At 38.4% G+C, this 143,219-nt stretch overlaps 10 protein-coding genes and 1 non-coding gene across 12 annotated transcripts; 8 read left to right on the top strand and 3 right to left on the bottom strand.

The window, feature by feature from the left end:
- Positions 1 to 8,511: 8,511 nt before the first annotated feature.
- LOC120292666 lies at positions 8,512 to 13,576 on the bottom strand. The gene is made up of 5 exons (XM_039310956.1): positions 13,330 to 13,576; positions 10,458 to 10,881; positions 9,793 to 9,931; positions 9,629 to 9,698; positions 8,512 to 9,544 (listed from the first exon to the last, which is right to left on the bottom strand). Exons 1-5 carry the CDS (start codon positions 13,574 to 13,576, stop codon positions 9,321 to 9,323), a joined length of 1,104 nt encoding a protein of 367 aa, XP_039166890.1. The 3' UTR covers positions 8,512 to 9,320.
- Positions 13,577 to 48,606: 35,030 nt separating this feature from the next.
- Positions 48,607 to 56,852, top strand: LOC120292665. Its single transcript, XM_039310955.1, has 11 exons — positions 48,607 to 49,140; positions 49,291 to 49,479; positions 49,595 to 49,682; positions 51,480 to 51,573; positions 52,189 to 52,264; positions 53,667 to 53,789; positions 54,210 to 54,287; positions 54,981 to 55,084; positions 55,878 to 55,965; positions 56,068 to 56,166; positions 56,593 to 56,852. The coding sequence occupies exons 1-11, from the start codon at positions 48,607 to 48,609 to the stop codon at positions 56,683 to 56,685; spliced, it is 1,566 nt and encodes a 521-aa protein (XP_039166889.1). The 3' UTR covers positions 56,686 to 56,852.
- Positions 56,853 to 57,592: 740 nt separating this feature from the next.
- On the bottom strand, positions 57,593 to 60,575 carry LOC120286109. Its single transcript, XM_039311669.1, has 4 exons — positions 60,212 to 60,575; positions 59,051 to 59,195; positions 58,674 to 58,767; positions 57,593 to 58,041 (listed from the first exon to the last, which is right to left on the bottom strand). Exons 1-4 carry the CDS (start codon positions 60,373 to 60,375, stop codon positions 57,824 to 57,826), a joined length of 621 nt encoding a protein of 206 aa, XP_039167603.1. The 5' UTR covers positions 60,376 to 60,575; the 3' UTR covers positions 57,593 to 57,823.
- Positions 60,576 to 78,129: 17,554 nt separating this feature from the next.
- Positions 78,130 to 82,115, top strand: LOC104430502 (cell number regulator 6-like). Its single transcript, XM_039311709.1, has 4 exons — positions 78,130 to 78,362; positions 79,419 to 79,533; positions 81,033 to 81,298; positions 81,648 to 82,115. The coding sequence occupies exons 1-4, from the start codon at positions 78,255 to 78,257 to the stop codon at positions 81,882 to 81,884; spliced, it is 726 nt and encodes a 241-aa protein (XP_039167643.1). The 5' UTR covers positions 78,130 to 78,254; the 3' UTR covers positions 81,885 to 82,115.
- A 6,444-nt stretch (positions 82,116 to 88,559) lies between these two features.
- On the top strand, positions 88,560 to 100,269 carry LOC104442286 (elongation factor G-2, mitochondrial). The gene is given in 21 exon segments (XM_010055658.3): positions 88,560 to 89,083; positions 91,947 to 92,168; positions 92,844 to 92,965; positions 93,053 to 93,203; positions 93,540 to 93,611; positions 94,415 to 94,510; positions 94,618 to 94,681; positions 94,684 to 94,705; positions 94,833 to 94,899; positions 95,921 to 95,959; positions 96,100 to 96,160; positions 96,466 to 96,575; positions 96,663 to 96,737; positions 96,819 to 96,887; positions 96,988 to 97,109; positions 98,318 to 98,443; positions 98,582 to 98,702; positions 98,906 to 99,006; positions 99,101 to 99,161; positions 99,763 to 99,816; positions 99,892 to 100,269. Coding segments are annotated over 21 exon segments (2,292 nt in total). The 5' UTR covers positions 88,560 to 88,648; the 3' UTR covers positions 99,994 to 100,269.
- Positions 100,270 to 101,711: 1,442 nt separating this feature from the next.
- On the top strand, positions 101,712 to 105,505 carry LOC104442284 (40S ribosomal protein S14-2). Its single transcript, XM_010055656.3, has 6 exons — positions 101,712 to 101,894; positions 102,093 to 102,212; positions 102,287 to 102,332; positions 103,077 to 103,162; positions 103,357 to 103,486; positions 105,131 to 105,505. Exons 1-6 carry the CDS (start codon positions 101,892 to 101,894, stop codon positions 105,196 to 105,198), a joined length of 453 nt encoding a protein of 150 aa, XP_010053958.1. The 5' UTR covers positions 101,712 to 101,891; the 3' UTR covers positions 105,199 to 105,505.
- On the top strand, positions 104,600 to 104,693 carry LOC120293048. Its single transcript, XR_005550707.1, has one exon. It is a non-coding gene; the product is annotated as a small nucleolar RNA Z266 (small nucleolar RNA).
- Positions 105,506 to 107,026: 1,521 nt separating the features above from the next.
- LOC104443270 (aquaporin TIP2-1) lies at positions 107,027 to 108,808 on the top strand. The gene is made up of 3 exons (XM_010056599.3): positions 107,027 to 107,373; positions 107,686 to 107,945; positions 108,366 to 108,808. Exons 1-3 carry the CDS (start codon positions 107,214 to 107,216, stop codon positions 108,741 to 108,743), a joined length of 798 nt encoding a protein of 265 aa, XP_010054901.2. The 5' UTR covers positions 107,027 to 107,213; the 3' UTR covers positions 108,744 to 108,808.
- A 6,430-nt stretch (positions 108,809 to 115,238) lies between these two features.
- Positions 115,239 to 120,347, top strand: LOC104442283. Of its 2 annotated transcripts, none has more exons than XM_010055654.2 (5): positions 115,239 to 115,453; positions 116,362 to 116,472; positions 116,701 to 116,968; positions 119,106 to 119,251; positions 119,935 to 120,347. In XM_010055654.2, exons 2-5 carry the CDS (start codon positions 116,389 to 116,391, stop codon positions 119,950 to 119,952), a joined length of 516 nt encoding a protein of 171 aa, XP_010053956.2. In that variant the 5' UTR covers positions 115,239 to 115,453; positions 116,362 to 116,388; the 3' UTR covers positions 119,953 to 120,347. The 2 variants fall into 2 exon arrangements, with proteins under 2 accessions (XP_010053956.2, XP_010053957.2); XM_010055655.3 differs by having other exon boundaries at positions 116,353 to 116,472.
- A 1,029-nt stretch (positions 120,348 to 121,376) lies between these two features.
- Positions 121,377 to 123,555, bottom strand: LOC104442282 (squamosa promoter-binding-like protein 7; the record flags this gene model as incomplete). The annotated part of the gene is made up of 3 exons (XM_010055653.3): positions 121,377 to 121,984; positions 122,817 to 122,935; positions 123,152 to 123,555. Coding segments are annotated over 3 exons (936 nt in total), but the record flags the coding sequence as incomplete, so codon positions are not given.
- Positions 123,556 to 136,890: 13,335 nt separating this feature from the next.
- Positions 136,891 to 138,368, top strand: LOC104442281 (metalloendoproteinase 4-MMP). Its single transcript, XM_010055652.3, has one exon. The coding sequence runs from the start codon at positions 137,395 to 137,397 to the stop codon at positions 138,136 to 138,138; it is 744 nt and encodes a 247-aa protein (XP_010053954.2). The 5' UTR covers positions 136,891 to 137,394; the 3' UTR covers positions 138,139 to 138,368.
- Positions 138,369 to 143,219: the final 4,851 nt, after the last annotated feature.

Raw genomic sequence — 143,219 nt, 5'->3', positions numbered from 1 at the left:
TTTTGCAAAAGCGCAAATTGCATACTTCGGTTCCGTAGCCTCCCCATCAGCAAATTTCAAAACGCATGCTCTACATTATGAAATTTTGCATCCTCACCAAGAACTCATCGATTTCGGCATAAGCTGGTTTTAAGTTATTTGCCACCACTCACCTTCTCCGATGATGATAATGAACTTGAGAATCAAGAAATATCCATCAGTAAGTTTTGTTTTTATTCAATTTGCTTGTAAAAACTTATTATGGCAATTAAAGTAACAATTTCATGCTCTCCCTGCCAATGAAATTGCCTATGCCATGATAACTTTCACTTGTAGCTTCTTGGGAATGTTTTATTGGATCCAATTGGATTATTCATAACATTCATAGACGAATATTGCATTGAGGTGGAATATGTGGCTTCTTGAGAGGGTCCAATTGTGTCGTGCATGCTGGTTATTTTCAAAGGCTGCTGAATCATTATGACCCATGATTGAAGATACTTGCATTTGGTGGCGATTTGAATTAGACATCACTTAATCTAAAAAACGAATGACTCTGGTCTACACATGTTCAAACAAATTTGCCTTTCTAACTCTGAAATATTATCTACACAAATTTGAGAGAGAATAACAAGATGAAAAAAGTGCAAAATCACTTAGAAATTCCCAAAACCATGTATTTCATTGAACAAATCAATGCACATGAGTATCCTAGAGAATCCTCAAAAGCCTCTAATAAATTTGGCTTAGGCACTTCAATCTGGCTTCTCCTCGCTAAGATCGATCATAGCCTGCATGAGCACTGATTTGAATTCAAGCATCGATGACAACGAGGGCAACAAGCTAATGGCTTACACCTCGTCATGCTTCGTGCTTGACCATGACCACAAGATGTGGGGATCGAATCAAGCTGAGTGTCACATCTTGGTCCACTCGTGCTCAATCTAGGGCTTGGATTGACCTTCATCTTTCAACAAAGGTACTGGAATTGTTGTTGAGGGCAATGACGAATGAGGTTGAGGGTGTTGATAGCTAATTCGGCAAGGAAGATAAAGATGGACTTTGGAGAATGTGATCTAAAGAGTGAAAAGGCAAAGGCATGATGATGATGAATAAAAGAAAGAGAATGAGAAAATAAATTAAAAAGAGAAGGAAAAAAAGTATTTAGACAAAAATACCCCTAGATGCAAATAAGATTTGGTTGGCTTTTAAGTTGAGGCCCTTATTTGAAATTAAGTTGTTCACTTCAGGTTTTTGTTTGAGACAATGTCTATTTTGGGTCCTTTTTGAGAAAACAATTCCACTTTAGGCCCTTAATTGAAATTTTTCCTAATTTTTGAGTAAAATAAGATGTTTGGTAATTATATAAAATTTCTATTCTTAGAATAGAAAAATAATAGAAATGCGTTTGGTAAAAATTGTATTTATTTATTTTTCTTTTTACTCACGGATCGCCGCCCATCGCCGCACGACCATCGCACGATCGACGCACTCCCGCTGCACGACTATCGCACGATCGCCACACGACCCCGCCCGTCGCTGCTGGATTGCCGCCCATAGCCCATCGACCGCGGTAGGGGCGGTGGTCCTATGGCGGCGTTCGGCGCGACGGTCGGTGGTCATGCAGTGATAGGCGATAGTCGTGTGGCGGTTGGCGATGGCAAGTTGCTGACGGACGTTGGCAGTGGTCGGCCGGTGAGCCGTGGGCGGCGGTCAATGGGCTACGGGTGGTGGCAATCATCGCCAGCAGTCGTTGATGGTCAGCTGCGATGACAGTGGCCACGAGTGGTAGGAGGTGGCCGACAATTGGCAAGGGTCCGGCGGTGGCCACAACAAGGAAGAAAAACAAAAGAAAATAGAAAAGAAAAAAAACTTATTTTTGGAAATTGTTCCGGGAACAAGAAGCTACTTTTTTGTTTCTTATTTCTGTTCAAATCTATTCCCCAATCACTTTTTTTATTCGGGAGAATAGAAAATAAGTTGGCGTTACCAAACAGATTTCCGTTCTTTTTTTGTTCCGGAAAACAAAAGAACAGAAATAAGGAGAAATAGAAATGTTACTATGTAGGCCCGAGACGTAACTATAAAATTTCTGCCTAAAGAGAGAATGTGCATTGATTCACACTTGTGATTTCTGACAACTAATAAGAGAAGAATTGTAGAAACTGTTGTAAGATAAGTCACTGTAGTTCATACCTTGATCTAGTTATTGCGCATATTCACCCCCATAAATAATAACAATAGTACAATAGTCGAAGATTTGTATATCGGATGTCAGCCCATGAGCCTCATACTAAGAATTACGAGTCGGATCCTGCAATCTATGACGATGGTATGGAAAACCAAGAACAAAAGACAGGATATGTTCATAGGACACTAACAGATAATGCTTGCTACTTGTTACCCAACTGGGTATTGCTCCAATAAGGGAGTTGTTTGCTAGGAACCTACATTCACAAATAAAAGTTATGCAATGCTTGTCTAAAGAATTATTCCATATATGATACTAACAAGGAAGGAAAATCAACTACATATTTGATGGGACATGAGGAGAGGTCAAGAAAATTTGTAATTACATGTAATCTAGAGCAACTCCCATCGTGTCAGGAACTTGATCAGTCAATCTGTTGATGCTCAGATCTCTACCTAAAGATGAAAAAAATGAGACGGATTAGACAGTTTTCTCGAGAAAACTTGTAGAAGTGCATGTAATTTGATCTTCAATTGGAGGCCTTTCTCATTCATGAGAAATATCTATTCTTAAAAATGCAACAACGGGTCCCTTTGGACTTTGCAAAGGAAAGAAGATATAGCACACGAAAATGTTGGGATCAAATGAAATATCTACTTCATTATGACAACTTACAATGTCCTCAAACTTGTCCATTCCCCAACGTAATATGGAATTGAGCCAATAAGCAAGCAATTTCTTAGAATTATGAGATGTGAAAAACGATAGTTAATGGTGATCAGCTATAATTAAAAAGAGACATAAAGAAACAAATCAGTTATTCATTATATTGAGCTTACAAAGTCCTCATCATTTTCATGCCTTGCAAATTAGGAAAATTCGAGCTTGGACCTTTCAAATCAGATATTCTCTTGGATGCATATAAAAACCATTCCATCATATAGCAAATACATCCATTCTACATTTTCGTGATAAAACACAAGCTTACAAGATCATAAGAGATAGAGAACAATTGCATAGGATCGAATGCTCACAACTCCATCAAGTTTTTCAACAAAGATATGCTTGAAGGAATAGGTCCCTCCATAGATGTGCCTTGCATGTCCCCGAATAAATTAATGTTGTATATAAGAACAACTTTTGAGTATCTCAGAAATCATGTAAATAAATGTTTTTTGCCCTAGTTGAGAAGGATTGAGATACTTACAATCTTGTAATTTTGGTCCAATTCCCAATAATATCGGTATCTTTCCGGATAATGTGCTTCCATCTATACGACTGCAAGTGGTGTATAAATCAAAATCCCTCAAAGGAAAGTTAGTATCTTGAGAAACAAAAAGTATAATGAAGCCACTTACAAAGTATTTAAGTTCTTCAAATTGCAAAGGATTCTGGTATTGTTCCCGTGAAATTATCATGCAAAGGCCATAGTATCTGATCGACCAAGGGGAAAGGCGAGACGTTTCGTAAAATCCCGAAGCGCTCACATTCATAGAAAGTGGGTTATTCACTATATAAGCAGAGTTGACATTTCCCATGTAAAGCCCGGTGTTGTTTGTAAGCCCACTTTTCCAAAGAAGCAGAAGAAAAAGAGGAGAAAATCAATGGGTTGTCCGGACTGGTGTCCTCTTCATATTCATTCCCCTCAAAAATCATTTTGGTTTCTCCGCAATTGATAAATAAGGAATGGTCTGCATGTGTCATTGGGTGATATTGCATAAGACATGACAGAGGACGAAAGTAGCTCAGACAATTTATGCTTGACAACGATTCAGACATAGTAGAACTCACACCGTGCTTTCCTTTCATGTGGAAGATCCTTCTCCATGCACGAGCCTAATGGGATAAACCAGAAAGATTGTTGGTAAGATAATTTTCACGTGCAATTATCAACAATTGGTATAGTTTATGAGCCGTCAAAGAGACAAGTTATTTCCGTTAGATGAATAGCCGGAAACCAAATTACTGCAGAGCAACACAATGTGTTAGATATTAACTCCAGAAATTAGAGATGAGGGGTGTGCATGGCAATGTTTTTATTCTAGGGAACTATTTCTTTTCAGAAATAGTTTTTTTCCATTTCTATTTCGGGAACAGTTTTTGAGTAAAATAAGGTGTTGGGTAATTATACAAAATTTATATTATTGGAATAGAAAAATAATAAAAATGCGTTTGGTAAAAATTTATAAATTTTTGTATTTATTTATTTTTTATTCTTATTCATGAATCGCCGACCGTCGCCCGCCGCTGCACGACCGTTGCACGACCGCCGCACGATCGGCGATCGTCGCAATCGACTCGCCGTAGGATTGCCGCCCATAGCTCATCAACCGCGAGAGGGGGCGATGGCGGTGAGTTGTGGGTGACGATCCTGCGGTGGTCGATAGTCATGCGGTGGGAAGCGACGATCATGCGGCGGTTGGCGATAGTAGGCTGCCGATGGACGGTGGCGTCGTCGGCTAGTGAGCCGCAGCGGCGGTTGGTGGGCTACGGGCGACGGCAACCGTCGCCAACCGCTTGCCGACGATCAAGCTGGATGGCGATAATAGGCTGCCGATGGACGGTGGCGGTCATTGGCTAGTGAGCCGCGGCGACGGTTGGTGGGCTACGGGCGCGGCAACCGTCGCCGGCGGTTGCTGACGATTAGCTGCATGACCGTTGCACGATTGCCGCATCGTCGATCGTCGCTACTCTTACCACCGAGGATTGCTGCCCATAGCTCATCGACCGCGAGAGGGCGGTGGCCGGTGAGCTGTGGTGACGATCTGCGGTGGCGGTCGGTAGTCATGCGGCGGGAAGCAACGGTCATGCGGCGGTTGGCGATAGTAGGCTACCGGCGTGGATGGTGGCGGTCGTCGGCTAGTGAGCCGGCCGGCGGTTGGTGGGCTATGGGCGGCGGCAACCGTCGCGGCAGCTTGCCGACGATCAGCTACGGATGGCGATAGTAGGCTGCCGATGGACGGTGGCGGTCGTTGGCTAGTGAGCCGCGGGCGGCGGTTGGTGGGCTACGGGTGGCGGCAACCGTCGCCCGGCGGTTGCCGACGATCAGTGCGAATGGCGATCGCAAGTGGTAGGAGGTGGCCGACAGTTGGCAAAGCGTCCGGTGGTGGCCGCAACAAGAAATAATAGCAAAAGAAAAATAGAAAAGAAAAAAAAAACTTATTTTTAGAAATTATTCCTGAAAACAAGAAGCTATTTTTTTCTTGTTTCATTCCAAATCTATTCCCCATCCATTTTTTTATTCTGAGAATAGAATAATAAGTTGGTGTTACCAAACAGATTTTCGTTTTTTTTGTTTTGGGAACAAAAGAACATAAATCGGGAGAAATAAAAATGTTGCCATATAGACCTAGGTTCACAATCGCCCTAAGTTTCAATCCCCGATCTTGCATGATCGGTGTGTCACAATTAGAGTAAGAACCGGAGGAGGAGGAACTATTCGATGGTCCATCGCTGCCACTAGGGGTGAGCATAGTTTAGGTTGGGCACCCGCCCCTTAACTCTAAGATTAACCCACATAGTGGTGGTCCTTAATTTTGGGACCAATGATCGAACATATTGAGCTTGAGATCGAGGACCGGACTGACCCAATGGGTTCGATCAGGTTTCGGGATCAACCGGATCAATTGATAATTTTTTATTTCATTTTTTGTACTCTTTAAAAAAGTGATTGAGTACCAAACCGACCTAATGAGTTCGGTTCGGTTTTGGGTTAACTAGGACTAACCAATAATTTTTAATTTCATTTTTTGTATTCTTTAAAAGGGCGACCGATAACCATACCGACCTAATAGGTTCGATGATGAGTGAGGCAGCTAAGAAAGACAAATGGTGAGGATCAAGTGGGGTGAGTATCGAATGTCGAGCGGGAAACAACAAGCTAATCGAGCATTGAGTGGTGAGCGACATGAGTGATTCAAAGTGAGTGAGGCAAGTGTCAAGTGATGGGCGGAGAAGTTGTTTATTTCAATTTTGGCAAATTGAAGACTAGGAGGACAAATAAGACATGAAGAGAACGAATATTAGAGGATGATGCCATAAGGGAGCTTTTTATGCCTTTTTGGACGCCGTGAGGACTATTCACAAAAACATTTTCTCTTTCGTAAATTATGATTATTGATGCCGTAAAAAACATTAAAATCTAAGTTATTAAAAAATAATATAAAATTACTTGAACTCTTCACTAAAGAGTTGTTTAATATTGTTAACACGTTTATTTTAAGATTTTTCTACATAAAAAAATTATAAATATATATATATAGTCAAGATTGGTCCGGTTAGACCGACCCGGAACTCTTAGAACTGAGGATAAATCTGCATAATACTAGTCCAGAATTTTAGGATCAATGATCAACCAATCTCCTTGGAACGCAGGGACTAGCAAGGTTAAAATGGTCTAGGATCGGTCTAGGGTTGACCCTAAACTGATGCTCACGCCTAGTTGCCACACCCCTTATCCCAGGGCTTGCGACAAATGTACATCCTTTAAACTCAACTAATTGGAATTTTGAGTTTTGAGAAGGATGGGTTCTTCAGTTTAATTCTGTTTGGTGCCACTCTGCCACTCTTGGGATGAGGCTTCCAGGAGTCATCCTCGTGAATCTGCTGGTTATGATGTGAACTGCTCACATTTGACAAGACCAAGAAGATGATCTCATGGCACATCGATGACTCCAATATTTTGCTTCCTTTTCGCGACATACTGACAATATCGATGTATAGTCATGAAAATCAGGATTACTTTCCAGGAGAGATGATGGAAGGGGAAAATATATATAGCATGTAATGGCGTCCAGTGCTTCTTACCATCTTGTTCCTCATCCAGTAGAAATTCTAGCACAAGAATCAATGATGTTCATCCAGAATAAATGCTCCCCAACTTCCATTCAACTCAACAAGCAAAATTTCACGCGATGCCAAACAAGAGAAGGCAACACTATTTGCTCAATAAAGAATTTTAGTTGAGCCTCCTAAACTGATCTTAAACTGATGTAGTATAGAGACTTGTGATCAATGCGGTTAATGGGGAAAACCGTGAGCAAATTGGGTGATAATAACAAAACCTATTGAGAGACTTTACTGGGGTTTGCTGAACAAAGGGGGTTTGACAGAGCTATACAGATGAATAACTTTATCGGCACACAAATAGCTAGAAACCTAGAGCATCATCACCGGCCATTGCACTCACTGGCATTCTGGCATCCTGTGTTTGAAGAGATCCCAATCTCATATCCAGTTTCGCTAGCTGGGACTTTACCCATGGTGGATTATACCTGCCTTCAACCCACAAAGCTTCGCCAGTATCCTTATGCTTGAAATCTGATATTTTGGGTTCTTCTGCCAATCACACATACAAGTAGAACACTTGAGTAAACTAATTAGAATGGATTAAAGACACTCTGAAGTAGAAAGAAAACAACTGGCACAGTAAGTTTATCCCCAAATGGCATGAAATCCAAGATTTTCAGATTACACCTCAGATAATCCATGTACTGGCAGTTGAGAATCAAAACATCCAAAGCAGTAGATGGCAGTGAATAACAAAAAGGTGGAGCTGTACAGTAGATGTTAGATGGAATGTACTTGCATAAGGAACAAGTAAGGGTGGCGATTTTTCACACGACAAAATAACACAACTTGAATACAACACAGTTAGCAGGTTTGGGCCCCAAGACATGATTAATAATTGTGTAGTGCTGTGTCATGCTTGTGTCAAACCCTCCAAACATGAAATAGACCCGTGAACTATGTTTAAAATGATTGTGTAATTGTTATTTTTATAGGACATATATGGAAAAGCACTTCAAATATGAGCTAGGGGGGAAAGCAGATACTATAATACAAACAAAACTGAAAGTGAAAATTGAAACCATAGCCATCTTCTTCACTAAGTTCTCTTAACCATGCTTCTCCATCTCCCTTGTCGCCCCGTAGCATCAGGACCCCCTCGCAGGCCTCTCTCGGTTCCGGATAGATCTTGACTATTCTCATGGTCTGGTTTATGTGCATTCGCATCATTTTCTAGCTGCGTGTGGACTGGTGTGTGTTGGCTGCGACATGTGTGTGCACTGTGTGCTTGCTCTGGTGCTACATGTGTGCATTTGTGTCGTCTGTGTTTCATGGTACCGCATGTGGTCTTCCTGTGTGTGCTACGAATGCAGAATTCTCATTTGGAAAAGACATTCAAATGCAGTAATAAACCCACAAGCTTTTCGTTTCTTGTAGCTTTTTGTTCAAGCTTTTCTTTTCTAGTTTGTAGTAAAACCCACAAGCTTTTCTTTTTCTCATATCTTCCCCTCTTGGAGAAGCCCTTGCAGATTGCCACTGTCTCGTGACGGGTCAAGCAATCATGTTGACCCATTAACCTGTATGTTAGTCACATCACACAGGTCGTGTATTCTTGTTGACCCTTTATTTAATCCGTGTTTTGTAGATCGAGACAATTAAATAATCATGTCTTGTTCGGGTTGACCTGTTTTGTAGTATACACCTAGGTCGTCATGATAAGAACACAACCAGAGAACACCAATTGGCACACCCAGGAACAGGTTTGACATCTTCCTTCATTAATTAGATCTGAATTCTAGTGAAGATTTACTAAGACATCTTGCACCCCATTATCTTCTTTAAGTTTTGTTTTATGTACTAGTGAATGACCCAACAGAGCTTCTTTTGGAAAATAAAAGATGTCTATGTCTGTTTGAGATCATTAAGGTTGACCAAAACCCATCGAAATGTTTAGCAGCAGAAGGCATTGCAAACTACTTCACTGGTCAATTTCCAGAGAATTATTCCGGGAAATATTACCTTATCAACTCACATCACTGAAGATCCAGGTCTATATAATTATGTCAAGATGACCAAAATTAAAACCAACAAATCCACATACTCACATGCAGTAAGACTTTGCACTGCACTTGGCCAGCAAACTACAGATATCACACATGATGCGACAAATGACATTCTGACACCCATGCATAGATATACATGCTGCACGACACCACACACCAGCAATAAGCATATTAGCCGCTGCCCAAAAGCACACAAAGAAAGCCCAGGGCTGTGTGCACAAGAACATGCATTCACTTGTTATTGACTGATAGAAAGCTCAGCCATACAGCTTATTTGGACCACCTATGAAGATAAAACCTCATGAACAATCATGGTTGTCCACACAAATGTGACAAAGCGAGTGAGAGCTACACATCATAATAGAGCAGTCACGTTTCATCCTATACATTGGATCATTAAGGGAAGAAAAGGTGTACCTTGTTTTCCTGTTATCCCACCATTCCAGGGGATTGGCGAAAAAAGCTTGCCAGAGTTCTACAGTGGAACTATTATTGTGGACTGGATCACTGCCAAAATTCCTACCTGCAACCAGTAAGCAACAATAATACTGAGCTCATGTAGATACCATAGCAACTAACAATTACAGTATATTGGAATTTAAATTACCTGACGCATGATCGTTAAGCGCAAATGGAGAGAGGTTCCTTTCAATGAAGTTTAACTGCTGAACAACGACCTGCAGGGACACTTGAGTAATAATCATTTTCCAGTGAAATCATGCTATCTGGAAGACAAAAAGCATCCTCTAGCCAAAGAAAACACCACACCACCTTATAGAAAGTCTGTTGCTTTCCTTCATCACTTTCAACTACATCAGAAACCAGCCGACCAGACACAAATATCTGTTGACCTTTCTCTAGATGCTGAGAAGCAGTAAGTGCCAACTCATCCCAAAATGTCAAATTTATCCTGGAGGAGTAATCATCAGTGACAAGTCATCAAAGTGCCCAACATAAGTCGTAATAACACGCGGTAAATCAAGTTACGGCAACCAAAGTGAAAATATTTCCACAGACAACACAGGTTTATCAAAAAATTGTTCCTTTCCCTCTTATTGTCCACACCAATCAAGAAAAAAGACAACTTTTTTTTTTTGGTAAAGGAAAAAAAGACAACTTTGTACATGACTAAAATCACTTTTCCAAGTCGATGAAGTAGCAATGCCAATGAATTATCCAGAGAACCGCCAGCGAGCGAACCACCACGGCAAAACTCACTGAGAATGGACCGATTCTAATACCAAAATTAATGAACAGAGACCCAAACAGCATCACCAACAGAAGTCTCCCAGAGAAATACAAGGCAAGAAGCCAATTTCCACTTAAAACCCACCACATTATCCGCAAAAAACGAAAGCCACATTCCAATTTAAACGAAAAACAAGCGCCGAAAACGGTGCCACAAGAGAAAAAACGAGGGGGCAAAAACGGATTACCACGTCGTGTCGGTGGGGGACTTCCGGACGGCGAGGCGGGTCCAGGCGACGACCTTCCCGGAGGGCAAGTCCCTGGCCTCGACGGGCGTCGAGACGATCCCGATGAGCTGGACGGAGTTGGTGAGCTCCTTCCTCCACTGGATCTCCTGGGGCCTCGGGTACGCGGCCGCCTGGAGGAGCACCTCAGCCGGGCGCTGCGGGTCAGGTGCTCGACGGTCGGCGCGAACGAGAGGAGGAGCGAGTTCGGAGGAGACCCAGAAGAGTTCGGTGCCGGGAAGACGAAGGGCTTGGCGTTTGCAGTGGATAGCAGCGTCTGCTTCAACGCCATCTCTCTCTCTCTCTCTCTCTGTCGCTCTGTGGACTCGCGTCTTATCTCGACTGGGGCTGCGCTGCGCGCGCGAAGAAGAAGGAAAGCGATAATCGCCTATTTCTCCGAAGGGTTAAACGGCCGTTGTTTTATTTATTGATTTTTATTTATGTTCCTTCCATTATTAAAATAGGGTTAATACATGAAAAAATCTCAAATTAATACAATTATGATAAATTTATCTCATAATAATTTTTTAATCACAAAAGACTCAAAATTATCCTCCCCTAATTCTGTTAAATTGGATTAGTATTACGAAAAAACACAAAATAAATGATTTACCAAAAACTAATCTTTTGACCATACAAAACCCCAAGTTTGCACTTCTTTAGTTCTTTTAAATTGAATTAATGTCACGAAAAATCACAAACTAAATCCTATCTCAAACCAAACAAAAAACCCCAACTTTATCCTCCATTGGTTCCGTTAAATTGATTAAAATCATGAAAAAAACTATAAATTAAATCCCAAATTGATACACCTATGATAAATTTAATCCTAACTAATCATTTGACCACCAAAAACCCTAAATACCACATTTCATTAAACTCAGTAATTTAACTGTAAAATTTAATAAAAATTATTGGAGGGTAAATTTATCACAAATATACCAATTTGAAGTAAATTAGTTTAGGATAAATTTGTGATAAGTATACTGATTTTAGATTTTTCGTAGTATTAACCTTATCAAATAAGTATATACTCTCTCATTTTTCAGCTTTAAGTTTTCTTTTTAGAGTAACAAGTGCTAGTAAAAACCTTTAGACTACATTTAGTCGTCTGGATTTTTAATTGTGATATGACTAGATAGGATATGATATGAAATCCTGGGATTTTTTTTATATCATATCCATTATTTGGTGAATCGCAATATTAAAGTTGGATATATTCACATCATATATATATATATATATATATATATATATATACACACACACATATACATATATATATTTTATATATAAACGGTATATCATTATAAATGAATCTAAATGTTTATAAACAAATATTGTAAAAATTTCTCGTAACACTATTCCTTAATTTAATTTAATTTTCTTTATTATTTCTTTTTTCCCCTTTCATCATTCTTTAAAAAAAAATTTCAAATAGTAAACTATACTAACATACCTAAATATATAATAAATATAAATATTTAATTTATAGATTGAATGTTTACTATAAGATAGAACTAAAGCTGAATATATAAATTAAAATAAGATTAATTAAAAATATTTTTAATTTTAATTTCTTAAATTAGAATTCAAATATTATTTATATTAAAATATATTATTTCAATTTTGTTAATTTAATAAGTTTGTTATTCAATAAAAATAACTTTTTATTATGGACGTTAGAAATCCTATCCACCTTTATCTCACCTCCCTCATTGGATGATTTTATATTGCCTATATGACTCTTATATCCGACTTTATCCTATCTTAAGCGAGCATCAAACATATTATATCCTATCCCGAATTTTATCCCGACTGCTAAACGCAGCCTTAGGCTTAATTATAAGGGCTTTGCTTTAGGGATATACAGATTGAGTCATAATTGTTCTACATTATTCACGATCCCAAATCCAAGGTAGGTGAGCCCGTCATTATAGCCCCACCAAGATGATAACAATGTCTCTTCACATTATGTATGTTGTAGTTAGGCAATTGGAGCACTAGTTATTCTGATGTTTGTTCACTGCGAGCTTGTGATCTTGTGAAAACTAAGTGACCTTTATATCACTAGATTGAGAATTGGCTTTGAATTCGATAAAGCCCATTACTACATATTCGAATCAAATTTCAAACCGATACATTCAAGCGTTCTTTCTAGGCTACTTTACAAGCACATACCTGTACGGCTCGAGTTTACATAAGTACTAGAGCGCAAAGGATTAACATATCCAATAAACATTAGTCGGGTGCTAAAAAAAATCCCGAACAATTCAAATCGCAGCACTACCTTCAGTTAAGTCCAGTTCACGACAACATTGTCGAACCTTAAGGTTTGGATCACCATACTTGCATAGTCTTTTAGAATCATTGCGGGTGCGCATATTTGGTAGAAACATTTTTGGCACTTTAAAAGTTTTGAATGATGAATATTGTCTGTGAGAAATGCCTTGTGGGTCCTCCCGGCGATTTTTCTCTCTATAGTAAGAACACTATTGCTCGTTAGGGGTGTGCATGGTTCGGGTGGGCGGTTTCCGACCTAGAACCAGGAACCGCCCGCTAAGGACCGGTTCTGAAAAATTGGAACCGGGATCCACCCGTTTGTTGCATGGATTCACCCGGGAACCGGACCGCTGGTCCGGTCTAGTTCCCGGGTGGATCCATGGAACCGGTCTCACTGACCACGAGATGAAAATCTTAATTAGTTTCAAATAAAATCCGAGAAATGATATTCTTATATAAAAGGCCAACATTATGCTATAACCTCGACAAACAAACCTAGAGAAAAAATAAACAAAAGAACTGGGAAAGACCATATTGGAGTTCAAAGACTCACCGGAAGAGAATTTTGTCCACAAACACTTCGGCAACTCTAAAACTTCCATAAGCTGCAATAGTGAACTACTACTATAAGATATGACAAGGAGTGTGGGCAAGCAATTCAGATTGTCAGCCTCCACAATGTCTATATTAGATATGCTGCGGATACTAGCAGAAAATGTGGGGACATTAGGATGAAACCACACCATCGATGCCAAGTCATTGTCAAGCCTCTCTATTACCAACAAGCTCCAAGGCCTCATCCTGACTAAAAATCACTACTTGCAGATCTACTGAAAAAGCATTCTAGTCCAAGACGTACCTAACGACATCATGAGTCAAATTACTTCCTCAAATGCCTATTATACTCGCATCACTTGCATCATCGTAGCAACTTGCTCACTCAATCACAAGGATGGATGAGGCACGCATTTTAAACACTCCATCTGACTCATCGAATTCGGTTTTGGTGGTGCATTCGCTTTCGACAATCGCGTCCAACTACAAATAAGGAAATGGCAACATCCCCTGGCACGCGCGACAGCAGAGCACGACCAAATTCACGCTCTCGACGCGACGAGAAACCGAGGAACGAGAAAACAAAAAAGAAAAGAAAAACAAACGGGAGGGCTCGGGAGACTAACGTGTCGTGGCGTATTCCTCGAGAGGGATGGTCTTCCGGTTGCGCCTCTCCCTGGCCTCCGACTACCGCGGCAGCAAAGTGAGCACGAGCGTGAGCGGCAGTGACAGTGAAGAGATCAAGACCGCGAGCCTCAGCAAAGCGCCGCGAGCCAGAGGGGCGAGCTGCTTCGCGACGTCCGGCGGCCGGTTCGAGGCGGCTGCTGGACGGAGAAGACGACCGTTGAGGGCGGTTGGTTTGTGGAAGCTCCAGACTGAAAGAACACTTCAACCAGTAAACCGGAGAGACACGGCTGTTAAGTGCTAACGCAATCTAGGATTTGTTTTGTTTTAGTAATTTTTTTTTTATATTAAAAATTAATCGGTCCGGTCCGGGCGGGCAGGCGGGCGGATCCGCTGTGGAACCGGGAACCGGACCGGTACCCACCGGTTCCCAAAAAGTGGAACCAGGAACCGGACCGGTTCCCTCAAGAATCGCGGTTCCGGGCGGTCCGGTGGGTACCGGTTCTTTTGCACACCCCTATTGCTCAGGGCTAGAGATTGGAATGGTCGCGATTTCTAAATGTTTTACGTTGTGTAAATAAGGACCCGATGAGATGGGGCAAGCAGATTCCTTCTTGGGTCAGTCCTTGGCTCAATTGATTTTGTGAAGAAAATTTTGAGGAAAATTGACATAATTCCTCGAAAAATGATTTCTTGTTGTTGGCCAGGTCCGCCTCATTTGTGGGCCTCGGCTAACATTAAAAGAAAAAAAAAATTAGAAGTCAAAAGTCGAAAAGCAAAAGAACAAAAAAAAGAGTTGCTTTTTTTTTTGGGGGGAGGAGGTCGGGAGGACAGGGAGAAGAAATAAAAATGGGCATAACTTTTGCGATCTTGATTCAAAGGTTAAACATTGATGGAATTGGCTTAAATTTGAGAATGTTTTTCGTGAGATCGAAAGCTATAAGTTGATTGGTTTTTTAACAATTGAGAATTTTTGCTGAATTCTCTAATCATTGTTAGGGTTTTCATTTATAGTAATCCACGATGAAAATATAGTGGCATTGTTGCTATTGACTCTCTAGTAAATGATTAGAGAAGAAGAACACTTTATTTATGCTACTATTTTTGGTGATTAGTGGAAGTTTTTGGTGATTTGTGATTTTTTTAGCAATGGGCTTCCACATAAAATCTTGGTGGTGTTGTTGCCTTTGTCTCCTAATCATTTCGGCATTATTTTACTTATTGTGAGGTTGTATTGGCTGGTTGTTGCTAGTGTTAAGTCGATCTTGGTCAATTTAGTTTTGAGGAAGATATTGATCTTAGATTGGGTTTAGTTCTTGATGAATTGTTGCCTTGGTTCTCTCCAACAAAGTGGTATCCGAGCTATTATTGAAATTCTAACGTTAAATGGAGGAAACATGTTCAAGTTAAATGCCTTGAATTATTTCATTTGGAAGTCTCGGGTGAAAGACATGTTATATTGCAAAGATTTGTTTGATCTTGTTGATGGTGATGACGCTTACAACATGGGAGCGAATGAATAAAAAAACTGTTGGGTTTTTGAAATAGCTAGTACGAGTACCTAGAGGGGGGTGAATAGGTAAAAAAAAATTTCTCGAAGCTTGCACGATATTTAAACAATTAAAGAATTTGCAACAGTTAAAAATTCAATCGCAAGATCGAGTAAGGGAAAGAGAGAATTGAACACTCGGTTTATAGTGGTTCGGCTTGATTCAAGCCCACGTCCACTCTTTCGACCGACAGCCGATTGGCTGGATTCCACTATGATCAAAGAGTTGTTACAGTGTTGATCTTCCTTGATTTCTAGGTGTAGATGATCTACCACACTCGCTCAAGGCGTTACCAAGTATAAACACTCTGTGTACAATTTCGCTCGGTCTCGACTAACAATCAAGGATCTTCGGACTCTGGAATTTTCTATCGATCACACACTTAAAACAACTAGAACATCTTCCTTTTATACTCCTTCATGCCATCATAGCCGTTGGCACTTACCAAAGGAATTCCTCCAATCTACCCGTTGGACGGAATCAATCAAGAAGATCATCCGAGCTATTTAAGGAATCGATGATAGCCCATCAATCTGTTCGCCCATACAATCGGGATCTCGGTTTCCAAGAATAGAATAATCCAAGATTATTTCGTCGACCATCGGATCTTCAATTGATCTTAGATAAGAATTAAAGAATCCGAAATGATTATCCAACCAAAGAATCTATTCCAGAGGATAGAATCAAATCCTCAACCATAAACCTCGACTTTGGATTTTCTTCAACACTTTGGATTAGAAAGACCGTCAGTGAGAATAATTTTGAGTCTTGAGTCTTGAGTCTTGAGATAACAAAGTCTTGAGACTATAAATTCTTGAGACTTTAACTATCGATATCCAGACTTAGGACCGATAGAAATGTTTTGTCGCTTCAAAATATTCCGGAAAGATTTCTCCAACAATCTCCCCCTTTTTGATGGTGACAAAACTTTCTTGAAGATTTGAACAACTTTGACCTGCAAAAACATTTCTCAAGCAATATGGCTAACTCATAAAGATTAATAAACAACCAGACTCTGCATCCACAGCAAATTGGTTAGTCTTTCATAAGTAATACCATGTAACAATACTTGATATAAATGCAACTAGTCAAGCATCAAAATCCACAACCAATTCAGTCTAACACTCAAGTTCAAGTTCTCAAGTCATACTCAAAAATAAACATAAACACAAAAGTCACTTCACAAAAGTCTTAAAATAATGTTTGTTCAAATTGGTTCTCCCCTTTTTGTCATCATTAAAAAGAGGGTGAGAAAGGAGTCATGTACGCTGGGAATGCGCACGATCTGGAAATCCCCAATGGATGGACTACTCCTTCGAGCTTCTTCGGATCTTCTCGCGAGATGAGCTACCTCTTCTCTCTTCGCATTGGCTTGAAGTTGCGAGCGAGGTCTTTGTATTTATCTTCCGGAGAGATCAAGATGCTTGTCCAGCATGCTTCAAAGCTTGGATTTCATGATCCAGAATATATATCGGTTACGCATTTCGGAAGAATATTCATGATACTACGAAGATCTGCAGAATCATCCGTCTGTGTACTGGCATTGGCTTTCTCAGATGGTGTGTGTGCAGACGATGGCGCTTCTGAACGGTCTGGCAGATTTGGAATCGTCGTATCATCTTCTTCAGGCAATTGAGAGACCGAACGTCTTCGGGTCTTCCGGAGATTGTCTTAGATCTTGGCGGCATGAGGTGGAGACCTCTCTTGCTCGCTAACTCCCCTGTCTCTAGGACATCGAAAGGGAAGAGTGATGATCATGCTCTTGATTTCCCTTCTCTCATTTATGAGACTGTTCTTTTTCTTCTTCCTCAACTTCTTTCTCCTTTCTCTCTGTTCTTCTTCTTCTCTCGCTTTCTGCTGAAGTTAATCGGATAAGACACGAACGTCTTGTTCTTGTCGTGCTGGAATAGTGGGATCTTCATCATCTTCATCCTCATCCTCATCCTCAGAATAAGAGTTCTTTTCCTCTTTTCGAAGAAGCACCAATGGCCTTCTTTCCTTTCCCTTTTGAAGCAGACTGATTTGGAGATTTCACTTTGAATTTCTCCATTGCCTTAGAGAGTTCTTGCGGGACGCATCTTCATTAACATTTTCAGCCCTACCACCATCTTATCACACGGTCGAACACAAAAGTATGTGGCGGTTCAATATTCAGATGTCTGAAGATCTTGGTCACGCACCAGGATAAGGCAATTGTCCTTTGTCTTTTGACACTTTGCTTTCTGTACATATGGAAAAGAATAGTGTGCGGGAGAGAGAACTTTCGTCTGAGTTGATCGCATACATCAACTTTGCTTGAGAAAGAGACACGAAGTCTTTGAAGTAGACTTAGGTCCGAGACAATTGATCACAATCTTGTGAAGCACAATGTTGATGGCATTCATCCCTGGAATAGATAATTTTCTTATCTACATCCCTATCTTTGACAAGATCCGAGTAGTTCGAGCGGTGAGACTTTGATTGGGAGATAGCGTCCCCGTTCAACTCCAACTATGTCCGCCAACATATTCACATCTACCACATAGACTTTGTCTCGAACACTGAATGAAATTCTATTCGCATCCAAAAAGCTAAGATTTGAATAGAAATAAGCGGTCAGATGATCATACCCGTCTGTAGAGTCAGAGCAGAAAGTCTCAAGTTGAAGCAAATTCAACTTCTCTCTTAGGTTCAAGTTGATGGAATCCAGGAAGTCAAAATCGACACTTCTAGGGTTGATTACCCCTCTTTTCAATTTGTAATACACTTTTTCCGATCCTTGGATTTAAACAAATCCATCCGATTTCCTTTCACCTTTGCCGCCACACCCATTTTAGGTTTAAATTCAAGGAACATTTTGTCATCATCGTTCCCGTCAATCAGATTTTGTCCTGGCATACGAGGATCTCTTGGAATGTTCGCAAGTGCTTCTTCGCTTTTCCTTTGGGGCAATTCCCCATTCCTCCATTTTCTTCAGAAAAGATACTCATTCCCATAATTTTTGTCCTTAAGGAAGTCATCTATATAGTTCAATGGAGTACTGTGCTTTTCAATGCACGATAAAGAGTATACAAAAAGGAGGGCTTTTGAACTCTTGGGTCGGCATCCTCGATTATCTCTTCTTCAGTTGTGACTTGCACTTTGTGGGGGGAGATGCTGAATGACGTGGAGGAGAGCGAATCGGACTCGTCGCTGACTTGGTAAGTCTTCTTCCTTAGTGAGATCGAAATGTGTCGGTCCCTTCTTCATTCTTTGTGGTCCCTGTTTGCGATTCTTGATGATTTCCTCGAAGACGACATCTTTCTTTGTCTATTGGAGGATTCCTTCACTTGCTTTCCCAAGAAAAATGACCACTTTCTCGACGATGAACAAAGAGTAGAAACAAAGATCGAGAGGAGAGTGCTTTTAGGGTTTTGAAAATTGGGGAAAGGAAAACTGTATATATATAACTCAGTTTTTGAAAAAGGAAGTTCAATCGGTGCAAGGAAAGTGAACGATTACTTCTTTTCAAAATCGATAACTGCCAAAATTATTAAACAAAAGATCGTACCTTTCGAGTTAATTATAACTAAATGACAATTAGTACCTTTTAGATGAAATACAACTTACGGTCTTTAGCCATGAATGTCGAGTCTCGGGACTTAGAGTCTAAGAGATCGAGTCTTAGAGTTGGTGAGTCTCTAGACTTTAACTTCTTCAAGCTTCAAAATGTTGAGTCTCGAGCGGATAAAGTCAAAGCGATTCTTCTCCAAAGGCTTTGTGAATATGTCCGCTAGTTGACTTTTTGAATCAACAAATTGAATCGAGATTTCTCCATTTTGAATATGATCTCTAATAAAGTGATGTCGAATCTCAATATGCTTTGCTCTTGAATGAAGGATTGGATTTTGGTGAGATTTATCGCACTTGTGTTGTCACATCGATTTCGTGCATGAGTCTTCAATGCCAAAGTCTTGTAGCTGTTGTTTTATCCATAGAATTTGCGAACAGCAGCTTCCAAGAGCTACATACTCGCCTTCCGTCGTTGAAAGAGCTACGGTGCTTTGCTTCCTCGAAAACCAAGACACCGTTCTGTTTCCAAGTAGTTGACAAGTTCCGGAAGTGCTCTTTCTATCGACTCGCAACCGGCCGGATCTGCATCCGAGTATCCTAAAAGATTAAAGTCTCCCCTCTTTGGATACCAAAGACCGATGCTTGAAGATGAAGCAACGTATTTGATAATTCGTTTCACGGCAATGAGATGTGATTCTCTAGGATCTGATTGAAACCTAGCACAGATACAAACACTAAACAAAATATCAGGTCTAGAAGCAGTAAGATAAAGAAGTGAACCGATCATGCTCCTGTACAGCTTTTGATCTACTTTCTTCCCTTCTTCATCCTTGTCTATCTTCTGAGAACATGACATTGGTATGTCGATCTTTTTGCATTTTTCCAATCCAAACCTTTTGACAAGATCATTCGCATATTTTTCTTGATGGATGAAAGTTCCTTCCTTCATTTGTTTCACTTGGAGTCCAAGAAAGAATGTTAACTCTCCCATCATACTCATTTCAAATTCATCCTGCATAGACTTAGAAAATTTCTTGCAAAGACTTTCATTAGAGGATCCAAAAATAATGTCATCAACATATATTTGAACAAGTAAAAAGTTTTTGTTTTCCTTTTTGATAAACAAAGTAGTATCTACTTTACCTTTGACAAAACCATTTTGTAATAAAAACTTACTTAGTCTCTGGTCGTACCAAGCTCGAGGTGCTTGCTTTAGACCATACTGTGAGCCTTTTCGATCTCGAAGGCGAGTCGGCTTCTTTGGGTCTTCAAATCCAGCGGTTGTTCCACATAAACTTCCTCATGGATAAATCCATTTAGGAAAGCACTTTTAACGTCCATTTGGAATAACCTGAAATTTTTGTAACAAGCAAACGCAAGTAATAGACGAATAGCTTCTAACCTTGCAACGGGTGCGTAAGTCTCGTCATAGTCTATTCCTTCTTCTTGCGTATACCCTTTGGCCACGAGTCTTGCTTTGTTTCGTACGACTTTTCCTTTTCGTTCATTTTGTTCTGAATACCCATTTGGTTCCAATAACGGTTTACCTTTTGGTTTGGATGTCAATTCCCGGACATCATTGATTTTGAACTGTCTAAGCTCTTCTTGCATAGCTTCGATCCAGCTTTCATCGGATAAAGCTTCTTCTATGCTTTTTGGTTCAATTTCGAGATGAGAGCCACAAAGACTAGATTCTTCATGCCTTTTTGATCAGTGCGGATTCCTTCATTAAGTTCACCAATAATAAGATCTTTGGGATGATTGGATTTGTGCTTCCAGTTACCGGAGTTGATGATCTCTTTCTTTATTTGATTCTCCATGAGCGTCTTGATGATGGACTTCCAGAATCCGAGATGTTTCTTGAGATGTAGACATTTGAAGATCTAGAGCGGATTCGGTCTCTTCGTGCGAGTCCGGCCGGATTCATCTTGCACCGAGTCTTGGAATTTGACATTCATTGATTCTTCCACGACCGGCTTTTTTGTTGTAGACTCGTAGGCTTTGCTTGATGTAGAATATCCAAGGAAGATGCCTTCATCGATCTTTCTTCAAACTTACCAACTCGATCATTTGCATTTTTCAAAATAAAGCATTTGCAACCGAACATATGAAAGTATGAAACAATAGGCTTCTTACCTTTGAACAATTCATAGGGGTTTTATCAAGAATAGGTCTTAGAAAGACTCTATTCATAATATAGCAGTTGTTGAAATGACTTCAGCCCAAAATCGTGAAGAAATTTTACTTTCAATTAAAAGTGTTCTAGCCATTTCTTGAAGAGATCTATTCTTTCTTTCCACAACTCCATTTTGCTTTGGAGTATACGGAGAGGAAAACATGTGATTAACATCAGATTTATCACAAAATCTCGTAAAATCTTGATTTTCAAATTCACTTCCATGATCTGTTCTTATACTAGAAATAGCACATCCTTTTTCATTTTGAACCTTTTTAGCAAACTTTTCAAAGTACGAAAAGGTTTCGATTTATTGCAAGAAAATATACCGGGTAAAACGAGAGTAATCATCTACAATTACTAGACAATATTTCTTACCTCCAATGCTCTGGGTTCTTGTTGGTCCGAAGAGATCCATATGAAGCAAGCGTATTACATGATTAGTAGATACATGATTTATTTGCTTAAATGAATTTCTTACACCTTTCCCGAGAATGCATGGAGTGCATAAGTCGAGACTTTTGGTATGGCGGTTTAGGTAGACCTCGAACAAGCTGCTTTGAAGAGATTTTGGCTAATTGCTTCTTGTTGATATGGCCAAGTTTTCTGTGCCATAGAATTGCTTCATCTTGAATTGAGATTAAGCATTGTTCTTCATTTGGCTTTACATCAAAGAGGTAGATGTTTCCATGCCTTCGACCCATGAAAGGCGAGTCGAATCTTTGCTAATTCAGAACATATGCCTTCTTGAAAGAAGATCTTGTAACCGGTATCACACAATTGGCTAATCTGAGTAGATTGTAGTTGAGTCCTTCCACTAGAGAGACATTGCTTATTGTGAGATTTCCAATTTTCGCAATTCCGAATCCCACAATACTTCCTTTGCTATTTCCTCCGAATGAAACTTTTCCACCATTTACTTTAATAAGCTTTATGAAACATTTTGAGTCTCTGTCATGTGTCTTGAGCATCATTTGTCAAGATACCACTTTACCTTCTTTTGACAGAGACCTCAAATTCACTATCGAGTCGATCCAGTCCGAGTCCGATTGCGCCATTAGACACAGGTTGGCATATTCCTCATCACTCTCTTCACACTCTGTATCGCTCCAGGTTTCGGCTTTAAGAGCTTTTCGAAATTTCTCAGCTTTTCCTCTTTTCTTTTCAGAAGAGGACGGTTGGGTCGATGTGTCCCTTCTTTTTACATTCGAAGCAAACTACTTCTTTGTTTGGTTCCTCATCATCACAGACTTGGTCTGCTGTCTCTACGAGAACTTTGTTTCTTTGGGATGAACCTTCTGCCTTTTCTATTCGGTTTTCGAATCTTCTTATCATGAGGGCGAGCTCCTCATCATCCATATCATCTTCAGAATCTGCATCATCGAGAATCATCATTTGATTTTAGTGCAATAGATTTCTTACCTCTTGGATCTTCGTCTTCATTAATTCGTTCCACTTCGTAAGACTGAAGAGTTCCAATCGGTTTCGTCTGAGATAATGGCATGATTCTTTGCGTCTCTCTTATTGAAGTCTTTATATGATTCCAATCCTTGGAGAGTCCACGTAGAAGCTTGTTCACCTTCATGGGATCAGAAATTTTTGTCCTTGGTTCTCAAGACCATTGACAATATCGTCAAAACGACTAAACATGTCGGTTATAGATTCTCCTGGTTTCATTTTGAAGGATTCATATTGACCAAGAAGAATGTTAATTGGTCTCCTTCACTCGATCTGTCCCTTCATAAGTGATATGTAACTGTCCCGAGACTTCTTTTCTTTGTGACACAAGAAGATATTCTGTTATATTCGAGTTGGTGACAAAGCACAATATAAAGAATAAATTGCTTTAGCATCGAGTGCTTGTCTCTTGTTTATTTCTTCTTGAGACATTCCGCCGGTTTCAACGGTTTCTTTTCCTCTTTCAGTGATTGATGCAGCAGCAGGAGTGATTCCTTTTTCCACTACGTCCCATTCCAGAGGATCCTTTGATCGTAGGAAAGCTTTCATCTTGTTCTTCCAGATGTTGTAATCCTTTCCATCGAAGTAGGGAGGTCTGGTATTGCTTTGCCCCTCCATCGGCCCGGTGCTAGCATACTAGCCATGGATCTTTTACTGCGAAGTAAAACACTTCAAACAAAGTAAGAACACGGGCTCGATACCAATTGAAATAGCTAGTGCAGTACCTAGAGGGGGTGAATAGGTAAAAAAAAATTTCTCGAAGCTTGCACGATATTTAAACAATTAAAGAATTTGCAACTTGAGTTAAAAATTCAATCGCAAGACTGAGTAAGGGAAAAAGAGAATTGAACACTCGGTTTATAGTGGTTCGGCTTGATTCAAGCCTACGTCCACTCTTCGCACGGCAGCCGATTGGCTGGATTCCACTATGATCAAAGAGTTGTTACGGTGTTGATCTTCCTTGATTTCTAGGTGTAGATGATCTACCACACTCGCTCAAGGCGTTACCAAGTATAAACACTCTCTGTGTACAATTTCGCTCAGTCTCGACTAACAATCAAGGATCTTGGACTGGAATTTTTCTATCGATCACACACTTAAAACAACTAGAACATCTTCCTTTTATACTCCTTCATGCCATCATAGCCGTTGGCACTTACCAAAGGAATTCCTCCAATCTACCCGTTGGACGGAATCAATCAAGAAGATCATCCGAGCTATTTAAGGAATCGATGATAGCCCATCAATCTGTTCGCCCATACAATCGGGATCTCGGTTTCCAAGAATAGAATAATCCAAGATTATTTAGTCGACCATCGGATCTTCAATTGATCTTAGATAAGAATTAAAGAATCCGAAATGATTATCCAACCAAAGAATCTATTCCGAGAGGATAGAATCAAATCCTCAACCATAAACCTCGACTTTGGATTTTCTTCAACACTTTGGATTAGAAAGACTGTCAGTGAGAATAATTTTGAGTCTTGAGTCTTGAGTCTTGAGTCTTGAGTCTTGAGATAACAAAGTCTTGAGACTATAAATTCTTGAGACTTTAACTATCGATATCCAGACTTAGACTGATAGAAATGTTTTGTCAGCTTCAAAATATTCTGGAAAGATTTCTCCAACAGTTTTATTCAACACAGATTGATGATAGAGTATTTCATCATGTTGCTTAAGAAATGAAAACGGATACCTTATCGGAAGAAATTATAAGATCTCTATGAGAGGAGAACTCCACGAAATAAAGTTTTTCTACTTAAAAGACTTGTGGATTTGAGATATAAGGAGGGAAGTAGCATGTCGAACACATAAAATAATTTCAAGATTATGTAAATCAATTGACAAATCTTGAGATTGATCTTAGTGATGAATTGCAATCATGCCAATTGCTTGGTACTCTTCCCGATAGTTGAGACACCTTAAATGTGGCATTAGATAACTAGGCTCCTTTCAGTGTACTTTATATGAGAATAGTTAAAGAAAGCTTGTTCAATAAAAAAAATAAGGAGAAAAAAAAAGGCTTGAATTATGCTTCTAAATCGGAGGCTTTTGTCATAGAAAACATGACAAGAAATCAATCAAGAAAGTTTCAAAGTAATGATAAAAGATGTCAAAATCAAGGTTAAGGAAGAATATGAAGTGTTATAATTGTAACAAGTTGGGATATTATGTCAAATAGTGTTGGTTGCAAAAGATAGATAAGTCCTACGATAAAAATGGGGATCGAAAGAAAAAGGAGAAATAAGTTATAGTTGCAATCAATGGCGATATTATGTTCATATATGACAATGGTTGTCTGAATCTTACATGCCAAAACTCTAACTGGGTTGTTGATTCTGCACTTTCGTTTCAAGTCATCTCATGACATGATTACTTTACATCATATCGTAGTGGTGATTTTGATTGCGTTAGGATGAGAAATAATGGTGTTTCCAAGGTTATTGACATGTGGGATATTTATTTGGAGACCGATGTTTGATGTAATTTACTTTTGAAAAATGTGAAAAATGTTTCGGACATTTGCTTTACTTGATCTTCATAGATGTCTCGAATGATGATGATTATTGCAATTTCTTTTAAGAGGGCAAATGGAAATTCACTAAAAGTTTCATGATAGTAGCTAAGGGTTAGAAGACATACACTCTCTATAGACCATGCAAGCTAAATTGATTAGGGAAGAGGTAAATGCAGTGAAGGACTTCTCAGTTGACCTATGACATATGAGACCTGGTCATCTCACTAAGAAGGGGCTTACACTCATGGTAGAAATAATCTTCTACCAAAATGAAGGAGAGAACTTTGAAGGCATGTACTCACTACTTGATAGGTAAGTTACGTAGATTCTCATTTCATAATTCTTTTTCACACACGAAATTAGATGTAATCGATAGGTAAGTTACGTAGATTCTCATTTCATAAGTTACTAGAACACTTGGTGGTGCATTATATTTTGTGACATTTCATGTCATTGTGAAAAGAGAAATTGGGAAAAAATTGAAATGTGTTCGAGTCGACAATAGTGGTGAATATAGAGGCTTGTTGAACATTATTATAAAGATTATGCTATCGAGCTTAAGAAGACCATTATGAAAACATGATAGCAAAATGGAGCAACGAAAAGAATGAATTGGATGATTAATGATCAATTTTTGTGTATGCTCTCTTATGCAAGGTTGCTTAAGTCAATTTGAGGTGAAGTGATGAGAATAGCAGTAGACTTGATAAATCTTTTTCCAGCAATTCCTCTTAAGGGGATGTCCCGCAAAGAGTTTGGAGTGGGAAATATGTTTCATACAATTATTTTATAGTGTTCAATTGCCAGGCATTTGTCATTGCTCCAAGAGATGAAGAGTTTAAATATAGGTTATGGGATCAAATTGCAAAGAAAGTCATTAGAAACTAAGATGTGGTGTTCTTTGAGCAGCAAACCATTAAAGATATCGACAAGTCAGGGAGGTCAAAGAATGTAGCTCAACACTAGGTTAGTTTTGGCTCAAACCCTCTTATTGTATTGGGTGGAAATCACATGAGAAAAGTACATAGAAATCATGAGATGGTGAATCCTCACATAATATTGATTTTTTCAGCTGAGACATGTGAAGTAATTGAGCTAGAATAATCAGTTGAGCAATAATAGCTAGTTGATGAGGAATAGTCAATCCCACCTCTAGTTAGAAGATCTGCAAGATAATGTAGACTTTCATAAAGATATTAGTAGCATGAGTATGTGTTTATTCACTAATTCACGGGAGCCACAAACTTATATCGAGGCTATGTCAGGTGATTAGAAAATTGAATGGCATGAAACTATGCATGAGGAACTCAAATCCTTACATGAGAACCATACATTTGATTTGTTGAAATTACTTAAGGGTTAGAGAATGCTCATATATAAGTGGGTGTACAAGTTGAAGACAAAAAAAAAAGTAGTTTGCAATCATAACACAAGGCTAGGTTTGTTGTGAAGGGCTTTTGTAAAAAAGAAAAAAAAAAGGAATTGACTTGGAAGAGACATATTCACTGATTGTAATAATGCTTTCTATTCAAGTTGTTCTTGGGTTGGCCGCCAACTTGAATTTAGAAATTGAACAACATTTCTTTTCTTCATAGAGACTTGGAAAAACAATTATATATGAAGTAACCAAAGGACTTCAAAGTTGAAGGTAATGAGCATTTTGAAAGCATGTTGAGGAAAAACTTATATGGTCATGAGCAAGCATCAAGATAGTGGTGCATGAGGTTTCAGTCGAAGGGTGCTATCCCTGGGACTATCGTTGGAGGGTGTTGTTTGTTGGGGTTAGATCAGGCTTGTTCCTAGGTGGTTGGTGTGGTGATTGGGTGGGTTTCTGTAGTTGGGAACCAGTTTTGGCTTCGTTGGTTGCCGCCGTAGGTCCAAGGACCGGCTTGATGCTAACTACTTCCTTCTGTTGTTGCTGCTCTTCGCTGGTTCTAGCTGGTGTTCTGGTTGTTTTGTTGCCTCGTTTGAGTGGGTTTTGCCTCGTTTTTGGTTGTTGTTGCCTTTGTTTGGCTTCTTTGTTTTCTCTTGGCATCCTTCCACTTATTCTGACTAGTTTATCTTTTGAGTATAAGTTTTTGGTGCCGGGACCCCCTTTTGTATAGTTTGGTTAAAGTTCAATCTATTCTTACCTTACCAAAAAAAAAGAAAAAAAAAAAGAAAAAGATAGTGGTGCATGAAATTTGAATCATTCATGGAAGAATGTAAATATGGTGAGACCAACTTTGATTCATGTGTCTTTATGAAAAAATTTTCAGATAATGATTTTCTTATTCTTTTACTCTATGTGGATGACATGTTGGTTGTTGGACTTTATGTTAAGATAATCAAGAGCTTAAAAAATGAGTTAAGGTTTTGCAATTAAGGAAGGATCTAGGACCGACTAAATAAATCCTAGGCATGAGAATTACTTGTGATAGGAATAATAAAAAACTTTGGCTATCTCAAAAGAAGTACATTGAAAAGGTGCTTGAAAGATTCAATATGAGCATATGTAAACCCATATGTTTCACTTGCTGGTCATTTCAAATTGAGTAGTGAAGAGTGTCCTACAAGTGAAAAAGATAAGGAAGAAATGATGAAAATTCCTTATGCATTGGCTATCTAGTTTTATGTATGCCGTGATTCATACATGACCAAACATTGTTCGTGTAGTTGGTGTTGTGAGCATGTTTCTCTCAAATCTAGGTAGAGTGTTGCACAGCCGTGAAATGAATTTTGAGATATCTCAGAGGTATTTCAAGATTTTGTTTGTGTTGTGGAAATGAAAAAAATGCTTACTCAAACACAGACATTTATTCTTGAAAGTTCACTTCAGGTTACATGATGAGAGATGCTGTTTCACGGCAATCAAGACTACATATATTTCTTTGTTTACGATTGAAGTTGAGTATATTATAATTATCATAAGAGGTAAAGAACTTTTATGGATGCATAAATTCCTACAAGAGTTGAGCTTGAAGTAAAAGAAGTTTGTTCTATATTATGATTACATGAGTCTTATTTATCTAGGCAAAAATCTGGTGTTGAATTAAGATTGAAGTATATTGATCTGGAGTATCATTGGCCGAGAGAAATTAATGCATAATCTTTTCCTATTTGAAAAAATTCCATGTCGACAACATTATTAATCCAATGTAATGATCAATGCCCTACCCATGGTAAAAATTGACTCCTATAGAGAAAAAAATGAGCATAATAGAACTTCCCATGTGAGGCGGAGGGGGAGATTTGTTGGTTGGGTTCACCTCATTTGTAGGGCCCAGCTAACATTAAAAGAAAAAAAAGAAGTTAAACGTCAAAAAGCCCAAAAAAAAAAAAACCAAAAGGAAGAGTTGTTTTATGCATGAGTGTGCCCAAGAGAAGAGAAGAGAAGAGAGAGAGAGAGAGAGCTCATTGAGAGCATCGGGAGAATAGGAAAGAAGAAAGAAGAAAAAAATGGGTGCTGCTTTTGTGGCCTTAATTTGAAAGTCGAACGTTAACGGAATTCGCTCAAATTTGAGTATGTTCTTCATGCAACCAAGAGCTATGAGTTCATTGATTTCATTTGTTGAGAATCTTCTCTAAATTCTCCAATTGAAATTAGGGTTTTCTTACTTCATTTGTTGTAATCCACCTTTGTGGTGATGAAAATACCATTGTATTATTGATGTTGAGTTTTAAATGTGTGACTAAAGAAGAACACTTTGTTTATCATACCATTCTTTGTGATTAGTGGAAGTTTTTAAGTGGTCTGTGGTTTTACCTACATTGGGTTTTCACGTAAAATGTTGATGTTATTGTTGCCTTTGTCTCTTTATCATTATGGCATTACATTTACTTATTGTGAGGTTATATTGGATCATTGTTGCTGAGGTTAAGTCGATTTTGATAGGTTTAGTTTTAGAAGATATTTATCATGTATTATTTGAGATAATTAATCAATGAATAATATTTTCATTATTCATAACAATTTGTGTGTAAATATTTCATGGATGATGAATATGTTTTTCGTTTATTCAATTTAGTAAGTTATATAAGCAATATTTTTATGAAAATGTTTTCCAAATCTTTCATTTTTCACAAATAAACGACGTGCGGACCTGGAGTGTCATAACTTTGCACAAAGAGACACTTAAGTGCTATAACTTATGAAATGTACAATTAAATGCCAAAATCGGAGCAAAATTGATCACTTGAGTGCCAATCGGCCAAAGTTTGTCCAAAAAGCTGACGTGGCATTTTTCCGGCGAGCGAGCCTAAAATGATGCCGTTTGCATGCTAACGTGGCCAAATAATGCAAAAACGACATCGTTTTGGGCTGACATGATAAAAAATAATATAAAAATTAATTAAATTAAAAAAATTAAAATGAGGGGAGGGGTGGTGGCCGAGGGCTTAGCCCTCGCCCTCGCCTAGCTCTCAACCACATTTTGGAAGGGTCGGTGACGGGGGGTTGGGTGGGGTTGGCTGGGGTTGTTGGCGGCAAGGGCTCGCGAGCCTTCGCCCAGATCAGTGAAGGTCGGCGGCCCTCGCCTAGCCGGCCAAGGGCCACCACTTGTCGGGCGACCTCTAGCGGCGGCCGGCGGCCCTTGGCTCGGCCGGGTGGGGTCACTAATCCTCGCCGGATCGGGCGAGGGCTGTGACTCCTCGCCACTTGCTTTGGATCGGGGGTGAGGGCTGCAAGCCCTCGCCCTCACCGCCGTCGGCCGGGGTCACGGCCGACCCTTCCCCTTCGTCGCCGGCCCTTCTTGGCGACGGCGAGGAGGCAATAGTGGTGGCCGAGGGCTAAGTCCTTAGCCACTTGCCCCCCCCTTTTAATTTTTTTAATTTTAAATTATTATTTTAAATATTTTAACTAAATTAAATTAAATTATTTTTTATATAATTTTTTTACTATGTTAGCCCAAAATGATGCCGTTTTTGCATTATTTGGCCACGTTAGCGTGCAAAACGACGTCGTTTTGGGCTCACTTCGTCGAAAAATGCCATGTCAACCTTTTGGCCAGATTTTGACCGGAGTGACACTTAAGTGATCCGTTTTTCTTCGAATGTGTTACTTAAGTGTACCTTTGTGAGTTATATCACTTAAGTGTCTCTTTGTGCTAAGTTATGGCACTTGAAGCGTTCTTTTGTCCAAATAAAACACACCCCTAGCATCATGTTACACCAAAACTATAGGTGTGCTAAACCCACGGGTAATGATGTGGTTGGCTTAAGGCTCTTCACTCTTTGGACCTCCATGAAATTCGAATTTCTAACAGGTAAGTCTTTCGACATCAAAGATTGGGGGCATCCCAATGCTTTTAGGGGAGTTTACCCCTTGTAATTAGTGCAAGGAAGGACGATACAAATTTCCCTCACTTAATAATGAATAAAAAGAGAGAGTACTAGTGTGCTTGCCTAGAGAAAAAAAGCCCAAAGATCAAGCGTGTTTCCTTCTTTTCTTTTGTTTTTATATGGTGAAATTAAATAGCACTCAGATATTTTTAATTTTATTTTCTCTTAATATTGATGTTTTTCACATGCCTTTTAATGCTTTTTCTTCAATTTTGTGTCAAATACCTTTTAACCATCCATTCATATATATGTAACACTAGTGTTCGGGTACATGCACATGAAAGCATATAGTAGTGTAATGCTTCAGAAGTTTGCAAATCTGGGTAGGTGCCCCAGTCCTTAGAGTTTTTGCAACCGATTAATTTATTTAACCTATGTTGATTTTTTTTTTTTTTTTTTGGGTCTGAAAGTGGTAATTTGCATTACTAACCCACTGATGGAGCCACAAAAGGATCAAATTCCAAACATAAAATTAAACATAGAGTGTAAGGGTGATTAGTAACCCAATTCAAAGGGAGTGAGTTAGCTCGGTGGGCCTTGGCAACTCGATCTGTAGCCTGATTTGCTTCTCTTGGTTCATAGTCCATCGAAAATCCTCCAATTTGGGCTAGAAGTTCTTTGCAATCACTGACAACGAAGTGGTCTGCCCATGGAGTGGTCGCTTGGCCTGATAAGCAGTCTATAAGTGATAAGTTGTTTAACGATAAGTGGACACATAGATTAGATATCCTTTTTAGTTCCATCTCCAGTTCAATTCGTGGGATTTGAGAGCTTTGTTTCTCCTTTAACTGGAGTAGCACTCATGCATGGCTAGGGTTTCAGCCACGAAGACCAAAGGTGCCCGGATCCACTTGGTGAAGTCGTCAACGAAGATCCCTTTGATGTTTCTGCACAGTCTCGCCACTGATCCAACCATCGTTGAGCAGCACCACAAGCAGTCTACGTTTATTTTAAGCTTGTTTTTTGGAGATGGGTTCCATTTATCCCTTTTCTTCGCCACTGTTGTTGAACTTGATTGTCGATTGTTGGTTAGTAGATTCCATTTCTCGAACAATGAGGTCTTGGTGGTTGCTTCCTCACGCATGGTTCTCAGGTCTGGTGGTTGAGCTTAAAAAACCTTGGCATTTCGAGCTTTCCATAGTTGCCAAAGTACTCCGGTGAAGAAGGCTTTTCAGTGTGGGTCAAATCTGGAGGTAATAGTTTCATTAATCTACTTATTGATGCATGTGATGTTTGCTGGAGAGGTTTCCACTTGCATATCAAGATATGACCAAATATGCTTTGTCCAGTCACATAGGATGAATAGATGCTTCGTTGTTTCTAGTGCTTTCCCACGTAGCTGACATGTTGGGTCAGGTAATAGATTTCTCTTATGAAGGTTTTCCTTGGTAGGTAGTACATTGTTGCATATACTCAATATTAGAAACTTGATTTTGGGGAATGTTTGAACCTTCCATATCTCGTTCCGTAGCGATCTCAGGGTCCGGTAGGATATTGATGGATGATTTACTATTGGGCAAGTGCCCATGTTGTGAATTCTATTGTAACCTTATAAGTTTTGGAGCTATTTGCCGTCCATAGTAACTTGTTTGGGCAAGGATTTAGGCTTAGAGGAGTAGCTAATATTTCTTTTACTACACTTTCCTCAAACAAGTCATTTGATCATCGAATATCCCATTCCTTGGAGTTTTGATCAATTAATTCATCTAAAAAGCTAGTATTATTTTGATTTGTAGGGCCTGAAATCTTTCTCATGGGTACCCATTTGTCCTAGCTTATTCTAATCTTTTTCCCATTGCCAACTCCCCATCTAGTTTTAGGTTTAATTGTTTCTCTCCCCATTATCAAACTTTTCCATCCCCAAGAAAATCGGGGCTTTTGCTAGCATTCAAGAATTCACTTCTAGGGAAATAGATACTTTTTAGAACTCTGCTCCATAATGCATTTGGTGTTTGGACAAGTCTCCAAGCTTGTTTCTGTAGTAGTGCTTTGTTGAGAATCACTAAGTCTTTAAAACCTAGGCCGCTATGATCCTTTCTAGTCTTCAGATCTTCCTATTTTTTCTGACGAATACCCCTTCTTGTTGCATTTTGTTTCCACCAGAACAAAACAATTCTCTTCTCTATAGTACGACATATAGATAATGAGATATAGCATATCGAGGTAGAGCTTAGATAACTATCTTGATTAGTACTTCATTTCCTGCCTTTGAAATCAACTTCTCCTTCATCCTTCAAGTTTCCTTTCAATTTTAGTTAGAACCTAAGTAAATATTTGTTTTTTGGTTTGACCCTAGTTAGAGGGTATTCCAATATATTTCCCTATTTTCTTTGTTAATAGAACCCTTAATTCAATGGCTACATTTAGTTTAAGACTTTGGGGGCAGTCTCTCTCTACAAAAAGACATGATTTGTTGATATTTATAGCTTGTCCTGAGGCAAAGCAATATTGATTAAGTATATTGGCTAGGTTTTAGGCCTCACATATCGTATTGTCTGGGAAGAAAATTGCTTTGTTACAAACAAAAGGTGCGAGAGTGTTGGACAGGTAAGATTTAGCCGAATACCCTTAATGCTTTCATCCTTTATTGCTTTAAGCATGAAAGAAGATATTGATAGGGCTAGTAAGAACACCTAGAGGGAGGTGAATAGGTGTTAAAGAAATTTTCGCAAGACTTAACAAATTAACTTGAAGAAGTAAATGATTATAAGCAATTATGTAATGCTACGAATTAAGATAAGGAGCTCAGGAAAAGAGAATCAAAACACAAGGTTTATAGTGGTTCGGCTTAGACCAAGCCTACGTCCACTCTCCCGCACTGACAACCCACTGGTTGGATTTCACTATGAACCAAAAGAGATTTTTACAATCTCACGTCCTTGATTCCACAATGTAGAAACTCTACTACAATTTCTTAAAGTCTCACAAGTATTTAATTTCTCTTTTGAGTACAACTTAAGCTCAGAGATTGAAATAACAAAGAATTAGGAGTTTCAGACTTTAGAATTTTTCTTTCACGCACACACTCGAATAACTTGAGTGTCTTCCTTATATACTCATTCATGTCTCTGTAACCGTTGGCATTTTCCAAAGGAGTTCTTCCAATCTACCCATTGGACATAATCAATTAAGGAGATCTCAAGTCGTTTTAGGAATGTGATGATAGCTCATTAATTCTGCTCGCCCATACAATCAAGATTTAGGTTTCCATAAGTAGAACCTTCCAAGTATACTTCACATTTCAAAAGATCTTGATTATCCGAATTGATTCAATAAGAATAATTGATCACAAGGTGCTATCTTCAGTGTAAGATCTTTAAACCATACGAACCGAATCCTTAAAGATAAACTCGTATCTGGATAAGTCTTTTCTTCGTTGATCTAGAAACTATCAGTGTGGGTTGACTTTGAGTCTTGAGTCTTGCAGTCTTCAGACTTTGACGATAGAGACTGGAGTTCATCGAGAAAAGAACACTACAAGTGCCATAACTTTGTTTAAAGGAACACTTAAGTGTCATGATTTACGAAAGGTACACTTAAGTGCCACATTTGAAGAAAAGTGGGAAACCTGAGTGCCACCTCCAGCGAAGCTAGCCAGAAATCATACGTGGCATTTAAATATTAATATATCTCGCCGAGGTGGCTCGCTGGAGAGCTAAGTCATCTCTAATTCACCAAAAACGACGTCGTTTAGAGTGTTGGCCAAAATTGAACCCTTAAATTGGCTAAAACAGCATCGTTTTGGTATAATTTGAATTTTAATATAACATCAAAATTAATTAAATTAAATTTAAAACAAAATAATAATATAATTTATTTTTATTTTTAAAAAAACAGAAATAGAGGAGGAGGAAGGCGGTCGATGGGAGGGCTGAGCCCTCGTCGCCGCCACTTCCCCGCCCGTTCGGAAGGTGGGGGAGGGTTTGGGGCCGCCGAGCTCGGCCAAGGGCCTGCGTGCCTTCGCCCTAGATTTGGGCGAGGGCACGCAAGCCCTCACCATCAGCCTCCCTCCTTCTCCATCCCCTCCCCCTTTTTTTCTTCCTCCTCCTCGGCCCGCATGTTGCTTGCCCGCCGAATTTGGGCGAGGGTTGAAGGCCCTTGCCCAGATCTGGTGAGGGTCGAAGGCCCTCGTTCGGTCGGGCCAAGGGCCGCCGCTCACTAGGGGTCGCCTTAGCGGGTGGTGGCCCTTGGCTCGGTCGGGCGAGGCTGCTTGATCCTTGTCGGGTGCGGGCGAGGGCTTGCGAGCCCTCGCCGCTAATAGGCTAGGGTCGCCGACTCTGGCCGGGGCCGCGACCCTAAGCCGACCCTTCCGCCCCCTCCGTCGTCGGTCTTTCCCGGCGATGGTGGGGAGGTGACGGTGATGATTGAGGGCCCATTTTTTTTTTTTAATTTTTAAAATTTTTAAATGATTAATTTTAAATATTTTAACTAAATTTAATTTAATTATTTTTTATATTATTTTTTTTACTACGTCAACCTAAAACGACGCCGTTTTTGTATTATTTGGCCATGTCAACGTTCAAAACGGCGTCATTTTGTACTCGATTTGTTAGAAAAATGCCACGTATGCAATTTGGTCGGATTGGCACTCAAGTGAGTCATTTTGTTCCGATTTTGGCACTTAAGTGTATCTTTCGTAAGTTATGACACTCCAGGGGTTTGCGTTTCGAAGTTCATTAGACTTTAACAATTGAGTCTTGAAGTCTTAAGACTACACTGATGGAAACGTTTTGTCAACTTCAAAATAAGAAGTTTTCTCCAACAATCTCCTCATTTTTAATGGTGACAAAACTTTCCTGCAGATTTGAATGTTTTTGAACTGCAAAACAAAACTTAAGCAAAACAAGATATCTCATAAAAGATGAGTACATTATGACAAGAATAGTAACGATTCTGCAATCACAAAAAACTCGTTAGTCCTGCAAAATAACTATCCTTCCATAATCATTGTCACAGCCTAAGTTACTGTAAACATTAAAAGATCAAATCAAACAATCTAAAGTCAAAAAGTCAAGTCCAATCCACAACCAAACAAAGATACGTTCAAAGGTAAAATAATCCAAACCAAATCAAATCTGCATCAAACTTCTCCCCCTTTTTGTCAACAGCAAAAAATGGAGAACAGATAAAAATAGTTGTTTGAAAATAGTGGGGTTGGAATCAAGGCTATTTCGGCAGGCGAACAAGTTGGAATTCTCCCAAAGAGCTCACTGTCTTCTCAAGCTTCTCAATAGTCTCCTTCAATTGCTGGAAATCTCCACTCTTCACATGATCTTGCACTTGAGTTTTTAGGGTAAGTAACTAATCTTGCAATGAAACTGAAGTAACCAAGAAAACCTTTTTGAGATCTTTTATCTCATAGTTCAAACCATATTGACCCTTCTTTAAATTTAGCAGAACATCCATTATGTGTGAAAAATCCGCTAAATGAGTTAATGAGGCACTTTGGGTCTAGCCGAATTTGTTCTGGAGTTCGAGATTGGAAGGATCTTCAACAATTTGTCCACTATGAGGTGGAGTGAATTCTGCAAATTCTGATTCTAGATGAAGAGAAGCATCTACATCCTTTGGATTTGCTGCATCGACTAACATCACTAGTGAGAATATGCGAAGAAATACCTCGATTTTCTGCAGCTCCCCCTGTTTGTGTGCCTTTAGGAGGAGAAGTAGATTCTTCTTCCTGTTTTGCTTCAGCAAAAGAGTGATGTTGTTCTTTTGCTTTCTCACCAACAGTTCCACTCTATCTTTTCAGAGTTGCTTAACAAGGATACAACCAAAGTAGGCTCAAAAGAATCATCTCGTGCCTCTTCTTCCTTCTCTGCTTCTTCTCCTCTTCCTTCCTCTTCCTCTTCTTCTCCTCTTCTTTCCTCTTCCTCTTCTTCTCCTCTCTCAGTCTCTTCTCTAGTTTCGCGAAAGTTGACGAAACTTTTTAAGTTTCTTAAGGCTGAAAGAGTCATGAGAATTCTCTTCTTCTTTGCTAAAGCATCCATGGGCTCCTTACCTTTCCTTTTGGCCGCTGTAGAGTCATGTTTCGTCTTGACAGGTGACTTTTCTTTCATGCGTTCCAACACCCTGTTAAGCTCTTTCAGACGCATCTTGATGACCATTTTAAATCCAATCACCATAGGAGTAATGTTTGTTAAACATAAATGTGCGAGAATGTGAATTTTAAATTGTTTAAAAAGGCGCGTGATAAGAGCAGAATAAGGGAGTTGTCCTTTGTCTTTTACTACTGTCCTGTACATATGAAACAACATGGTGTGAGGTAGAGAGAATTTGCAGCCAGCATTGATTGCATACATAAGCTTTGCTTCAGAACGAGAGACATCAGTCTTTGATGTAGATTTTGGATGGATGCAGTTGATCACAATTTTATGCAGCAAGATGTTTAAGGCAATCATCCTTGAATAGGAGATCTTGCGATCAACATCCCTTGTCTCGTACCAATTCCAAAGTAGCATGAGCAAATAACACACTAATTGGTTGGAAACACCATCTTTCCACCCCAATTATGTCAGCTAATGTGTCCATATTCACCAAAAACTCCTTATCCCTTATTGTGAAAGAGAAACTGTTTGCATCCAAAAAGGATAAATTCGAATAGAAGTATGCTGTGAGTTTAGGATATGCAATTGTAGATTCAGAACAAAAATTCTCCATTTGAAGAAGTGTAAACTTCTCTCACAGATTTACTCTAATTGAATCGAGAAAATCAAAGTCAACACTCCTAGGTTCATCACTCCTCTTTTTCAGCAGATTCAAATAAACTTTCTTGTGCTCTTTAGAGCGGAAAATACTCGCTCCATCACCAACAACATTAACAGCCACTCATTCTAGACTGAAAATGTGCAAACATTTGTTCATCGTTGTTCAAATCTTGTGGTTGATTAGCAGTACCAAAACGTGGGTCACTTGGAAAGTTGGCAAAAGTCCTTTCAACCGACCCTTTCTTTGCAACTCCTAACTTTTCCATTTCTCTCAAAAATAAGGTTTCATTTTTGAATCCTCTTTCTCTAAGAAACTTGTCGATCAAAGACATCATAGTATCTCCTTCCTTCAACTTAGAGTAAAGAGAGAAAGCAACATTAGGTCTCAGCATTTTTATAGGTTCAATTCCTTCCACTATTTCTTCTTCTGGTTAAGGTGGTGGAGGAGATTGACGCTGTTGAGAATGTTGTTGCTTACTTTGTTGTTGCTGATGAGGAGAATCTTCTTTCTTGGTCAAGTCGAAGTGAGTAGGACCCTCTGGCATGTAACGTGGTCCCTACTTGTGATTCTCAAAGACTTTCTTGAAAACATTGTTGCTTCAAGGGAGGAATTCTCAAACTTGCTAAAAAAGGTGAGAAGTTTTTCGGTTAATCAAGAGTAAAAGTGAAAGCAAGTGAGAGTTTAGAATGTTAGGGTTTGAGAGTGAGAACGGAGAAGATTAATTTGAACAATATATAAAGCAAACGAATCGTCATAAAAATGCCTTTTCAAAAATGAATAACTTCCTTTTTAAAAATGAATACTGCCTTTCTGAAAAAGAAAAAATGCCATTAATTCAAAGACTTGGAAAATATAATTTCTAAAAATAACAATCAATTAGCGATTAAAAAGAGACTATACCTTTTCAAATCTTTAACCAAAAATTAAATTACTAGTACCGAAATAACTTACAGTCGTAACTTTTGGTCTTTTAAATCTAAACACTTTCAGATTTTACCTCTGAGTCTGAGCACCTTCAGACTTTACTGGATTAAAGTTGTGATGTTCATGCAGTGCGAATAGACTCAAATAGGTTTTTTTCTCAAGAGGCTTTTTAAATATGTTTGCCAATTGATTCTTTGAATCGATAAACTGTATCATAACTTCTCAATTCTGAACATGATCTCTAATGAAATGATATTAAATCTCTATGTGTTTTGCTCTTGAATGAAGAATTGGATTCTTTGTAAGATTGATTGTGCTGGTGTTGTCACATTTGATCTCGGTGCACTAGTCTTCGATTCCAAAGTCTCTCAGTTGTTGTTTTATCCATAAGATTTGAGTAGTAACTTCTAAGAGCCATATACTCTGATTCTACTATTGAAAGAGTTACAGTGCTTTTCTTCTTTGAGAACCAAGATACTGTCCTATTTCCCAGCAATTGACAATCTGCTAAATTTGCGTTTGAATATCCAAGGAGGGTAAATTTTCCTTTTTTGGGATACCATAGACCTAAATTTGAAGTAGTTGCAACGTATTTGATAATACTCCTGTAGAGCTTCTGGTCAACTTTCTTTCCTCATTCGTCTTTGTCTAGCTTTGTAGAACTTGACATTGGTATTTCAGTCTTTTTGCGATTCTCTAAACCGAACTTCTTGATGATATCTTTTGCATATTTTTCTTGGTGAATGAAAATTCCTTCTTTCAATTGCTTCACTTGTAATCCGAGAAAGAAAGATAGTTCACCTATCATGCTCATCTCAAATTCATCCTGCATAGACTTAGAAAATTTCTTGCACAGGTTTTCGTTAGGTGATCTAAATATGATATCATCAACATCGATTTGAACAAGTAAAAAGTTTTTACCTTCTCTTTTAATAAATAATGTAGTATCCACTTTTCCTTTAACAAAACCATTTTGAATTAAAAACTTACTTAACTTGTTATACCATGCTCGAGATGCTTGCTTTAATCCATATAGAGCCTTTTTCAATTTGAATACTGAGTTTAGTCTCTTTGGGTCTTCAAATCCGGGAGGTTGTTCCACATAGACTTCTTCTTGGGTAAATGCATTTAGGAATGCACTTTTGACGTTCATTTGGAATAACATGAAATTTTTTATAATAGGCAAAAGTAAGCAATAATCTAATTGCTTCTAACATTGCTGTTGGTGTGTAGGTTTCATCATAGGCTATCCCTTCTTCTTACGTATATCCTTTGGCCACGAGTCTTGCTTTGTTGCTGACCACCTTTCCTTTTTCGTCCATATTGTTTTTGAAAACCCATTTAGCTCCAATAATGGATTTATCTTTTGGTTTTGAAGTTAGTTCTTAGACATCATTAATACTGAACTGTCTGAGTTCTTCTTGCATAGCTTTAATCCAGCTTTTGTTAGCTAAAGCTTCTTATATGCTTTTGGGTTCTATTTCAGAGATAAGTGTCACGGCGCTAGACTCTTCATGCTTTTTGGATCTGGTGCGAATCCCTTCATCAATGTCATCGATGATGAATTCTTTGGGATGACTAGACTTGTGCTTCCAGTTATTGGTTGGTCTGACAGTTTGTTGGTCTTCTAATTCAGTTGATTCTTCCGTTTGTTGTTGATCTTTAGAAGTCTGAGCTACTTCAGAGGAGGTAGACTTTGTAAAGTCTGGAGCAGGTTCAGATTCTTCAGGTTGAGTCTGAATCAATTGATTCTGCAAAGAGTCTTGGAATTTGACGTTCATAGATTCTTCCACAGACTAAGTCTTATTGTTGAATACTCTGTAGGCTTTGCTTGTGGTTGAGTAACCAAGGAAAATTCATTCATCTGATTTCTCTTCAAACTTACCAGTTCGATTATTTACATTTTTCAAAATAAAACATTTGCAACCAAACACATGAAAATAATAAATATTTGGCTTCTTTCATTTGAATAACTCATATGGAGTTTTCTCCAGAATAGACCTTAAGAATACTCATTTATTAATATAACAAGTTATAGAAACTGCTTCAGCCCAAAAACGAGAATAAATATTACTTTCAATTAAGATAGTTCTTGCCATTTCTTGCAAATATCTATTTTTTCTTTCTCGCAACTCCATTTTGTTATGGAGTGTATGGAGAAGAGAAAACATGTTGAAAACCAGATTCATCACAAAATTTGGCAAAGTTTTGATTTTCAAACTCACCTCCATGGTCTGTTCATATGCTTGAAATAACATATCCTTTCTCATTTTGAACTTTCTTGGCAAACTTTGAAAAGTAAGAAAATGTTTCAGACTTACTTGTCAGAAAGTAAACCCAACTAAATCGTGAATAATCATCCACAATTAATGGGCAATATCTCTTTCCATTAATGCTTTGAGTTTTGGTTGGTCCAAAGAGATCCATATGCAGAAGCTGCAAAATACGATTAGTAGAAATCTGATTTATTTGTTTAAAAGAGCTTTTAACGTGTTTTCCCAACATAATTGGTGTGCATAAGTCAGACTTTTGATACTTCAGGTTGCGCCATGAACAAGATTCTTGGATGAGATCTTAGTGATTTGCTTCATGTTAACATGACCAAACTTTCGATATCAAAGATTTGCTTCATCTTGAATCGATATTAGACTTGAGATCTTTCTAGTTTTATATCCAGAAGATAAATGTTCCCATGTCTTCATCCAGTAAAAGATTGAGAAAAATCTTTACTAGTTCCCGAATATATTCCTTCTTGGAAGTTTATTTTGAATCAAGTGTCGCACAGTTGGCTAATGCTGAGTAGATTGTAATTTAGTCCTTCCACCAAAGAGACATTCTTGATTGTGAGACTTTCAATTTTTACAGTTCCACACCCAACAATTATTCCTTTGTTGTTTCCACCGAAAGATACTTTTCTATCATTTATTTGCACAAGTTTTATAAAACAACTTGAATCTCTAGTCATGTGTTTCAAATAACCACTATCCAAATACCATTTAATCTTTTTCTTGATAGTGACTTGTAATTACAAAAAGAACTCAAGTTTTCTTTGGTACCCAAATTTTTTTGGGTCTAGAGGAGTTAATTTTAAAAGAGTCTCTCCCAATCCTTCTTTGAGGTCTCCAAACCATAGGACATTCTTTCTAAAAATGTTTTAAGCTGTTACACTTTGAACATTTGAGAGTACTTCGATCAATAGGTTTTACAAAGATTTTTTGAAAATGATTTATGTAAAAAGTTTTAGTAGGTTTTTGTTTGATTTTTTTTTCCTTTACCTTTGGAAAATCAATTAAAGGAATGGTTTCGGGTCATTCTCAATCGACTTGTTGAAATAAGGTCTTTATACTGAAAGAATATTTTCCAACTTCTCAGATCCTATTGAAAATCTTTTTGAAATATTTGAAATGTCTTGTTTCAAAAATGTATTTTCTTTTGAAAGAGAGTCTACATTTTCTTAAAATTACAAAACTTTTGTCTAGATTTTCAAATTTTTCTTTCCAAAAACTCTCCATTTTTAGCTCGGAAATCTTCTTAAGAGAGGTTTTGAGATTGAGACAAAGTTCATCAATGTATTTCGAAACTTTAGTAGGAATTTTTAAATTGCTTACCTCGATTTCACTGTCTAAGTCTGAATTTGAATCTATTTTAGAGTCTGAGTCTGATCTTGATTTTGCCATTAGACATATATTGACATAATTTTCGTCACTTTCTTCACATTCAATATCACTTTACGACTTTGCTTTGAGAGCCTTTCTATATTTCTCAGTTTTTTCCTTCTTCTTTTTCAACGGAGGACAGTTGGGTTTGATGTGTCCATTTTCTTGCATTCAAAACAGATTACGTCTTTGTTGGCTTCATCATCCTCGGTTAATTTGTTTTGAGACTTTTGAGTACTTTGGTTCTTCCTATTGAATCTTCTTACCTTTTTGTTCAGTTTCCTGAACGTCCTTATCAAAAGTGCTAGCTCTTCATCATCTATAGCATCTTTAGAGTCTGTAACATCAGAATCATCGTTAGATTTTAAAGCAATTGACTTCTTACCTTTGGGATCTTCTTCCTCGTTAATTTGCTCCACTTCATAAGGCGAAGTGTGCCAATCAGTTCGTCTACTAAAAGCAGCATGATCCTTTGAGTTTCCCTTATTGAAGTCTTCACGTGATTCCAGTCTTTGGAGAGTCCATGCAACAATTTGTTAACCTTCATTGGTCTTGAGATTGGTTGTCCCTGATACTTTAAACCGTTTACAATTTCTGTAAAACGACTAAACATATAAGTAATAGATTCTCTTGGCTTCATCTTGAATGCTTCATACTGTTCGAGTAGAATATTGATCCTTGTTTCTTTCACTTGATCAGTGCCTTCATAGGTAATGTGCAGCCTATCCTAGACTTCTTTGGTTGTTTCACAAGATGAAATTATGTTATACTCAGTAGGAGATAAAACACAATATAAAGGGTAATTTGCTTTAGCATCAAGAGCTTGTCTCTTGGTTATTTCTTCTTGTATTATCTCGCTAGTGTCTGCAACTTCTTTTCCTCTTTCTGAAATTGATGTAGCTTTAGGAATGATTCATTTTTCTACCACATCTATTCTAGAGGATCTTTCGATCTTAAGAATGCCTTCATCTTGTTTTTCCATACGATGTATTCCTTTTCATCAAAGTAAAAAGGTCTGGTGTTGCTTTGGCCTTCAACCAAACCTCGAGCCAACATATTAGCCATAGATCTTTAACTCAAAAGTAAAAACACTTCAATTAAATGAGCACACATGCTCTGATATCAATTGATAGGGCTAGTAAAAACACCTAGAGGGGGTGAATAGGTGTTAAAGAAATTTTCGCAAGACTTAACAAATTAACTTGAAGAAGTAAATGACTACAAGCAATTAAGATAAGGAGCTCAGGGAAAGAGAATCGAAACATAAGGTTTATAGTGGTTCGGCTTAAATCAAGCCTACATCCACTCTCTCGCATTGACAGCCCATTGGCTCGATTTCACTATGAACCAAAAGAGATTTTTACAGTCTCACTTCCTTGATTCTACAATGTAGAAACTCTACTACACTTCCTCAAGGTCTCACAAGTATTTAATTTCTCTTTTGAGTACAACTTAAGTTCAGCGATTGAAATATCAAAGAACTAGGAGTTTCAAACTTTGGAATTTTTCTTTCACGCACACATTCGAGCAACTTAAGCGTCTTCATTATATACTCATTTATGCCTCTATAACCGTTAACACTTTCCAAATGAGTTCTTCCAATCTACCAGTTGGATAGAATCAATCAAGGAGATCTCGAGTTATTTAAGAAATGTGATGATAGCCCACCAATCCTGCTGGCCTATATAATCAGGATCTAGGTTTCCATAAGTAGAATCTTTCAAGTATACTTCGCATTTCAAAAGATCTTGATTATTCAAATTGATTCCAATAAGAATAATTGATCACAAGGTGCTATCTCCAGTTGTAAAGATTTTCTTCAAACCATACAAACCGAATTCTTAAAGATAAACTCGCATCTGGATAAGTCTTCTCTTCGTTGGTCTAGAAACTACTAGTGTGAGTTGACTTTGAGTCTTGAGTCTTGCAGTCTTTAGACTTTGACGACAGAGTCTATAGTTCATCAGACTTTAACAATTGAGTCTTGAAGTCTTCAGACTAGACTGATGGAAACGTTTTGTCAACTTCAAAATAAGAGAGTTTTCTCCAATAGATATGACATTTGCCATGATGATAAATAGATCGGGGGAGAGAGGATCACTTTGCCTAATTTCTGTTGTTGGCCAAAATACTTATGAAGGCTCTCCATTAAGTTGAACACTGAGGAAACTAAAGAAATGCATCGTTTGATCCATTTAATTCACTTCTCATTGAAGCCTAATTTCAGTATATAGTCACAAAGAAAGTCCCATTCAACTATATCATAAGCTTTTTGCATATCTAGCTTAAGAGTAGCTTGTAATTTATGCTTTCTCTTTTGCACCCTTAACTAATGAATCGCCTCTTGGATTATGAAGATATTGTCCTAAATCTGAAAGCACTTTGCTTCATAGGAATAATTTTTGGAAGCCACTGTTTCAGCCTATTTGCCATTACCTTCGCAATAATTTTGTAACTAAAATTACACAAATTAATAGTTCTAAATTGAGTGATATCCTTAAGATTTGATACTTTAAGAATTAGCGTAATGTACATTTTATCAATCTCTGGATCAAACGTACTTTGGCTGAAGAAAGAGTCAACCATGCTAAATATATCTTCATGAATTATAGGCCAATGACTTTGATAGAATAATCCATTAAGCAAATCCGATTCCAGTGCTTTAGTAGCCCTTAATTGAAAAACAACATCGTTTACTTCTTCTTTAGAAACTAGTTTGATCAAGGCTTCATTCATTTTCTCATCGACCATAGGTGAACATTGATCTAGCACGAGTTGATAATTTCTTTCCCCTACCGAAGTAAATAGAGACCAATAGAAGCTTTTGATATGCTATTTGAGAGTCAATTGGTCACTACTCCAAGTCTGGTCGTCAAGTCGTAACATGGATATTTTGCTCGTTGTCTTCTTTGGACTATCGTGGCATGTGGCATGAAAATATTTAATATTTTGGTCTCCTGTTTCATCCAATGAACTCTAGACCACATCGACTAGTACATTTTCTTGTCACCATAATTCTTTTATTTTGCCACAATATTACTGTATTCCTCCCTGTTTTCCTCCCCCGCAGCACTATTAGCTAACTCCATTAACCTCAACTTGAGTGGGCCGATATGTTTTATGGCATTTTGGAACCTCCCCTTGCTCCATTTACTTAGTTTAGCTGTTACTTTTCTTGTTTTCTCTACAAGGTTGGTTATGTTATTACTATCTACATTCCAAGCTCTCTTGACCACCTCTTCACACTTAGGATCTTCGAGCCAATATGCTTCACATATGAAGATTTTCTTGCTCCTCCGAGAGAAAGTAGAATAGAGCTATGATTCGATCCTATCACCAATAGTGCAAAGGCCTCCACATTTGGAAAAGTACTCATCATTCTAGATTGCAAATTGCCCTATCCAATCTCTTCTTAACTAATTCATTTCTTTCCTATTATTTGACCATGTGTAAGCACACCTTTTACTTTCAATGCCCTATATCAGGGAATTCTCGAAAAGCTGTAATTCTATACCGATCCACCTCTCGACGCTTGATCTTCTCCCAATGATATAGAACTTCATTAAGGTCTCCTAAACATAACCAAGGGAAACCTATTGGCATAGGTAGGCAATGTCAACCTATGCGGATTGATAGTGCCTAAATAGTCCTAGGGAAAATAAACTTCTTTGGTGACATGTGCAAGGTTACTGTTTTATTGGTGTTAACTGGGGGCCGGGGTCAAAGAGTTCTGTTATATAGGCGTCAATATCATCCCATAACACCCTTTCGGCACCACAACTGTTTAATTAAGTCATAATTCACAATTACCGAGCATTTTCCTTAATTGATTTAGGAAGACGGATACGCAATCCGGCAGAAATAATATGTAAAAAGTCATAAGTTTGTTGTATTTTCATCAATTCAATTTCAAACATTTTGATTTTGTCAATTAAGTCCTACATAGTTTTACATTTTTCTAATTAATTATATCCAGCCAATTTTAATTAGAAATTACTTACGTAAATAATTTTCAATAATAATTTTATATTTTCTTTTTCTTTTCTTTTCTTTTTTCATTCCCTTCTTCCTCCCTAACTAGTTGTTAAGCTACAACAATCGGTTAGAGGCGAGGTTGACTTGTGCCTAATGAGTGGTGATTGAACTTTGCCTAAGGCTAGTGAGATCGACTTGTGGGTTCTCACCTCTAACCAATTAGTAAATTAATATCTTGTGATAAATTTATCGAAAAATAATTATTTAACACAAAAATCCGAAGGTGATTTACCCTAAATTAAATTTTTACCATAAGAAAGCCAAAATTAGCACATTTGTGACAAATTTATCATCAATTAGTCTTCGTTAAATTTTATTATCAAATTACTAATGATACGTGAGAGTTAACGAATGCCTTGGTTTAAAGTTTTACCGTTTGTTATTAGTTGTGATTTTATGGTATTAATCCAATTCAATGAGAATTAATAGAGGATAAATTTGTTTTGAGATTTTTGTGGTATTAATATTTTATTAAATTGATTTAAATAAGATGATTTCCTTCTAAGCACTTTATGGTATTAAGTTGAGTTTTTCTATGCGCAAGCATTAATGACAGAAGATGGACAGTTGGGCCAGGTGGATTTTACTGTGCCCGAGCATTTGAAATGAACAAAGCTAACATGATGACTTGAAGCGAAATATCAAAAGCTGCATCAACCGCTGTACACAATTTTATTTTTATTTTTTTGCTTCTTTCTACTTATTGATTCCGTAGAGTGAAGAGGACGATATACTGCAATTTTCATTCAATTCCCTTGAAATATCTATTTAAATATATATCACTGGATTATTTTCAGAGTATCACCTCTAATAGCAACACACAAGATTATAATTTGTAAAGAATTGATCTTTTCCTTTAGAAGGACTACTCTTCTTGCGCTTCTCATTTATTTCACTCCCCACTAAAAGTTGTGCTTGCCTAGTTGAATCTTGTTTGACAAAAAAAAAAGATGAAAATTTATAATAAAAAAAATTTGTTAATTTTCCTATTAAAGTATTTTTTTTTCTTTTTGGAGATTTAATGAATTGATGAGTTCGTCTTTATTTTCATTTGAAAAAGGATGCTTTAGATTAAACAACATACAATTTAACGAATAATATATACTAAGTTACATATTTTTATTTATTTATTTATTTGTCTTTGGAGGAGGCAGACTGGCCAAACTGACCCTTGTAAGTAAACCCATAGGTGACCGGCTTACTTGGGGAGGATACATGCCGTGGGATTCTGGCTGTCTGGCTGTAGCACTCTGCGGGTTTGAGCCACTTCATATTTGGGGTGAGGATCGGTAGGGCGCATTTATTGGTGTGGTGGCGGTTATGCTTAAGTTACGTATTTAGGTTTTACAAATGGAAAATTCTCATTAGCGCAATAGTGTAGACCACAAAATTCTGCCAAATTACATTTCCATTACTCAAAATTTTTGAAAAGATGCAAAGGGACTTCCTTGTGAACATTGAAGCTCGATTTTCCTTTTACAAAAAAATTCATTTGTAATTGATTCATTTATTTTGTGCAAAATGTAATGTTTCATAAAATATTTTTTTCTAGAAGTTTTTTTTTGAGAAAATACTTGATATTTTTAGTGTTGAGTTGAATGCAAGAATTAAATTGAAAAATATTTTTCCCATTCCATACTAATTAGATTTTCCTTCATGCACTTCTTTTAATCATTTATTTTTATTTTTATTTATTCGTTCTTTTTTTAAAAATTATTTTTTATTCTTTTATTCTTTCCTTTTTATTTTCTTTAGTTAGTTGTCAATGACGGCCGTTGAGTGCTGCCTCAAGCCTTGCCATCCTTTGGCAACCTTGTGCCCCCTCTCGGCGACGCTCGAGTGTCGCAATTTGTGAAGATGAAGGAAAATAAAAATAAAAAAAATAAAACTAATTTAGTGAAAACAAAGCGAAATAAGTGAAATGATAGAAGATGTGAAAAATGTTCCCATTTTTTAAAAGTGGAAAACATTTTCCTTCTTTTAAGTTTTTTATGGAAATTTTTTCATAATTAGTTCATTTTTAAGTAAATACTAAAAATCTAAAAATTATTTTTTCGGAAGTTATTTATCATAAAACTAACGGAATAGAGGCATGTATCTTTAAATGTAGATAATAATGAAAGTATCATTTTTTATATTTTGTCAATATATAAAAAATTTGAAAAAGTTCAAAAAATTCAGGGACCAAAAACCCCGAGGCGCTGCCCGCTTCTCCTAAACCCCTCGTCAATTTTACACTCTCCATCTTGCAGAGAAAGAGAGGAGGAAAAGAAAGTAACCACTCCGACGATGTCGGGTTTCTCGTTCAGTTCATCCGCCGCCGCGGCTGGTCCTCCTCCGCCGCAACCGCGTCCCTTCGCGTTCCGGATCTTCCCCTCCCGCTTTCGGATCCTCCTCTGCGTTCACCTTCGCTCCTTCCTCCGCCGCAAACCCTAGCTCCGCCTCCGCCTCCCTCTCTCCTTCTCCTTCGCCCCCTCCTCCGCCTCTCCCCTCCCCATTCGCCGCCGCGCCGCGCCGCCTCCACCGCGTCCAACCCACGCTCCTCCCCGCACCGCTCCGCTCCCGCTCCCTTCGGCTTCGCTCCCCCTCTTCTCTTCGTCGATTTCGTCGGCGTTCTCCGCTCCTTCGTTCTCATTTCGGCTCCCACGCCGGCGGCTTCCGCGCCGTCGCTCTTCGGTACGCTGGCTTCCGCGCCGTCGATTCCGGCACGCCGGCTTCGCGCCGTCGCTCTTCGGCACGCCGTCGTCGGCCGCGTCCGAGGATCGTCGCCCTTCGAATGGCTCAGCCTGCCGCGAGCGCCTCGCCGTTCGGGTCGAGTTCCCCTTCGCTATCGTTCGGTCCGTCGGGGACTCCGCTTCTACTCCGTTCGGTACGCCCGCGCCGTCTTCCGGTGCGAGCTCCGGTTCGTCGTTGTTCGGAGCGGCCACTTGGTGCGCCTCCGTTCGAAGGGCGGCTTCGGGTACCAAGCTCGCCACTGTTCGGTGCGGCTCCGACGTCGTCATCGACTTCGACCACAACCGCCGCTCCGTCTCTCTGTTTGGGACGCCGCCTTCCGCCGCCGCCGCCTCTGGAGCGTCCTCATTCCGGAGGAACTGCTTCAGCCGCTAGCTCTGGTGCGCCAGTGTTTGGGACAAGTCTGTCCACGGTTCCTCCTGTTCGGTACAACTGCGACCTCCGCGAGTCCAAGTTTCTTCGCCCCGGCCGCAGCCACAGCCGCCGCCGCCTCCACCACAGCTGCGTTTCCGCAGCTTCTGCATCGGCTTCAGCAACTACTCCTTCATTTTCGAACATATTTCCTTCTAGTTCAGCCGCAACATCATCTCCTTTTGCTGCTCCTACGGGTTTTTCCTTTGCCAAACCCACGAGCTCCTAGCTCGCCGTCTTTAACACCTCTGCAACATCCACAACGACTCACCCTTCTCGTTGGCACCATCTTCCTCATCTTCGCAGTCTCTTTCAGTTTCGCGCCGTCAGCCCCGCCCTCGACTGCGTCTTCCGCGAAGCCTACGTCCTTTTCTTTTGTCCCATCTGCGGCGCCGTCGTTCTCTACTGTCACCACTACCACCAGCGTCGACTCCATCTGCAGTTAGTAGTTCAGCGCTTCGGTGTCCTCTTCGACGACATTGCCTTCATTTGCTGCGGGCTTCTCGTCGGCGGGCTGCGACTTCAGCTGCATCAGCAGTCACTGCAGGATCTTTGACACCTGCCAGTTCCTTCACGGATTTGGAGTGACCCCCAACGCCTGCTTCTTCAGCGACTGCTAGTTCGGTCCCAAGCTTTTCGTTGTCTACCAAAACTTCAACACCAGCTTCATCTCCGGCACCTTCTGCCACCACCACGTCCCTGCTTTTAGTGAGTTTTACTGACACTTTGCGTTTGAACTAGCATGATGAAGAAGTTGGAATTCCCTTGTAAACAACATCAGAAGTGCTAATTGTAGGTCTCCTCTGCAGCATGAGGCATGCTTATTCTACTTGTGCATATTCCTTCAAGTTTTAAGGGCGATGCTTGTTGTCTGTTTTTGTTATTAATGAGATTATCAGATTTAGAGCTTGTGGATCCTAATTCCTCTGACCGTTTGATTAGCTAGGCTTTCTGTATCAGAATATTGTCTTTTCTGTGTATACTTTTGCTCTATGATTTATGCATGACAAAATCAGGGTGTGTGGCTTTCTAATATGAATTAGAAACAGGCGTGAAGTTATGCCTTACCGTGCTGTAAGGTTGACCATATCTCTTTTGTTCTTTAGGTTACCTATTGTTCTCATATCTAATAATTGCATGGTACAATGGGATTACTGAATGTATAAGCTATTAAGCTTTTTCTTTATTATCTCTTTGGCTATGCTGCCTAGCGGCGATCTTCGTCTTCTATTATTTCTGTCTTTGAACAATGATTTTCAAGCTAGACTCTGCTTGATCATCTGCATCTTAATGTCATTCTCAAGATCAGTGTAGCATTGAATTTCCGCGTGAGCATGGTTTAGACATATAATTTTCTTACAAACCACGACTATAAGCCTGTCCGCTTGTTTCCTAATTGTTTTGAGGAGCAGTCAGCTTTTACAGGTCCTCTCTTGATGAAATTGGAAAAACTTGTAAAGGGTCAATGCATGATTCAATGCACAAGTATGAAAATGTGTTGTAATGTAAAAACCATTGGCAGGGAGAATCAAAAGATGTTCTTGGTGGCTGATATATGAAGCGATAGGCAAAAAAATCCCATATAAGAAAGAAATAGTCCTTTCAATTACAATAATATATCTTCCTTTCTGTACATTCTTATTAGCACTGTTCTTTGTCGAGGTGTCATGTGTAACTTCATCACATACTCCAGCATCCTTGTGCATAGCTCTTCTGAAGGTGCTTGCAGTGAAGAAAGACTTTTCTTTTTTTTTTTTTTTTTTTTTTTTCTGTTGCTAATTTTTTCTGGTTGTGGGTTTTGAAGTTGGGGGTTGCTATGTGTAGCAATATTTGCTTAATGCAAGGGTGGACTTCAGGGAACTGATATATTTTTCCCCCTTCACTTTTGTATAAACATGCTATCTTTTGCTTGACACATACATTTATTTTGTCATTCTCTAGAAAAGTCAAGTCTTTTAAAATAATGTTATAAGGAGAAATATTCATGTCATGTCATGACTGGCTGCTGCAATCATAAACAAAGTCTGACCCTTTCATTTCTTCGAACTAGAGATTACAACTGATCAACTGCCAGATCCCTTATAATTTTCTGCATAAGCTTGGTAAGAAAAGAAATGCTCTCATGTTATATGCTGGAAGTATAAACAGTGCTTACCTATATATGCTGCTTTCGACTTAATTCTGGTGCAGATGTTATGTTAATGAATTAACGTGCCTAAAAAGTTCTTACTTAGGGAGTTTGTACCTTTGCAGTATCTCATCACAGCTCTTCCTATTTTATGGCATTGACTTCCCTAAGCTGCTTGTCCTTTTTTCTCCTTGAACTTGGTTTGTCTTCATAATATAGGCATCCTTGACTTGTCTAGTAGATGATAGCATCATTGTTATGTTTAATTCGCGTGAGAAGCTAACATGGGCAGCTGATACATTGTTGTGCATTTCTGGTTCTATGCTTAAAGAAATAAGATGCAGTGTTGAATGATTTTTTTTAAATCTCTTTTTAAGGCATCCCTGCTACAACTTCTGCATCAACAACAGGTTCTAGTGCCAGTACAACTGCAGCTCCAACATCATCTCTTATTGTAGCCTCTAGTAGCGGGTCTGTATTCACTGTCTTGATAGCTAAATTTACTTGTTACTACATGTCATGACACTTTCTTGTTCCATATCTATGGATGTCCTGGTATTGTTTCTCATACTTAGGGCAAATTGGTGCTCTGCTTTTGCACATTTTGTTCAAGGATCAACTCCTTTATTTGTTTCTGTATAGTTCTTGTTTTTGTAAGTTTGCTTTATCTACCAGCCAAAAAGAGTTTTCTTTTGCTTTATCTACTAGCCAAAAAGAGTTTGCTTTGTCTAACAGTTTGTTTCATCTAGCATACTTTTGAAGACCCTGCTTTTGTTTTTTTCTAATACAGAAGGGAGTTCAAGAATACTTTCTTTCCTTTATCCCTATCCATTTATTTTTTTGATAGGTGTAATGAAAACTACTATAGGGATTTCAGAAACACTCGCCCTTTTCTTCTATCCATCTTTTGTTCCTTTTTCTTAAATAAGATTACAATATTTCATTTGAGATCATCGGCATCATTTTGAGATTAGTATAGTTGATTTCCTTTGTTCAAATTTGAACTTATTATATCAATCCGAGTATATGTTGTTGGAATCAGAATATTTCCACTTATTTCCTTTTTATCTTATGTACTTCCTTTAGAACAACATCAAGCACCAGCGCTCCAGCTGCTGTTCCAAAACTACCTTCAGAGATCGTAGGGAAGACTGTTGAGGAGGTCTTTGCTAAGCTTTTTACTTGCAATTTATCAATATACAGTGAAATGAATATGCTCTTTTCCAATCCATGATAGAAATTAATGGACCATTTACTTCTGTTGTTCCATGCAAGATGTTAGTGAATTTGGATTTCCCCATAAGACAGGAATACGGTGCATCATTTTGTCATTGTTACTGACTCTTGTAGGTTATTTGCTCAAGGATTCTATAGATTTGGCATCTGTACTTATGAAGAAGGATATATATCTGTCTAGGCTCTTCTTTGGTTTTAAAATTTGGACTTAAAGAACTGTTCTTTGTGAGACAGATCTTGTATTTCACATCAATGACTGTTAGGGGATCTTCTTAAGATGAATTCTGGAAACTAAAAATTATCCATTTGTAGCATGCTTCATCTTCTACAAGGAGTCTGAAGTTTCCTTTCTCAGTTCCTCTGCAATTACCTTCCTCGCTGTATGAAGAAATATCAGAACATGGTTATCTGCTTTAAGGAGGACTAAATCAGTTTTTCTGATTACTATATTTTTTTTTCCTATAAAAAAGTAAAGCTATACTAAGTAGCATTGGAGGTGTACAGCTTATACATGAAACTATGCACAAGGAAAAAGACCAAAATAATCCAGTGGAGTTCGATCATATCACTGACTTTGCCAGGCCATTTCTGGTCCAAATTATTGTCAATTTGTCGTACAGATCTTGAATTTACACATTAACTGTTGAGGATCATCTTAATTGAGATGAATTCTGGAAATTGATGATTGTCCACTTTTACCATGCTCCATCTTCTTCAGGGAGTCTGAAGTTTCCTTTTTCAGTTCCTCTGCAATTACCTTGGTTGCTCTATGAAGAAACATCAGAACATGGTTAACTGCTTTAGGGAAGATTAAATTCGGGTTTCTGATTATGATTCCACGAAAAAGCAAAGCTACATTTAAGAACACTGGAGGTGTACAGCTTATATGTTAAACTATGCACTAGGAGAAAGATCAAACTAATCCAATAAAGTTCATATCATTGACTTTGCCAGGTCATTTCTGCTCAAATTATTATCAGTTTGTCATGCTTTATGAACATTGATCTATCGAATAGGCCTAAGGTTTAGTTTGGTTCCTTACGCTGTCCACAAATTTTGTTTACTTATTTAAAGAAAGAGGGAAACTGAGCCATTTGTGAGATGGTTTTCTTTTGTTGTGTTGAAATGAAAGGAAGTTCCCATGCTTATTACCGGGCCACCCACTCACTTAAAAGAACTTTTCTATTCTCGTGGATCCAAATTCGACACTTTACAAGTATCCTTTGTATCTTGTACACTCTTCATGACCAGCCACTTTAAATTTATATCTTATTTCCAACCCTTCATCTCTGCTTCTCTCACATGCAGTGTTTTTATTCTTCTTGCAGATTATCAAGGAGTGGAATGCTGAGCTACAAGAGCGAACAGGGAAATTCCGGAAGCAGGCAAATGCCATAGCTGAGTGGGACAAGAGGATTTTGCAGAATCGTGATGTTCTTCTTAGGCTTGAGGTTATAATTGCTCTACATGAGAAAATATTTTAAACTAGCCTATATGATGTTTATTAAGCCATTATCCATCCAAAGAAAAGATATTTAATTTGGCCATAAGTTAACTTTTCTACAACAAGTGCTGTGACTTTTCTACAACAAGTGCTGTACTTTCTTTGAATTTGCTGAAACTTGAATCATGTTTGAAGATTTCTGAATCTCTGAGCAATTGTAACTCTATCTGGATTCTGCACCTTGTATTCTTTTTTTGTCAGAAGTCTCCTAGAGATATAGTTATTTAACTGAAATATGATCTTTTTTTGAGTAAGATGCATCAAACTACCTCTTACCTTCACTCGAATCACTTTCAACTTGGTGAAATCAATTTTGTTGTCTGCTGGAAATTTTTCCTCTATAGCCTGATATATGAAAATAATCCAGATTGAAGTGGCAAAAGTGGTTGAAACGCAAGCTAACCTGGAGAGACAGCTGGAATTAATTGAAACTCATCAGCAAGAGGTAAATTTATGTCCTTCCTGGGGTTGCTATTTCTTTTGAGAACTTCGTATTGGACAAAATCTTGAGCAGGTTTTGGAGAAAGTATTTAGGTTTCACTTGTCCTTGATCATGAAGTTGCTTTTGTTGGTGAGATAAGTGGGATTTCTTACAATGTAGCTTGGCCCAAACATTTGTGATTTGGGTTTGTTTGATGGAAATTATTCTGTAAAACTTTCTCTATGGATAAGAAAGTATATATGTAGTGGGATATCGTTATTTCTTGATCTTAGGAGTGGCAAAGCTATTTAGGGTTTAGGATGACACTTATGCAAATATTTTCCAACTAGTGAAAGCCAGCTGAAGGTATCTTCTTTTCCATCATGTTCTATGTTGATTGGTTTGTATGTCTTCATCTGCGTAATTAGTCAACCTTCTGTCATCTTAGCAATAAATTTAGATGAGTGTGAATTTACCTTCATGCACTCAGTTTTGATGTTACTGAAGTTTTTAAGAATTCAATAGGTGGCCTTATTGGCTTTATTAAGGAAACAATCTGTGTTAAGGGTATGCTTGGGAATTTTTTTTTCCCCCTTGGGGGATTGGTTTGGAGTCCAGGATTATACGTATTAGCTGCTCTGCAAATCAGTGACTTAATCATCTAGGTGTGAGCGTAATTTGCGGGAAGGATAATTCCTACTTTTCTATTTGCATTAGGTTGACAAGGCTTTGCAGAGCATAGAAGGAGAAGCTGAACGTATTTACAAGGATGAGCACGGACTATTGCTTGATGATGAAGCTGCGTCCACTAGAGATGCTATGTAAGAACTGAATTCTGTCTTGTTTTCCTTTGTCAGATGGTTATACCCTTTCATCGAGTTAGCTCCTTATTGATAACATCTATCTTCTTGCTGTATTGGTTGAGTGCTTGATCTCTATATGGAAAAAGTTATCCTTCTTTGAGACTTTTATGTGTGCAAGAGATAGTCCTTTTATGCCATCTAATACACTAGCAATAGAGCCGATATTGTTATTTGAAGAGGCTGGAGTGTTGTTCATCTGCTATGATTTAGTCAGAGGACAAACCTTGCCAACTTCTGTCCCAATTTCAAACCTTGAATTGACACCTTTGTTCTTTCCATTCCTAATGACTAGTTTATATTTTCAATCATATTTGACAATGATATATATGGTTGTGCTCGTGAAACTGTGGGCTCAATGCATGTGTGCACCATTATTTGCGATAACTGCGAAAGCTCACACAGAATTGCATCCTCGGATCTGAATATTTGTGTGTTCTAACAATCTTGAGAATTGGACTTAATGGTTTTGGAACTTTATCCAGACAATACTTCTCCTTTGATTTCTCATTAATGGTCTGACCTAGATTTAATACTGGTGTTGACGATAAAGGCCCTGGCACCATTAATCAATTGGTAGCACCCTCATCAATCTTTTGGCCTTGAGAATCTCCCTGGCATTTTTGGCTTGTTACGTGAGAGAAAGGACTAGAAACATTGGTTCCTTGCTGGCAATTATAACTCTCTTGGTTTTTTAGCGTCTTGCAGTTATTTTAACTTCTTGTGTCAGATAATGATCTTGTTTGCATCACAGGTATGAACAAGCTGAGTTGATAGAGAGGGAGCTGGAGCAAATGACGGAACAAATTAAAACAGTCATCCAGACTCTGAATTCCAGCCAGGTAGAGACTTTACTTTAACAGTTGCTTTGACTGGAGCTATTTGAGTTTTGGAAATGCTGTTGCATGGTAGACAGATGATATATCTGTTCTGCTTCTCCCCAGGGTGGAGAGCTCGACACCATTGATGGCATGACACCACTGGATGTTGTTGTCAGGATTTTAAACAATCAGCTTAGCTCTTTAATGTGGGTTGATGAGAAGGTTTGGGCCCTGCACCATAAACTTTAAGTTTCATCTACAATTGCTTCAGCACATTGACTCCATTCTCCAGTTGTTTCATGCCTAACTATATGGTGCTGGATATAGTAATTTCCTTGGAGTACATTAATTCTTTTTGCTGAAGCAAATCCGGACTAGTTTAAGTGGGATGTAATGTACTGTCATGTTGAAAAGTTTGGTGTTGCTAGGAGGTGGAACGTTTGTAAGAATAATACTATGGCAGCAAATTGGACCAAATTTATGTGTGTATACATGGAGGCTAGAAGTGGAAGTAGTCTTTGTGGCTCCTCTAGCTGGGGGCTGTGTTGCTTTTCTATTGCATAGCTCTTTTTGATTGTTGAAGAAGACTCAAGTGGTGAAGTTTTGTTCTCCCGAGTAAGAAGACTAATCTCTCTTTACTATTTGCAGGCAGAGGAATTTTCCTCACGTATTCAGAAGCTTGCAAGGCAAGGTTCTGCTGCAGAACGCGAATTGATGGGCCCAAAATTGTGGATGTCTTGAACCTTTGATCTTCAGATGCATGATGTAACTTTTTGATTTTTGTCATAGCGGTCTAACGTCTGTTAAGGTTGTCGTTACTTGTTGCAGCCTTGATAACTGCTGATGAGCTCTCAATTGATGGAGTTATTTTTCCCTCCACCCCAGAAATGGATCCTCCGATCTTTTCACTCAGTATCCAGTCATCCTGTTCTGCGCATGTTTTGGCTATCTATTTCATGGTCTTGAGCAATAAAGGAATGTTTAAAATCGGATAATATTGTTGAATCTTTTTTTTCGCTGTTGACTGTCAATAGTCTGCTTCTTGGCACTATTGAGCCGCGATTCACATGAAGCATCGCAGTGCAGAGTGAGTTCGGGATTGGCTTGCCCTTTCAAAGATGCATTGGCTCTTGGATTCTTCCATTGTTCTCTAGGAGACCTGGAACTGCAAAACCTGTTCCTCGTTGCTGAGGTGAACTTGAAGAAGCTATCTTTCTTCGATTTCCCTTATTTTGCCTTGAACCTAGGCAATTAATTGGCATTGTTGGACAGCGATCCATGTGCTTATTTGTGTTTGTTTGAGGGTGGAACACGGACTACCGTGCTTCGCAGGAATGAAAATGCTCGCCAACTTGAGACTATAGGCATTGACTTAAAACCCTACGCATAGGGTTGCCAACAGACATGCAAATGACAAGATCACGAAATTGCGCATTGCCGTTTGATGAGATACACTACTATGAAATGTTTGAAAGCAGGCAAACGGCAGCACGCTTCTTGAACAAGAACAGCGGATCATTAGAGCGTGCAAGTGTCTGTCGCTGCTCATGCAACAAATGTTCAGTATTTTCTGTACATATCTCTAGATGTCGGTAAGTTCTCGATTTGCGCTTCATCTGTGGTGAGGTGTCTAATCAGAAAGCGTCAATTGCAAAATTCTCGGGAAAACTGAAATTAAGCGCAGCAGCAACACTTTTAAATCTCACAAGCTGTTCGCACTTCATATACAAGTACTGAGGGGAAGTTCGACAGCAAACTCAGCAAACTCAGTACACCTTATCACATCCTGAAGTGCACAAAGTCATGAATCTGTGTGGAATTGAAATGCAGATCAATCATTAAGCAATGCGTACTCGTGCCAACACTATAACCAAAATTATTAGGACCGAAAGTAGCAACGACGATCCAATTTTTCGTCTAACTCAGCCGCAGCTTCTGGTGCGACCGGCTGGGAAGGTTGAAATGCAGCGATCAAAAGCAGCTTGAATTTTTCAACGAGGGCCATGATTTTGTCCTTCAAGATGTCCAAGAGCCACCCCAGATTGTCTGTACCCCAGTCTAATTCTTCCTCACAAATCCGCAGGCTGCTAGTTTCACCTGCAGAGCATGCAGTTACAGTTTGAGAACTTCTTTTTGCCCCCAAGAAAAGGTTGCAGACGATCAAGATATGCTAACGTTGGTGAATAAGAAAATCAAGATATGCTCCAAAACATTTATGCAGATTTGATTCCCATGAAAGCAGTTTCGAGTTGCTACTTCCAACTTAACTTCCCAATCTTGGTCGCGCTTCCCATAACAACTATGATACTTCTTTGGACATACATGATCAGAAGATAAGCTTAATACTTGTTATCCAGTCTTATTCCACTTTAATCTGATCAGATGGGCATAAGACCTCATGCCCACCCTTAATCATATTTATCTAAAGATCAAACTGATATGTATCCCTAATGACCCCGCTTTTGCACCCCATCTGCATTGCAGTCTCAACTGGTCACTGTGTCGTGCCACTTACCCTAAAAAAAAACACTTACAAGACTCGTTTATCTCCTACACTACTATGTACCTCGAGACTGCAACGAAGTAACTCTTTCTTACTGTTCTGAATACCACCGTGTTGCTATGGTAAACAACAATTACAGTGAGGACAAGATGTTGAGAGATACAGGCAATATGCTCAGTTGAGTCCAGTCATGCAATAATCTTGTATTGGTTAAGTCCATACAAACCTGAGAGAAGCAACTCCTGGAACTTCTTCACTGATTGATTATTCATAATGGCGCTCCAGAAAGCTTTATCCAAGACTACCGAAATAACCAATTTCTACAAACAGATAAACCTCCTGTTAAAACTCAGTTAAGGATTATAGGGTTTATTCTAGCATAACGACAGAGGACGATAGAGAAGAAAGTATCAAGCTTCAGCTTGAGCCGTAGTTCAAATCAGGATGTATCTCACAATTCTGATACATACTTCAGTGTGAATGTGTTAATTTCCATGAAAGTGTAAAGAGATCATTACTTATGAAGAACAAAACCATAATCTGGCCTGGAAGAAAAACCAATTTACGAGGATTGCACAATACGTCAATGCGAGAATATGGCACCTTGATAGCTGGCTCTGTTTGCAGCAGATGAAGGGCACGCCAGACTCTCCCCCATCCACTAGACGTCAATGTGCTTGGATTCCTACATCCGAAAAGCCGCATGCAGTTTTCCTCCGAGCCAGATGAAGAAGCGCTCTGCCAGAGACTGGTTCATCCAAAAACTGATCAGAGAGAAATCATGTATGAACATTTGTAGGAGATAAGTCATAGCAAGATATAGCAAACGGATCACCAGCTTTTGGATATGGGAATGTGCTTCTTTAATTGTTAGTTGACAAATGAGACTATTAATGGGATAAGGCTTGACAAATTGCTGCTGTCGTTGTAGGAACCAAAACATCACTGACCAAAACAGACTGGCGATTCACAAAAAAAGAAGCTCCAAGCCTGATAGTATACTTTACATATTTAGCAGAAGGGAAAAGAGAAAGATATCTAGAGTGGGCGGTTCGACATTTCAGTTCTTTGAATGCTATGTTTCATGGAATTAGTTAGTTCATCCCCTCAGCCCCATTACAACATGTCCGGATCATGTTTTCAGTTGGCAAGACCTTCAGGTAGACCTCCATACTAAAAGGGTGTAGTCAAATTTCATCGAATTCGCCCCACTGTTCCTCCACAATGCATCAGCTACAAGAATCATGACCAATATGTAATGTTGCATTGAACAGAAAAATGACAAGCGACGCCCATTTGCCTAATTCGACGCAGTGCGACCAACTCATCAAAAGAGGCAGTCGTCATGGATTAGTTGTTGACTCGTTAAACTTGCTGGAAACTAAGAATTCGATACACCGTTAGCGAGTGTATAACTCTTTTAGCGCGCACTTTCCCTTTTCCATCCGTCCATAACTGTCAAAACCCTCGGCACCGGGAAAGAATCTCGGGTAATACATATAACCCTTAGCAGAGCAACTCAATACGATCAATCGCGCACAAGCCAAAGCTCTTCAGCAACAGAAAAGCAGTCCAACTTCAAAAACCGATGTAATCTTAATTCTCCCTATCCCGCGTCGAGCATCTTTACAATTCCCGAACCCGCAAGGTGACGTGGTCGTGTGAGATGAAAAGGGACCGAAACACGGTCGCGAGCAATAAAGAAAAAGAAACATAGAAAATCATATCAGGAGGAGACAGCGGAAGAGAGGGAAATTCACTGACACGAGGAGAGCACGGATGGCCCTCTCGATCTCCAGCTCGGAGGGGACTAGACCCAGAAGCGAAGAGCCCAAAGCCGCCGCCATACTCCCCGGGCTGGCACAGCCAAAAGCAGAAGCAGAAGCAGAAGCAGAGCAAGAAGGAGGCTTGCAATGACCGGCTGGCATTGGGAGGCTGTTGTTACTACGGGTGGTGCCTCTTGAAGGAGGAGAAGATGGCGAGGGAAGGAAGACGTCAGGAGGGGAGGAGGGGCCTTCAACGGCGGAGGAGGGATCGCCTCTCCTACCATTTTTGGAGAAAGATACAGAGAGAGAGAGAGAGAGAGAGAGAGAGAGAGAGGTTGAAAAGGGTGAGTGGAAAAATTAGTGATAGGTTGATGGATGGAATAACGTTGGATACCTTGCTGGGGAAGGTGATGCACTCTTTTTCTGTTCTACCTTTTTTCACCTTTTTTTTTTTTTTTTTTAAGGTTGTACGATGCACTGTCTGCTTCACTGTACCGGAATCTCACTCACTTCCCAGAGTTCCGCTCCACTTCGACCGGGACAGATTCGGAGATTCTGCTTAATATCTCTCTCTCAACCGAAACTTTGAAACTCGCCATAATCTCGAATGTTATCGGTTTTAGTATGTTGACCAAATAAAACAATGCAAGCAAGAATTCCTAAATTCATGGAGATATAGAACATCATATAAGTTATCATGCTTGCGTATCCACTATTTGAGTTTACAACAATTATTCTAATAATTACATATCCGATTTGACCTTTGACGAATATTCAAGCATACGTTTCATGCTTATTTTGCAAAAAAATATTTTTTTTACTTTCGATATTTCTTTCACCTATGAAACTGAATTAATAGAAAACATTTTCTTATTAAAATTTAAATTCAAAAAAGTAATTTTTTAAATAATTCGAAAGGTTTTTCAAAATATATCTTTAGTCTTAGGATTCTTGGTTGTAAAAAGTTTATTCTTATAAAAAATGACTTTGAAAAATTCGAATCTTTTATTATTTTTTATCTTTCTTTCCTTTCCTTTCCTTTCCGTTCTCCTTCTTTCCACGTGCCTTGGCGAAGGGCCGACATTTGGGCAAGCTCAAGCCTTGACCGATCTAGGTGAGCTCAAGCTAATCGAGGCCATTAAGCTTGCCAACCAGTCACGACCGAGGAAGGGAAAAAGAAAAAGAAAAAAAGAAAAATTAAAGAGAAAAAAGAATAATAAAAAAATTTAATTTTGTTTTAAAAAATATTAAAAAATTGCCTGAGATAAAATCATGAGATTGAAATCATTTTCTATTAAAATCCAAATATCAAAAAATATTTTCGATCATATATCACTAAATAAAAGAAAGTCAATCGTATTTTTGGAAAATGCTTTTCTAGAATCCATTTTCCTTTATTATTGACTTTCTACGAAACAAATGTAACTTTAGATTAAAAAAAAAAAGAAGGAGAGAGATGGAAGATGGGGATTGATAAAATATAAGTTGTACTTACAGCAATGAAAACATAATGGAATAGCTGATATATCAAAAGTATCTTGATTAAAAGCTACCAATGAATGTGGTAAGAGTTAAATGATTTTTTTTTTTGAGAGGTTAGCCGTTGCAGGGCAGCAGCATTAGTATTCAAGTTGGATCTTCGTACTATCTTTCGCGATGGATTTGATCCCTAAATTCATTGCTGGTCCACCTAATCTTCGGTCTTGATTTTAAGATAGTTTTCTTACTTCTCCATCTAAGTCCAAACAAAAAATGCTAACCAAGTGCTAAAAATAAGCGAGGTAGTCTACATGCAATAATTGATACAAAAATTGATGAACCGTTTCTCTCTAAATGATAAGCATTTAGAGACATGCTTTTGTCGGATTCAGCCCACGTAGACTGGACACTTGTGCTAGCAACAAGCACGAGCCGATTAGAAACCTAAGAGAAGCCTGGCTAAAATCACACGTGCAAATTTCTCCGAAACATGTGATTTGCCCTTGACCACTTCTTCAAATTCGCATGTAGTATCATACCAATTCGACACTTACTCACCAAATTATGCATGCATTTGGAGGGAAATAACTTGAAATCGATGCCAGAAATCAGAATAGGGACCAAATTTGTCACAAGTAAAAGGACCAAAACTTGAACTTTGACAAAAACATACTGACCATTTTTGTAATTTCTCCTCAGTTTTTTTATTTTTATTTTTTATTCCACGTCAACCCCACATGCACATCTCTGATGCTTAGTCACATTTTCCGTCAATATTTAGATGGACATATTAAATTTGTCCTAAAAATTGTGACCGGAGACTAGTTTAGGAACCCAATCTGTTGCGAAATATAGTACAAAGGCCAAAATTGAAGAGTGGAATAGTGTACCGACCATTTTTGTAATTGCCCCAATGGAAAAAATTATTAGCATTTTATTGCAATTTTCATGTAACTTTTTTATGAGTTTTTCTCAAATGTTAAATACAATATACATTTCATTTAAACATACCTAAATCTATCTTATCACAGAACAATGGATCCTAAAACATGTGCGTTAATCTTTATGCTCAATTATGCATGTTTTTGTTTTGATTATGGAGATCTTGGGATTGCGCAATTTGTATCCAACATGTGGTATCGGAGCAACCATAACCTTAGAACTCGAACGCATAGAATTTTGTCCTAATTTTGTGATTTTCGTGATTTTTTATCAATAAAAATAAAAATAAATCACAAATTCGGACTAAGCTCAACGAGATGAGCAGATTTGTTGGCGGTGCGTCACCGGAGAGGGCCACACGCACCCCCACACACGATCACACGCCGCTAGAGCGTCAAGCACATGCCCCCACGCGCAGGGCGTAGCTCGCACGTGCAACGCACAGGGTGCTGACATCACGATGACGTCAGCAACCCCGGGCCCAACCCGTTCCGATTCACGGCCAACCCAACTCGAGGACTTGACTCGACTCATTGATCGACCCTGACCTAGTCAACCGGTTGGACCGAGCAGTTGGACCGGATGGTCGAGCCGGGAACTGGTCAAACCAGTTTTGACCGGTCTCTTAGCCACACGCGCGTGTTCCATGCGCCGCACACTCAGGTAGCACGTGCGGGCGCGTGGCTTTCGGCGTTGGATTCGTATTACCATGCTCCATCTTGTGGTATATTTATTTTACATGTTTGATGATTTTATGGATGTGAAAATATATACAAAATCCTAAATACGTGTATTTTAAATGTATTTTTGCATAATTTTATTGTATTTTCTGTGATTTTGGAAATATAGGTGTTGGATTACTGGTATGTTATCACAGAATTTTTATAGAAGTGTTATTCATTAATAATATACAATAAAGTTTAATTTTATAAATGAATAAGGTAATGTAATTAGCATGATATGTAATTTCAGTGATATGTTGCCCCTATTACTAAAATTAAAATCACATGTATATGGTGTATGTGAGAAGTAAAGTTTATATCATGATATGAGAGTGTTTTAAAAATTCAATTGAGTTGTAACGGCCAAAGTGGCACACTTGATTGGGTTTGAGGAATATCGGTCTCATATAATAATTATGATATCTCCTAGTTTAATGCGTGGTCATACTCCCAAAGGAGATGATTGTGTATTAGTTCATGGAGGGATACATGATGGTATGGTGGAGGAGTGACTGATCATAGTAGTTCATATGCCCAAAAGTGATGAATTTACGAAGATTGGAATATATTCTCATAACCGCTATCATGTGGGGAGTATACAATTACATGTCATGTATTATGTCCAAAGGTAATTATATGATTATGCGTGTAACTCTCTGAATGTGTACTTGTACGTCAAGTTACACAGTACTCACATGATGCTAATTATATACATTGCTTATTTTTTCGGTAACCTTTTCTGTAATTAACAACTCCACTATCATTGAGATTTTTACTGCTACAAATTTTAAGTTGTGGACATATAATTTGCTGCTTAGGAAAATAGTAATAGAATTTGCTTACTGTTAATGAAACGTTCCATTTAGGAACACTTGAAAAATGGTTTACCAACTGACTGCACTGCAAAAAGATGCCGTAAAAGACGTTAAATTTTTCACTTTGAAAGAGGGGTGAATAGTTTATAGTGAAGAAATAATTATTTCTTTCTAGTATTTTTAAAGATTATTTCAGAGTGAACGTGACATTAATAGTTTATTTTTGATATGGAGTTACGCCAAATAAATACAAAATCTATATAGTGTAATCGGAAGATTTTGCAACACATGTTTTAAATAAACTTGTGTGTAGATTGAAAAGTCTTATTCATGGTCTTAAGCAAGTTTCCAAATAATATTATTAAAGTTTCATAGTGTTGTTATTTCGTTTAATTGGGAACAAAGTAATTCAGTAGATATTATACTGCGAGATCAGTGGGAGGAAATTTATTTTCCCATACTCTTTGTACATTATATTTCACTTACAAGTAGTGACCTTGAGGCATCTCTTGTTCTTTGCACTAAGGTTTGTAAGGATTGTTCTCATCATATTTTATTAAATTTATCTCAGACGACATTTGCTGATTGTATTTTGGAAATATTCAATATACATCATTGCAATCTAGGAATTACTATTGTCGTTAAGGGTGATGAACCGAATCCATTATATTGTCCTTATTTAGATATTTAGAAAATCTAGTTAAATTGTATACCTTGTGTCGATACATTTAAAAGTAGAATATATGCTCGAATTTGCACTAGACTAAATATCGTCTTTGTGACAGACTTCTAGACAGATATCAATCAAATTCAGGACTACCAAGAAGGTTTTAAGGCACTTAAATAGAACAAGAGATTGTGTGTTGATTTACAGACATGTTCAATTCTTGCAGCTAGTAGGGTATTCGGATATAAACTTTGCCGGCTGTTAGGATGACATAAGATCAATAACAGGATACATATTTATGTTAGCAGGCAATGCTGTAAATAAAATTTTATGTCATTTTCTACTATGTAAGTAGAGTTTGTAACATTCTTTTAGGCTATTACTTGGGCTAATAGGCTTTGAAACCTCATTAAAGAGTTGACCATTTTTAACTTTATGAATCGACCCATACGGTTGTATTGAGACAATAAATTTGTAGTATTATTAATAATAGAGGTCTCAATGGGTCTAAATATGTTGCGATCAAACATTTTTACCATAAAGAAACGGTACAAAAATGTAACTTTATAATATAGCATATTTTCACAGATGATATGGTTGCAAATCCACTAACTAAAGTCCTGCGCCCATGTGTATTTGAGCGACATGTCATTATCATCGGCCTAAGAGTATCTTGGGATATTGTTGTTTAGTGTGAGCTATTTTGGGTTTACTGTAATAAAGTTCACATCTGTATTCATTACACTTGTAACGATTTGATATGTATCAACTTTTGCATTCAATAAAATATTTTTTGAATGTGTTGTTATTATGTTGAATACATATTGATAAAATCTCAAGGTATTGAAAGCTAGAGGCATCCGGTTATTAACCTTGTACATATATCTTGTTATACATAAATAAATATTAACCGTAAAGACAAGACATATGTGGGTTCATTGGAACCATAAAAACATTCTCTAGTGGCACAAGTTTTGATGCTTAAGGTAAGAGAATGGTGACTGACGAATGAGATCTCTCTATGAGAGATGTTATTCATTTGACACACTATTATATTGAATCCATATTAATAAAGTTGAGGACATTGTAACCATGGAAGGCTCTGTGTGTATACATGCGAGTTACCGCCATGATTCGGTGTTTGAGACTTTATGGAATATGATTGACTATTAAAATTATCTTTAGACCAATGTATGCACATATAATACAATTTTAATTAATATGAGAATGTAAAAGTTTTCCTAATGTGAACTATATTAATTGATATTAATTTACCGTTTCTGAAGCGTAAAAACGAAGTTTGGTCTAAGGTGAGATAGAATGTTTCTTAATTAGTCTAATATGAGGCCGGCTAGTGTGGGCCGAGTTGAGCCAGCCCGTAATGAGGGCTTGATTGGAAACTCTATAAATAGTGCTTAAGTCTCTCCTTTAACCCTAATTTTCTCACATGTATCCTCACATAAGGGGCGTTAATCTAACGTTAAAGGGTGAGTGAGCCGTCTTATTGAGCCGGTGATATGGAGGGCAATAGAGGAAAAAAAGACTTGCATGTAGGCAATAGAGGAAAAGACTTGCATGTAGAACATCAGTTTTTCTCTTTCACTTTAAAAACAATGGATCCTAAAACAGGTGCGTTAATCTTTATACTCAATTATACATGTTATTATTCTGGTTATGGAGATCTTGGGATTGCGCAATTTGCATCCAACATGTTATTTAAATTTGTTATTCATTTAGTGTAAAAATAGCAAGTAAAACACTAGTCATCGATTTTCAATACCACGGAATCTACTAAGAGATTCTACGGTCGAAAACACCCCAAAGCAAGTTTTGATTATTACATTGCCTCGGTGTTAAATTTAACATGCAATTATATAAATGTAAAATTAGGGAAATTAGGAAAAAAAAAGAAAAGAAAAGAGAGAGTTTGGATAACATTATCTTCTTCGTGAATTCAATTTATTTTTTACATTAGAGTGCGTGGATATCTTTTAGTAGCGTCATATTCAATGTAATTTTCTACGAATAGTTATAATGGCTAAGCCACAGCACTAAAACTCAAGATCCTACCTTTTTATCTAAAATCTATAATTCACTGGAGTTCGTAAGATAAAAATTGATGAATAATAAACTAATAAATTAATCCTTTTCTTTGTTGAGAGGATAATAGCACGCAAAGTTCATAAACTTTAACTCAATGTTTAATGTAATTTTTGAACTTTTAATTTATTCAATATGGTTCTTGGACTTTTAGTATTTGTTCAATGTAGTCTTTGATGTTCGAAATAGTTATTCAATTAATTTTAAATCAAAGACAACATTGAACATTTTTATATAATTTAGGAACTAAATTGAACATGTAAAAAAAATTTAGGGACTACATTAAACAAATTAAATGTTCATGGTTCATATTGAATATTAGGGTAAAGCTCATGGCCAATATTAAACAAATTAAAAGTTCGGATATTACATTACATATTAAACCAAAGTTCAGGGACCGTTTGTGTCATAATCGGACTAGTTTAAGTGGGATATATTTTACCATTGTGTCCAAAAGCTTGGTAATGTTAGTAGGCAGAATGTTTGGAAGAATAACGCAATGACGCATAGCACTACGGAATGAGTGTGAGATTGGCTTGCCTTCTCAAAAATGGATCGGCTTGAAGTGCTTTTAATGAGATGATCTAGTGTTTGCCAATCAATCTTTTGGAAGTGTTCGGTACTCATTTTCTAGCGTAGATGCTAAAGTTGTTCGTCTAGGGTGAAATGGCAAGTGTTGATCATATTTGCAATTGCATTCGTTTGACATTATACTTCAGTGTATTAAGAACCCAATTTCTCCAGGTGTATCGAAAAACCTTTGAAATGAAGTATTTTTGATAAGTTGTGTGAGAATTTGTGAGAGCACTCTTAACTACTCTAATTTTTTTTTAAAGTCATGAAATACCCCAAATTTTATCAATTGTGGCACATATATCCCAATTTTGTTGTGATACAAAAACCCCCAAACTTGTAGATGTGTAATACACTTACCCTAAAAATTTTCTATGGCACCAAAGACCCCATAGATATAACTCATTCCGCGGTGGACGCGTTGGTTTGCGCCTTATCCTCTCATCTGGGAGGGAAGGGTTCAAACCTCCATGCCCCCATTGCACGACTTAAGTGAAGTGCTGTGGAAGGTGGGCCCCCATGCTAGTGGTCCCCTTGGTTTGCGCCGCCGGTTGTTGGTTTACGGTGATTCCAGGGTCATCAAAAAAAAAAAAAAAAACCCCACAGATATGAGTTTGGAGTTTTTGGTATCATATCAAAAAGTTTAGGATAAATGTATTACACAAGTATAAGTTTGGAGTATATATGTCATACATATATATATAAATTTGGAAATTTTAGTGTGACAAAAAAAAGCTTGAGGTAAATATGTTATAATTAAATTTTGATGGCTTTCATTCAATGTTTAAGTTGTTAGATGAGCACATGATTTATTATTTAAATATTTTCATGGTGCAGTGAGTGGAATGATTTTCAAAGACCTCCTCGGGGAAGGTGATGACTTGGAACTGGTTTCCTAATATGGTGAGGTGGACAATTGAAGCGGACGACGACTTGGTTTTTTACTCGTTTGGTTGGGCTTTCTCAAGGGGCTTGGGAAAATATTTTGTGTTTGGCATGTGTTTTTCAATGCCCATTTGCCCAATGCCAGCATTCCTAATGTTGAAAGCCCAATCTTTGGGGTAGGGCTGCTTTGAGCATTGGGCATTTCGAAAATGCGATTTCACCTTTGTTCACCTGTTCATCGTCTCCTTCGCCGTTCGTCTTCTTATTTGCGATGGGCGGCGCTCAGCCGCAAGCGGCCAGATCTGGCCGCTGGGAAGCCTTGCCTGAGGTCACACAACCTCAGGCGAGGTGGCTTGAGGTCGGGCGACCTCGAGCGCCTGAGGTCAAGCAACCTTAGGCAGCGTTGCCTGGTCGTGTGCAACCAGGCGAGGCCAGATTTGGCCGCCAGACGGCCGAGATCCGGTCCGCGCAACCTCCGGCGGCTAGATCCGGCGGTCCGGCGAGCGGCCAGATCTGGTCGGCCGCCGGAATTTGATTTTAGACTTTAAAAAAATAAAAAATAACAAAAGCTAATTACAAATGTGAATTTTGCCAAACGGTGTTTATGCTAAGTTGCATTTCAATATTATAATTTACCAAACGGTCTAACATTTTTAAAAACCCATTTACCTCAAAAGTATCGCATTCTCCTAAAGATATTTCCCAAAGCCGAATCAAACGGGCAAGTACAACAATGAGGTGGACACTGAAGTGGACAGTCGTCATCATCTTCCCGACAAGGTATCCGAAATCATTCGACCCATCAACCTACCATGAATAACTTCATTTGGAGGGTTTGTCGACACGCCCTTACCAATCTCTCTCTATCATTCCTCATTTAAGACCCCCGTCTCCCCCCTGTCCTCTTCCCTCCCTCGCCATCTTCTCCTCCTTCAAGCAAAGCATCATCCATAATAACAAACCTTCCGGTTTCGGGCCGGTCATTGCAAGCCTTCTCCTTGCTCGCTGGGCGTGCCAGCCCAATGAGGATGGTGGCGACTTGGGGCTCTTCCCTTCTCGGTCTATCTCCCTTCGAGCTCAACATGGGGAATGCCATTCGCGCTCCCCTCGAGTCCGTGAGCTTCTCTCTCTCTCTCTCCCGCTGATATGAGTTATTCTTTCATTGCTTGTGATTGTGTTTCGATTCCTTTTCATCTCACACGACCATGTCGCCCTGCGAGTTCGGAAATTGTAAAGATGTTCGACGCGAAATAGGAAGGATTAAGATTGCATTGGGATTGAAGTTAGACTGCTTCTCGATTTGCTGAAGAACTTTGGCTTGCGCGTGATGAACCACATTGATTTGTTCTGCTAAAGTTTATGACCAAGGTTGTTTTTTCCGGTGCTGTCCGAGGCTCGACGAGTTGTGGATGGATGGAGATGGAAAGAGGAAAGTCGTGTGCTAGAAGAGAGATACACTCGTTAATGAGTACTTCTGTTGATGAGTTGGTCACACAGTGTTGAGAGTGCTAGTATGAACAAAATAAAGGAGTTAGGGAAGAGAATAAGAACACAAGAATTATAGTGGTTCGGCTTAATCCAAGCCTACGTCCACTCTCCCACGATAACAGCCTTCTTGGCTGGATTCCACTATGCAATCAACAAGAGATTACAACTCCGAGTGCAAACACTTAGTAGTAGATCACACTATCTCACTAAGTCACTCTCTTGGTATTTCTCTCACGATTACAAACGTTTAAGCTCTCAAGAGACAAGTATATGATCTAAAGTCGCTTAGACTTTGGAATTATAAATTCTACGCTCCGTCTCTTACTTGCTCATCGGTCCATGATCTCCTTAAATACTCCTCCACTTCCAAACTACCGTTGGACAGCATCCCGGAGAATCGTCTTCCAATATACCCATTGGACAGCTCGTATCTTAGAAGATTTGGTAGCCGTTGAGTGACAAAGGTAAAATCCCAAATTGATTCCGATCGCCCATACAAACGAAATCTTGGTTTCCATAAGTAAAGCTTCTTCGTATAGAAAGATCTTGTCTTCAATCAAATCAATCTTGATGTGGAATCCAAACCAGATCACTAGCCGTTGTATGATTGGGCTTGAGTTACGATTCATCGAATCTGGATGTAAAGTCCGAGTCTTGAGACTTTACGATATGAGTCTTGAGACTTTACAACCTGGGTCTTTAGACTTTACAATCTGAGTCGTAGACTTTACAATCTCGAGTCCTGCACCCAGGTTCAGCTTCAAGATAGAGTCGTCTTCGACTTTGAGTCTTGAGTCCGACGGTCTTCGAGACTTTGACACATCTTGAGACTTTGACACGATCTTGGTCGTCTTCGAGACTTTGCCAATATCCTTTACATGTTCTAACATCTGCATGGTCTATTACTCAACCATCAAACATGTTAGTAGCCTTTGATTTATTTTGTCATCTTCAAAACATCATAAGGGATTTCCTAACAATCTCCCCTTTTTGATGATGACAAAACAATCTCTGAATATGCAGATTTGTAAACATGCTTTTAAAAATATTAATTTAAATCAAAGGATATCAGAAGATAACAAATAGATTGAGCATAATAATATTTAGAAAATAATCACAGCTCAATATTATGCCATAGATAATATCAACCAATGCATATTCATATCTTCTCCCCCTTTTTGTCATAATCAAAAAGCGATAATGATGGATTCACGTAGAGAATGATAACAAATATCTTGCATGAATCACAATTTCAAAAAATCAGCTTTTATCGAATATTAAAGATATGCAATATAGCTCACTTTGATTATATTAGCAAATATCCAATAAAAATCACGGATGCATCATGAAATTCACGTACCATTTTTGTCATAAAAGATTTGTTAATGACAAAAGGTAATAAGAGATGCACTAACCGGATTTTGTAGAATAAATTCTGACACAATTACCTTTCCTTCCATCCATAATAAGATCACGATCAATCAAAAAGATTTTTCCATAATTGATCAAAGCTCCCCCTCAATTTGTTGCCTTTTTGAGGTGATCACGATTCTTTTCCTTTTCTTTTGGATTCGATTTCTCCCCTTGATTTCCTCATCGGATTCTGAGTCTTGTTCTGAATGAGACTCGATTACGAGTCTCCGTCTGAGTTAGACTCAGATTCTGAATGTGCCATCAAGCATAGATTTCTTTGCTCATCATCTTCTTTCATGATTCTTTTCTGGCCATTCTGCTTGTATTGACTTCTTCCACTGAATTTCCTTTCTTTTCTACTCAGCTTTTTGAATTTCTTGACCATAAAGGCAAATTCTTCATCGTCCATGTCATTTTCTGAATCTGTTTCATCAAAAACAGCATTAGATATTAAAGCAATGGACTTCTTACCTTCAGGATCTTCGTCATTAAGTTGTTCCACTTCATAGGATTGAAGAGTGCCGATCAATTCATCAACGGAGAGTGGCATAATCCTTTGAGTCTCCCGGATTGAGGTCTTGACATGGTTCCAATCTTTTGAGAGAGATCGCAAGAGTTTGTTGACCTTCATTGGGGAAGTAATTGGATGACCTTGATATGCCAAACCGTTTACAATTTCTGTAAAACGATTAAACATATCTCCAATCGACTCTCCTTGCTTCATCTTGAAGGATTCATAATTGCCGAGAAGAAAGTTTACTTTTGTCTCTCTTACACGATCGGTCCCTTCATATGTAACATGAAGTTTATCCCAAACTTCTTTTGCTGTTTCACATGAAGAGATTCTGTTATATTCAGTAAGAGACAAAGCGCAATATAAAGAATAAATTGCTTTCGCATCAAGCGCTTCTCTTTTGGACATCTCCGTCCGAGACATAGGAGCGATGGGGTTGATTCCTCTTTCCACAACATCCCATTGTAAGAGATCTCTGGATCTTAGGAATGCTTTCATTTTGTTCTTCCATACATCGTATTCCTTTCCATCAAAATATGGTGGCCTTGTGTTGCTTTGCCCTTCCATAAGTCCTAGTGCCAACATACTAGCCATAAAGAATCTTTAGCTCAAAAGTAAAAACACTTTTATAAACCGAGCACTTGGCTCTGATACCAATTGAGAGTGCTAGTATGAACAAAATAAAGGAGTTAGGGAAGAGAATAAGAACACAAGAATTATAGTGGTTCGGCTTAATCCAAGCCTACGTCCACTCTCCCACGATAACAGCCTTCTTGGCTGGATTCCACTATGCAATCAACAAGAGATTACAACTCCGAGTGCAAACACTTAGTAGTAGATCACACTATCTCACTAAGTCACTCTCTTGGTATTTCTCTCACGATTACAAACGTTTAAGCTCTCAAGAGACAAGTATATGATCTAAAGTCGCTTAGACTTTGGAATTATAAATTCTACGCTCCGTCTCTTACTTGCTCATCGGTCCATGATCTCCTTAAATACTCCTCCACTTCCAAACTACCGTTGGACAGCATCCCGGAGAATCGTCTTCCAATATACCCATTGGACAGCTCGTATCTTAGAAGATTTGGTAGCCGTTGAGTGACAAAGGTAAAATCCCAAATTGATTCCGATCGCCCATACAAACGAAATCTTGGTTTCCATAAGTAAAGCTTCTTCGTATAGAAAGATCTTGTCTTCAATCAAATCAATCTTGATGTGGAATCCAAACCAGATCACTAGCCGTTGTATGATTGGGCTTGAGTTACGATTCATCGAACTGGATGTAAAGTCCGAGTCTTGAGACTTTACGATATGAGTCTTGAGACTTTACAACCGGGTCTTTAGACTTTACAATCTGAGTGTAGACTTTACAATCGAGTCTGCCCCGGTTCGGCTCGGCAGATAGAGTCTGTCTTCGAGACTTTGAGTCTTGAGTCGACGGTCTTCGGACTTTGACACATCTTCGAGACTTTGACACAGATCTTCGGTCGTCTTCGAGACTTTGCCAATATCCTTTACATGTTCTAACATCTGCATGGTCTATTACTCAACCATCAAACATGTTAGTAGCCTTTGATTTATTTTGTCATCTTCAAAACATCATAAGGGATTTCCCTAACAAGTGTCGAATTGGGCGAATGAGCGTTGCTCATCGTTTTTCTGTTTGATGCAATTATTAGAGAATGGTCATGATACTTTTAGCTGATACATCATAGAGGAACAATGGGGCAAATTTGATGAAATTTGACTTGTACCCTTTTAGTATGGAGCTCTACTTGAAGGTCTCGCCGTGCGAAAACATGATCTGGACATGTTAGGAATGAGGCTGAGGGAGGAAGTAACTAATTCCCAAAACAAATGAAACAAAGCATTCGATGATCTGAAATGTCGAACCATTCCTCCCTTCGCTAAATATGGTGAAGTTGGTATACTATCGGTCTTCGAGCTTCTTTTTGTGAATTGCAAATCTGTATTTTGGTCGGTGATGTTTCGGTTCCCACAACAACTACCATATATTAAGCCTTATCTCGCTAATAGTCTCGTTTGTTAAATAACAATTAACGAAGCACGTTCCCATATCCAAAAGCTGGTGTTCCATTTGCTATAATATGCTTGATGTCTCCTACACATGTTCATGCATGATTTCTCTCACGATGAGTTTTGGTTGAACCAGCCTGTGGCGAGCGCTTCTTCATCGTTCTCGAGCAAAACTGGATGCGGCTTTTCAGATGGAGGGATCCGAGCATTTGATGTCTAGTGGATGGGGCAGAGTTCAGCATGCCCTTCGTCTGCTGCTAACCAAGCCAGCTTTGCCATATTCTCGAATTGACGTATTGTAGGATCCTCTAGGAATTTGTTTTTTTATTTTTTATTTTCCATGCCGGATCATGGTTTAGTTCTGGATAAATAATGAGACTAAAACCTGAGGTAACCGAGAACAAGCAAATTAGATTTACCAATATGTTTACACTTTCATGGAAAGTAGCACATTCACACTATAGTATGTATCAGAATTGTGAGATACATCCTGATTCAAACTACGGCTCAAGCTGAAGCTTGATCCTTTCTTCTCTATCGTCCTTTGTCGTTATGCCAGAACAAACCCTATAATCCTTAACCAAGTTTTAACGAGAGGTCTGTCTGTTTGTAGAGATTGGTTATCATGGTAGTCTTGGATGAAGCTATCTGGAGCGCCATTATGAATGATCCGTCGGTCCAGAATTTCCAGGATTGGCTCCACTCAGGTTCGTATGGACTAAACGAAAATGAAGATTATGGTTTCACTGGATTCAACTGAGCATGTCGCATGTATAAGTTCATCTTCTGATCATGTCAGTCCAATGAAGTATTGTAGCGGCTATATCAAGCGCGACCAAGATTGAGAAGTAAAGAAGTTTGAAAGTGGCGAGTCGAAACTGCTTTCGTAGGAATCAAATCAGCATGAATGTTTTGGAGCATATCTTGATGTTCTTATTCACCAACATTATCATATCTTGATTGTCTGCAATCTTTTGTTGCTGGGGAGCAAGAAGTTCTCAGACTGTAACCGTATGGATTGCAGATGGAACTGAAAGCCCTCAGATTCGTGAGGAAGAAATCGTCCGCGTTACGAACAGTCTGCAGTGGCTCTTGGACATCTTGAAGGACAAAATCATGGTCCACGTTTCAAAATTCAAGCTGCTTTTGAACGGGACGTTTCGACCTCCCCAGTCGGCCACACCGGCAGCTGCGGCCGAGCTAGACGAACAAGTCCGATCGTCCTAGCTGCTCTCGGTCCTAATCATCTTGGTCATAGTGTTGGCACAATTACGCGATGCTTCCAGATCGATCTGCTTATCATTTCTACGCAGGTTCATGACATGATGCGCTTCGAGATGTGATACGAGTGTACCGAGTTTGCCGTCAAATCTGAATTCCCCTTAGTACTACTTGTATGTGAATTTGTGTGAACAGCTTGCGAGAGGCAAAAGTGTTGCTGCTGCAACCACTGGGATTCGCCCTAGTGGCCACCCTTCCAACATGGAATGGGAGGTGAGGGGTTCAAATTCCCACATTTTCAAGGGGATGGGGTGGGGACGCGTAAGTTTTAGAAGTGAGTTTCGACTCCCACGTCCTGCAAGAGGCATGGCAAAAGTAGTGTAGAGTAGGAATAGAGTAGGACCGATAAAAAAAAAAAAAATTGTTGCCGCTGCTTTTAATTTCCTAGTTTTCGAGAATATCGAGTGAAACCTTTCGATTAGACGCCTCGCCAATTACCAACAGGCAACGGCTAGAGATATTTACGAGAGAATACTAATTATTATGGGCTAATATCCTGAAAAATCATAAATTATTAAATTTGTGACAAATTTATCATAAATTAATTCTTTATCATAAAAAATTCTAAATTGATATATTTGTAATAAATTTACCTAAAATTAATTGTTTTGATCACAAAATATGCCAAATTGATAAATTTGTGATAAATTTATCAATTGCTGTTTTTCGGTAAATATCATAAACTAGTACATTTGTGAGAAATTGATGATAAAACCTTAAACCGATATACTCGTGGATTGTCACGTATCATCCAATTTAGCAATTTAATGATAAAATTTAATAGAAATTAATAGATGATAAATTTATCATAGGTGTATCGGTTTGTGATTTTTTTCGTAGTAAAAAAATTAATTTAAAGTAAATTTGTAACAAGTGTATCGGCTTGGTATTCTTCTTGTTATTAACTCGATATCTACTAAATAATATTTTCTTAAAATTATATAAATTAAATTAATATGATTAGATTTTAAAAGACGGAAATAAAACTAAGTGAACTATCATAAACGTGTGTGCACGTTATGAAGAAGTTCTAGTTTTTACTCTTTTATTGTAATGTTCAATTTTAGTTAATGCTTCAACAATTCTTTTAGTTTAGTTACATACCAAATCGACGCTAGTGTAGTTCGATCAAAACGATACTTCCAATTATGAGTATATTTCAGGCAATAAGATATGCTTTTTTTTTACAGTTGAGAATTAATTAGACAAATTATATACTTAAAGATACTCTATCTTTATTATCGAGATAAGTCGAAAATGATAAATTTTTAGGAAGGTTAATACAAATTTTTTTTTAATTTTTTTTTTTTATCGATTGAATGCACTCGAGAATACTTTTAAAGAAACTTTCAATATACCAATCTTATAATTTTAAAATCGAATAAAAGATAAAAACCTAATTACGACAAATCAATAAATTAACGCTGATTGATCGTACAATCACGCCTAGCATTTATTGTGTGGTGATCACAAAAGTAAAGTTAAAAGGGAGGGTTACGTGGCACGCAGGAAGTGATCTATCTAAAATCAAAGTGTAGATATGAAATATGTCGCGAAAATTTTGGGTACCTTTCGTTAAAAAAAAAAAAAAAGTTGAAGGGGGCATGCGGCAAAATTTCGGATGAAATAAAAAAAAAATTAAAAAGGTTGATTGAGAGCCTATTCGGTAACCATTCCGTTCCGATAAATAATTTTTATCGAAATGATTTTTTCTAATTATATTCTTAAAAATAATTTCTGAGCAAAAGAAGGCGCTTGGTAACTATCTACAATTTTTATTCCATGAATAGAAATACGTTTGGTAAAATTCTTAAATTCTTTTGTTTTTTCAATTTTTTAATACTTTTATTATTTTTTTCTTTTTTTCTCTTCTTCCTCCTTCTTTTGTAGCGGTGGCCGGCAATCCATCGGGTGAGCTTAGCTTCATCGGATATGAGCGAGGTAGACCTCGCCTAGCCAAGGCGAGGCCGAGCCTCGTACAACCTCGGCGAGGCTAACCTCACCGAGGGTCGACGATGTTTCGGCGAGGTTATCAACCCTCGTCTGGTCAATTGCCGGCCATAGCCGAGGCAGGCGACCGACCAAAGGAAGAAGAAGAAAGGGGAAGAGAAGAAAAGGAAAAATATGAATTGATTATAGGAATTGTTTTTGGGAACAAAAAACTACTTTTTTTTTTTTTTTTTCTTGTTTTTGTTCCAAATTTATTCTCGAGAAAAAAAAGAGTATATTTTTTGTTTTCGTGAATAAAAATTTACCAAACAGGTTTTTATTCTTTTTTTGTTTCCTAAAATAAAATAACAGATATAATTGTTATGGAGAACGGAAATTTATTTTACCAAACAAGCCTAAGGACGTGTTTGGTAACCATTGTTTTGGGGAATACTTTTTAATTATAAATGTTTTTTTTTTTTAAATTTTGTTCCCGGGAATAATTTCTAAGCAAAAACGCACTTGGTAACTATCCAAAATTTCTATTCTGCGGATAGAAATACGTTTAGTAAAACTCTTAAATCTTTTTGGTTATTTTAATTTTTTAATATTTTTATTATATTTTTTTTTTTTTTTTCTTTTTCTTTCTCCTTCTTCTTTGTAGCCCGTTGTGGCCGGCGGTTAGCAATGCTCTAGCGAGGTTGTCGAAAGAAGAAGAAAGGAGAAAAGAAGAAGAGAAGAAATGAAAAAACAGAGAAGAATTGTTCCAGAAACAAGAGGTTACTTTTTTTTATACTTTTTTCTACTTATGATTTCTATTTCGAATCTATTTTGGGGAACAAAAATTTTACTAAATAAATTTTTTTTTTTTAAACAAAAGAATAGAAATAGTTATTGTGAAGAACAGAAATTTTCTTCACCAAACAGAGCCCAAGTTTTCATCCGTTAAAAAAGGAAGGAAATACGTAATAAAAAATTAATGTAAAAAATAAAAATTTCATCGAGATTGGAAGTTAAAAAGTATTTAATTTCCTTCCCACCATTTCAGCACCCTCTCTCTTTCTCTCTCTCTCTCAAGTTGCGACATTTCCTCCTCATTGGCGTTCTCCATTAAGCTCGTGCATGCATCGTCGATCGATTCCATCGGCCTTCGCGAGATCTGAGGAAGCTCCGGGGCCGGATCGGGCGGGGCCATGGCGGAGGGCAATGCGCCGTCGAGGTACGTGAGGCTGACGAAGGACCAGGCGCCGCTGGAGGACATCACTCCCGGCGAGCTCAACCAGCCCGTGCAAATCCCTCAGGTCGTCGGCTCTCCCATTCACCCTCTGTCTCTCTCTCTCTCTGTGTTCGGTTTGATTTTTGATTTGATCAACTGGGTCTTCCTCGTCGCGTGGGTTCGGATGCCGGAGCAACCGGTTCTGGGAATCCCGTACGTTTCTCCGGTTTCTCCGGTTTCTCCGGTTGGGTGGTTTGGATGCGAATCTAACGCTCGTGTCGGGGTCGATCGGGATTTTCGGCGATGGGAAATGGATACGTGAATGTGAGTGCGAATGTGAACGGTTGTTGTTTGTGCGGCGAGTTCGTAAATGTTCGCACATGGATTTCGTCTGTGCTGCTCTGTTTCTCGGTGGGGCAGGGTGGTTTGGATGTGAATCCAAGGCTCGTGTCGGGGTCGATCGAGATTTTCGGCGATGGAAAATAAGTACGTGAATGTGAGAGGGAATGCGAATGGTTGGTGTTTGTGCGGCGAGTTCTTACGTAGATTTCGTCCGGGCTGCTCTGTTTCCCAGTGGGGGTGAGGAACAGAGAGAATTTTTACAACGGGAAAAGAGAAAGGAACGATGGGGTGGGGTGGGGTGGGGAGGTTTGGATGTGAATCTAAGGCTCGTGTCGGGGTTGATCGAGATTTTCAGCGATGGGAAATGGGTACGTGAACGGTTTTTGTTTGTGCGGTGAGTTCGTACATGGATTTCGACTGTGCTGCTCTGTTTCTCGGTGGGGGTGGGGGACAGAGTGAAAATTTTTACAACCGGAAAAGAGAAAGGAACGATGAGAAGCTGGAACTGCGAGATCGTGAATTCATCATTTTGGGTTTAGTTTTTTTTTTTATCCTTTTCGTGCGTTTTGAGCTGGCAAATAAGGCGTGGGAGGTGTGAAATAGGATCCGGGTGATCAGGACTAGGAGACTATTATAAATTTCAGTGTTAGAAGTTTCCTCCTGCACTGCCTGGACACGGGTGTTGACTTCCCATTGCATATGCTGTCTAGAATTTGCGTTTTATTGCATGATCAGTTACTAGACTCTTTTGTTCTTGGGATGTTACGTTCAGTGCTGATTTTTATGTTCTGCTCTACAGTTGAATGTCCGTAGATGTTCTGAATGTGGGCAACCTTTACCGGAAACTTACGAGGCCCCAGCTGACGAAGATTGGACGACTGGCATTTATGCTTGTGCTGATGATCCTGAAAGCTGTAAGAGTCTTCTTCACATTTCAACAACATGGATGGTCATTATGTAGTCCATTTTATCTCTATTTCCTACCTAGATTGAGAATTTCATTTCTCAAAACATCCCATTTTTTAAAACTTAAGGGGAGACCAGATGCTTCTGGTTGAAATTTGAATTGTCGTTCCATTTTAATCTTACTTGATCATTAAGAGAATGAATTAGGCTATGGCATGGTGCATTGCTGTTGCTGTGAATGGCAACCATTTGTATTGTGTCTTTCTGTTATCCAAGCCTGGCCTGGTCATTTCCCTGTAATGCGTCCAGGTTGTTTCACCTGGCGGCATCATCGCGGGGATCCCAGTTGGGCCCCCTTTCCCTTTCGGGAGTGACCGGGGTAACCCAGTGGGGTCTACCTTTATTTTTTACTGGGAAAGGAACCTAAGGGAACAAGCAGGTTCTCCCTGCTTCCCTATTTAAACCCATGAGCAGTTTAAGGACCTGCTCAGGTCCATTTCACAGGGTTAGATTTGATATTAGGAGGAATATTAGAAAGTGAGACCTGCAGTTCTGTCGCTTTCACGTTCACTAGGGTTTACCACCAGCATAGGTTTACATTGACAACATCACCCCCCTTAGGATTGTGCGGCTATAGTGAGGGATCTGATGCAGTGGTTCTGATATCTTCGATGAGAATTAAGGCTAGCAAGGCCCCTGTGCCTCGCACCATCTCTATGATAGTGTCCATGAAAATCACCTTTCTTCCTTCCAATGTTTGTTTTGTCTTGTTGTTTTCTTCCTTGAAACTCAGTGAGGCTTAAAACTTAGGGCTTACTAATTGGTTTAAGCACGTTCTGGATGATAACATGAACTTGCATTATTAAAACAGGAGTTTAGTACCTCAAGAATTGAACAGGGCGGTAAAAGTTACCTTATTGATTGTCATCCCCTGACTCCGGTTAACTTTCTTTCTCTTAAATTTAATTCATGATAGAACAACATGAACTTGTGTTCTTTCTTTTTTTTCTTTTTTTATTACCATAGAAATGCAAGAATGCCATTTCAGATCTGTTTAGCAATTCACAGTTGTCATAATCTTTTGTGAATATGCGTAGAAAGTCATGGTACGTTCTCCCCTAGTCCTCAGCCGTTTCCTGCCTTTGGCCAAAAAAAAAAAAATCCTGCCTATCTTTTCCTCTACGAGCAGGTTCAACTGGTTTGGTCAAAATGGAAATACAAAATATGGAGCCGAATCCATCACCACTGCAATGTCCATTTTTCATTCCTTTAATAGCTGACTATTCTGTAAGTAGGCTTGGGGACGGAAGCATCTGATATGATATGATCTTTTAGTCCAATAACGATTTGACCTGTTAGTATAGTGGAAGAGGGACATATACTTTTCTCTAAAAGCAAACTTTCATAAGTCTTTTGTTCCTCAGTTGCGGTTCCTCTGGTTCTTTCTCTCTCTTTCTTATCCTTTCTATGGTGCAGTTATGATTCTAAAATATAATACAATATACAGGCCGGACAGGGCTTTTCTGCCCCTGTGTGCTGTTTGGGCGCAATGTAGAAACATTGAGAGATGATATTCCTTGGACAAATGCTTGTGTTTGCCATGCCATATTTGTTGAAGGCGGATTAGCTCTTGCCGCAGCAACAGCGGTGTTTCATGGTATTGATCCTAGGACATCATTTCTTATCTGCGAGAGTCTGTTTTTCGCTTGGTGGATCTGTGGCATCTACACTGGCCTCTTTCGGCAGTCATTACAAAATAAGTATCATCTGAAGGTGAGTTTCTTTATACTTCTTAGGTGATATTTTTATAGGTTAGCAAAACTGAAGAGATTCCGATTGATGGATTTAACTGCTGGCTCAATCATCGATGTTTAATTTGGTACTTTACTGATTGAATGAGCTTAAAATGACCATTTTAAACTGAAATCTTGTGTTTTCATAGTTGAAGTTTCAAAAAGTCCCACTATAATAAACATGTACATCCTTAAGTCTCTGCTTGCGGCATCGGTTGTAGCTTCCTTCTGATGCCCAACTGTTTGTCATCAGATTTTTAAGGATTCTTGGCATGCTCGGGGATTACTTCTGCTTGCTGCTGCTGACTTGTTAGCCTTCTTCTGTGCAGAATTCACCATGCGATCCATGTCTAGTGCACTGCTGCATGCACTGGTGTGCGTTGTGCCAGGAACACCGGGAGATGAAGAATCATCTCTCTGATAATGCCGTGCTGCCTGAGACCGTGGTTAACCCTCCTCCCGTTCAAGAGATGAGCTCTAAACACGACCATCAATCTGCAGCTGCGCCACCTGCTCCTGCGTCCAAGGGTCCAGAAAGCACCAATTTGGAAATGCAGCCGGTGTAGGTCCTGTGAACTTACCCTGCCTTGAAGTTGAAGAGCGGCATATAACTACCATTTTTGGGCATTATACACCGCTATTTTTCAAAAGAATATTTACTTGACTGAGTTGTTATCTTCAATTTTTTTTATTTTTTTTGGCAAGAGAATGTTGCGATTCACATCTTAAAATGAAGATTATCCGCTTACAGCTATTGAGATTTGAGAGCAAAGCAACCCATCAAGCATCAACAACAAACCGGACGTTCTTTGACGATATATGTGTGCTTGTGTATATATATATATATATATAAATTTTAAAGAAGGGTTCTTGAATGAATATCATCCCAAGAATGTTCATGATTATTTTTTAACGATGTACACGACGACTCTTCTTGAAGAAATATTTTAATTTAGGGATTGAATATCGTATCCCGTAAAATAAATCATATATAAATTGACCAATAAAAGAAATAATTTACCTTCTAATGACAGGCACGCGTGTCTTGGTTGGTTTAGAACCATTGATATATATATTTTGGTGATCCGGGAACCATTATACAACCGGTAGCCGATGGCGTAAACCTGGGGCGACCCAAGGAGACCCACCTCCCCCAGACCGCGGGTGAGTCGCATAAGCGACCGTGGGGATTTGAACTCGCTCTCTTTCAGTAGAGGGATTGAGCGCAAACTACGCGACCACCAATGGGTGGGTATTAATATTTTTTTTTTTTTGGTAAAGGTAAGAAAAGGGTAGGTATTGATATTCGTAGGGCTGATATCGGGAAAATATCAAACTAGTGCATTTGTGATAAATTTATTTTAAATTAATTTTAAATCATCAAAAATCAGATACATTTATTATAAATTTACCTCAAATTAATATGGATTTCCATGAGGAATTGTCATGTCAACAGTTTCATGGGAAAATTTGAAGGAAGCTAACATAGGGTAAATATATTAGGAAAAATTCCAAATAAGGGTATGAAGTATCCTTATTTTCTCAAATAAGGATTTGAAGTTAATATTATTTCAAATAATGATCCAAAATATTCTTATTTTCTTAAATAAGGGCATGAAATAGACTTCGTGTCAAATAAGAATTTGAAGTGTCCATATAGTCTTAAAGAATGACCTAAGCTCACTATTGAGTGAATGACAATTTCCGTCTTTTAAATTTTTTCCCTTTTTTTTTTCCTTTGCAAACTAAAAATATTAAACTAAAAAAGTTAAAAAAGAACACAAAGGGGAGGGACCCGTCTGTGGTTGTTACCCTATCACTAGTGCTTGTGCGAGGGCTGGCGACCCTTTACAAGGGCTAGCCACCCTTGCCAAGATGCTAGCCACCCTCACCCAGCACTCCCTAACCTTGGTGGTGAGGTCTAGGGGCATTGGGCAAGGACCAGGCCTATGTGAGGGTTGCTCACCCTCACGCAAGGGCGAGCAACCCTCACCCAGATTCTTTGGCGAGGGCTAGCAAAGGCGAGGGTCACTAGCCCTCGCCCGGGCATCGGCAACCTTGCTAGCCATTGTCATCGCCCCAACAACGATGAGGGGGTGGCCACATGTGGGAGGGAGCCCTCTTAGCTCTGTTTTTTCTTTTTTAAATTTTGATCTAATTTAATTTTAATATAAATTATATTTGGAAAAAGATACCCTTGATTTGTTGGATTTTTTTGCCAACTAGGGAGTTGGTAAAGCTAGACCTTTATTTGAAACAATTATAACTACTTCAGACTCTTATTTCAAACACGGTTCACTTAGGGTTCTCATTTGGAATTTTCTCAATATATTGTGGATGTATCGGTATGGAATTTTTGGTGATTTGTAAATTAGTTTGGCGTAATTTATCACAAACATATCCGTTTGAGTTTGTTCATGATGTTAATCTATATTCAAATGGATAGATAATTTTACTTTTCGATCACAAGTAAAGTTCCTTGACAATCTTGAACTTCTCGTACGAGACTTCATCTATTATAACGCTAGAGATGTGACGTCCAACGTGCCTACCTGCTTTGGCTAAATTGGGTCGTCATCACCTTATTGTGACTCCGCTGCTACGTCGGCCTCATTGTCTCATCTTTCAACTCTTTTACTCCATATACATCCCGCCTCACCGTCATGCGTTTCTCACCAATCTCAACTACACATCGGTCGACGTTGGCATCAAATATGACGTGAAGAAGCTGAGCGATAACTATGGTCCTGCCGTGTGATCTCCACACACTAGCGGTGGAGGGGTGGCGGATTTCATCGTTTGGTTGGTGCATCTTGGCATTTAAGCCAGCTGGAGAACCGGGCTTCCTTGTTTAAGGGAAGCCTCTACGTGGTCCTTGGGTACCCTCGAATTGAATCGGTTAGGATCCAAATCACCATCCTCCTTGCAGAGGACCTACCGTTACCCCGGTAGCCGTAGACCCCTCGCTCCTCTCAATACTGTTTCTCCCCTGAGAGGCGGGATACGGGGCCCCCACGTGGGGACTCTCACCCCTGGGAGGTTCTCCCTCCTGTGGGGGGTTCTCCTTAAGCAGTTTAAGGACCTGCTCAGGTCCATCGTTTGGTTATATGGATTGCAGAAGTTGTTTTGAGTGTTACCTCCGAAAAGCTAGAAGTCTAGGAGATCACGTTGAGGTGGTGGGATGACAAAGTGTAGACAGCTCATCATGTCAAATACGTGTGACTCGACTTTTTCTTCAATTTCAAGCTCGGAATGGATTGCAAGCGTGGTCAGTTACTCAGAGCTCGTTCTGGGTTTTGGTGCGCGAGGCTAACTACGTGATCGTGTTCTGTAATGCTAAATTAAGTTCCTTGCATGCTTGCAAGTGTCAAATCTTATTTACACGTAGCCATCAAAGGCGGATAAATATATGTGATTTTGAAAAAGGAAATTATAAACGAAGTAAATCTGGTCTTTGAATAATTTCACGTATCTAGAAATGATTACACCCTCACAATTGAATTATAAACCAGTCGAACTCAAGTTAAATCGAAAATGTTAAAATTATGCATTTAGAGGTTTAAATTTTCACATGGAAGGATGTATTATATGTATTATCACAGAGAAAAAAAAAGGAATAGGCCATCTATGAACAAATAGGACGTGTTAATGTATGATTATCAGGAAAAGTACCAAAAAAGTTATAAACCTATTACATTTGTATTAGTTCAGTCTTAAATATTTCAATTAGATCAATTTAGTCTTAACCATTTCATATTAGTACCAATTTAGTTCATCCGATTAATTTTGGTAGGCCGGTGTTGACATGGACGCTGACTAGTGGTCAGACGCTAACGTGGTAATTTTTCATATTTTTTTGAATTTTTTTTTACTTTTCCGTTCTTTCTTTTTCCTCCTTGGACTTTCCTCATAGTGGCGAGGGTTGCGAAGCTCTTGCTTAGCCTTGCCCAAGGCCACGGGCGAGACAGCTTCACTCAAATTTAAGCAAGGCCAATCTTGCCCTAGCCATGCCACAGGCAAAGGTGACCTCGCTTGTGTCTGGCAAGGTCATGGTGGCCTTCGCCTAGCATTCAATTCAGTAATATAATGGTAAAATTTAACAACACTAATGAAAAATAAAATTTTATTACATGTATATTAATTTTGGATTTTTTTATCAAAAAAGTTTAGAGTAAATTTGTCAGAGGCATACTAATTTGAGATTTTTCATGATATTAATCTAATAAGAAACTGTTATTATTCAAAAACAACACATGTTATGAAAGCGGATATAAAATAGCGACATGTGGTGTATATGAGTAAAAGAAAAGTGAGTAATGAGCATCTTTTTCATTTTTATCTTGTTTGATGAACCTTCTCCTTCTGAATTTGAGTTTTTGTGAGAGAAGTTTGAAGGTTGGATCTTTTAACAAACAAAGTGTGAGATTGCAATCTAACTTAATGGGAATAAGACTAGGAAAGTTGAGGGACAACTCATATAAAAATTTGATAGACACTTCTTGCACTTCATGTAAATTTTGTTTTCATGTACTTGCATTTCATATAAATTTTGCTCCATCTCGGTGTAATTTTTAGTTTTTTATTTTTATTTTTTATTTTAATGGTTGCTGGTGCGTAATCTAACTTGGTGCTTATGTGAAAATGGAAAGTCTCGAGCGTTTGGTGTAAGCGTAGTTACCTCCGCATGAATAGTCACGTCCTTGGAATCATTAATTTCTGCCGGAGACTATTTATCGGTAGAATGTGAAATGTAATTGGCAACCTCCTATTATTTTTCAGTAACATTTCTTTATGGAAGGACAATATTAATATTTTTGTATAATTTAAAATTTTTAGCAAACATATATCAAAAGTTCGTGAACTATATCAAACAAATTAAAAGTTTGAAAGTAAGTTTAAAGATTACGTTGAACAAATTAAAAAATTATGGGCTAAATTGAACAAAATTGTATTTTTTTCCATTTTTTTTTTCGATATATGTTAGTTGTAAATTGGACAAGCTTTTTATCTATGAAGTTTGGTTCCTTCTCTCGAACACGGAGATGGCCGTTGCTCCACCAGTACCTTTTTCTTGAACATCATCGATGTATGGACTTCCCATCTGTCCTGTCAAAAATACAAATTTATACATGGACTTTCCACTTGTCTAAAAGGGTTTTTTGGGCTTATGAAATAGCCCCTTTGATTCCTGGAGAAATGACCACCTTTACTCAGGTGGAGGCATCATTGAACACCGGAAGTCTAATTTCTATGTAATTGGATGGGTGCGAAGGCAAGCTTAAGTGATAGTGAAATGTTGAACTCTGAATAAATTTAATCAAACGTTTGAATCGCGGAAATTTTTTTGCTTTTGGTTGATGGATTGATCGATTCAACTACTGGCTTAATCACGTTGAATTTGGTATTTAACTGATCGAATGAGCTTAAAATGACTTTTTTCTTAAACTGAAATCCTGTTGAAGGGTGAAATTTCGACGAGTGCCACTACAATAAACATGTACATCCTCAAATCGATCATGTTATGATTCTAAAGTTGTAATATAGAATCCGTTGGCAATAGAGACTGTAGCTTCCTTCTGATGCCCACTGCAACTGTTTGACATCAGATTTTTCAAGGACTCTCGGCATGCTCAGGGATTACTTCTGTTCGCTGACTTACGAGCCTTTCGCCGGGTTAGTTTCGATATTAGGAAGAAAAGTAGGAAGTGAGACCTCCTGTTTTGTTTTCTTGTGTTGTGTTCTTTTCTTATTATGAAGCCCAGAAATTCCTTGAAGTCCAATGAGGCCTAAAACTTAGGGCGGACGAATTGGTTCAAGCACGTTCTGGGTGAATAACATGAACTTCCATGATTCAAACAGGAGTTTAGTAACGAGGCAGTACGAGTGACATTAGTAATTGTCATCCCCGGACTCCAGTTAACTTTCTTTTCCTGCTAAATTTTAAATTCGTGATAGAACAACATGAACTTGTTTTTTTTTTTCAACCGTAGAATTGCAAGAATACCATTTCAGATTCTGTGTAGCAATTCACAGTTGTCATTGTCTCTTGTGAATGTGGATGGAAAGTCATGATATGTTCTCGAGAAGCCATCATTTGGTTATAGGGGACTGAAGAAAATGGTCAAAATTCTCCTCCGCAAAGAACTTGAGAAGCCAAGGAGATTACACGTTGAGCTGGTGGGATGACAAGGAGTTGACGGCTCATCGGGATGAGTATGCATGTCTTGACGACTTTTGTCACTTTCGAGCTTGGAGTGGTTTTATAGGCATGGTTAATAGGTAGAGCTCGTGTTGGTTAATGCGTTAGGGCTAGTCGCATGCCCAATATGAGTTGCCCTCTCTTGCTTCATCAAGTTCACTCATTATTACTAGCAAATTTGTCTTTACCTGAGTTGATTTTATTAATGCATTTCTTTTGAAATACTTGTTATGCATATTCAATAAAGAACATTTGAACTTTGAAAAATTGATCACATATGATACAAAAATGTTGGATAACTGAAGTTACATCATGTCTATGGGCTGGAATATCAATTTAATATTCTAAAAAATTAAATAATCGTACGAATTTTAGTTAAATCTTTAAAAATTAAATAGCCATATTTCTATATCTATCTAATTTCATCATCACTGCTACTTTTTTTTAAGTCTCCCTCCACTTCCACTTTTTCACAATTCAAGTCGAGATACACTTAATTCTAATATTGCAGAAATTATTATGTTAGTGTGTTGCCTTGAAACAATTCGAAACACTTGTGATGCAAACCGCATAAAAACGTTTGCATTTTCTAAATACCAATCACACACAGTGAAGTTATATTGAAAACTTTTAAATTCATTTTGCTGCATAATGAATATCATACATAATAGAATTTTTTCTAAAAGAGAACTAACAGGAATACACGCATTGCGTGCGTATGCGAAGCTCGGCAGTTGTTTACCCAAAAAAATAGTCGATTACTTAGTAATGTAGGTAAAAATGATGTGTTTATAGATGTAATTTGAGGCAAGGAAAAAATATATTTAGCCAACAAAATGGGAAGATTTTGAGAAATTAAAAGTGAGACCAGCCACACTTTGACTGCACTTAGACAAATAAAAGACAAAAGGACCCGATGATGACCGGCGAAGCACGTGCGGGTCAAAAAAGTCAAAGCCCCGACCCGGCCCAAAAAAAGTGTCCGAATTCGGAGTCCGGACGACCTTCATTTCGAAGCTTACTGGTGCTGCTGGGGTTTTGCGAGGGTTTTGACAGAGGCGAAACCCCGTTAACCCCACATTCCCGCCGCCGTCCGCCGCCTCCGCCGCCGCCGCCTCCGCCGCCTCCGCCATGGCGCGGCTCTCGAAATCGTCGGCGTCGCGCCTCCTCTACACGCTCTGCGCCTCGCCTCCCCTCTCCTCGCCGTCGGCCGCGCACCACCTCCAATCGCCGCTCGCGTCGCTGCTCCTCTGCGGCTCCCGCCTCCGGCACTTCTCGACGGGGAACCTCGCCCGGGCGGCGGCGGCGGCGGCGAAGGACGACAAGGAGCCGTGGTGGAAGGAGAATTTGGACAAGCTCCGCAACATCGGGATCTCTGCCCACATCGACTCCGGCAAGACGACCCTCACCGAGAGGATTCTCTTCTACACTGGCAAGATCCATGAGATCCACGAGGTCCGAGGGAGGGATGGGATCGGCGCGACGATGGACTCGATGGATTTGGAAAGGGAGAAGGGGATCACCATCCAGTCCGCCGCCACTTACTGCACTTGGAAGGGGTATCAGGTGAGGAAGCAAGCCTTTTTCTTTCTGTTTTCGGGTTACTGTTAGGTTGTGAGCTTGATTATGGGGGTTGGTGATCGAATCATGTTGTGGGGTTTGATAGCTGCTAATGAGAGCTGGAAATGTTAAATGATTGATCTCTGTTCTTGAGGAAGCTGTCTATGCACAGTAAATATAGTGGCTTTACTGTCCTGCTCTGTGTAGAAGCTGTAGTGTTGAGCTTTGTCTCGTTGTTGTGGGAAGTATCTCTCTCTGTTTTTTTTTTTTTGAAGAGAAAGTACCTGTTGAATTGGTTGTTCATTATCTGTTGGGAAACCGCAAAGGAAGAATTGCATATGCATTTAGCCAATGAGATAGTGCATGTAAACGAAACTAGGGAAGGAGTAGATCAAAAGCTGGAATTCTTGAGGGAAACTTTGGAATCTGCAGGGTCTTTTAGGTTGAAACTGTAGTATACTTAGTGCCAGTCCTTAAAGAGATCAAATGAAACATTGGTCAAAATGGGATACCTGGACATACCGAATAGCAAGCTGGATGGCTGGAGGTACCAAAGCGTAAGCTATCTTGACTTCTTGGATTCACTTGGTGGATGGGGAACTTGAAGGGTTATGGTCAAATAAAACAAGTGGGATGAACAGAGTGGGGAAGATCTGGTTTCTTATGCAGGACCCAATCTTGAAAGCATTTTGTATAGGATGAAAACGCGATTGATGATGTATTACCATTGAAAAAAAAGAAACTGTTTTTCAGAAGTAACACAAGTTATGAATAAGCAAGTAGAACACTGACATCTAATATATATGAGTAAGAGAGAAGTCAGTAATGAGCACCATTTCCATTTTTCTCTTGTTTAACGAACATTCTCCTTCATAGTTTGAGTTTGTGAGAGAAGTTTGAGGTTTGGATCTTTTTAAACTGAAAAGAAGTGTGAGCTTTCATTCAATTTGATCTGATCTTAAGACAATAGAAATGAGACCAGGCAAGTTGAGGGACACCTCACATAAATATATGATAGATGGTTCTTGCGTTTTGAATCTTGTGCATCCCTATCAAAGGCATGGGTCCCACCTTTATTTAACAGAAAAAATTGACCAACCATGTGTATCTAGTGAGTTTCACGTACAAAACTTACTTTTAAAAATCTTGTTTGCATCCTGTCCAAATTTTGTGCAAGAATATGTGGTGCTGGTAGAGTTTTAGTTAAATGATAGTGAACTGTATGTATCTGAATTTTACTATGTCACAACAAAGACTTCACTTTAGCATGCATAGTCCTCGGTGTGACATGGTGTTTTGCTAGGAAAAGATCATTAGAAGAGTCAACTTAACTCCACTAAAAGTGGAGAATGTACCTTGTCTTCAGCTTAAACATTATGGATGCAAACAGTTGCCTCTGTCTTTTCATTTCTTCGGACATTTGCTGTGAAAGTGGGTTTTCTCTTTCTATTCAAATGCTTACATTCATATAAATTTCACTCCGGTTGAGTGTATATCTTAGTTTTTCTTTCAATGGTTACTAAATCTAACTTGGTGCTTATATGAAAATATAAGGTCTCAGCAGTGTCTGCTGTGAGTGTACTTACTTCCGCATGAATAAAATGTCTTACAAGATATATCCTTTGAATATTCAAGTTCTGTCATAGATTAGTTCTTGATAGCTTGTGAAATGTCTTTAGGTAATGTGTTAGGAGGATGTGTACTTTTTCAGTGACATTTCTCTTTCATTATATGTTAGTGTAAACTGGGCGAACTTTTTTATCTATGAAGTTTGGTTCTTTTAAGCTCATAAATGGGCTGTTACTCCACCAGTATCTCTTTTGTATCTTGAATATTAGAGATATATGGACTTTCCTTCTGTCATGTTAAAAAAAGAATATATATATAATGAGGACTTTCCATCTGTCTAGAAGGGCTTGTTTGGGTTTGTGAAATTGCCCCTGGATTCCCAAAAAAGGCCACCTTTTACAGGTTTAGGAATAAATGAACATGAGAAGTCTCATCTCTATGTAATTAGATGCGTGCAATCGCAGCATACCCTATACATGTTAGGTTGAACTTTCAAAAAGTTCAATTAAACTTTTAAATCATGGAAAAAGTTTGCTTTTGGTTGGGTAAGGGGGTGACATGCGGCATGCCAAAGTCCTTGGTTGCTTGTTTATTAATGATATTGATGCAAACCTATAGTTGACGAATAACCAACCTGCAATGAACAAGAAAGGTGTAGTAATACTATGAATGATGCAATATCAAACACTGTTTAAAAAACCGTGTATTGATTGACTTCTCTCTTCACACGGTAAGAGAAGATCATGTATTTTTTTCTTTACCGTGTTAAAAAATCATATATTTGTTGTCAGCTGTTCCTCCTTCAGAGTCAATAATTGCTGAGCTCAGGAAACTTCAATTTTGATTGATCATTCATCTTCTCTTTCTCTCTTCCTTTATTTTTTTTTCTTTAATGGCTATCTGCATAGTCTTTCTTTCAGTTGTTATCTTATATTTAATCCAGCAATTCTTTGAACATGATATACAGGAACTCTAGGATCTGTAAATTGATGAGAAGTTTTGTATTTTTTCATATGTATCTTTCGCTCTATGGAGTGTCTGTTTATATCTCCGGATATGTTGCTTTGTTTTTTACCCTTTTCTAATCTGGTAATTCTTCGAACTTGATGACAGGAACTCTAGGTTCTTTTAATCGATGCAAATGTTTGTAAATTGTTCACGGTTATCTTTTAGTCTATGGAATGTCTGTCTCTAGGTTCTGTTAATTGAATTTTTTTGTATTATTTGCACAGTTACCTTTTAGTTTATGGATTGTCTGTCTCATTGCTGGATATGTTGCTCTGGGCATGATGAATTGCAGGTTAACATTATTGACACACCTGGGCATGTTGACTTTACGATAGAGGTGGAGAGGGCTTTACGTGTTCTCGATGGGGCTATTCTTGTCCTTTGTAGTGTTGGTGGCGTACAAAGTCAATCTATAACTGTTGACCGTCAAATGAGAAGATATGAAGTTCCCAGAGTTGCATTTATAAATAAACTTGATCGAATGGGAGCAGATCCTTGGAAAGTTCTTAACCAGGTATTATTAAAAGAAAGCGATGATAACAAATCTAAAATCATCTTTTGCTTTGTCATTTATCTACTCATGACTAAAATTATGGTTGTCATGACTAAAATTGTGGTTGGGCAAGATTAATGTTGGTGGGAAGATCAATCTCTTACTCTGTGTCTTTTTCATGCTTCGATCATGATAAAATGAATGTTTTGAACTTTATCTTGAGCTGTAGTGCTTCTAACATTATGATCCATGGCAGTTCTAGGTGTTGGAAAATTGTAAGTTCAATTGGGGAACTGGTTAATCTTATGGTGTCTTGTGCATGTTTTCTGCTGGACAATGTAGTGTCATCTCACCAATGGAAATTCTTTGTCTGGAGAAAGAGCATTCGGTACCATAAGTGTCATTACTTACAAATGTAAATGATATTTTCCTGTAGAATTTGACGTCAAAGGAAATTTTGACTATGAAATTGTGTAGACATGATGTGATCTTTCCATGGAAGAGGAAGAGAGAGAGGGGGGGGTTTGTACATTGTCATGGGATTCATTTTGTGTAGATACAATGCCAAGTTAATGAAATTTCTAATTTTTTTGCGATGAGGAAATTTCTCTCATCGCTTAATTTTGAATTTAAAAAGTTTTCCAGCTGTTAGACAAAATTATCAAGATTTTTTTTTTTTTTTTTTTATAATCTCAGGCAAGGTCTAAACTTCGACACCATAGCGCTGCTGTTCAAGTTCCAATTGGTTTGGAAGAAGAATTTCAGGGTCTTGTTGACCTAGTACAGTTGAAAGCCTATTATTTTCATGGTTCCAATGGGTCTGTTTCTAAATCCAGGGGCTTCCCCAGGTCGTCTATATGTGATACTGCCGTTTGCTTTGCTGATTGAATTATCATTTAATGCAGTGAAAATGTTGTCACTGCTGAGGTACCTGCCAATATGGAAAATCTGGTCACAGAAAAGAGGCGTGAACTAATTGAGATGGTTTCGGAAGTTGATGATAAACTTGCCGAAGCATTTATCAGTGATGAGCCTATATCATCTGCTGATCTTGAGGTTTAGCTCTTTTGATTTTCTTGAAGTTAATTTTTCTTTTTCAGGTTGAGATTGGTTTTAACTAGTGTATTACGAACTATTGAGTGTGATCCGGAGTACTATTAAAATTCTGTTTTTCCATGTAATAAGTTATGCCTCTATTGTTTGTTCTGTGAATGCACACAGCAAAGATGTGTTGCAGCTCCCGTATTTTCGCTATAATCTGAAAGACTCATGAATGTGTAGGATATGAATTAACCGTGAAGTGGGATGATCCTTTAATATAACAGTCATCAATGTTTCAGTGCTTTACTTGTTTTTTGACAACATGTAACACTTACAAGCAACATATTGCAGGAAGCCATACGCAGGGCCACCATAGCAAAAAAATTTGTACCTGTTTTCATGGGTAGTGCATTCAAAAATAAGGTACTGATGAAATCGTTCTTTTTGCTATTACCTATTGTCCTCCTATTGCCTGTCTCTGTAGCATCAGCCATTTAATACTGAGGAAGGTGTTGGGATTTGAATTGCATGTGAAGGAAAAGAAAAGCAGTGATGATGACAGCAAACTAAGCCTTATCTTGCTAGATGGGATATGCTAAGGAAGACTGTGCCTGTTCATATATCTGCTTTCGGTATGATAAAACCAACATTTATTGATAGAATCCATGTATACCAGATGTAACAGAACGTGAAGTAGGAAGGAAAAGCTAAGACCCTGACAAAAATTCCATGACAAATTGCCCAGTTGTGTCAGTAGTTCACTATTATAAGAAATTGCTTTCAAGTTGACAAGGGGATCTGTGACCTTAAAAGATCCTTCTGTTTCTCTTCTATTGTAAGGGCAAAATCTTGCTTTGGGACAAATCTTTAACTGAATTTGCCTGACAGACTCTTGGCATCTTTTTCACACATCCAACACTAACGGATTACAATAACATTCCTCTTTCATAAGTTTCCATTGTCGAGGTCTGGTTCCATGTGGGAGTCCTCTTGAACAATAAACTTTAGAATAGAGGGGTGCCTCTTTCATTGATGTGTATTTTCTCCAAGATTGAGAAGTATAGCGTGTTGGTGTGTGTCTCATCCATTGATTCAGGTGGGGGTGTGATAATTTACTGAGTATGTATATGAAATTTGTTCCCCTTATCTTGCAATGCTTTGTGTTGTATATTGCGAACTTAATATTTGGAGTTGATCACACTGTTACGGTGAATCCTTGCCTTCAGGGAGTTCAACCTCTTTTGGATGGTGTCCTCAGTTATTTGCCCTGTCCAATTGAAGTCAGTAATTATGCTCTTGATCAAAACAAGCAGGAAGAAAAGGTATTTCAAATGTGCAAAGAAATTTTATTTTTTTATTTTATTTTTATTTTGGAATTGTTAATTTTTTTTATATGTTCTGGTTATTTGAGGTATTTTTGTCGAAGTAGGTTGCGTTGACTGGAACTCCAGATGGACCATTAGTAGCATTGGCCTTCAAATTGGAGGAAGGGCGGTCGGTCAGTTAACATATTTAAGGTGTGGTGTGATTTAAAGCTTCTCTCTTTTAGGATGCCTATAATTTTACAGGTTGCCTATAATCTTTTACTTTGAGTGGCAAGCTTTAGTGAATACTTACATCTGACTTTGTTTTCATTTAATGAAGAATTTACGAGGGTGTCATTCGAAAGGGGGACTTTGTCATCAATGTAAACACTGGAAAGAAGTTGAAGGTGTGTTGAGAATTCTTAGAAGATGCTTTCTGGATTTTATTTCTTTTGTAGGCCATATTTGTCATGATAAGTTTCCTCAGTTTATATTGGCGAAACAAAAAAAAATATTCACTTTGAGATGCTTCATCTCATTATAACATACTGCTGGTAGTAAAAGCGCAGTAGTCTGGATAATTTGAGTGTAAATCACAAAGTAACAGAAGGAAAATGTGACAAAAGAAAGCAAAGTGAGAAAATTTTCCTACCTATGAAGGAATCCAGCCAATAGCCAGGTGTAGAGCAAAGCTTTTAGCTTCTAATGAGTAAACTTTGTACTTTGACAAGGCTTTCTGTTCCTCACATAAAGGAAGACCTTTCATTTTTCTTTCCAGACTTAGTTCCTCTGTGCCTATTCCAGCAGAAATCATGCTTTATGCATTCCAGCATGATACATGCTTTCTGCGTTCCAGCATGAGACATGCTTTCTTGAAAACCAGTTCTGAGTATTCTGTGCAACTTTGAGGATCTATCTAAGACTGCTTTACCATTTGTGTGGAAGAATGATTTGAACTTGAGAAGCAGTGGTAAAAACATCTACCAATATTGATATGTCCAAAAGTGAATGCTTCTTTTCATAATAATGATTTTGTTTTGAACTCTTCTTAACTTAAGTCCACTGTGGTTGGTGTATGATCATTCTAGTAGTGTGACTTCTGGTAATTTTGAGATGGTTGAGCCAAAAATGGTGCCAGTGGTGGCCTGGTCTAATTTATCTGCTAAATGCTATGTATAAACAAGAATAATGCATCCTAAAAAATGTTGGATTTTTTTATGATGAATTTGAGAGCTTTACAGAAATCACCAGCCCTTAGATTGCCAAAGCCATCATATTCATCCCTAATTCGTATTAGGTGCAATCTCTTGCTACTCCAGTATTGTAAGGGTACAAGAAGCAAATGTTACTGATTCTCTGTTCAATTTCCGCCACTTTCTTCTGTATTCCATTTACATGTTATGGACTTCCCTAATTGTTCTGGAACAGGTTCCTCGCCTCGGACGGATGCATTCTAATGAGATGGAGGTAAGTTCTTGACTTCTATTAACTTAATTAGCTATTATCTTCTTCTAATTTGGGTTGATCTGAGAAATCAAACTCATACACAAGGTCAGTTTTGGTCATTGGTAACTACCACTGATCTTATTTGATTATCTACTCAACAGGATATTCCAGAGGCACATGCTGGGCAAATTGTTGCTGTTTTTGGAATGGATTGTGCCTCAGGTCTCTCTCTCTCTCTCTCCAGCATGGCAATGCTCAGCTAGCACTGATTGTTGATTTGTGAGTTTTAATTTGCCTGAAAAGGGGGATGGGAAATTTGTCCCACGAGTAATGATAAAAATGTTAATTTCCTGTAGTTAAATGTCAAAAAAAGGTTGGAATTGAAATTGAAGTTGAATTACATGTGATGAGCTAAGTCGGCTAACATGAGGCCAAAAAACTTGGTCTGTAGCTTGATTATGAGTGTCTTTGTCCTTTGTTCTTTTCCCTTGGGACTTAATATTAGATTGTTTTTCTTCTTTTATCAGGCGATACATTCACTGATGGGAAAGTTAAATACACCATGACCTCCATGAATGTGCCTGATCCGGTGATGTCCTTGGCTGTTTCCCCAGTTTCAAAAGATTCTGGGGGCCAAGTGAGTAGCATATAACTTGCCAAATTTTTCTTCCACTGTATTTGATTGGTGATCGTTACATGTTTTTTTTTTTAATCCTTTTAATAGTTTTCAAAAGCTTTGAACCGTTTCCAAAGGGAGGATCCTACCTTCCGCGTGGGTTTGGATGCTGAGAGTGGGCAGGTTTGTTTTCTATGCAATTTTAAATTATCTTTGGTGTCAATTTGTCATCTTAGATGTAATATACCTTTTCTCTATAAATAGACCATCATATCTGGTATGGGAGAGTTGCATTTGGAGGTATACGTTGAACGAATTCGCAGGGAGTACAAGGTGTGTCCTCACTTCCATGTCATGCAAAAATTGTTTCCTTCATTCTTTGCTGTTGAGAGTTAAATAATTACTTAATAAAGTCTCATCTCTCTTAAAACAGGTAGAGGCAACTGTCGGAAAGCCTCGTGTGAATTTCAGAGAAACTGTTACACAGCGTGCTGAATTTGATTACTTGCATAAGAAACAAACTGGAGGACAGGGTCAATATGGTAGAGTATGTGGGTAAGTGAAGGTGCACCTGAATAAGCAAATGCTGTATTCTTATGTCTGGTTCATTTGACTATGTTTATCTCAGTTCTTGTTTTGCAACAGGACGATCTTTGATATTCTCTTTTGTTGTTGTTGTTATTATTATCGTCGTCATCATTATCATTATTTTGTGTTGTATTGTCGATGAGCATTTATGTTTTCACTTAGCATGCTTTGCTACAAGGTCAAGTTTACAGCTTTGTTACAAATGACTGACACATTTGTTGTAATTGTGCCGAGTGCTAAATTGATATCAGAGAGTGATTTCCTTATTATTTCTTTCCTGAAAACTATTCAGCTATCTGTAGCTGCTGTTAGATCTATCTTGATGATCAAAACTCAAGTGAATATTAAATTGCTCAATCAAGCTCTTAGGATATGCTTTGTAGATCGGATTTTACAAATTATTTTGAAACTTATTAAGCTCTTTGCTTTGACAGGATATTAGAAGTGATTAGCTTTAGTACCTTGTCTACCATTAAGTAAGGAATAATCGAACAAGAGATACTTTTGGGTCATTGTTCTCACTAGAGACTGAAATGGAAGTCCTATTGTTTTAACGTACTTCTTTGCACCCTTTGGACGGCAGCAGAACCTTGGCTAATTTTTGGCACATGCTCACAGAAGTTCTAGTTTGAAGGCTTCTCCTTGTGACTTTTTCGCACAGTTGGATAGTGTATATCAGAAAGCTGTTATTTATTAGTGAGGGTCTCAGCAAAACACACATGAAGAAAATTACAAAGATTGTCTTTTACCTGTGAATGCTTTTCTCTGTGAGATGACCTTTTGAGATTCTATAGATATAGTGAGGTTTTTGGCCATGGCTTTCTAACTAGAGCTTTTGCTGAGGTCTAAATAGTGGTTTGAAAGATTGATGACTTTTAGAACTTTTTGCAATTTGGCTTATGCTTAAGAATAAAGAGATATATTACTGCCTATTATTTCATAGTTTATGTGATAAACTTAGTTAAGATACTTGAGTTGAAACACTGCATGTGTATATAGCAGCCCCTAAAGAATTAAACAGCATTACCTTTCCTTTCAATCCAAGGCTAATTTTTGTGGATTTCAGTAATCTTACCTCAACCTTGTGAATGAAGTTAATGTGTCGGTGTAGTTGAATCTCTTTTGTGTATTTTGTCATCTAGCTTTGTTTGATTGTTAAAATTTTCAAATGACAGGTATGTTGAACCTCTTCCAGAAGGGTCGCTGGTAAAGTTTGAATTTGAAAACATGATTGTTGGGCAGGCCATACCTTCCAATTTTATCCCTGCAATTGAGAAAGGCTTCAAAGAAGCTGCCAACTCGTGCGTTACTCTCTTCTCTTAAACCAAATTTGTTATGAGAGCTCTTTGGAATTTGTGAAATGCCAATGGTCCGGACCCCAATTGAACATGAAAATTGCAATTGATTCCTTGACCAATCTGCTTCTTTTTTACATGCAGGGGGTCATTGATTGGTCATCCTGTTGAAAATATTCGCATTGTTCTGACTGATGGTGCTTCACATAATGTGGATTCTAGTGAGCTGGCTTTTAAGTTGGCCGCCATCTATGCATTTAGACAGGTACCTTTTGTCCAGTAGTTCACTGCGAACTATTTTTTGCAGCTTTGAAGGATCATGCTCATCAATTTTCACTCTGCAGTAGTAAATAGGGGAGAAAACCCAACTTCTTTCTTTGCCTTTTGGGAAAAAAAATAAATATGGAAATATTGATTGTGACACATTCACTTTATTTCATGGTGCTAATCTTATATTCTGTGAAACAGTGCTATTCAGCTTCAAAACCTGTAATCTTGGAACCGATAATGCTGGTGGAGTTAAAAGTACCAACAGAGTTTCAGGGAACTGTTGCTGGTGATATCAATAAGTGAGCCTTCCCATCTATCTTTGCTCCATGATGTTGCTATGCTTCCCCCAATGTTTGAAAAGCTAAATAAGTTCTCGATGTTTTTTTATAACAGGAGGAAAGGTATAATCGTAGGCAATGACCAGGATGGAGATGAAACAGTAATTGTGGCTCAGGTATGCATGACGTTATTGCCTCCTTTAACCTTAGAATTTCTTGAGAGTGTTGAAGGCTCATTTTGGTGTTGTGAATTTGTATGTTGTTTGGCTTTTTTTGGCCTGTCAGGCTCGTGGCTTCTGAATTAGTATTTGTCTGTACGTTGGCCAAATGAAAAACAAAAATGACCATTTACATGGTAATGTTATCTTGGCAAGAATTTGCCTTAAAAAAGTAGTGCAAATATTATTGGAGTCCATGTTAAAAAAGTAGTGCAAATATTATTGGAGTCCATGTTAAAAAAGTAGTGCAAATATTATTGGAGTCCATGTTCTTATTTGCTTAAACTACAATAAGCTTACCTTTTAGAAATACAATAACACTGGTTTTAAATAAGTAAAATCCAAGTCACTATACTGGAGGCTTGTTCTAGATTATGTGTGCCTTGATATGTCGAGTCTCAGGGTTTGCAAGTTTGATCATTAATGGTTTCTGGACTTGTTCTATATGATACATTATGTGGTAACTGTCAACAGATCCCTCACGGTCAATAAGGGAATTGCTATTCCTTAACTTTGTCAGAAACTTGCGTTTCATCTCCTCTTTTTTCCTGCTTTCCAGGTCCCTCTGAACAATATGTTTGGCTACTCCACTTCTCTTCGTTCAATGACACAGGTGGCTTTTGCCTTGATTGAATTCCTTTACGAATGCCAAAATCCACGCTGTCTCACGCATCCTCTGTTTGTGCAGGGCAAAGGCGAGTTCACAATGGAATACAAGGAACATTCAGCTGTCTCTCAGGATGTGCAAATGCAGTTGGTAAATGCACACAAGGCTAGTAAGGCTGAATAGCTTTGGGATAAATAATCCCAATACCCATTCTGTGAGGATCAAAATGTCTATTTATTCTTTTTCCTTTACGTCGTGTAATATTCTTTGTTCAAGAAGAGAGATATGTTAGTAATGTACCACAGGTGATCCGGTTGTGTGATCAGATAAATTTTGTAAACTCAAATAATCTCCATGTATTGATAATAACATACACATGCTCGCCCTCGCGAAGTAGGCGATGGAGCACCCATATATTTTCCAATCCTTTACGTTATGAATGTGTCGATGGGTTAGTTATGCGTGTACGTGCGCAGTGTTTCTCTGAAGACATCTTTTGCTGGAGCATTTATAAGGTAACACGACAGGAACTCTCCTGCTACTTTTTTTTCCCCTTCATTTCGACTTGTTTAATGATTCTAATTGAAAATTTTGCAAAGTATGGTGCTTTCATGCTCAATGGATTATGTTAATTGTTGATGTTGTGTGGTTTTTTCTATTCCTCATGCGTGTCCGACGTAGCGAGCCGAGAGAAAAAGTAACAATCAAAGGTATGCACTTTCATGTCCATATAGAAAGGCATACATAATCACTGTTGGATTGGTAGTAAGTGTGAGAACATTGGCTCAGTTTTTGTTTATTTTGTGAAAAAAAGGAATTTAGATTTTGTTTATTTCGTGAAAAAAAGAATTTAGAAGGTAATTGAGAAAATATCTTTTGAATTATCAATTTTCCACAAAATAAATATATCCTTACTTGTAGAATATATAACATTTACTTAATGATGGTTGCGTAAATTTTAAATATCAATTAAATGATGTAATTAAATGTTTTTTATATTGTTAGTAGACGGCGTAAATTCGTTTCTTTCGATGGTCAAACTTTCAAGTCACTTTTATTTTCAGCCATGGCTTCACGACGACGACAAAATAGCTTGTGTGCGTGCCCAATTCAAGCGTGGGTGCTTCGTGATTGTGCACTCACGCTTACGACTTTGAACATAATATGGATGCGAAATAGGTTGTAAATGGATCATTAATGAATTTACAACTTATTTTTATCAATCTATCTCTATATTTCTTTTCTCATTATTTTTCAATCTCGCACTTACTCCGCACTCTTACTTCAATTTGGGTATAATTTTTTTTTTTCCAAATTGAGTTAAATCTATAAGTATTTTAGAAATATGAATCAAGTTGGGTAGAAGTTATAAGATTTACATTACATGAAAAATGGATTAAAACGGGTTAAATGAGTCTACTTAAGTCGGATTATTTTCAACTTGACCTAAACTAATCCAATCTATCCGTTTAATGGTTTCAAGACAGAGAGAGAATGGAAAAAGAGTTATAAACGTAAATTGAGTCTAAGTAAATTGTAAATTCATTTGTAACCAATTTAACACTTATATTATGTTTAAATCCACTTATGATCCATTTCTTGAATATAACTAATTTATGTAACAACTCAGTTCATGGGTATAGAACCCATTGTGACAAGTCTACCAAATACTAACTTTCTCTTATTTTTTATTATGAATCAATACAAAAATTGAAAAATTCTATGCTATGTTGAAAGTCAATTCTTTAACATATTATAGTCCTAGATAAAAAGTTTAAAATGGGTTAATTAGATAGATATGAGTTTTCATGGGTTGAATTAAATATAAAAATATATTTTAAAAAACGAATTGGATTCCGTGTATAAAAATGTCAATTTAAATCGGATCATGTTTTACCCGACGGGACGATTGGACCGCAGTACACGGGTAAGCTGCGGGCTGCGAGCGTGATTCCGCGTGCTCGTCCCCCCCTATGAAACTCTCTTTTAGCTCAGATCTTTAGAGCCGTCGTGGTTTGCTGCTGGTGCTCGAGCTCTCCTCCTCCTCCTCCTCGTCGGATCCTCGAATCCCCAATCTCGCCATGGTAAGAGTTCTCCTGCTCATCACTCTACTGCAGCCGCTGCTCCTGCTTCCGCTTCTGCGATTCCCTGCTTTTTGTACATCGGGGGGGTGGATTCGTTGATGCGATTGGTGGAGTAGATAGCGATTTCGATCTTCCCTTCGAAAGCCGAGCACTCACTCGCGGCGCGTGGGTCTTTTTGTTTTGCCCTTTTCTCCGCAGTCGAAGAGAAAGGTCAGGGAGCCCAAGGAGGAGACCGTCACGCTCGGCCCCGCCGTGCGCGAGGGCGAGTACGTCTTCGGCGTCGCCCACATCTTCGCCTCCTTCAACGACACCTTCATCGTACGTATCGCTCCTTGTTCGCTTTCCTCTTTTGCCCTCCGATCCCGGTCTGACGGCACGTGCTTCCCTCGCAGCATGTCACCGACCTCTCTGGGAGGGAAACCCTTGTTCGCATCACCGGTACGTGTTGCTAATTATGCTGTTGTGCAGTACAGCTTCGTGAATTTGTGAATCTCCGGCTGCGAAGTCGGTCGGCGCAGAAGCGAAGATTGAATTTTTATTAATCCCCTTTGTTGCTAATTTTGTTTGCTGAGAAGGGATGTGTTTAATTTTCTTTAGATGTGGCAGCTGCTGAAATTTTCGATTTTTTGGGCGAGAAATGTGCTTCATTCCTATAATTCTACTTTCTAGTTAGTGGTTGCTTCGATGGTTTGTGATGATCGGGTTGTGAGTTTCTTCTCGAGATATGGCGTAGTGTGTCTTGCGAAGTTCCTTCATGCTGTTATACAGTACAACTTTGTGGTTGTGAATCTCTGACTACAAAATTAGTCAGCGTGGATACGGAGATTGACTTTTATTAATTCGCTTCGTTGCTAATTTTCATTTGCTGATAATGATATGTTCAATTTTCTTAAATGTGGCAGCTGAAATTTTCAATTTTTCAAAGGGGAATGTGCTTTTACTCCTATGAGTCTACTTTCTATTCAGTGTTTACTTCAACGGTTTGTGATAGTCAGGTAGTAAGTTTCTTCTTGAGATAGGCTGTTGTTTAATCATGGTTGTCAACGTATTTGGCGTTTGGCTTGTTTAGCCAAGAAGCCCTGCTATAGCTATGTATTTAGCTGTTTAGCTGAAAGGTAACATTGCTTCTGCCCTTTTACTTAATTTCTTTCTCTTACTGTTTAAAATTTTTCGAAAGTTCAGGCGGCATGAAGGTGAAAGCTGACAGGGATGAATCGTCACCTTATGCAGCCATGCTTGCAGCCCAAGATGTGGCTCAGCGATGCAAGGTAAGGTTTCCCCTTCTTTTGAGTCACAACCTATTTCGTGATTGTCTGAAGTTGTTTGTGTGCACGATCCTTTTCGAAGTACAATCTGTTTCTGGTTCTGTCTTAGCCCTCTCTTTGCGTTCTTTTCTCTTCGAACACAGTATATTATAATTTTGTCAATAATTGTTATAAATGTGCTTCGGTGTGTTTTATAGGAGCTTGGTGTTACTGCCCTTCACATTAAGCTTCGTGCTACTGGAGGAAATAAGACCAAGACCCCAGGTCCGGGTGCTCAGTCAGCACTTCGAGCCCTTGCACGTTCTGGCATGAAAATTGGTCGCATAGGTATATTTCTTCTTGTTTGATATTTAGTGCGATTTGTTTTGATCAGTAATGTTGGTAATGATCCTAGAATACCTCTCCATCCAAATTATTTAGTCATTGGTGTTGATTTTATGAACACATTTCTTTTAAGTTAAACAGCATCATAGGCTTTGAAACACCCCCCCACCTTTCCCCCAAAAAAAAAAGAAAAAGGAAAAGAAACAGCATGGAAGCCATCCTTGGATCACTCGTTAGACCCAGCGTAATCTGAGTATTGATCTTACTGGGCTCACATTGGTCTCAGGTTATATTGTCATTCTTTACTGCCACCTCTCCCTCACACTCTGTGAGTACATGGTCAAGCCTTAGACACTAACTTCCTCCTGAACATTCCAAGTACTTTCCTTTGGTTTCTCTCAAGTCCTTCAGTTCAACTTTTTCAGCAAAAATGTCTCTGCTTTGGTCATTGCTTTAATTTGAAGTGCAGCCCTTAAGATCGCCTTCCAAAGTACCCAATGGAAGCGTTTTGAGTCATAGCTGCGCAACATCAAAGATGATTTTTTGGGTTTGCTCTTTAGGGTTTTCCTCTAGAGTTCCCTTTTCATTCCTGCCTCAATCATTTTACGCAAGACATTAGCTCAGGATCTTTGATCTCACACTATGGGATTCGATGATTGTAGCTTGCTCTACTATTTCATGGATTTCTTCAATTTGTGGGATTTCAAATCCAGTGAAAGTTTGTGAATGTCTTGTTTCGCGGTAGGGGACATTGATTCCTCACTATACTTTCTTACTTTGATGATTATAACTCCACCTTAGCTAAATTTGATTATTATTCTTTGCAATTTCTGAGGCTACTAATTAATTGCCTATGGTGAGAATGATGAGTTAAATGAATTTGTGGAAGGGATAACATTCCTTGTGATTTAACTCCTTTACGCTTATTGATATTCTGACTTGCCAATTTTATTTGTCGCTCTCGTTTAATATGAGGATGCTATTGTGTTTCTGAGTATCCATATATTTACTTTTTCGGATTTTCTTCACCCAACCCAAGATGCTTTTCTGTTGTCAGTCTTAACTTTTGATCAAACCTGTATGATGCATAGTTGTCTGCGTGTTTAGCTTCAAACATGGTAGCAAGAGTCATGATTGAATTAGTTGTGTGAAAGGCACTTCTTCATGAACTCAATATTACGGGGCTTATTGATATTCTGACTCAGTACCACTGCTTTGAGGCACCAGTATATTGCTTCAGAAAATTTGTGGAGATTGTTTTCGATTACTATGTTCAAGCATATGAAGCATTGTAAACAAATTTATTTGCTGTAAGTGCAATTGGAGCATTGCATTTTCGGTGTTTACTTAAGCCTTGGTGTTAGCTAATATATTCTAAGACAAGGAGGGGGACATTTGTAGTTGGTTGTGGATAACTTAGTTGTACTGAATCTGCTGATCTACTGATTGAATACTACATTTCAATAATCATTAGCGGGTGTTAGAGTGATCCCTTCATTCAATGACGTGTTTATTGGGAAATTTGTACTTTATTTACTTGGTTTTCTGATGGTAAATATGTAGTTTTAGCTCATGATGTGGATCTATACTCTTTTTTGCTTCTTTACTCGATCATTTGCTCATGTGATTCTTTGGCTTGGTCATCAGAGGATGTGACACCGATACCAACCGACAGTACTCGCAGAAAGAGTGGTAGAAGGGGGAGAAGGCTGTGATTGCTCTTGGCATCAGGCATGCAATTATGTTGCTGCTTTTTCTGCGAGGTTCAGCATTAGACGCAAGTTTTCACTTTTCTTGCTGCCGTTGTGACTACTTATGTTAACACTCATTTTTGAGCCAGTTTAAGACAAAGTTTTGGATCTAGTTTCTTGCTGTTATTTTAGCTTGAGCCTCATCTTTGTCCTCTTACACTGTAAGTCTTGTGCCTCATTTGATGCTTTATTTGTGGCTCGTTTTGCGTACGCATCTGAATCTGAATTACTTCCCTCTTATCAAAGAACTGAGGAGGTAGAGGTTTTTGGAGGTGAATTGCACACAGAGTCAAAGGCTCCAGGCTTTGGTTCGAAAGGGCACTGGTCAGATCCCACACGGTTTGATACTGGTTATGAATTGTTTATGGTAGTCATGCGCGTGCCTGTGTAATGTTCTTCTGAAGACATCTTTTGCAGGAGCATGTATAAGGTAACTCCATAGGAACTCTTCTGCTACATTTTTTTCTTCATTTCAACTTTTAATGATCCTAATTATAACTTTTGCAAGTGGGGTACTTTCATAATCAAACGAATAATGTTAACTGTGCATGCTGTGAGGGCTTTTCTTTCCTTCATGTCAAACCAAGAGAAAAGGCAACAGTCGATGCACTTTCCCAACATGACCTTATTTCTTTATCCATGTGGAAAGGTTTACGGCAAGCGTGAAAACTTGATGCGACTACGCCGAGTGCGTAACATCAATCCGAAGATGGTTGTGAGTTTTAACATCTGTCCGAGGATGGGTGTGCCGATTTTCTGCATATTGTTAATCAACTGAGTAAGTTCATTTCAGTAGTCAGTTAAACTTTCTAACCATTTTAATCTTCAGCCATAAGTTCATAACATCGACAACAGAAGGACTCGTGCATGCACCCTATTCACGTTGCAGTGCTGAGTGAAAGCCAATATATTTACATAACATTTTACCAACCTAATAAAGAAACGAAAAAAGTGTTTTTTTTTAATTTAAAAAAGAAGACACTTTGGGCGCGTTTGGTTGTGTTTACATTTAAAAATTGTTGAGGAATGAAATAGAAAAAAGTATTTCTGTTTAACAATTTTTTAACAAAAATACGCGTTTGGTAAACTTGTTAGGAATAATAAAAAATAAACGAAACATGTTTGGTAAATTTGGATAATTTTTTATTTCTTTTATTTTTCTATTTTTTTCTTATTTTTCCTTTTTTTCTTTTTTTTTCTTTTTCATTTTTTTTTCTTCTTTTGGCCGGTCCGCCAAGGCCTTGGCCGGCGGCCGCCGGCGAGGGCCGAGCTCGCCCGGCGGCGGGCGGCGCGGCCTCGCGGGCCACCGCCGCCGAGGCCGAGGCTCGCCGCCGGGCGAGCTCGGCCTCGCCGGCCGGGCGAGCTCGAGGCGGACCCGGGGGCGAGATCGAGCTCGCCCGGGCCGGCGCGAGGTCGGCCTCGCCCGGCCGAGGCGAGCGTCGGCCTCGGCCATGGGGGCCGCCCGAGCCTCGCGTGGCGGGGCGAGGCCGCGCCTCGCTCTCGTCGGCCGGTCGCGGCCGTGGCCGAGGCCGACGACCGGCCTCGGCCATGAAAGAAGAACAAGAAAATAAAAGAAAAAAAAAAAAAAAAAAAAGTGTTTTGATTTGTGTTAGAAGCAAGAAAACACAAAATTTGTGTTCTTGTTTACGTTTCTTTTGTTCAGAGGAACAAAAAGAACAAAAAAAGGAAAACGCACACAAACGCGTTTCTATTCCTTTTTTGTTCCAGAAAAAAAAACAGAAAAGCTGTTTAAAAACAAAAAAAAGAAACGCAAACAAACGGGGCCTTTTTATCTCCAAAACCTCGGCCCTCTAATCCATGATCGAGGGAGCGGTTAACCCAGACGGTTACCTCTTTCAACACAGATGAACGTGTTAGAATGGAACCTTAGAAAAGCCCCCACCACCTTCCATCGATCAGTACGTGCAGTGAAACTGCTTCCTTCGATAAAAAGGCCCTAAATCAGCGAACCAAAAACCATGAGGGTGATCAAAGTCTCTTCCTTTCTAAGAGCGGGTTCCCAATTCCTGGACGTCATGGAAGAGCTGTTCAGCAAGTCCTCCCTCCGGTCCTACTTCGCCGAGTTCATCTCCACCTTCATCTTCGTCTTTGCCGGTTTGGGCTCTGCGATCTCTGCCGGTACGTTCTCCTAGAGCTCGCATCACAGCCAGTAGGACTGTTGTCGAATTTATGCATCGTGATCTAAGTGACAACAACTTATTTCGAGCGTGGTTAATCATGTTGGGGTTTCAATATAGCCTACCGAGTCGCATGGACTTGAAAAGATACATTTTGCCATTTTGAAAGACATTGTTATCGAACTTGATAATGAATTTGGCACTAGTATTTACTATGATTTCTAGCATAGCTGGTAAACGCGTCATGAATTGAACATACATAAGCGAACTTCTATGAAAATTTTACTTAGATGTCCGAGACTGACTTTACTAGGCATGTCGGCGGCCCCCGCGGCTGGCGCCACTGGGGAGAATTGCCACATCCTGGTGGTGGCCATGGCGCATGCTTTTGCCCTGTTCGCGGCGGTGTTCACCTCGGCTCATATCTCCGGCGGCCATGTCAACCCAGCAGTGACGATGGGGCTGGTAATGGGAGGTCACGTCAGCATTCTGAGCGGAGTTTGTTTCTGCTTGGCTCAGCTCTTGGGTTCCACCATTGCTTGTGTCCTCTTGATGCTCCTCACACCAGGCCAGGTAAAATTTCCTCTCTTCCTAATGAACTTTTACAAAAGAAAGAGATGATTTTTTTTTCCCTTTTTTTGATTTTTTTAAGGTAGTGTTATTATTTTCCATGTAAACTAACCTAACGCAAATAAAGAGCGAATGAAACATTTTGATGGTTTTGGATTTGCCTGTTACATATGGTTTCAAGATCAACTAATTTTTCTTCAAACCCAAAAAGGGAAGAACATCTTAGGTTAGTGCAAAACCTGTCCTAACCAGTGGATTTGTGTATCAATTTCACTTGTCTTAGAATTAGATCATGGCTTATACACCTGGTCTTCTCGGACAAATAATTTTATCCAAACCTAAGAAATGCTTGATTTGCATTTAAGTCTCCATAGACATCTGCATTCACTATGTACCTATGAGTAGTGGAAATTGTTTGGACAGGCGATACCGCCAGGTGAGTTAGCTCCACACGTGACGGGCATGGGCGGCACGGCGACGGAGTTCATAGGGACATTTGCTCTCGTCTACACAGTCTGCGCCGCAAGAGACCCGAGAAAGGGACCGCATGGGATAGCAGGCCCCACGGCGATCGGGTTTGTATACGGAGCGAATTTCATGCTGACCGGGCCATTCACCGGCGGGTTCATGAACCCGGCTCGGTCTTTTGGGCCGGCAGCAGTCACCGGAGACTTCAGCAACCACTGGGTTCATTGGGTCGGGCCCATTGCGGGCGGCGGAGTAGCTGGGTTGGTCTATGAGAGCCTCATGTCGCAGGGCAGCGGGAGTGACCACGTTAGTGATCAAGCCGATGTGGTTTAAGGGTTAAAGGCTTTTAGATTTTAGATTGCTGAACGGGGCTAAATCTTTCGATTCTTTGATTTGGTTTTTTAACTTCATTGCTACCGATGCATTCCTAGGCCTTTTGTAATTACGATGGTAATTGTTTCTGGATAACAAGCATTTGCTTTAGTCTCTTGACTACCAATTCAATTAGAGAGTACCATGTCGCCAATTTTTCATGTGACTCGAGATAATCTCGGTATGGTACTAAAAGTATCTATGAATCAGTAGAACCGATTTTTTTTCCCTAATGAAGACGAATATATTTTGGGAGATAAAAGAAGTTGGCTAATGAAAGATGATATTTTCGGCATTTGGCCAAATCATTGAACTTGAATGCGTTAAATGCTAATTTTATTATGCAGGTGAAATGTCTTCGTCTAGTGTTAATGGCATTGTTTTTGAAGGATTGAATCTTGGAAACAAGAGGTGAAGTTGTGGTGAATGTGATTTGGCGAAGATACTCAATTCAGTAAAAAGCAAAACACGAGAACAGAAGATGATGGTTTTTTTTTAACTTCACATACTTGACCGAACCTATGATTTGGGGGATTTATTATGCAAACACCGATTCCAATCTTAGACATGCATTATTAAGTCTGATTTTATGGAAAATTAAATTAAATCTCTATAAACTCTGATCACATCTTCATTTCAATCAACTATAACTGAGTTGACCTTCATTAGATGATTAGATTAGATAGGATCGAACTAAGTTAAAGAAATTTTACCTTGAGCGTTGAAGGGTGGCGCACAATAGGAGAAATCAAGCTAATCAATGAATCTTCAGTGAGAATCCGATGAAGCTCCGGCCAGGGATGTCTCGTGGACACTCCAAGTAGCGGTATAGTAATGGTCAGCCACCAATGAAATGCCGGAGGAGAGCCGCAAAATGACCTGAAGTGGACAGCTAGATTACCGACGTTGATTCAGTTAACTCTCGGAGGAATCGATTTGATCAACTACACTCCAGTGCCTCTTGTTTCTTTCTTTACTCTCCTAATCTAGTCTTAGATCTATGAGCTTTTCTCTCTCGATCTTATATTTAAGAGCTTTTCTCTCCGACTTAATTCTAGATTTTGGAGTTTTAATGAATAAGTATTCTGCGTGATGATTACAGGCTCGCTCTCACAAGTTTTAGATCTGAAATTCTTCAATATGTTAATGTTGTCTTCCTACAATGATGGTGTTGGGAATACTAAACCTAGGCACATAACTCTGAACGGCAAAGCCATGATTACAAATGAAAATATCGACATATGTCTATTGCCGATAGTGTTGTATGATACGATAAATGACTCTTAATCCTTTTGCTTGAATACGGTTATAGATCTATTCTTAAAGGATGAAACCATGATTATCTCTATTAACCATGCTCTAATGAAATGCCTCGATTTCATGCGAGATGGTGAGAGAGTAAGCTCAAGAGAAAAAAATGTCCTAAAATGTGAATCCCCCTTTCAATTTTACCTTTTAAGTTTAAATTATGACACTTGGCTTAATTCAATGGCTCAAATTGATTTCTTTTGATCTAGCCACTTCCCTAATGACTAAACTTGTCTCACATGGATGGCGACAGGTCATGATGTATTGTAAAGATCAAGTGACTAATGAATGACTTGGATTGGTTCTCACGAATTGATGACATGACAAGAGTTCCATCATGTCCGTATCTAATCACCGACTATAGTACACAACTATCATTGTTCACACATCACATGTGGATTGGCAAATTTCTCATAATTGGTGCCGTTGTGCAAAATAAGAGATTATGATCCAATACGATGATCAATTAGATCATGTTCTCAAGCATTACGATATAATCATTTAACATCTTAATTGGATATGTGTATTTATAGGCTTTCATGTATATTCATAATGATACCATGAGCACCTTTGAGCGATCCAAAGATATATTTTCTTATATCGCTATATAATTACAACCCATCTTTGCTTAATGGATACAAAACACCCATGCTTTGGCGCTTGGTGCAATAGCAAGCACCAATTTGACTAATTAACGGCATTTTTGTAATTTCCAGAGGGGTAGTTTTGCAATTGTCGGACAAGGGAGAGGGGGTTAGTCGGCCAACTGAGCTTGGCTGGAAAAAAAGTCGGTCAACGCTGGTCAAATCGAGTTGACTTGATTGAACCAGGTTGACTCAATTTGATCGGGTTGAACTAGTTTGAAATTTGTTCCAATTTTATGCAATTTAGTTCAATTTCATTCTATGGCTTGACTCATGTATTACTAAAAAGACCTAATTGCAATTTATTAAGATTTTGGCTATTTTTTTTGTTCTATTGACACTTAAATTTTAGCAATTGAATCATTTATTTATTGCATAGAAAGTTAAGGATTAATTTTTAACTCCTAAACAAAAATATTACTTAAAACTACCTATAGTTATTATGAGCATTTGTATTAGTAGTTAATAGGTTCATATAGTTTGCATTTGGATTGAATTGGCAACGGGTGAACTTAGGTAAATAATTCTAAGCTTTAGCCGCGGTAATGAAAATATGACCTAGCCCATTAATTCTCAAGGACTGAAATTCATTGGGATGTTTGTCAAATTGAGAGATCGATTTGTGTTAGGAAAGGGAATCATAGCCATCTATTAAGTGGTGCAAGATTTGTCCGAGGATGCATAAAAGCAAGACCGTGGCCGAATATATTTCAATGTTCAAAAGGAATGTTTGGTCAATAGTCATGGGCATACTAAAAGCATATATTAGATGAAAAAACTAGCTGCGAAATAAAAAGAAGGGAGATTCGGTCGGCAAGAGAAGAGAATATTTGATTGAAAGAAAAAAAGGAAGGAAAATATGCACTCATCCAGCAGCGAGTCGGTGAGTGAAGAAGTATAAATCCTCTGGACGACTTTTGCATGCAAAGATTGGGGAGCCACATTTGTTTGTTTCTCTACCTCGCCGCCGCTGCCCACCGAGTCCCCACGTTCCACGCAGAATTGCCAATCATCTTGTAGCAGCGACAGCAGCCCGCGAAGACGCCGACAATCCCTGCAGCCGCCGGGCTGATCGTTGAAGATCACTAATTTCCCCCGTGGCCACGTTTAGACTCTGCTGTCCAGCCTCTAAAGATCGCCTGATGTTCCTGGCGAGGATCGGTGTCTAACCCTTGATGTGTTTTGCTTTTGCCTCATCGGACACTTGTCCGCCATCGTCGTGAGCAACCGAGCATTGCTCCCGGTGAACACCTGTCCACTGTTGAGCAACGCTGGGAACTCCATCAAAAGCTGATTTGCTACCACCACTGCGAATCGTGACCCCTCCCTCGCCAAGCACGAACCTTTGTCGTGCGTGATCCGAGTTGCAGTCGCGAAAACCCACCATCCGTGCACTACCGCCATCCCTCGCCTCAATCTTTGTTCATGAGAAGGTCAATCGGCCACCGTGATCCACTGCTAGCCATCCGTTGAGCCCCCATCCGCAAACCGTGATCCGAACGTGTTAAAAAATTAGGTAACAATCTTTATCCAATTCAATTGGAATATTTCATTCCTCAATTCGGATCGATTTTTATTTGATATATGATATTTGAAATATTAAACATAGGGCTTATTGATAAAATTGATTTGAATACTAATTTAATCCGCAAATATATCGGATTATTTTTTAATTATTTCAACTTATTATTGAATAATTGTGTTGCTTAAGATTGCGATAATCTTTAATTTGAGCCGTGAGACGACAAATAATTTTTTGATTATGTTCGATTTTGCATAAGTGTCCTATTAGGATTATGATTTTGCATAAGTGTCCTATTAGGGTTATGATTTTGCATAAGTGTCCTATTAGGATTATGATTTTGCATAAGTGTCCTATCAGGATTATCTTAATTTAAGATGCGAGACGATAGATTATTTTTCTAGATATTGTAATCTTTTATTTGAATCTTGATGGATATCTTGAATGATTTTTGCTATGTTAGAAATTCTATTTTGATAGAATTGCTAGCTTTAATGAATAAAAAAATACAAAAAAAAAAAGGATGGCATGGCGTATGAACGCGGAAACGTGCCCGGAAACATGTAACACCGATCGAAAGCATATTACGGAGTCGGACATTGATTGTCATAAATTAAGTACCATCGTAGTTATCACGGAGTCGGACATACCTTGATTGTCATAAATTAAGTACCATCGTAGTTTTGAGGAGTTCTTTGAAGCCCGTTCGTCAAGAGAGAGTGTATGTTTCAAGGGGGGAAATAAAGAAACGTCAACTATTCTAATATCCTCTTTTTTACCTTTTATTTTATATATTACAGTAACTACATTCTTTTATGGGCCATTCACTTACGGGTTTTGGCCTAACATGGGCGGATTTGGCCCATCAAATATATATATAAAAAAAAAAGGGTTAATCTTTGAAAACCTCAAACAGTACTGATTGTGACAAATTTACCCTAAATTATTTTTTAAACCACCAAAAATCCCAAACTGGTATACCTTTGACAAATTTACCATAAACTGATACACTTGTGATAAATTTACCCTCTGTTAGTTTTAGTTAAAGTTAAATAACACGTGACAATTGACCGGTATATCAATTTGGGATTGTACACTCTGTTTGTCACAGTTTATAATTTTTGTGATTTTTTTGTGGTATTAATCTAATTTTTCGGATGGTATATTAGTCACAAATTTATCAGTTTGGGGTTTTTTGTAGTCGAATAAATTAGTTTGGTATAAATTTGTCATAAATGTACAAGTTTAGGTTTTTTTTATAGTTAGTCGGGGTAAAATTGTCACAAGTGTACCAGTTTTGGGTTTTTTATGGTAAAAAAAATAGTTTGGGATAAATTTGTCACAAGTGTATCGGTTTGAGGTTTTTTAAGGTATTAACCCTAAAAAAAAGAAAAAGAAACCATAAGCATGTTTAGAAAATATCTAGGTTAGATACCAATTTTAAATTGAATTGCATGTTTAGATACCCTATCCAAGATAAGATAGGATCTAGGTGAGTCCATTTCCTAACTTAAATTAGATAATATCTCATTGTAGATGTATTTTTATTTTTATTTATTTTTAGTTACGAATTTTAATAAAAATACCAAAAATATTATATCCATGTCACGTAGTTTAGGTTACCTTTTATTACTATAAGGTGTGTCACATGGTATGCACATAGATTCTAAATGAAAACCCTATAAAAATTAATCGACTGCGTGTTAAATAGAAATCATATATAGGATTATTGATGTAATTTTTAAGCGAACATTGTAGATGATTTCTTTGCTATAAGGTAAGTCCTATAATGAACATTTTTTCATAAAAATAATAGTATCGAAATGGTATTAGAGAAATCTAGTGTAATTAAGTTCTTGTACCCAAATTCTCTAATTCATAGGAGTAAAATAATTATCCTGTTATTTTATTTAGGTATCTAATCGACCTATCATAAATTGATTAGTAATTCATTTGTATACTAAAAACTTGAATCTAAGTCACAAATTGATATGAGCTTAAGAAAACCCTAAGTTTAGACTTAGTAATCTATTAGTCAAACTAGGTGGTGCACCCGAGGCTAGGTCATGAGACGGTAGACAAAAATTATATTCATGGCTTAAAATGATACAAGAGAAGTACATAAATTTTCATGATAAAGCAAATCGAAACATAGCAAAAGCCAAAATACTCCAAAACAAAACCAAATCTAGAAAATAAGGAGGATCAACAAGGCATCAATAGGGTTTTGACTAGTTGAAATAAGCATGGTTCGAACTGAATTGGTTCAATTTAATCAAATTGACCATTGACAGCCCAATTGAATTAATTTGCCTTGATTGCACTATGTTAGTGCCAATTTCATCTCAATTTGTTCAATTGAATTTACTTGTGGCACCCCAAATATTTCAATTGACTTTTAAGTGAGACCATGAAATGTAATTGAGGTTCAATTCAAATTAAATCTAAGTTAAACAAATTAAACCTTAGACTCGAATGGTTCAAAGTGAATTATGTCAATCGGGTCAACCTGTCTTGATTTTATCAATCACTAGTTGGCTAAATTGGTCAAATTGATTTCAGTTATTGTGATTTAGTCAAAATTAACGTTGGAATTTGAGTTGCCTCTAATGAATTGAACTTGATTTGGGCCACGGTGCACGATTGATTGCAACTCCTAGTTAGGGCCAAAATTGGGGAAATTCACCTCTAGTTTGAAATCTTAACTGGCTTGATAATGACCTACTGATCAAATTGAATGAATTTTGATTTTTATCAACTAAAATTCGAAATTCTCAATTTAGGTAAAAGTCAATTTCTATAAAATTGATGAGTTCAAAGTCAATTAAAGTAAATTTGTTATAAGTGTACCATTCTGAAATTTTTTGTAATTAAAATATTAATTTAAACTAAATTTGATACATAGTGTATTAATCTGTATATTTTTCATAATCAAAAAATTAATTTAAAGTAAATTTGTTATGAACGTATAGATTTGGGATTTTCGTAAGCGGGTGCTAGACGCTCGTCCTGCCGCACTCCTCCTTCCCTTTCGCCCGCGACCAGCCACCTCCACCGTCGCCGTCCGACGATCTCCTGCCGGTATCCTCACGCCTCGCTTTCCCGAATCTCGCGTCTCCGGACGGAGACGTTGGGAGGCGTCCGGCCATAGTTCGGTTCATCTCGAGCTCACTCTCTAGCCACCGTCTCCGAGCCGGGTAGGGATTTTCGTGATCGAAACTCGTTCCCACGCACCCCTGGTCGCTCTGCCCCGTCTCGTCTAAGGATGGGCTGAGCTCGTTTTCTCTTGGTTCCTACCCGTTTTGTGTCCGACTGAGTCTTTTTCCTTTGATGTGGAGCATCTTTCGTGTCCGTTTGGGTCTAGACCTGAGTTCGGATTCCAAAGAAATGGTCATGTCCTGTTTCATAATCTGCTGCGCATAACCTGTTCGATGAAATGCCTCGATGAAGATGTAATACATGTGTTCGTGAAAAAGTTGCGTAGATTTGTATATTGAAGTTTCCACTACATGTTCAAATCATAATATGAACATTCGATTCACATATATCGTTTTTGTTTTAAATGTCTTGTATCGGGGAGATATAAGATCATATCTAGTAGCTTGTTTCCTCAATTTTCTTGTTCTAATTAAGCTCGATAATTTTCTCCAGATACTACTTCTTTAAAATTGATTATTTTATTCTTCAGTTTGCTATTTCCTATATTTAAAGCAAAAATTTGCTAAAGATTGAAGTCCCAGTTGGTTCGAGTATGGGGGCGGTCTGTGCCAGGTCAAGTTAGGTATGGGTTGTTAAAATCATTTTACGGAAAGTGGGTCTCTATGGGTTAAATGAGTTAATTTGGTCCAACCCCATAGGCGACCCACCTAAACTCGACCCGAACCACTTGCTTGACACTTCCTCATGAAAGTGACTTCAGAATCTTTGTTTTGTTCCCATTAAGTTGTTCTTGAGTCTTGATATTCCGCTATTCTTGCTATATTAATGTATTGTTTAAATTTTCTAATATGGCAATAATCTTTCTGCTTCTGATCTGCATCTTATTCTTTTTACATTTTTTAAGTTTCATTGAGCTGTTCGATCGGTTGAACTTTAGTTATTTCAGGTGTATATCGCTGCAAAGGCTAGAGATATGGACGAGACGATGAAACAATTCCTGCATAGTCTAGATGAGCTTGAAACTGAAGCAGAGAGACTGCTTTTAGCTCGAAATCAGGTGGTTAGACTAATTAGCTGCTTGATTTTTTGAGGCTGTTGTGAAATTTTACTGCCATTGCTTTTTCCATGTTCCAAAAACATAGGGATATGGCAATAAAATTGGACCAGCTTGTATTTTCTACATCATTTACTTATCTTTAGAAGTTGTCATTTCTGTGTTCATTATTCTGTACAATTGTCGAATCTACGGATGGGACCTTACATGCTTTTACTGATGAAAATGCAGCTTGTGGAAAATGATAAACTGCGGAATGGAAATAGAGAAGCACTCACAGCATTAAGAAAGAAGGCTCGCACAACAAAAACTAGTGTTCCATCTCCTTTTGAGTCGCTTATGAAGGATATTGGTGGTTCAGGATCAAGGCCCTTGGTGCGTGAGGTGTGTACAACATGTGGTAATCATGACTCGAATGAGCGCACCTGGATGATGTTCCCCGGAACTGACATTTTTGCGGCAATCCCATTTCACGCAGCACATTCTATTTTGGATGAAGGTTTTCTCGTCTTTTATCTTTTATGCGATTTTCTTCCGGCAAGCCTTTTAATTGCTGCATTTCTAGCTATTGGTCTAGCTGACATATGAATGTCTCAAGTCTCTGTATATTCCGTGCTATGTTTGTTGAGTGCTTACGTTGAACTTGCATTTCTTATGTTCTGGCCGTTGAACAGCAATATTGTCTTGAGAGTTGTAATTGTTGAATTTAGGGTTTACTTTGCTTCCATAGTTAGTTTAAACTTTAAGAGGAATGTCAGCCAAGATGAAGGTACTTCTATGAATTAATGGTTATGTAGAGAGAGGATTACAACCGGTAGCAGGTTTTATCTAGGATGGCTTGCTCCTAGCAAGGATAAGAAGGGTTCTGTGTTTTGTATACAAGATTGGAAGAAAAATCTGGAGAAGCTTGAAGGTTGGGTCTTATGTATTCCTTGGAGAAAAGTATTGACACTGACTGCATTTTGGGAGAGAAAGTGGATGCCATGGTTGTAGATGCAGTCAGTGACCTTTTGATTGGATGAGTTGAGTTTGGAGTATGATAAAAGAACACTACATGAAGCACTGTAATTGACCTGCTTATGAGAGCTTATGAGAATCTGGAGCTGGGGGCCACCATATTAATCTGGCTTGGGAGTCCTTTATATTGGTTGCACTAGTATATCATTTTTTTTGTAATATCCATTGTCCCAAATCAACTTGGCAGCTGCCTGACGTTCTCCTTGTTTACATATTTTTATGTGAGATGTAAATAAATTTCATAATGGTACCAGACATGGTGCCTAATTCTTTAGGACGTAAGCTCATAACAAAAGGAGCCAATACATGACACAGTATCTATTGTATCTATAAAGATGTGTACTAAATTGGAATGTCATTCATATGCTGTTACCTCTATAAAACGTTTATCTATAATCTGCAGTGAAAACTGCCTGCCCTAAATGCTTGTTTATTTCTCTGTTTTGAGATCCCCCAATATAAAGGAGGATTGCTTTCTGTTTATATTGCATTTTAAGGAATTTGTGAGGTGTATTTCTAGGCTATCCTAAAAAGTCTTGAATTTTAGAAGATGCACATTTTTTCTCAAGTAAACATTTATTGCAGCACCTGACCTGCTTATTGACTCTACTGTGGGTACTAGAGGCCTTCATTTGCACTTATTTGTCCTAATAAATGAAACTGTTATGTTCAATTTAGGTATATCTTGTTAATTTTTTAGAAAATTATACATGTAGTATAGCTGGAAATAACTTTCTTAATCAGTAGTCTTATTTTTGGTTTGTTTCGAGAATAATTTTTTTAAGTAGGCAATACTTAAGGGCAGGTCACTAATTTTATGATACAGCGTAGATCCACCATATTTGATGGGGTACCTCCATTCTTGTGAATCAAGGGAATATCTGCAATCTTTTCACTTTCATATTTGTCATACTACAACTGATGTGGTTTGGAACTTGAAAATCTTATCAAGTTATAGAACCTTCATACCCTTACAAGTCAAAAAAACTGTGTAAGACATGGGGGGCGGCTCTATTGATTTGGATTGGTCAAATTGTCATCCATGTAACGCTAGGGATGCGTGAAGTGGAATTACTTTTATGGTGGCATTTCTGGCGTTTCCTGTGTGACAATTTTTGTGGCTGAGTTCTCTTTGGAGGGGTGTTCTGGTCAACATCACGTATAGAACACATTAGTTGAATATCAAGTTCCTCGATGCATTCAACTTGGCTATCTTATTTATCAAGATAAATCTCATCTAGATTTTAAAAATTCTCCATCTCACCAAGGGTAACAAAGTTTGTGCGGATTTAATGTCATATTTTTACCACATGGAAAAAAAGACCCTGCCAATCTTTCTTCCCTATTGATAATCCCTCTGTTGTTGGATGAGCTTTTTATTTGGGTAATGATGCTTTTCACCTTTATGAGTTTAATAACTTTAATGGTGTTATACATTCAGGCATGTGGTGTAGATTTTGGTTACATAAGATTGGTGATGGTTGTTGATTAGAGTTCTAATAAGATAATTAAAACATTGAAAGTACTTTTTTTCTTTCTTTTTTGTGCTCTCTCTTTATTGTAATGGTAAGTTTCTGATTGGACAAACCATGATTCCAGCTTCCTTTCTCATGGTGCAGAGCAATCCCAGCTAGATTTTGAGGCAAAGAGATTGCAGAGCTATGTAAAGGAGAAGTCCATTGTCATTTCAGATAAAGGTGCACTGGCTGATAAGATTAGTCCTGGTGTACTTCGATCTCTGGTGACCTTAACAGACAAACAAAAAGTAATTTCTTGACTTTGGGTCCCCCTTCACCTTAGAGTTACCATTTCATTTAGTTCAACTCTCTATTCGGACAGCATGATCTATTTGATCAACAATTTAGGATCTGTATATAACATTTGGCCTTTTCTTTGGTTGTTAATTTTGCTTGAGTTGTGTTGTGAATATTGTTAGCGGTTGGTCTTTCATTGGCTGGATGATCTATATTCTTGTAATGTGCATTTTCTGGAGGGGGTGTGCTTATTATCAAAGAGAAGTAGAATCATTTTCCACATTCTGGATTTTGCTTTCTGTTTTCTCTGATTGCAAACATACACTTCAGCTCTGTTGAAACTGCAAATTACTGCTTGGAATTTTTCTTCGTTTGCACATCTATCAAAAGGATATGGGTCTATAAAGTTTCTACTCGGTGCTGTGTGAAAATCACGTAGTTTGTAAATGCACTGGTGTGGCATTGCAACTTGATCTCGAGTGTCTGTCCTGACATCCTTGCATTAGTTTTTAACTAATGAGAATCATGTGCAAGCTTATGCCTTTTCCAGCTGTATGCTTCTTCAAATCATTGCGCATCTCTTTGACAATACTATCCTGAGAGTGGTTGCTGCCACAGAATCTCACAAAATCCACGAGGCACAATTTGATGGAACACAAGGTTTTAGCTCACTATTTTTTTTTCCTCCATTCAGGAAGCGGGACATTCTTAATCGTTTTGCTCAGTGAAAAGCCTAGCTTAACGGTAAGGAAGCTTTTGATGGAAGACTGATCATAAACATGGAAGCTGACTGCTGGGATGGATTTCCTGAAGATGTTTTCCTGCTTTAGTATGGCTGCTTACAAATAGTGAGTCGGTGGAGCTTATGAACTGATTGGGCTATGCCAGTGAAGAACGGATTTACGGACTGAAGGCTAGGGTGAGAGTTGAGTAGGGTAGAGCTAAGGGTTTAACATTGTCAACTCCATGTAATCTCAATGACGGCGAAAATGTGGGAGTTCAGATTGCAACAGTTTTCTTTTTGGAAAGAAAGTCTAAATGTTCTTTAGGGTACTTTTGTTTGGGAGAATATTTAATGATAAAAGGAAAAAAAATTCCGGAAAATTATATTTTAGGAAAATAGATAGTTTTCCTTTATTTGGTGATGTGTGATTGAAAATAATTTCTAGTATTTGAGTCTCATTTAGAAAATGATTTTAATTTCGTGATTTTGTCTAAGGCCAAAAATAAAATTTTGAATTTTTAAATAATGTTTATTTTTTCTTTTATCTTTCTCTTCTTCATAAGCCAGAACATATAAAAGAAGTTTTTATTTGTAAATTCCTAAACAGATGTTGTAAAAGAGCAAAATTCCACTTTCATTGGTTATACGTCTTCCTTCATCCGAGTCTCGAGGCAATTCTGTGCGGTTGAAAGCCCTCTGTGCACGTTGTGATAAACCTTATAAATTGCTTAGAGGAATATAAAAACTGAAGTCTAGTGACATGGGCCAATAGTCTAAGATGGGGACTGTTCGGCAACTTAGGATTTCTTGGTTCAGGGGAGTGCCTAAGTCAAACCTTTCCCAAGGATGGATAGCTTGCTCACCCCGAATCATAAAAATAGAAATTTTTGTAGAAAATACTTTCTATTACTAAAATATTTGGATGGATATAAATGAGAGGAGGGTAACCTTATTTAAAACCGTCTTTCGATCTAGCGGTGGAGATGTACCTCTCAATTTACCTACTACCGACATTAATGCCGATAATGCTCTAACTTTTGGCACATTTACCATATCACCCATCTCTGGAAATGGAAATCCTAGGCGACTTGATCGGTCTTGTCTAACATTATTAACTCTCTTAATCCTCATGTATTTTTAATGATAGGACGAAAATGTGAGAGTTTAGATTGCAACAGCTTATCTTTATCCCTTTTGGAAAGAAAGTCTGTCTGCACTTCAAGAGAAATTATTAGGAGTCAGGCTCAAAGCTGCTCTGTAAAGTTATTCCAACCGCGGTTGGAAGTCGAGCAAAGCTGAACAAAGATCGAAAATGCTTCAATGTCCACCTCGTGGAATGAACTGAATAATTTATTCCCTGAGATGAAACCACAGCACACAGCTCAACAGGTATTGCAGTGCAACCTACCACATGGAAATACAAGTTCATTGCTCTGAAAACACCATAATAGGTGGATTGAGTTAGAAAGCATCAATTCCGTGGAACACGACACACACACTAAAGTAGAAAATGCAAAATTCTATACAGCTCAAATAGAGGTCCTCGCTCAATTGGTACATCTTCTGCCTTGCAGCGAAGGGAAACGGACGTGAGAGGGAAGTGGAATTTAAACGACATGGGTACTTGCGAAAGAGTTCCATATGTCTGAACACTCTTCCTCATCCTTAGCCTTAGCCTTTCCTCTCATGGACAACAAGCCGAACGCAGAGCTCGGTGCCTGCATGAGATCTAGAGTGACGTGCGTGCCCGGTTCCTCCTGGAACCTTTCCCAGCAGTGCGGTTCAGGCAACTCTTGGTGCTCGTGGGGGAAAAGCAAAGCAGAGCCGTTTTGAGCCTCACCAAGGTCCCCTCCAGCATAGTGCGAGGGCCAGTCCCGATCCAAGATGAGCTGCCTCGCCAGGATGGTCGCCCGGTGCTCAGCAATGAGCTCGCGCAGCGCAGCACTGGATCTCGAGGAGAGCTCGGATGGAGAGACCCACGTATCCATTCTTGATGATGACAGAAGAGAGAGAGCACATCCTGTTTCGAAAGCAGTAGATAAAGATGAGAACTTGCTGTCCTCGAAAGATTAACCCGTGTTCAAAACCCGCTATAGAAAAGTATACTGCCTAATCTCAGTCGATTAATTCTGCTCAGAGGGAAAGCAATCCGAGGAGTTAAAAAAATGCATAAGAACAGGTTAGGCAAGGCAAGATCGGATTACCCCACTTAAGATAAAAACCAATCTGAATTTTGAGCATCACGACCAGTCTAATCTCGACATAGCAGTGTTACCAAGTGCAGATGCCATTCAACGCGATCAAGTCGAACTCCCAGATGCAGAAAGGGAAGCAAATGATGAATCTAAAAAGCCTACTTTTACTATTCTGGTTATGTTTTTATAACACACTCTGAAATGACTCGAGAAAGAAAAGGCTAGTCTCACTAGATTGACTGCAAAGCTAAGACAGGATTAAAATTGTCGGCGGCGTCCTACTTGCCGACTACTTCCCACCAGATAAATTCAATAGACTTTCCACTCGACAATTTACAAAACAGTCAGTACTTCAAATGAGCAAGAATTTTCAGATGACAAGGCAGAGGAGATTGAACTGACTTCTCTATGCATCAAACTGACATTCTTTTGTCCTGTATTCCCCCTCTGCAAATACCAATCTCTAAATTGCTTGATTATGGAGATAAAGCCCGTATATAAACTAACACCCTCTTACTACCTCCTCGCAATTTCTTCAAAGCAGCATCGCTCGGGACATTCCCCAGGGGCATTTGGCGTTTGCGTCAGGCCGCGAGACATAATGGAAGAAAGAGAGAGATTGGAGAAACGTGAGGATTCGGATAGATGAATAGATACCCTGAGAAGAGTAGCTGGGAACAGAATCGTGAGAGCTCTTTCTCCGGCGCTCGTTGTGCCCTGCCAATCTCCTCCGGCAACTCCTCTTCGCGTCGTCGAACTCCGACACCTGGTGGAACCTGTCTCCCACACCATCCACACCATCAATCACCCTAACTTGGCTAACCTCTATCTTCATATTTGATAGCATTCTAGACCATCAACGATTCAGAATTCAGAACAACTGAGTGTTCAGATATATTACCCGAATGCCTCGATGAACTTGAACGTCGAAAAAAACCGATTTTTGGAAAGACAGAAGCACAAAGAGAGAGAGAGAGGAGTTTGGTTTGTACCGACTGCACTGTTGACAGAAGCGCTGCTCCAAGCCGAGCACCACCACCCTGGGAGCCTTCGAGTGCGACTCGCACACCTTGTGCCTCCGGTGGTACTCCTTGGCATCTCCCAGCGCCACGTGGCAGCCCTCCACTTGGCACCTCGGCACCGCCGCCGCCGCCGCCCCCCCACCGTGGTGGGTCTTGCACCGCCTGTCGCCCACCGCCCGCTCGCTCTCGAAGCAGCGCCTCTTGCCCAGATGCAGGCACGTGAGGTGCGGGTCGGCCCGCCCGCGCTGCAACGGCGCGCCCAGCTCTCCTCCGCCGACCCCGGCGTGCAGAGGAGGACGGAACGCAGGCTGAGGGTGGGGGCGACCGACGACGGACCGCGCGCGGGGCGCAGCGGCCGCGGCGGGGAAGTAAGGTCAGCTGCGGTGTCCCAAGGGAGGTGGGAGGCGTGGAAGTGACCGTTCAGGGGTTGAGGGTTGGACAGGTACGTGGGCTGATAGGGGTAGTAGCTCCCGCCATTTTCCATGCTCGCTCCTTGGGAACCTTGCTTCAAGTACAGTCAGTCGCAACTGTACTCCCACAAGCCCCTCCCTCCCTCTTTCTCTCTCTCTCACTCCTGCAAGTGGGTGGTGTGTCTCCTGATTTGGGGAAAGGAGGGAGGGGGAGGGAGGGGTGGCAATTATTGGGGGCGACACCATGCAGCATATGTAAGTGTATGCCAAAGAGGGAGGATGTCTACTCCAAGGGATGACAGAAGGGCATTGAAAGGAAAAGGGAAGTTACTGTTCCCCTCGCTCCCATCCAAAATGCTCGGGAAAGCGACTGTAGGTCGTAAAAGGCTGCCAGAAATCGCACAGAGAGAGAAAGAGGGAAGATGGGAGGGGGCCCCTGGCGAGGCAGGGTGGGGTGGGGACTGACTGAGCCCTGTGTTAGTTGGGGCGGGCATTGATTAGGAGGAGGAGATGAATGGAGACAAGGAGGAGGAAGAGTTCATTTTGGTTTCCGATGAAACGAGACAGATGATGATAGAGATTAGCGAGAGATGAGGACAGCACGTTCGTGAAGATATATATATCTGAATAGGTAAAAATCATTTTCCGCGGGTTGACCGACCACGCTAGTGCGTTAGGTAAACGTCGCGGAAATGGGAGGAAAGACCGCATGGATAGTCTCTCAAGTTTTAGTTTCATGTGCCGTGCCTTACTTTAATACGATTCCTGAACTTTTATTTCATGAGAATGCTTGTTCACAAACTTTTAATTTTTATAGTATCGTCCATAAATTTTGACTCAATATATAATATCATTTCTAAATGTTTCATTTTTTTCAATACAATCCTTAAATAATTGATAAATATTAAATATAATCTCTAGACTATTGGACCATATTGAACATTTGAAAAATTCAAGGATAAATAACTTACGAAATTTGGGGATAGTATTGAATATTAGACCAAAATTCATGAATCACATTAAATAAAAAAAATAAAGGTTCAGGAATGACATTAGACACTAAAATAAAATTCAAAGATCACATTTAAAAAAAATTAAAAATCTAGGGACAACATGAGACATTGGACCAAAGTTCATTTTGCTTCGATTCCATGAAAACAAGAACAGTAGATCCATACAACATTCAATGATGAGGACAGTGAATGATTTTAGCATCATTTGGTAACTATATTTAATTGAAATATGGCGAATATCCGAGTTCTAAATCCAATAGCCATGACCATATTAGGAATCATTGATCAAGTTTATTTCAAATGGAGTTAGAACCTCCGAGTTTTAAACCCAAGGGAATGGTGCTAAACTTTAAAAGCCAGTCGATGCAAATTTCAAAACTGATCTAAAACCGATTTGAAAGTAGGGAGGAGGTGGGTCGTCGACACGTGTACCCACACAGATTTTGCTTCCCAATCCTCCTGCACCCTAGATAGTGGGCAGGCTGCACGCATTTGTTTCTTTTTTGGCATTAGACTGGATTGCTTCTTTTAACGAAACAGAAAGTGAGAAGAGAAGACTAGAGAAAAGACAAGAAAGAAAGAAGGGGACCATTTCTTTTTCTTTACTTTGGCTTATTTTGTTGGAAAATGTATGGGGGAACCCTTGTTATACAAATAACGACCATTACTTATCGTGAACTTGTTAAAATGAGAGTGTAATTTATTATTTAAATATATCATAATACTCGATTTTACATTAAGATTGGACTTTGGCCTACTATCAAAAGTGAAAATTATATTGTGGAGGCAAATAAAAGATTTGAAAAGAATTGAATTCAAGATTTTCTACTCTGATATTATATAAGATTTTGTAAAATACATTCAATTATTCTAAAAATTTAAACTGTTATATAATGGGCGATTTAATATTTCAAATGTTCTGACATTTCTCATGCACTGATTGTCCTTGTGTTATAAATAGTTGAAAGTTGAATTATTCTCAATAACATACATTTGAGAAGTGGCACAAGAGCAATAATGTTATGCACCATTTTGTTTCTTTCGTTGTCTTTCTAGATTGAGGCGTGGGGGGACCGTTGGCATGATCTGAACTTTAGATGTTCGAGTCATTATAACCTAAATTTCTAGGCAATTCGTGAAAGAATAATTGCACTCTGCTCATGTGAAGTGTCCTTCAGTTTCAAGAAGAGAGAAAAGCAGACCGCCCCCGGGAAAAAAAAAAAAAAGAGAGAGCAGTAAAGGACGATTACTTGCATTACATGAATACACTGATTGAGAACTGCCTCATCGTCGGGATCAACACCTCCAATCATCATAACGGTTAACTCCGTATTACAAAATGATTGGCATGCTTCAAAGATTCGAAAAAGGCATGTGAATTATCGGTTCAAAAAACTTAATTAAACTAGAAAAAGAATAATGATTTCTAGTGGCCATACCAAATCTGCTTGGCCGAAGCCGATGCCGCGTCGACGCCTCCAATACTAGTGGCCAACACTCAACTCTGCTGGTTTCGCCAGCTGATGGTTCAGGACTTACTCGCTCTTTTGACCATCTACGTCATGGCACAAGCTCTTTCTATCTCCATATATTTGTACCTCGGAACGACCATCACGGCCTCACCAAGATCCGATCATCATCGTCGTGATCTTGCGAGATCCGACTATGATGGCCTGATCTAGAGAATGGGCCTCCAGATCCAAAGGCCCCTCTTCTTGATCTTGTGTTGTCGACAACGACGAGGAGGAGTTTTGCATGGCATTGAGCTGAACAAAGTCGATTTTACAACAGTAACTACCAAGATTATATATAATGTCCTGTGATATTTTGATGATGACAAAATCATCTATTATTTTATGTCTTGATAAGTGCAGATATTGTTTCATTTCAGGAGACATCAAATTGAGCAATGCTTTGTGAAAGGACTTGAAAAGACTAGAGAGACCTTAATAAAAGATGAACAAGTTAGTTGAACAAGAAGTTCATTATGACTTAAGGGTATAAATAGTTGAACAATTTTATGAAGCCCTAATTACTAATGTACTTGGTAGAATCTCGGAAAGGCGATACGTAAGTCGACCGCCAACAAAGAAATTTGGGTAGATTCACATAATGTTGATGGAAGCAATTGATTTTATCACTTGATAAGGACATATTTGTCATGTGCTAGAATGATAGTAGAACAAAATATTTCTTTGACCATGTCTAAACGAACAAATTTGACAGCCATTCACGAGTTTGGAAATTTTCCATTATATCGGTGGATAAGAGTACTCTGTGGATCCTTGGTTGTTTCCAGGGTTTCTCACCACAAAGCAGAGCTTGAAGACTCCAACTGAAGGGCGCCCTGCCTGTTTAACGAATATACCATTGGTAGGCTGAAATGACCGCATTCCTTATTTTAACGTGCTAATACCCGCACGCCTCAACCCCCTATTCCCCCTTTGTATCTTTGTCTTTCTCAGGGCCAATACCCGCACGCATCAACCCCCTATTCCCCCTTTGTATCTTTGTCTTTCTTAGGGAGAGATGGTGCGTTTGGTTTAGCACTCTTAAGAAGCTTTCGGCCTCCAAAGCCCATTGAGGAAATACTGGATCGTTTGGCAATCATTTTGAAGTAACTTTCAAGTGAAAACCGATATTGGGAAGGCTGATAACTAAATGTTAGTAGGAACTAGCTTTGAGCTTAATGCTGAAACTCATTTTTTCTTCCAAAACTACCTTCACCCATTCTTTAAATTTTCACTATTATTTTTTTCAATGCTAAAAAAAATCAAATATATATAATTTTTTTAGGGGAAAAAAAAAAAAGACCAACCCTTCATTAGTCCGGGGAAGGGCTATGGCCGCCAATGAGCCAATTTGGCACCGATGGCCGTTGGTCGAGGTCACTTGAGGTTGTGTGACCTCCAGTGGCCCTCACTAGGGTTGCGAGACCCTTGCTGGAGGTTGCTTGATTGCAGGCGACCTAGGCGACCGTCACCTAGGTCTTGTGGGACCCCAGCAAGGGCCGCCTGAGGTCGTGAGACCCAACGGCGGTCACTTGGGTCACTTGACCTCAAGCGACCTCTGGTGGCCCTTGCCGGGTCGTGCGACCCTCACCAAAGGTTGCCCTATCTCAGGCAACCTCGATCAATAGCCATCAATGCCGATTTTGCTCGTTGGCAACTGTAGCCCTTCGCCAATCTGGCGGAGGGTTTGGTCTTTTTAAAAAAAAAAAAAATATATATATATATATATATATATTAGAATTTATATATATATATATTTGATTTTTAGCATTATTATCAAAATTTATATTTAAAATATTGCATATATTATTTTTTTTTCAATTTTAAACAAATAAAAATTAAAAAATAAATATTATGCCCAAAGGGCTTTTCAAATGTGTTTTCTATAAGACGGCATTTTTCTCAAAGTTGTTCCTCAAAGTATAGTTTACCAAATGGCTTTTACATTTACTCAATGTCATTTAGATTAAATTGCTTTACATTTTTATAATGGACTTTCAAAATACTGAACCAAATGCATCTAGAGAATACCCTCTAGGTGTTTAATGTCCAAGATTGCTAAGTCAGATAGAGTAGTTTTAAGACTTACTCAAATCCAGTGCTAGAATTTGTAGACCTGAATATTCCTTTAACCATGTCTAAATGAACAAATTTGACAAATACTCATGAATCTGGAAATTTTTCCATAATGTCAACGGACAAGGATTATTTTCTAATGTAAAAGACTCTATTCGTGGAAGCTATAAGATTAATTGAACATTTGATTGTACGGACCATCAAATTTTTGTGGCATATCTACAACAACTATATCGGGCATCTCGAAGACCATTCTATGGTCAACTTGAGATTTGACAACTATATAATAAGATAAATATATGCCAAAAAGTATATAATCGATAAATTGGGATGATGAGAGTACAAGTATCATAATTTTCGTACGTCATTCATAAGTGTTATAACTTTTGTTTCGATTATTTGAGTGTCACGACTTCTATAAAAATTATTCACTTGAGTGCCATAATTTTCAATAAATGATTCTTTAAGTGTCAAAAATCTGACACGGCATGACACTTATAGTGAATGTTTTCACAAAGTTATGGCATTAAGTAATCAATTGAAAAGTTATGCAACGCTTGTGATTGGAAAAAAAAAACATTAAGATACTTAAGTGAGCGTCCTACAATAATTATGACACTTAGGTAATCAAAAAAAAAAAAAGCATGGTACTCAAATCAACTCCATACAAAAGTTATGATATATATGGTGCTATTTTCCTTGGTATATTGCGAAAAACCAAGAAACCAAGAGAGATTTGCTTCTTGATAATTTTGTTGAGCAAAATATTCGATTACAAAGAGTAATACACTGATTGTAAAGTGTTGTAGTAGTGCACGAGTTTTAGTAGTGTGATCTATTGGCTATAAGTAGAAGTGGCATAAGCTACAATTGTAACATCTTAAAAAATCACTAATGGAATCCAATTTATTAGTGACTATTAGTTTGAGAGAGTGAACGGGAGTTTAATCTAAATGGAATCACTATAAATCTACATGCATCTATCTCTATATCTCTACTTATTTATTTAACAGTTTGATAGAAGTACTTATTTATGTAACTGTTTTCTAGAAGCAATGTACTTGATTTAGTAGCTTATTATCGTATATATCATACTGTTCTCGCATATATCAACTTGATTCTATTTATTCCGCGAAAATTTATTAGATTGCATTTAATAATCTATCCACCCGCTTTAAGTTATATCTCTAGCCATAACATATCACACTAAGTAGGCTCGGCTATGTGAACTCGTTATACCATTATACTAAATTCTTTATTAGATTATTTGTGAGTTTAGATATTCCATGTCCTTTCTTATTGTTTCATTTCATATTCTTCCAGGCCTTCCTCTAGCAAATTTTAGTTAATGTGTCTAATTTTATTCATCTCATCACTGTGGCCTAAAGAATTGGCTTTCAACATTAAATAGAATTTTTAATTTGTATTGATTCACCATGAAGAAAAAGAGAAGGTTATTACTTAGTAGTAAATTTATAAAATCATAGCAACAAATAATGTGGATCAATTACAATTTTGATTAAATGGAAGTAAGATATTTAATAAGATGATTTATGCTGACTATGGATTATATGACAAGAATAAGATTAGAATATTTTGTAAAAATAACAATAATCAAAGAAAGATATACCCAAATAACTTTTCAATAACTAATAAACGAAACTTACAAGATTAGTAAAATAAAAAATAATGAGTTAAAAAAAAAAAACGTATTGATATTTTTAATAAAGGTGAAGCTAGGCTCATCTTGTGGCTCACCAAGACTAGTCTAACTTGAAACAATTCAATGAACCTATCATTTTTTTATAGAGAGTGAAAAGAAAATTACAAAAGTGGATTGTGTTTGAGTATACTGTGAATCAATTTAATATCCATATTTTTTATAAACTAATTTATAACTTATTTAATGAATATAACTAATCAATATAATAACTTAATTCATCATATATCGATTAAGAAATAGGTTTATGATCCATTTTAACGAATTTAAAGATATACATATTCATACATGGATACATATGTATGCACGCATGCATGCATGCAAGACACATGAAAGGCCGATGGCTAAATAAGACTCAAAAGCCACTCAATATCAGGTGTCAGAACTGGACAAAACCCTAACTCGTTTTGGAATTCTAGTGGGAACTCAAACGTGTGATGAGAATCAAGTCCTTTTTTCTCGTGCGCCGTATGGCCTGGAGTGGGAGACTGAGTGCAGTGCAACTAACATTAAAAGTGGAGCCAAAAGAAAGGGAAACAGAAGTGAGGATCCATGACGATCTGCTTGGCATGTGCTCCTGCGAAGATAAGGCTCACCACATCAAAAGGTTACATCAAAGCTGAGTCAAAATGGGCCCCTTTCCTTCTGCAGGCTGCAGCTACTTCCATGGCTCTCCAGTTTTATCTCCCAATGGATCTTGGGACGTGGGTCGTGGTTTTTAACTTGATCTGATCATGACATGACATCAACCAGAGATTATGGATCTGGCGAGGTCTATCTCATTCTCGTCCAATCTCGTCATAATAGTTTTAATGTCTTCCTATATTTTCATACTCTCTTTCAACTGTGAACGACATATCGTGCCCGTTTCGTTTAAGTTCTTTGGTAGCCCATCGACCCGGGTTCTCGATGACTCCTGATTTTGTTATTTTCTCTTACCATAATCCATTATTTAAAAGGTTATTTGAAGACACATAGTTTAATATCTTGGTTACATACTTGAATCACGGAACATCAAATTAGCGGCCATCTCAATTTAAAAATTCTTGTTGAAACTAACAACCATGAACGTCTGAAAGAAATTGTGAAAGTTGTAAAAGAATGCAAATTATAAAATACATGAAATTGCATAAATAACCTCGCATTTTTTTTTTCGAAAGAGTAGAAATAAGAGTTACTCAAAGTCAGTCTTTCGTAAGGGTGACTTTCTACATTCAAGATCATCATTCAAATCCTAGTTTGGGTAAAAACTTATAACCTTTTTAGATATAATCAAAATTGGTTTAGGGCTGGTTAAACTATAGAACCGGATTTGATCAGGTTAATTCCCAAATGCAATGCGACGTAAACCAGACAATACCTTACATTGGGACCAATTCTACTAAAGTCAATGCCGGGAGAAAAACACTTAAAAAGTCTTAAGTCTATTGCAATTATGTGAATTTAGTCATAATTTTTTTAATCAAATTAGTCATATACTTTTTGCATTTGTATCATTATGCTAACGTGGCATAATCTAGCAAGGACAATTTTTAATAATTATTTTATATTTTTAGAATTTTTTTCTTTCTCTTTTTTTCCTTTTCATTTTCTTTGTTTTTTTTTCCTCTTCCTTCTTCCTTTGGCCGATCATCAGATTGAGGCCATGTCAACCACTGGCAAGGGTCGCCTCATTGTCATTGAGCGAGAGCAAGCCTTTTGCCAGATCTAATGAGACTCAACCTAGCATTTGTTAGGCAAGGGCAAGCTCGCTCAGCCACTAGCAAGAGGAGCTCATGTCGAATCTAAGCCTAGGCTCGCCTTGCTAATGGCTAGGAGAGCTTGGCCTCACTTAGCGACAAATTTGGTAAGGTTGACCTCGCTTGCCCCAGCAAAGCTTGCCATTGCTAAATCTAGGGAGGGTTCGCCTCGCTAGCGGCTAGGCGGCTAGAGAAAGAAGAGAGAGAAAAAAAAATAAAGAAAAGAAATTAATAATAAAAATATTCGAAAAATATTAAAATATTATTAAATTTGTCTATATCAATATTGATTATACCATGTCAGTATCAATTGGGCCATGTTAGCACGAGCCATTTAAATTTGGTCAGATAAACAGAAATGATAAAAATACAAAAGGATTATAACTCAATTGATAGAAAAAATTAGGACTGAATTGACTAAGGAATTTTTTTTTTTTTTTTTTGTAAAATTTTTCCATGCCAAAAGGTTTCTCACGTCAACTATCTCTGTCGCACTCCCTTAAATAGTACCCTGAAAATATGTCATGACCATCTTTTCATAGTGCCTGTGATTTAAATATTAGGCTTCAATTACTAATAGAGAGATATACCAGAAGACGGGACAGATCAAGGGGCTAGCCTTTGCCTCAACCATATCCACATGAATCGATGAATTAGAGCCATAATCCATCCGAGGACCATGTGGTTCCACGTTAGTCACACAAATTTTGACGGCTTTCAATGCCAATCGTCTACAGAACGTGGCCCGAATAATTTCCCGGATGAGGGCGACGACTGATCTACTCACACGTGTCCATCACTGTATGCAACTGAGCATGATGGCGTATTTTGCCTCAAGCGGGAGAGAACGCAATTTCTCGTTAAAGCTCCATTTTATTTTGAAAAATAAATAAATAATAATTTGAAAATTTATTTTTGAAAAAATGATCGTTTATATTGTTTAAAGAGATTAGTCAATAAATAATATTTCCATTATCGACAATAGTTTATATCTAAACATTTTTGTGGAAGATTAAATATTTTTAATTCATTCATTTTTATAAGTAATATAAGTGATCGATTTTAAAAAATATTTCTCAAATCATTCATTTTTTCAAAACAAACGGGGCTTTAGTAAGTAAAGTTGCCATCTCATCACCAAGAGGCATCCGGGATTTCTCTATTCCTATGTACAAGGGGTTATCATCCACTTTGTCCATAGTATTTTATAGTGGATGTTAGAGGCTGAAGATCCTTCATTCTATGCGCTATCTCCATTGGTTTCCTGATGAATATCAATATTCGATCTATCTAGTCACAAATTTCATAACTAACCTTACTCGGATGGATCAATCCTCGTGACGAGTGTGACTTTGCATGGCAACATAATTGGTTCACCGATCACGAGAAAAAATTGTTACGTACATCTGATTTGTTTGAGCCCAATACATTAAAAACCTTCATCCCGAGATCAAAGTATGCATGTGTATTAGGCTCACAAGCAGGAGTCATGCACATATTATTCCATGACGGGACACGTCCCGTTCCACGACAATACCTAAAATATGAAGCATATCATATACATCGCCAATAACGACAAAATTTTCCTCCGAGGAATTTTTGGTCAAATTCTCGAGAACAATTGATCCGATTTGCACCTTAGCAAATAGCAAGGCTTGTAGATTTTTAACACTTGGCCCATCATCTGTGCGGAGCCCAACAGGAATTGGGCTGAGCCTTGAGGCAAAGCCCAAGAAATCTCGTTTTGATTGGAGCATTAGTTATTTTTTTGTGCCAATTTCCAAGGGTGAGGATTTGCTTTTCTAAGAATAGATGAACTGCTGATTAATCAATTCTTTTCTGCATTTTGCCAATTAACAGTCGGACACATCAATTTTTAAATCCGCTTTGTCTAGCGTTTCTGAAAGGTAAAAGACTTGGTAAGATTGTGTTTTGACTTGGTGAAACGGAGTAGCTTATTTGCCAACTAGACGGCGGTGGCACGACGTTCTTTCATCCAAAGTTCCTCGGTTGTATAATGTTTGAAATCCAAGGGAAAACGCATGCCATCAAGAAAGTTCGTTTTTTTAATTTTCTTCATTTAGAAAATTCTTCACATTTTTACCATTGAAATTTCACTTGCAATGTACATGTTGGTAGAAAGGTGAACGGAAGGTAACTGTGATTTAAAGATTCAAAAAAGGGGTGCGTACATATATAATACTAATGAAGTTTGACGGGTTTTGGCATTAATTTATTTTTATTTTTATTTTTCACTTTAGCGTTCAGGCGATATTCGGCCTTGTTGCGCATCTTGACTAGTACAACCAATTTTTGTGCAATTTTACCACGATTAAAACTCATGCTCCCTGGCTCAAGGAATATGCTATAAGAGTATTGAGGAATTGTTAATTAATGACTTCTCTTGCACTTCTTCTTTTCATTTTTCATTTTTGAGATTTTGTTTGGCTCAGTGAAAATGGGAACATGGACAATAGGACAATGACAAGAAAAGTAGTGACATTTTTTTATACGTATCATATTTATATCAATTCAATTCTAAATATTTCAATTGGATTAATTTACTTCTACACATTTTCACATTGATATCGATTCATTTTATTTAGATTGAAAATCGCTAACGTGAACATCAGCCATCTTATATGACACGACTAGTGCTAACATAAACATTTTTAATAATCTTTTTTTTTTTGACTTTTTTATAATTCTTTTTTTTATTTTCTTTTTATTATTTTTTTCTCTTTTTTCCTTCATTTTGGCTGGGGAGGGTTGCAAGCAAGCCCTCACCCACATCCGGCAAGGGTGGCTAACAAGGCCACAAAGGTCCTAGGCTGGGGAGAGCCTTCACACCCTCATCAACAACTGCGAGCGAGGCTACGAAGGCCCTCACCTAGAGCCTTCACAGCCCCCTTGCCTTTGGGCAAGGGCCTTCACAACCTATCAAACTTATGAGGGTCTTTGGCTAAAAATGAAGGAAAAAAACAATAGAAAAGGAAAAGAAAAGAATAAAAGATTCAAAAAAAATATTTAAAATGTCCATGTCAACGTCGATTTTTGTGATATAGGACGACTAACATCCACATCAGTGATTTTAGGAATTGAATTGATATCAATATAAAAAAAAAATTAAAACTAAATTTATTCAATTAAAAGGTTTAGAGTTAAATTTTTATTAATGCAATGGGTTTACAACTTATTTTGTACTAAATTGGTCTAGAAAGCAATTGTTGCTACAGGTGAGGGCCGTGCCTAGTGACTGGCAAGCTTTGACAATCCTCACTAGCCACAATGGGAAAAAAAAGGAAAAAAAGGAAGGAAAAGAGAATAAAAGAAAAAATAAAATATTAAAACAATAAAACAATTAAAAATTCAAAAATAATAATAATCATTTAAAAAATATGTTCACATCAACACTGGGTTATGCCATGTAAGACCGTCAGTGTCCACGTTGATAATATCCTATCTAAATTGACTAGATGAACTCAATTAGTACTAGAGGTGTTAAATGGGTGGGTTGAGTCAGGTTTAGGTCGGGTCATTAATGGTCTGACCCAAATTGACCCATTAACCCATTTATGACCCATTTTTACATAATGTAAATTTTCCGACTCATGCCCGATCCATACCCAACCCATTTAACTAAACTTTAAAAACTTATTTCTTATATATATTTTTAAAAATGATATTACCAAAATATTTTATACAACACAAATTTAATGGACAATTTTTATAATTTTTAAAATAATTATTTTTAAAAATCGAATTATAATTATTTTTTTATTTTTTAAAATTAAATTTTAAATATTTTTATTTTTTAAAATATAATTTTTAATTTTATTTTTTGTTCTTCTTCTTCTTTGGCTGGCCGGCTGGCCACGACAACGGTCGGTGGCCGGCCACAAGCGAGCCTTGAGCTTGCCCGACATCGGTGAGCTCGAGTCTCGCTAGATCGCCAGGCTCGAGCCTCGCCGAACATCGCCAAGGCCTCCGCCTCACTAGATCCGGCGAGGTCGAGGCTTGCGCGCCAGCGAGCTTGAGCTCGCCCCTCACCGACATCGATGAGGCCTCTACTCGCCAGATCCGCGAGCTCGAGGCTCGCCCGGCCGGTTGCTAGCCATCGCGTCGTGCCGGCGACCAAAGGAAGAAGAAAAAAAAATTATAATAAAAAATAATTATAATTTCAGTTTTCATAAAAAAATATTTTGTAAAATTAAATAGAGAGAGAGAGTCTCTCTCTATAAATAGGTTCATTTTTAATGGGTTGATAAATGGGTCTTAAATGGGTCTACTCTTAAACCCATTTAAGACCCATATATCTCAGCCTATTTATTTTCAAAACCCATTATGGATGTTTTGGAAAATGAGGCTTAACCTATTAATGACCCATTTAACTATAAATGGGTCCATAAATGAGTCAATGACCCATTTAACACATCTAATTGGTACTAGTTTGAAAATGTTTATGATTAAATTGGTCTAATTAAAAGGTTTAAAACTAAATTTATACTAATACATTAAGTTAAAAAAAAATTGGGTATTTTTCCCTTAAACTAGGGTAACACTCTATCTCACTCCTACCCTAATACGTTTATGACACGAGGGAATGAAAAATCACAACTTACCCCAGTTTTATCCATGAAACCTCTTTATTGTTTCTCTACAGTATAGACAACAAAAAAATATACTATTACCCATTAATGATAGGTGCGAAACCGAAAATGCTGGATAACTATATTACATAATTCAAATGAAATAGCTAGGTTTCCCAAAGACATACGTCACATGAAAATCTGTAGTCCAAACCTTACTGTGTATGGACATCGACATGTAGATCTATAACAATACCGAGACTTCACGCACCGCCGCAGAAGACACGAGGAGGAGATAGGTGGTGTGCATCCATCAGACCGTGCATCAGCTTGAGTCCCTCGCAAGTCCCCCGCAAAAGCAAGTCAGTCAGTCAGTCAGTCAGTAGGAGTTCATGACTCTTCTGAAGTCGACGCGTGAAGATTTGCCCGGTAGAGTCATCCTTAAGTCTAAAAGCAATCATGCCGCCTAACGATCGGTACTGACTTGAGTAATCCAAAGTGGGCCTTGTTTAAACTTCAAGGGAAAACGAATTCAGAAAGGCCAGAGCGAGTTCGTTAACCTGCATCCGATGAAAGCGACGTTCCCAACGACAAGCTTCTCTCCCTCGACCGAGAGAAGTTGTAATGATCGAGCACCGAGGTAAAAGTGGGTGTTCATCAGAGGAACATTTCTTATCTAATTACGGATGAATTATGATCATCCCGCTTTTTGCAGTTTTCATAATTCAAATTAACCAAAGCCTGGCCTTGCACCTCTCTCTCTATATAACAAAGCATTTTCTCCAACTCCTCGTGACTGAGAACAACCATGCTCATGCTCATGACATTCAATTCTCATTCCTCCCTCCTCTTTCTCATCTCTCTCTCACTATGCATCTCCATCACAACCCTCTCATTCACTCCAGACACTCCATGGCTAAATTCTGTTGACAGAAATGATGATAACTTCAAAGGGCTTGCTATTGAGCGGGCTGTCGACGGGGACTGAATACAGGCGGCGTCGCGAAGATCAAGAGGTATCTCCATTACTTCGGTTATCTCCCGCTCCAAAACCTTAGTTTTGATGACCAGTTCAATTCGGAGTTTGAACTAGCCATTGCAAGATACCAATCAAAACTCGGCCTCTCAATCACGGGTAAGCTCGATATCAACACAATGAAGCAGATCCTCGAGCCCAGGTGCGGTGTCTCTGACTTCGCCCACGGCAAGCATGTGACTAGACGTTACGTGCATTTTCCGGGGAAACCTAGGTGGAACCGTCACAAGCCCATCGTGCTCACCTACGCTTTCTCACCTGACCATTTCATCAACTATTTAACCTCAAACGATGTCCGTCGTGTGTTTAAACGTGCCTTCGCACGGTGGGCAGCCGTCATTCCGGTGAGTTTTAGGGAAGCGAATGATTATGGCTTTGCAGACATCAAGATAGGATTTTATAGCGGCGATCACGGAGATGGCCAGCCGTTCGATGGGGTGCTCGGGATTTTGGCCCATTCATTCTCGCCAGAGAGCGGGAAGCTACATCTCGACGCAGCCGAGAGGTGGGCAGTGGACTTTAGCACGGAAGAATCCAAGGTGGCGGTCGATCTAGAATCAGTCGCGGTGCATGAAATCGGCCATGTGCTAGGGCTAGCTCATAGCCCGGTCAAGGATGCTGTGATGTATCCAAGTTTGAAGCCTAGACAGAAGAGGGCGGATTTGAACATTGATGACATAGAGGGAGTTCAAGCATTATATGGATCAAATCATAAATTGAGATTTGGAGCTTTATTAAGATCTGAAACTTCTGTGAGCTCGGGGGTCACCCTTTTAAGACAAAGTTGGATTGGCTTCACTTCATCTTTATCTCTTCCATTCGTGCAATTGTGCATCAATTGCTTCCTATTATTCGTCTTGTGATTGCGATGCTTTCTTGGTCTTCATTGCCTCTTTAATTTTAGTGTGAATTAGCCTAAAAAGACTCCACATTATCAAGTGCTTTGAAATGGAGTGAGCTGCGCTAGTTTTTTTTTTTTTCCTTTTTTATTTCCTTTTTTTTTTCTTTTGTATTTCTCCCCTTCAGTTTTGGGATATTCTAAGGATTGTTTTGATACTAATCAATTTGAAAACTTTAGAGAAATTAAAGATTATTTATGTATTTGTTTATTATATAAAGGAAAGCCATGCTTCTCTTTACTCCTAAAATACCCTTGATTTCGTGTTTTGTACATATTGGTAAAGATAATGTTTTATTTGTTTCATGAAAAATGAATGATATGAAAATCATTTTCTCAAAAATGATTGCCCATGTCTATTACAAAAATAAATGAATAAAAAAATTATTTTCATCTTTTAAGAAAACATTTATAAATCATTTGCGATAATGAAAATATTTTCTATTCACAAGTGATCCTTGTTAAGGAAATTTTTTTCTAAAAAATCGTTCATTTTTTGTGAAACAAATGAAGCTTAAATATAGAAGTAGAAGAATCATCAAGTAAAGACAAGACAGTTAGCTATTGTAATCATTGAAGTTACAAATATGTGCAATTTTGATATATGCAATATTTTTTTCCCTCCTATGGCTCGGGAAAATCATGATTCATTATCTTTTTCACTTCGAAAAGAACGTCATAGCTAACTCGGAGTGACATATCACCAAATCATTAATTACTGAACTTGTGACTTCCTAAGCATAATCCAAGATGGATAATAATAACTCATGATGGTTGCATAAGGAAACTTGCCAAATCATTAATTACTGAGCTTGTGACTTCCTAAGCATAATCCAAGATGGATAATAATAACTCATGATGGTTGCATAAGGAAACTTACACTAACTCTTTGAGTATATATTTGTTCTTGAAATTCCATTCATGATTATAATCCCCATTTATTTTTTCGATAGGAACCCTTGATAATTTGTGATGCAGCCTCCATTTTTCCAAGATAATCCCCTATTGGATATTGCCTTGGCTTGAAAAGCCACTTTTTAGTTTCATTGACCGTTATTTTAACTAGACAATTGTGCCAAATAAAAAGAACCAACCCTCGCGTTGATGTTATCGGCTGGGTCTTAGGGACTTTTTACCTTGGAAACCAAAGGTCATCTGTCCGAATTGCATCCCAACAGTGTGCAAACTGTTGTGTTACAACCACCCATACAGGCTAAAAGATCTAGACTTAATCGATTCCCTTTCAAGATATCTCATGAGCCTTTGGGTAGTTAGGCCTCTGCATTTGTACCAACGGTTCATCTACAAAATAAAAAGAGTTGCACTTAATAGCTAAACATCTGAAATGTAGCGTTGTGCATAAGGAGAGCGAAGAAGGTGAGCCAATGTGACAATCCGCAGGCCCAAAATATAGGAATTCAAACTCAAACATCAAGTTGGATCTAGGGACGGATCCGCCTCAGAATCATGTCTATAAACCCAGTTGACATCCGATAAGAATCGTAGATCCAAGCCTGAAGCGGGCAAGTTGAGTGGCGAGGTGACGAAGGGGATGTCATCGGGATCAAGAGAGGATATATCGAGGAGCACTGTCAATGAGCGAAGCGAGTTAAAAAAGAAAATGGATAAAGTATTTTAAAACTTGTCATAAAAATGCAATTGAGTCATAAACTTTCAAAACGTGCTTGCACTTTTTTAAAATTTTAGGACTCAATTGCATTTTCGCTATAAGTTTTAGAACTTAATTACACTTTTTGATGGTTTTTTCCTCAATCGCACTTTTATGATAAGTGTAAGGACTTCCAATGCATTTATCTAAACAAAAAAAAAAAACAAAAAAACAAAAAGGCTTAAAAAAAAAAACAAAAAGGCAAAATATGCGTCACGGCTTAGCTCAAAAGGTCGATGGCCCAGGCATCCATGGCTGTATGTCTTCCTGTATGTTCCCGGGTCTTCGTCACCCATCATCACTTTGTCTCTGTTTTGACTATGTTACTCATTTGACCACGAATATAATCTCTATTTGGCCAAGAAAATAAGTGATCTATACGCCTTGCACGAGACAAACGGAAATACCATCCGATGGTCGAAAGATCGGACCACCGCAGTCAACGACAGTTAAAAATCTGCGGTGAGAAGAATGACAGTTTGATGTAACTAGAGCTGCAGTAGCGACTTGTGATGATTATCGAAAAGAAATTGGGCCTTCGAGACAAAATGGGAACGCTGTTCTCAAATTCGGCCTGCCTGAGGGGGGAGCTCCGAAACCCACACAAAATATGAAAGTAGGATTTCTAATTTGAAAAAAAAAAAAAAAAAAAACCATAGCAGATAAAACCACATGATTGAACTAATTAAATGCCGATATTAGCCTATATCTTTGAATATCTTAGGTGTATAGTATTACATAAAAGTCAAACCTCAATGTTAGAAGCATAAAAATGAAAGTCGAAAACTGAAATTAGAAATCAACGCATTTCTTTACACTTATCGTACCTGGTTATTTTCATCATAAAAAATAAAGATTTGTCAATTGGAGCACCCTATAGCGAAATCAAGTCGCCAAAAGATAGCCTAGAAATCATCTCAAAAATGGCTCCTCTACTTTTAAAACGGTTCATTATCTCTAAAAGAATGGTGCAATGCAACCATCTCTGACCTTCGATAAATATGCAAGTGCCCAAAACTCGAATTCTTGATTGTAATTTTAACTTTAGAACATGAATCGCGGTCAGGATTAGGTTTTCAATGCCCCTAATCATGCCCGGCGATGGGGTTTGAGACGCGGCCGTTGCCCAACACCACCACCTCCGCATTAAAGGACTGAAATTTAGGTTTTAGAAACCCTAATCTATCCATTCTCTTTGCTTCTCTAAAACATCTATGCATTTATCAATTGCTCATTTGGCGCTACATAAGCTCCAGCCATGAAATCGAACAAATAAAGAAGGGCAAAAAAAATCTTAGGTGCAACCAAAACTCGCTCATTAAGAGAAGAAACATTTATTCCTTTTGCTGAAGTCAACATTATGATGTCAATATCGGCATTTGGCTGAAATTTTTCAATAGGACTAAAATAGAGGGACCATCTTGGGGAAAAAAAAAAGAACAGCACAACGATAATTTTGAATTTCGAGTGAGAGTAGATGAATTTTAGGTGTAGTGCCCTTATATAAGGAAAATTTACCCAATCAATTTTAAATTTACTGTACAATACCCAATTCAATCCTTTTTTTTTTTTAATTTAGCCACTTAGTCCTAAACATTTTGATAATTTTTCAATATAATTCTTCTAACCAATATAGACTGGAAAATGGTAACATGGAGTTTCAATCAAAACTAGCTATCTTACGTGATTAGCCATATTGATGTGGATAAATTCATCTACAATGATGTCTTTTTGAATAAATGTTTTTTTCCTATCCTTTTCCGGGCACTATTCATTTTCTTCTTCAAGTGTTTATATCATGCTTCTCCCATGGTTGCAAGGCTTAAACTATAAGGCCCTGAAGATTCAGAAACCCTAAAATCAGTCTCTCTTTTTATTTATTTGTAAAAGGATATTTCCGTTCATTAAAAAAATAATAAATGAAACGGAATCTCAAAAATCATAGGAACAAAATAAGCCCATAAAACTCCAAAACATCCACACACAAAAAACTAGAAATCAAGGCATTTCAGTCCTTAAAAGCCCTAAATCACGTTACATCAGAACTCGAGAGATTAAGAAGAAGAAGAAAGAGAATGCAGATTCAAATGGATAAAAGAGGAAATTGAGAAATCAAGAGGATGATTTCATTTTCGTAAGCAAAGTTCTGCCTGCTGCGACGTTACATTCTTTTCTTCCCTCATTGTTTATTCTCATCACACGTAAGTTATGCCATCACCATGATTGGATTAGAAGATGTGCCTCCGGTGGAACCGCCTTTGCTGGTGCTGCTACTCCTTCTTTACCGAAGCTCCTCGCCATTAGAGAGGTCTCTCTCTCGAGGGGAAAGTATCCGCCGCCGCACTGAGCTCCTTCTCGCCGTCGCGCCAAGGACTCAAGCGAAGTTGCTCTTTTTGAAGTCAGTTCAAGCACCGTGACCATTGAGAAGAGCATTGGATGAACACCCAAAGTAGCAGATGAACAGTAGCACAAAAAGGAAACGAAAATAGGTAAAAGAGAATTCAAAAAAATCTGCAAAACAACATTGTTTGGATGCTGGGCTTTACACGTCAAACAACGTGTCACTACATAGGAGAGCAAATGCTAATTGAAACTCTATGTCAATATTTCCTGACTTAATTGATCAGAATGATTACATTGGAGAATTATTGAAAGGTTTATGACAAAAATTTATGACTAAAGTGGCGGGTTGTATGTACTTTTCATTCATGCGATACGCCCGTTCAAAAAAAAAAAAAAATTGGCAATTATACAAAATCATAAAAAAGATTTAGGACTAAAAATGTTGGCTAAATTAAAAAGTTTAAGACAATATTAATCGTTGTACAATAAGTTTAAGACTTTGTGTAAGAAGGACTAATTCTATCTATTAATGAGTTATAACTTCTTCAGTGGGATATGACCTTGACTGCCTCGCACTTTGCATAGCAACATTTTATTAATCATCGTTACTATCATCATCGTCTTTATCACGCACGCATAAAGAGCAATACCATATAGTAAAAGTGAAAATCTTAAATTGACCGACCGACATATACATTTAATAAGATCACGATGCTTGATGGTCGACTTTCAGCATCCATATAAAAATCGGATATCACGATCTCCTAAAAATAATTATGTCTCGAGTTGGATGGACCATTTTAGCGTCCATCATCAGTGACATCACGGACTAAGAAAACTGAGATTAAACATTATTGGGATCCGAGTTGACACAATTTTGACGTTAATGTCATCCACGTGTCACGAGCAGAGAAGATCGACTTTCTTTTCAGCCGTAAAATTGAACTCCATAGTTAGAGCGTGATTATCTGTTGTGACATTTTGAATTTTATTGTATGCGTGGAAAATACCAAAAATATTAGTTTCAAGGATCT

The sequence above is a fragment of the Eucalyptus grandis genome, chromosome 4, assembly GCF_016545825.1.
Source record: "Eucalyptus grandis isolate ANBG69807.140 chromosome 4, ASM1654582v1, whole genome shotgun sequence".
In the NCBI taxonomy this organism is placed as follows: domain Eukaryota; kingdom Viridiplantae; phylum Streptophyta; class Magnoliopsida; order Myrtales; family Myrtaceae; genus Eucalyptus; species Eucalyptus grandis.
The sequence above is the reverse complement of the archived record's forward strand: the minus strand, read 5'-3'. Positions and strand labels throughout refer to the sequence as shown.

What these genes read in the sequence shown, in the direction of transcription:
- LOC120292665 (XM_039310955.1), top strand. Translation starts at nt 48,607, where the DNA reads ATGGCTCAGCCTGCCGCGAGCGCCTCGCCGTTCGGGTCGAGTTCCCCT. An exon ending in GCGTCCACTAGAGATGCTAT is followed by an intron (nt 55,085 to 55,877) that starts GTAAGAACTGAA and finishes TTTGCATCACAG; the next exon opens with GTATGAACAAGCTGAGTTGA. An exon ending in AGACTCTGAATTCCAGCCAG is followed by an intron (nt 55,966 to 56,067) that starts GTAGAGACTTTA and finishes GCTTCTCCCCAG; the next exon opens with GGTGGAGAGCTCGACACCAT.
- LOC104442283 (XM_010055654.2), top strand. Translation starts at nt 116,389, where the DNA reads ATGGACGAGACGATGAAACAATTCCTGCATAGTCTAGATGAGCTTGAA. An exon ending in TGCTTTTAGCTCGAAATCAG is followed by an intron (nt 116,473 to 116,700) that starts GTGGTTAGACTA and finishes ATGAAAATGCAG; the next exon opens with CTTGTGGAAAATGATAAACT. An exon ending in ACATTCTATTTTGGATGAAG is followed by an intron (nt 116,969 to 119,105) that starts GTTTTCTCGTCT and finishes CTCATGGTGCAG; the next exon opens with AGCAATCCCAGCTAGATTTT.
- LOC104443270 (XM_010056599.3), top strand. Translation starts at nt 107,214, where the DNA reads ATGAGGGTGATCAAAGTCTCTTCCTTTCTAAGAGCGGGTTCCCAATTC. An exon ending in GGGCTCTGCGATCTCTGCCG is followed by an intron (nt 107,374 to 107,685) that starts GTACGTTCTCCT and finishes TGACTTTACTAG; the next exon opens with GCATGTCGGCGGCCCCCGCG. An exon ending in TGCTCCTCACACCAGGCCAG is followed by an intron (nt 107,946 to 108,365) that starts GTAAAATTTCCT and finishes TTGTTTGGACAG; the next exon opens with GCGATACCGCCAGGTGAGTT.
- LOC120292666 (XM_039310956.1), bottom strand. Translation starts at nt 13,576, where the DNA reads ATGAGGCCTTGGAGCTTGTTGGTAATAGAGAGGCTTGACAATGACTTG. An exon ending in GTGGACAAAATTCTCTTCCG is followed by an intron (nt 10,882 to 13,329) that starts GTGAGTCTTTGA and finishes TCGGAGAAATAG; the next exon opens with GCGATTATCGCTTTCCTTCT. An exon ending in TCCCCCACCGACACGACGTG is followed by an intron (nt 9,932 to 10,457) that starts GTAATCCGTTTT and finishes TTACTCCTCCAG; the next exon opens with GATAAATTTGACATTTTGGG.
- LOC104442281 (XM_010055652.3), top strand. Translation starts at nt 137,395, where the DNA reads ATGAAGCAGATCCTCGAGCCCAGGTGCGGTGTCTCTGACTTCGCCCAC.
- LOC104430502 (XM_039311709.1), top strand. Translation starts at nt 78,255, where the DNA reads ATGGCGGAGGGCAATGCGCCGTCGAGGTACGTGAGGCTGACGAAGGAC. An exon ending in AGCCCGTGCAAATCCCTCAG is followed by an intron (nt 78,363 to 79,418) that starts GTCGTCGGCTCT and finishes TCTGCTCTACAG; the next exon opens with TTGAATGTCCGTAGATGTTC. An exon ending in TGCTGATGATCCTGAAAGCT is followed by an intron (nt 79,534 to 81,032) that starts GTAAGAGTCTTC and finishes TACAATATACAG; the next exon opens with GCCGGACAGGGCTTTTCTGC.
- LOC104442284 (XM_010055656.3), top strand. An exon ending in AACCCTTGTTCGCATCACCG is followed by an intron (nt 102,333 to 103,076) that starts GTACGTGTTGCT and finishes TCGAAAGTTCAG; the next exon opens with GCGGCATGAAGGTGAAAGCT. An exon ending in CATGAAAATTGGTCGCATAG is followed by an intron (nt 103,487 to 105,130) that starts GTATATTTCTTC and finishes CTTGGTCATCAG; the next exon opens with AGGATGTGACACCGATACCA.
- LOC120286109 (XM_039311669.1), bottom strand. Translation starts at nt 60,375, where the DNA reads ATGCCAGCCGGTCATTGCAAGCCTCCTTCTTGCTCTGCTTCTGCTTCT. An exon ending in GCCATCCGTGCTCTCCTCGT is followed by an intron (nt 59,196 to 60,211) that starts GTCAGTGAATTT and finishes TGGATGAACCAG; the next exon opens with TCTCTGGCAGAGCGCTTCTT. An exon ending in AAACAGAGCCAGCTATCAAG is followed by an intron (nt 58,768 to 59,050) that starts GTGCCATATTCT and finishes ATCTGTTTGTAG; the next exon opens with AAATTGGTTATTTCGGTAGT.